Source organism: Ylistrum balloti, unplaced genomic scaffold (assembly GCF_031769215.1).
Source record: "Ylistrum balloti isolate Yb309-2 unplaced genomic scaffold, AGI_CSIRO_Ybal_v1 Utg369626, whole genome shotgun sequence".
Classification (NCBI taxonomy): Eukaryota; Metazoa; Mollusca; class Bivalvia; order Pectinida; family Pectinidae; genus Ylistrum; species Ylistrum balloti.
The window spans coordinates 487696-631874 of NW_026781894.1; the positions used below are offsets into that span (position 1 = coordinate 487696).

At 35.6% G+C, this 144179-nt stretch overlaps 2 protein-coding genes across 3 annotated transcripts; one reads left to right on the plus strand and one right to left on the minus strand.

The window, feature by feature from the left end:
- Positions 1-26082: 26082 nt before the first annotated feature.
- On the plus strand, positions 26083-49323 carry LOC132551730 (globin-5-like). Of its 2 annotated transcripts, XM_060215872.1 has the most exons (3): positions 26083-26291; positions 39475-39706; positions 48532-49323. In XM_060215872.1, the coding sequence occupies exons 1-3, from the start codon at positions 26083-26085 to the stop codon at positions 48676-48678; spliced, it is 588 nt and encodes a 195-aa protein (XP_060071855.1). In that variant the 3' UTR covers positions 48679-49323. The 2 variants fall into 2 exon arrangements, 1 of the variants encoding a protein (XP_060071855.1); XR_009554298.1 differs by lacking the exons at positions 26083-26291; positions 39475-39706 and adding an exon at positions 39725-39792.
- Positions 49324-55469: 6146 nt separating this feature from the next.
- LOC132551170 (neuroglobin-like) lies at positions 55470-114879 on the minus strand. The gene is made up of 3 exons (XM_060215282.1): positions 114254-114879; positions 76994-77225; positions 55470-60375 (listed from the first exon to the last, which is right to left on the minus strand). Exons 1-3 carry the CDS (start codon positions 114451-114453, stop codon positions 60118-60120), a joined length of 690 nt encoding a protein of 229 aa, XP_060071265.1. The 5' UTR covers positions 114454-114879; the 3' UTR covers positions 55470-60117.
- Positions 114880-144179: the final 29300 nt, after the last annotated feature.

Genomic DNA, 144179 nt, shown 5'->3' on the forward strand with positions numbered 1-144179 from the left:
GGTTTCCAAATGGTACTACCATTTTGTACTCTGTTTTTTGTAAATTATCATTCACTCATTTCGACATCGAAATTCCCACTGAAAATTTGCATGGAGTATTTGTTTCAGAACTTTTACAGATTACCCAAAGGAGTGCGTGATAATGATAGAACAACACATCACGTTGCATTTTGTTTGATGAATTAAACTAGATGGTAAAGCAGCTTTGAAGATTACACAAAATTAAATTCGAATCCAACTTTTGATAGAAAACAGTCTCTGCCATCCACGCCGCAGTCGGAATTTATAGTGTTATATATTTTTTCCCTACCGATGAAACATATTTATGATTGTGTAAATGCAGTTATGCATCCCATTGGAGTGGCCCTGTCAACTTTCGTGATCATGAAAATGTTTCTCACAGGAGATCCGGTCTTTGTCATTTCGAAGAAAACAAAACTTGCAACATTTGTTTATACTTTTTCCATCAATGCTGTTATGTTACCTCTGTTAATGTGTGTTACATAAGGGTGTGATTAGTATAAATGCTCTTATCTTTATACTTAAATTTCACCTCATGGCATTATTAAATGCTATTTTTATCAGCTATTGTTTATCTTTGTTTAAATAGGTTCTCACACTGAATCGAGTGGTGAAATGTTATATTGTAAATTAAACCGTACTTTGTGTACAGTGATATGGTTATCCTGTTCACAACTGAAATCGTTCTTCATTCCGGTATGTGATTAAAAAACAAAACGAAAGTGAACTGCTCTCTTATTTTAGGATGGACATATCATCTACTAGTAATAAATATCAGGAAATAGGGACGGTGTACACGATACAGTGTTATTTCATTATTCACAGGTTATATCATTTATTATCTGATTGATGTAGTTTAAATTGTTTTCGCGAGATACGTAGTTGCAAATCATTTTAAAATATTATCAGCCGATATGGACCACGTGCTGTAGAGAAAATATATATATTTGAAGTCCCCGATGGATTTCGAACTATAACGGTTATGGGACATACCTTTAAGTCTGATCTAAGCATGGGGTTCAAAGTATACTGTCATCTTTTACATAGTTTATTTCAGTGACGAACAATTATACAAAAGCTGCTTATAGCAGTCATAATTTTGTATATGTATGTATTAAGCTTTTAAGAATTGTACAAAAGACAACCAAATGAATACTACCTTGCAATGCATTAAAGTCTGATGATGAAATAAACTTCCTCGTCCTTCGTCTGTTTCGTCTTCGTCGTTAGAGGTTTTAAAATAGATTTAAGACATATATAGCAACCTTACATTTTCAATCACTTTTACAAAACAAAAATCTAGACATCACTTTATTTGTATTAAAAGATGATATTTCGCTTGTGTGTCTTTTCTACAATCTTTATTTATTTCCTAACACCAAGACATATGTCATCTTTAGCGCTACTGACGAGTTCTAACAGCTTTACGATGCAGTTTTATTTATCATTTGGCTCTCCGATTTCTAATTCTGTATTAAAAGGCTCGCACTATTACAGTGTAATTTGTACGTCTTTAGTACAATTTTTCATAATTAGATTTCGTCATTTTTGGTTTTGATTTCATTTTTTTAAATCATTAATATTTTGATAGCAAGATTTCATTTAGCGTGTTGCATACATATAATGTTCTTATCTTAGTACCCGATAATTGATTTTTCCTTTCATTTGGATAAGTTATCGAAATCCCACAATTGTATCAGAAAACATGACATTGGTGATTATCTAAACTGCCATGTGATATGGTTATGCAGTGAACCAAGTACATACCTAATTTAAATATTAGGTAGAAACCACAATATACTGCCAACATTTTTTTCAAAAGATTCCAGTGATTTAGTTGGAACAGCATGTAGCAATTTCAGTAGGGAAAAATAGATATATAATGTGTGGTCCTGCTGAGCGCATACCACAAAACATTTATGGCTACAGGGCCTACAGCCTTTTCTTTAAAACTATTGTGCTCTATACACTCCACCTAACCCCAAACAAGATCTTGATCGCTTGATGTGAAACAAATGTGAAGAAATATGACCTCTTGTACCGTGTGTTAGGACAAGGGAGACTATTTGGAAGCACCTGTAACTGAACATATGCTGTTGCACATTGTAGGATTAATAGAAGATTGAACACCAGGTCATGTAGAAAGGGAGACCTGATACACGAATGTACTTAAACAGAGATTGAACGGTAAGTTTTGATAAAGCGATAGTTTTTTTAAAAGGATCATAAAAGATGTTTTTTTTAACATAAAGAAAGAAAACCTTTTTATTATATCTATTCGATATCTTTCGTTAGCATATCATTATCAAATTTACCTGCTTTGTATGCAGATGAACCACGATAATCAAGAACACCGTCGTTTCCAGCGGAAGTGTTTATACTGTCAGACTCTTTTGACTATTTGGGGAAAATTGTATTCTACTAAAATTAGTGAGACTGTTAAATAAACGATTGCCGGGTAGTGTTATATCCGGGTTTTATCGTTTGGTAGTTAGACGTTGATAGCGAAGATTGTAATGTTATTTGTATTGTTTGTTCTGGATTAATGTCACTCAGCTTTAAATGTAAGGTAAGACTTTTTAACTTTTATTTAAAATGTGTTTTAAAACTTTGTCTCTAGCATGTATTCCAATTATGATAAATCCACTATATTTTATGTTGACGAAGGTATCAGAGTTTATATATATAAATAGAACGACAAGATTTGTCCACGCTCTAGTGTAATAGTTATTAAGATATATTCATTCACAAAATCAAGTGTTTTTGAAAAAGTTTTTCTTTATTTATTTTTTTTTTTTTTTTCATTTTTTTTTTTTTTTTTTGTTGCAATAAACCTTACGATAAAAATATTTTACATTTTCAAAGCTTATTTATTTAAAGATAATTAAAATACCAAATACATAAGGGTTAGCGTTAACTCTTCCGTGTCTCTAAGAAATGTAACAGTGCTTTCGTCACAACAAAACTAGTAAAATTAAAACATTTTTAGTAAATGATGCAAACCAATTAACAAAAAGGACTTCTTCGGTACATACAGTATGTTAGACATTTCTGAGACTGCTGCTTTCTCACCTTGATAACACTTTACCATAAGTCAGACACATCACATTTTTGGGCTTAATTTTGTTCTCTGTATTTGAGAAAAATATTCAATGACAACTCAATAGGAAAGTTTTTAAGGCATAAGTTTTTAAGTACTTGCTAAGAAGGCATCCAAAAGTCTAGAAATGTCTCTTTTTAACAGACATGTCATCAAAACACCAAAGTGTGTTACTTTATCAAAAAGATAAGTAATTAATTTTTCTGGTGCAATTTTTGTGTGCGTTGTCTCATAATTGACCTTAAGTTTGTACTGAGGATTTCGAAACCTCTGTCAACTCCAAAATCAATGCACGTACCTCTCCAATTGATTCGCATTTTGGATCCCGTGCATTGATTCTTTGTCTCTGTTCTTTGTCCCGTCATGGAAGCGAAGTTTAGAGAAAGGCATCCCTAAACAGTAATACAGCCAACAAATGCTGTTTTGCCCAGAATGTGATTTGATGGTGAGCCTTATTTCTTGGTCTCAAAACATGTACCCTGCCGTCTGTTTGACAAAGTAAAGGTTATTTTCATCTTAGCGATGAACTCTTCGCAATGACGCGAGAACGTAGCGGTACGTCGGTTCCTCTATGCCAGTTGACAGAGGTAAATGGGGCTCACCTTGCTTGCATAAATAGATTCTTCTCTATTTGTATCATTTAGGGGTCTGCCAGGCCTTGGATGCTCGTGAACATGTCTGGTTTAGTCCAGACGCTGTATTTACCTGAAAATAACAGAACGGTTAGCATTAACTTCTGGTCAGTATGTCATATAAACTTGAACCATTCCAGACCAGAAGCTTGTCATCTTTCAACATTTGTCAAATTTCGACGTACCATTTGTAAAAAGAGTCTAAGCACGTGTATTATTTTGCAATGTTTTGTTAGAGTACGGGGTACACCAGTTCAATCCGGGTTATCATTAAGCTGGTTACATCGCTTGGTAGTATACGGCACCAAACACAAAAGGGGACACTACAATGGGTACGACAAGATTTGTTTTTTGAAAAAGGAAAAGTCGGTTTTGATTACAATTTTCATGCTGAAAGTAACTTATATATACTGGTGATAATATTAATTTATTTATTGTATAATGGTTTGATAAACCTTTGCATACAAAAGTCCGGAGAAAACAACACACAGACCAATCTACAACATCGACAATAAGTTGCATCTGCAAAACATTATCATATAACGATGTCCAAACTTGACATCATCTGCCGAACTTATACCTTTATAAGGAAGTTAATTCGCTTTATTAAAAAATCAAGGGTCAACGTCATTTTCACTTTTGTAATTTTCTCTTTTAAATCGAGGCTGAAACTCTAGTGGTTAAGACGTTCACTGTAGGAACCAAGATAATGCGTCACTGTTCAGAGGTACAGGTCTTCAACTTGGCACAACGCGTCTATGGTAACAAGCATCACCAGAGTATTTGTGGAATTTCAACAATAAAAGACACAACTTGACAATTAAGAAACTTATTCCTCGAGATAACACATTGGTAAAAAAACAAAATTTTGGGATCGCCTGAGGCGAAAAATTATGGAAGAAAATTTCCATCTTGCGTTTATGTGATACCTATGTTGATATAGACATATAATTCATTTATCAGGGCCTTTTGTGATTATGTTTATCTTTGATGCGATTGTTTCTAAGATACAGAAAAATGGGTGGTAACAAATGGAGAAAAATATGGATGCTCGTCAAAAATACATCTATATTGTATATTATAAATAACCTACTGGTAGACCTCAGGACCGATTGTAAATGTGGTAAAAACCGTGGATACACCATCTGACGCTCCATAACTTGAGTAGTAGGTTTTTAACTATGGTCAAATCGGTCACCGTGCGATCATAGTTGATGAATGCCCGTTCAAAGTAACCATTATCTAACACCCTGTTCCGTTATTTAGGTCAGTGTCACCTCCAAATCACATGTGGTATCATGAGCGGCATTGACGGCGTGTTTCCACAAAGAATCATCACACTTAAAGTGAGGGCTTCTCACAGTAAACTAGTGACTTCATCTGACAGCCATTACAATTTGACAAGCGAGTGTGTTTGTAGGGGAAAGCGCCATCAATTATTTTCATATAGAAGTGTCAAAACCATGGTTTCGATTGTAAGTGTCTAAATTTGACGTGTTGAAGATAATCAACCGGTTGAACTTCAAACATTGGACCGTCACTGTAATTGATTTTCTTATTTCGACCATAAATGTTGCTCTTTTTGGTGACAAAAGTATGTTTTGTCCTTATTGTTTCAAACAGACTTGCATCTTTTAGTTATTGAATGAATCGCTGGTGATCAACAGTTCAGTTTCAGGCCGCTGGGGGAAGATAAGGCAGGCCATGCACTGCCAAGACAGCAAAGGGCAGGACAGGACAAGTTAAGGTAAAACAGAATATGGCAGTCCAGCATAAGGCAGGTCTTGCCCGGCCAGATCAAATTCCTGCAGGACAGAACAAGACAGGCTAGGAGAAGGCAGGCCAGGACAGGTTAAGGCGGGCGAAGTAAGGCAGATCAGGAGAAGGCAGGTCATGGCCGGTCAGGTCAAGTTCGGGCATTACAGAACACGACAGGTCAGGCGAAGGCAGACTAGGACAAGTTAAGACAGGATAAAGTAAGGCAGACGAGGATGAGGCAGGTTACGGCCGGTTACGGCCGGTCACGGCCGGTCAGGCTAACTTCAGGCAGGACAAAATATGCAGGCCAGGATAAGGCAAGCCAGGATTAGGCAGGCCAGGACAAGTTAAGGCATGCAAAGAAAGGCAGACGAGTGTAAGGTAGACCATGGCCGGTAAAGGATAAGTTCAGGCAGGCAGAATAGACAGGCCTGGATTAGGCAGGTCAGGACAAGTTAAGGTAGGCAAAGAGAGGCATACTAGGATAAAGAAGGTCATGCCCGGCCAGGTTAACTTCAGGCAGGACAGAATAAGACAGGCTAGGAGAAGACAGACCAGGACAAGTTAAGGCAGGCAAAGAAAGGCAGACCAGGAGAAGGCAGGTCATGGCAGGTCAGGTCAAGTTCAGGCAGGATAAAACAAGACAGACTTGGATTAGGCAGGCCAGGACAGGTAAGGCAGGCAAAGAAAGGCAGACGAGGATAAGGCAGGTCATGCCCGACCAGGTCAAGTTTAGGCAGGATAGAACAAGACAGGCCAGTACAAGTTAATGCACGACAATGACAACGCAAGCCATACCAGGACAGATAAGATGGGACAGGATAAGGCATTTCAATACAGGACTGGCCAAGCTATGACAGGGGAGTAGATAAGATAGACCAGGCCATATCAAAGGAGGACAGGCCATGGAGGTCCAGCCGACGATAATGCACGGCTGGTCATCCATGGATAATACAGGACAGGATAAGGCATGTCAGGATAAGGCAGTCCAGCCCTTGCTAAGTCACGCCAATCCAAACCAGGTTCAGACAGGTCAGGACAGACCACACCAAGTTAAGGCGAGACAAGATAAGGTATATAGTTCACGATTATACACGCAAAGTCAAGCCAGGATTTAGCAGGAGAGGGAACGAGTCAAAAACGTTTCTATGATACATTCGTTCATATTCATTTATCATTTTCCATCATTAAAAATTGATTTATCATTAAGATACGAATCATACAAAATGAACTGTTTGTGTAATATTGAAGCATGTATTTGATTTACTTTATAAATAAACCATTTGTCATTACATGTCAAACGCCCACACTGTTGGCCATTGTAATATCGAACTTCTCTGTTTGCTGATGCTGAACGCTGTTCTCAGCTAAACAAGGAGTTCGGGGACTGGACTGGAATAGAGCAAAAATCAGAAAGTGCATTTCTTTGTCTGTGGCGTTTTCATATTCTAAATATGTGTGTATGTGTGGTGGTGTGCGTGTGTGTGTGTGTGTGTGTGTGTGTGTGTGTGTGTGTGTGTGTGTGTGTGTGTGTGTGTGTGTGTGCGTGTGTGCGTGCGTGTGTGACCGAAATATTAATTTCAGATAAATATCATAAGCAAGATACATCAATGTCATATTGAAAAGATACATTTGATAATTAAGGAAATAGCGGTATCTCAAGTAGATTATATTGTTATTTGCTTTCATAGTTTCACTGATGTTGATAAGATTACAATACAGACAAGCTTTATTAAATAAACAGTAATATTTCTCGGTAGTGTTTAAATGTTCATGAAATGTGATTTCATAACATTTGAAATAAAACTGTAATATTTAAGATGAAATGAAAACTTCAAAAACTGTTTCAACTGATAGTCTGTTGTTGTCTATTGCAAACGTTTTACATTGATGGGTTAGCTGGGTTAGGTCTGTGGAATGTGTATCATTCTTGATACATCAACACGGTCGTATCCAAGCATTTCAATTACACTGACTCACCCATGACAGACCATTAAATAAACGTTACATTTAGTGTTAAATTGTTAAGTTGAAATCGTTTGCGTGTAAAACACGTAAGTGGTGGTTGAGGCTGTCAACTCTGCGTAAAAATGTTGTATTTTCATAAACATTGCTACTTGTTCTTCTCAACAGATTCGCCCACTTAATCTTCAAACCAGGGATTTTGCTGGTGCGCAAGGATTTCACCGGAAATAAATGGAAATAAGTTTATCGGTTCTTTATTGTGCACTGTACTGAATTCGGCAATGACTGTTTACGTTGTATATTTGTCTGTATTGATAAAGCTGTAAATTTCGACACATGACTCAAAAAAGTCCCCTAGATATCATCAACATTTCCCTACCCCTCTTTCTCCGTGGCGTTGTGATAAGAGAAAGGAAAATTCAGGGCTTCAATGCGCTTGATTTCAAACATATTTTACGGTAAAACCTTTTTGCACATTAGGAAAATGACAATCTCCTGATAGTTAGAATGGTCCATCTGAAACTGTATGCCTCTGTGCCGATGTTAAACGAATACCAGCCTCGATATGGGGGGTCTATCTTCGGGACTCGTACAGATAATTTCTTTTGGAGGGGCAACATACAAACTGTAAAGATGAGTTATCTTGAAAACGTTTCTGATTTTAGCGATTCCATTACTTGGTAGGTTTTAAAAGACCATACGGTTGATCTACTGGTCGTTCCAAGATTTACCAGATGTACTTTATCTTAAAGTTGTTCCTTAGATTAGGTTGTTTAGCTTTACGTGTTTTGGTTATTTAGAAATACATCTAGTTATCGAAATCACAGATCACATTTTTCGTCACTACTGGTTACAAACTTTCTAGTGACGATGATTGAAGATGAGGACTTTTTTAAAGTGGCATGTAAGTCCTAAAATATCGCTGGCAAAAGTGTATGGATACAAAACGGGATTATGTTGAAAAACAATGCAATATATCAGGCAAAAGTTAAACTCTTAAACATGAGGCTTACAACTTCTCAATCTGCCCTCGTATCTTCAAGGCTTTTAAAAATAAAAAAATATACAATGTCGCAAAAAATGTTGCATCACTACACATTCTGAATATTTGTTGTCGAAAACAGAATGTTGAAAAAGACTGTAAGCGAAGGAGTGTAATGACATTCCTTGGTAGTGGATTGTTCGTGAAAAGGAACCTTACTGAACATATAGAATGAACATAAAACTACTTCCGGAGAAGGGATAGAGATTTTTAAACAATTTCTGGTTACCTATCTCGTTTCTGTAATGCAATAGATAATAAAAAATGCATAACAAGTGTACATCAAAAGATATTATGTTCTTTTCCAGAATTGTTGGCTCGCGAAACATAAAACGGGCTGTCTGGGGTGGTTAAAAAATACGGACAATTTAAAAATTTTCAAAAATTTCTGGAATTCTTTCTTATGGTACATTATTTCTGCAGATGATGTTTTAGAATGCCTAGGATCAGTTTAGTTTCGAATAGTAATAACGAAAGTGTTTTCAATAGCAAATCTTCTTATTCAACTGATACTTACAGTCGGTAATTTGACGATCTTAGTGATAAATTTTCTGGTACATACATAAATTATTTAGGAATATGCTAACATCTCCCATTAACGAAAATATTTCAACACTTAAACACTTGCATCTGTATTCGAGTGAATTTTAGAAATAAACCCCACTGTTACAGATTGCGGTTGGAAACGTGAACATCTCATATCTTATAGATATTTTCCTTAATTTAACCGAAATCAGTATTTGATATTTGGATTCACCGATTCATCATTTTTCCTTTATTACAAACCTGAAAGGTTACTCTGGTGTATCTTTAAAATTCCATTCGTCTTCGTGTATTCGTTATTCAAAAAATGTTAAGGATTAAACTTGGTTGTATAGAATGTAATTCTCTATAAATCTCAGGAGACTTGGAAAACTGCCATTGATACAAACAAAGTCTACCGACTGCGGATAGGTGTTTAGAAAAAGGCGTTGTGTATAGTACAAACTGCTGTTTGGCATTCTACAAAAATATTTTGAAAGCCCACGTCCTGTATCGGTCAGGGTTCGATTGACGTGAGGAGGTGGAGTTAATTATCTCCTGTTTTTTGTTTTGTTTTTGTTCTTTGTTTTGTGTTTTTGTTTTTGTTTTTTGTTTTTTGTTTTTTTTTTTTTGTTGTTGTTGTTTTTTCCTTGTCTTGTTTTTGTTTGTTTGTTTTGTTTTTGTAGTTGTTTTTTTTTTTTTTTCTTTTTCTTTTTTGCAGGGGTGGGGGCGTATTCCTGTGTTACACTTCTTTCCATTGTCTCTATGTCTTTTCCTTGCGCCCAAGTGATAAACTTTTCCCAATCATTTTTATGTACAGTGTATATATCACTTCCCGATACACACTTCTCTCGTATCCCTGTGATATACCCCTCTCCCGTGCCACTGGGATATACCCCTCTCCCGTATCACTGTGATATACCCCTCTCCCGTGTCACTGTGATATACCCCTCTCCCGTGTCACTGGGATATACCCCTCTCCCGTATCACTGTGATATACCCCTCTCCCGTGTCACTGGGATATACCCCTCTCCCGTATCACTGTGATATACCCCTCTCCCGTATCACTGTGATATACCCCTCTCTGTGAAATACTCCTCTCCCGTATCACTGGGATATGTCACTGTGATATACCCCTCTCCCGTATCACTGTGATATACCCCTCTCCCGTGTCACTGGGATATACCCGTCTCCCGTGTCACTGGGATATACCCCTCTCCCGTATCCCTGTGATATACCCCTCTCCCGTGTCACTGGGATATACCCCTCTCCCGTATCCCTGTGAAATACTCCTCTCCCGTATCACTGGGATATACCCCTCTCCCGTGTGATATACCCCTCTCTGGGATATCGTATCCCTGTGAATATCTCTGTATCCTGTGATATACCCCTCTCCCGTGTCACTGTGATATACCCCTCTCTCCTGTCCCTGTGATATACCCCTCTCACCTATCCCTTTGATATACCCCTCTCACCTATCCCTGTGATATACCCCTCTCCCGTGTCACTGGGATATACCCCTCTCCCGTATCCCTGTGAAATACTCCTCTCCCGTATCACTGGGATATACCCCTCTCCCGTGTCACTGTGATATACCCCTCTCTCCTGTTCCTGTGATATACCCCTCTCACCTATCCCTTTGATATACCCCTCTCACCTATCCCTTTGATATACCCCTCTTCCGTATCACTGTGATATACCCCTCTCCCGTGTCACTGTGATATACCCCTCTCCCGTGTCACTGTGATATACCCCTCTCCCGTATTCCTGTGATATACCCCTCTCCCGTATCCCTGTGACATACCCCTCTCCCGTGTCACTGTGATATACCCCTCTCCCGTAATACTGTGATATACCCCTCTCCCGTGTCACTGTGATATACCCCTCTTCCGTATCCCTGTGATATACCCCTCTTCCGAGTCCCTTTTATGTACCACTCCCCCCTATTCTTGTGATATATCTCTCCCCCGTATCCTACCCCGTCCCTGTTATATACCCTCTTCCGTGTCTCAGTGATATCAGCCTATCCCGTGTCCTTGCGGTATACTCCTCTCACGTGTTACATACCCACCCCACGTGTCTCTGTGATAACCCCGCCTTTCGTGCCTCAGTGATATACCCCTCTCACGTGTCCCTGTGATACCCCTCATTCGTGCTCAAGTGATTTACCCCTTTCTGGTGTCCTTTTGATAAACCCCTCTCTCGTGCCTCAGTAATATACCTCTCCCCCATGACCCTGTGTCCCACGTGTCCTTGTTATATACCTCTCCCCCATGATCCTGTGTCCCCAGCGTCCTTGTCATATACCCCTTCCCATGGCCTTGTGATAAACTGTGTTCATTTAATTTACTCGTCTCTTTTCTCCTTAAAATTCCAGTGTCCGAGAGACTGATCTGAGGGAGATAACTCTTACATAGTAGCTACGAAGCAGTATAATGTATAGCAGAATGCTTCCTCAGATTGTGCGATTGGATTTCAAATATATAATGAGAAAATGCTTTGTCTTGTTACCGTTTGCTTTAGAATTACAGTAAATTTATTCAAATTGAAATATTTAAAACACCCATCTAAATGCAGGAAAATCACCAAATTTTGATTTCACTTTTTTAAGTAACATTTGATAAATTATTGCTAAAATGCATGAAACCGTTCTTTTGTGTACCAAATGTTCCAACTGTAAGCATAATTTTTCTATCATTTTTACGAGTATTTTTTACGAGTGTGTAGAGTTACGTTATTTTAGACACTTATGTCAACGATTTATCGTCAGTAACCAGTAAAACAACTCCCAAAGTTCAGCATCAGAATTTTCTACCGTTAAATCACTACCATTGTGGTGATAGTGCTGTATTTTATTATAAGATGTGTATCGGTATCCGGACGTACAACAAAACTCTCAATAACCGGACATACAACAACCCTATCGGTATCCGGACTTACAATAACCCTCTCAATAACCGGACATACAACAACCCTATCGGTATCCGGACTTACAATAACCCTCTCAATAACCGGACATACAACAACCCTATCGGTATCCGGACTTACAATAACCCTCTCAATAACCGGACATACATCAACCCTATCGGTATCCGGACGTACAATAACCCTCTCAATAACTGGACATACAACAACCCTATCGGTATCCGGACGTAAAATAACCCTCTGAATAACCGGACATACAACAACCCTGTCAATATCCGGACGTAGGTCCGTCCTTTTAGTATCAGGACGTACAACCATCCAATCACTGTCCGGACATACTACTTCTAATCGACTTAAATATGATGTTTGTCGAACATAATTGTTATCATTTTCATGTTAGTGCCCTGATGTGTCAGATGTATTATCACTGATGTGTCATTGACTTCTCATATACGTTCACCGTGGTACTGATGCTGACCTTTTACGTGATACGAGGGTTACATTATACCTAGTTGTTGTTAAGCATATAACATTCATTTGCCGCCATTAAAGACATCACATTTTCCGTTTTGTATCCATTTGTGTAATTAACCCGAGATGTAATAGTTTACGTTATAACCACACTTTTCCTATGACAACCCACGCTTAACTGATGGACCTACAGTAAGTGTACACACCATTCATAGCGTGATGCGTTCTACTCACATCCTTGACATTTTAAGCCCGCGAAAGTCTGCGATAGGTACGATATTGATTTTAATATTAAAAGCTAGCTTTCAAAGGATGACAGACACCGTAGAAGATGTCGGTAGTCCCCGCTACAAAATATATCTTCATTCATTTCATTGAAGTCAACAAGATTTAATTTCGTTTCAATTCTCCCCAATTCTCAGGGAAGCTGCACTCATCGATCTCTATATAGAAGTCGGAAAACGTCTGAAAGACCGCAATTGTCAGGAATGCATGAAATAAATATCATATAATTTGTTTTAATGAATGCTTGTTAGTAATCACAAATTTATTTACACTGCTCAACTATATCTGTCCAGAATGATATATGTATGTATTGTCCGAAAATATGATTTTTCCCCGTCAAAGTTAAAATTAAAGCGTTTCATCCTACAAAGTCATAATCAATAATAGCCAGAAAGAACACTTTTACGGTACTTGCAAATACCAGAAACGGATTGAGTTACTCGCACTGACTTGCAAAGTACACACTACGATGCCAATTCCATTAGCAATTAAACCCTGTAATATTGGACATTACATGCGGGCGCATGAGGTATTTTCCAGCCAACCGTGTACATGTACTCCAAAAACTTGGCGCCTTGGTTGTCTGATCTTGATCAAATAAGGTACATAAACGTACAGGTGTACAGCACCTCTGTGTATTTACCTACGTACCTGTCTATTTGAAATAAGTACATTCTGACAGCGAGTCGATTCTTCCGTGTGAATTACCCGTCAATAAGATGCTATATTAAACAACGCTATTCTGATTGTTCTAAAGATCGTTGATAACGCCCGAGAGTCGGTTATCCAATGTTCCTTGTTTCGAGACCATACGATAACTCCCGAGAGTCGGTTATCCAATGTTCCTTGTTTCGAGACCATACGATAACGCCCGAGAGTCGGTTATCCAATGTTCCTTGTTTCGAATCTGCACGATAACGCCGACAATCGGTTCTTCGGTACACACAGTTTCGAAAACACACTAGTGCTCATAATCTCGAAACAACACGAAAACACCCGAAAGTCGATTCTTCAGTGTCCGTAGTCTCGAGATCATAAGATAACACCAGATATTTGATTCTCCAGTGTGCGTGAGAACGTAATGCTACTTGGATCGACCAAGATTTAATTACCGGATGTCATCGATGAAGTAGGAGAGCTTACTCTTCCGGAACGCTTGGACGTATTATCTTTATATTTTTTGTCATGAGTTCGCGTAGAGATTTCTTCGTATTTTGCCCTAATCTCATCGATTTTTACTTTGAATCACATGTTGACATTTTCTTCTTGTTTTCGAGATGTTTGTGACACGATAACGCACAAATGTCGGTTCTTTTATGGTTATCGTACAAAATCATATATCAAAGACTATATCATTCCATCTCCGTTCGTTTTCATTGGCCTTTTTTCATCTTACAGATGTAGTCAGAGAATATAAATTTATATAAAAATCTTCTATGCCCAGCAAACTGGTCTGGAGGTACGACTCTGTCCTAGAAATCGGTCTCCGCTGCCATGTGAAAACCCTTACGATACCGCTCAAGAATGCTGAGTTTCTCGAAATGTAATCGGTAATGTTCGAGCCGTTAATTAAACTATGTATGAAACATAAAGATTTAATTTATCGTTGGTTCTTTGCTGTTTACTTCCCATGTCAAACGATAAAGCCCAGTCAGTGCGGATTCAATTATGTATGGCCGTATGAAAATGTTCGGGAAACATCTCTGCAATGTAGTGAAATCGACAGATTTGAGCTATTAATTTTCTGAAACTCGACGACATTGCTTGGAATCTCTCATTCGAACAAGATAAAAATAATTTTTAATTGGTCCTTGTTAATGAATTATCGTAGGACAGCTGCTGTTGGTGATTGGGGTCATATAACACTGTGACTGATGATTTCTGTTTATCACAGCTGTGAACATGGCAACTGGTATCAAGCTGATGTCTAGATCGGGAATGCTTGAGCAATTTATCAAGACTAACGACAACAGTAAAACCAACACGTTCTAATTGTAATGGAGACCGTTACATAAGTCCCCCAAACTACCCCTGCTATCGCAAAGTAATACTAGTTGAAGTAGAAAATAATTCTACGCAACAGATATACCTTTCTACACTCGATCAAGATACCTGAACTCTCGTGCACATACTCTAGGCCAGAGAGGTAGTCTTACAAGACTCGGTTAAATATAGATAGCTGATACAAATATATAAAGTTGTTATCAACATACAGAACCTTGACATACGTCATTAACAATATTAAAGTTTCTAAGTTTAAACATTTTTGACTGTCAGGTTTGTTGTTGAGTCAAAAAAGAAAAACAATTATTGCACAGACTGTATTCCTTTTAATAGAACACACGTATGTGTTAATTTTCATCAAAACTGGACAACATTTAAATTTCATTTCCTGTGGTGGCATTTTGAAAAAATTAAATCTTGATGTGGTCATGAATATGCAGACCAAGTTTCATTTGTATTAAAAACTATCATTAAACAACTCATTATAAAACTATACTAATTTTCAAGTAAATGGCCATAGTGACTTAGAAACAAGTGATCCGATTATATATTGACTAGATTAGATGATCTGACCGCACGAGCTCATTGAACAAGGTTTACGTGCCGAATTCTTTCTGTTGAATTCCAAAGTCCAATGTTCAACAAGGTTGCCATTTTGTTTAAAATGTTACATCATCCACTAGATCATACAAGCGTTTCAAAGAGTAAGTATTGTAAAGCTTCAATTTATCGACTACTTTTTCCTTAAGTAGCAAGTTTATTCCGGATTATTGATACGTAAGCTGGTTATGCTTACTGTCGATAAATTATTGGCACCGCCGATATATAGCTTTATACAAGGAATTCGATAATGATTTAGGCTTCTGAGCTCACCATGGGCACTTTTCATTTATTTACGTTTTATTTTCCTGATCTATACCTGATTTTTTTTACTATGAAACTGGTGAATACCAAATCATTAACGGTACCCAAATCGTGTCCCGGCACACAGGTTTTATTTTGTTTCACCAATACCGTTGTATCCTGTAGCACCGGACCCCTTGATCACTGCTGAACACAGTTGCATTTCAAATACACTAATATGTTAATACTTAAAACTTTAAAACGGTTGGTTTGTAAACATGATGATAGTAAGAAGAAATGGCGAAAGAGCAATAAGTCCCTCACTTCGTTGCGGGGAATTACATGCAAGAGTGTGAATAGTGGGGGAGGGTAACTATATATCGATTTAACACGTTACGATTCGCGTGAAGAACTGCTAGAACATACTAATTACATTCTTGACATGGAAATGGACAAGCACATCGAATCCCGTTAAATATCACAATAGTAAAGCTCTATGGATGTGTTCTGCATTGTTGTTGGTTATAGTTGACCCCTGCTTTATGTTTGAAGAGATTGAACAGGCCATAATGCGCTGCTACGTTACAATACCATGTCCCTTGGGTAGTTGTACTGACCGAGGCATAAATGTGTCATACGGATAAATACATACGATTTTTCCCTCATAAAACTACAGCTATGCTACGTCAGCATTAAGACGTAAACACATCAACGGTGGAAGATGAAAATCTAAGTATGACAACAGATAACACATATGATTTTTTGTGACTGAAATGGGTACAATTTTAACCTGCCGTATCACACATTAAATATACACTTAGTTTATGCATGTATAAAACATGTGTTTCACACGTGTGGTCAACGAAAAAGCGTTTTAACGTGACTGACGTTTTGCTTCCTGACTTTGAATTTATTTATTTACTCAATTATTTATTAATATTAAAAATATGCGAAGCACACGTACGCAGCACGTATATATTATTAACATAGAAATACAATGACAAGAGAAACTTAACTGATCATTATCAGTCGCATACTAGCCTGAACATTCGAGCAACCATGACAGCCTTTGGCGGTCTGTGATATCAGGTTTCCGAGAAACACAAAAAAAAAAACCAAGGTAGGGATCGAAACACGCGCCTCGGTCCTTCAGATGAGGTTACGTCAGTGCAAAGTCTCTACCGACAGACGTCTTAACCATAATTTTTTTCATTTGGAGTATATCTTAAAACAGGGACAAACACGTCTTCACTAAAGTGTCTATAACAACAGAATTTCGGATTATTAGCTTACAATTGTGTCAGGTATTGCTATCATCATAAAGAAGTATATGCTCAAAATATGAAATACAAGGCAAACACTGCTTTTTTGCTTGCTAAACTTAAGATAATTAAAGAAGTTCAAAATCACTAAAAACAATTCACAGCCTACAATGCTGTCGTTTATCTAGAGGAAATTTTACAAATTTAGATGGGAATTAACATCGCAAGGCTTGTAAGCCGTACCAAATAAGTGATGGAACTCTCTAGCTTTATTTGGAAGAAAACAGCATTATGACAATACTAATGGACGCTGCGTCTAATGACATGAGCCATCTGAAGTCAATTATATTATAATGATAAAGATGCCACCCATTTCCTTTATACCCATGCGAAAATGATCTTCTTTTAATCTCTTTAAGCAGATAAGAGGCAAAAAACTATCATAACATCAAGAAGCAGCGTTATGATTTGAGCCGCAATTGTCCTGTATTTTGAGAAGTAGCCACGTGCGTATCAGTACTTCGTCATGCCTTACTTGTAATCGATAGAACATTCGGCGGATTTGTGTGATAACGACCCCAAATTAGCTGGAAATTTTTCGTGGCTGCGAAATCAATCATTTGACGTACAAATTAAGACTCATCCAGTTTTCAATCCTCAGGTCTTCCTAATTAAATATCTCATTCAAAATGAACGGCAAACATTCCTGATTGTCAATTGATCATCTCGAGCGGGTTTTAAGACTTGTATCTAATCATACGTTTTTTGTAATTGCGTCATAATAACTCTTCTTTGTTTTTGTATTATAATTTGGTATTTGTTTTAAAATTTGGGTGTATGTATGGGTGTATGCTGTTGACAGAGGGCTTGTTCCTCGCTTACGGGCGTTTTCTCGATTTTCCTCTCTAAACAATCGGCTTTTATTTCCGATGATCAATCAAAACATTTTATGAATTCTTTTTCCGGGAATTTATTTATCACTGTGGTATACATCCTTACGTATTCTGTATCTATGTCAGAGTCATATGACTGTAATAAGACACAGTGTATTTTTCCACGCTACAAATATGTTCTTCTATTCCCCAGCAATGTTTTGGCAAAATGCCAGAGTTAAGGTACATTGCTCAGTGTAGCAAATATCCACAACCCTCTAAATCATTGTGGCGCTTTAAGTGTCCACGTGTCCTCTGGTGTCTAAAAGTGCTGTTAAATGTTCATCCGAATATTTTTGCTCAATTGCATTGTCTTGTCAACAACAAGACAAAGTCGTCGTTATGATCTTAACAATACATGCTCTTCGGCTTTGCGTTAATTGAAGTGGTGTTTTGCACAAATATAGTCCGCCCGGACATCTTAACCCACTTTTTTTCCTACCAGCTCTACTATTCTGACATCATTGATTAGCGATAGATCACATTGTTGAGCTAGACCGAGTGTGTGCTACATCGACCATCAGCATCGTCGATAATTAAAACCACTATTTTTCGTTGTATGCTTTTGTAATAAAAAGAGCTTTCCTTAATAACCTCACTTGAGTTTTAACTTGTATCTAGTACAAAAATAGGCCAATCAATATCGCCGTTTTGTATTGGATCAATCAGAGGTAAAAGATGAATAGCGAAGATTAGAGACTTATTTCTCTTGTTAGCTCATTTAAAAACCCGAGGCGCTAGCTCGACATTTTTATCACACTTTCGGGGTATTTGTTAAAATCCTAATATAGAATTCATACAAACTTGGTCTTACGTAATTACCGGAAGTATTTTTTTCGGTAGGAAACAGTAATATTGCAAATGGCAAGGCGCCGCAGCCGGATTTGTCAATTGATAGACAAATATGTTCGACGTTTGAAGAATTTGTTGCAAAAATCAATTACTAAAATGGCAGTCAATTTTAAAGATTTCATCTATTTATCTCCTGTTGGTTGCATGTTTACTGTTAATCTTTCGAATCAAGTTTTACCAAAAATAAATCGACAAATGGACAAAGGTGATAATGTGTTTCCAAAGGATAACGATGCATTACCAGTAGAAAATGATAGGATCCGTTTCAATCAATTAATTTTTTTAATTCATATGCGATACAATGTACATATGTCAGTCGTACAAACCAATGATTGAATTTGGAATTTAGTTTTTGCTATATAGATTTGCTTCGAACAATCGACTATTGCATGTCAACCGTTGAGTGGTATATACAATTTAGTAAGTACTGAATCTACATAACTCAAAATCTGCATATGCTGGGTTAGAAGTAAGGCCATTACAGGAAATAAACGCCATCTGTCGTCACTTCAGAGAATTAATTAAAACTGCTGGTGGCTAAGCTCACACGGTGATAGATATGCATCACTGTGCTAATGGTGCAGAGCAGTATGTAATTTCTGTTCTATAAACCTGAATGTGTCCAATAAACGTTGAAGGAAAGGAAAAATACGCTATAACCAATGGCGATCGGATCCATCTGCGATCTCCCAGGGTAGAACCTGGGCTTTCTATGTACCAAAGTACCCAGTCCTAGCAAAACATTTCCTCTAGACCTGGTCAGATGCTGCCAAAACTTTATTGTTGTGATACTTCCTTTTTTAGGGATTGGGTCCAGCGTCACATATAGTTATTTCTATCTTATCCTGCTAATCGCAATTTTGATACCAAATTGTAAGCACTAATATTCAAGGTATGTTTTCTTGTATTGAAAGGAAACATTTGAACGTCGGATGTAAAATTTATACAGGGCAATGGATATGAAATGATAAATGAAAGGTGACTTGGTATAGATTCCTATGAATCACCTGTTACAATGTGTTGGTATTTTGATGTGTTACTCTTATTTTTGATCAATTACTGTTTCAGGTTAATATACATTCATAGCCCAAATGGAACAAGTCCTACGTCGACATTCTCAATCATTTTGACGTGTAATAGAACTTCAAGCTGATTAAGAAAATAGTTTCGAGCAATTCATCATTGCCTGCAAATTCTCTGTGTTCATCTGACTATTTTGTTAAACCTGTTTGACAAGTTAGAGTAATGTTCTCTATAAAACGCTGTGAGACATGTATGGAAGAAATCATGTTCACATGAATATTTATTCAGTGCATATGTCTCAGTCGAAGACATTCATTGGAAAAGAACAGTGTTTTTGATCTTTTGGTAGTAAATTTTCCAACGGAATTTAAATGGATATTTCGACTTAAAGTCGGTCTTCAATCATATCTATTATAATTATTATTCTTTCCACTTTCATTCCTTAACATTTGTAAACAATATGTTAATGCTATACATTCTGATTTCATGATTTTGTGTCAAAGAACACTTCCTTATTTGAATGAAATGTAAATAACATGACATGAAATCATTATTAGAATTTTCATTCATATGTCCTTCATTCTTCATAGACAATCTGTCACGTTTTCTGCTGTTGATAATTGTGCGTTTGTTTGCGACCTTGTACCGACGTGCTGGACATTTTCGAAACATAGTAGTGACATGTATATGCCGGGGGTACTGAAGTGTGTATTTAAGAAACTTGAAGAACGCATGTTTCCATGATTGTAGAGTCGTCTGATTGACAAATATGTATATTTACAATAGCGTTCATCATATATGATTTATTTACATGTGATATAAGATAGTTTTTACCTGACAAATACATTAAAATAGATATAGACAAACTGATAGATTTCATAACGAAATAACCAATCCCGTTGTCATGAAAGCAAATTCTATGTTTGTAAGTTACCATAGTAACGCATAGAGTCACGACTGTCTCAAATGTATGTGCTAATCAAAATCCATATACTATATTGATGGATATGTGTAACAAAGGGTCACGCTTTAGACTTATAGTGAAATTAGTCACATTTGAAATGTTACTTCACACAAAATATGACAGATATCAAACTAGTAGCATGTATATGTTGACGTCACCTTTGTAATCATCGATGTAACATAACAACGCCATCTTAAATGGAGATCGCGAATTAAACAAAACAAAATCAAAACAACAACAACAACAAAATCGCAACAAAATTAAATATTGACATGAAGACCAAGACAAAAACGAATTGTGAGACCAAGTTTTCAGGAACAGCTTATTCTACTCAATCATCCTGAAATGTCACGTTGTCGAAAAAAGAACCGTATTGTTAACAAATAAGTCACTATGTAAACCTATTGCATGCAGATAGAGAATAGAATAGGATGAAATAACGAGGATAGAACCTTCTAATAGACTTCATAAACGTTCATCTCTAGAAATCAAGTTTCGTTTTTTCATTAGCTGCTAACACTTACCAAGGGAATCGCCATATTCAACCCAAACTTTAGAATATCGAGTCATCTGTGGCATGTACACAGTTTGGGCGTGGGAGGCAGGCATACTAGATATGTAAAGACAATCCTTTTTCATTATTTTGTGATATCAAGATAAATGGTTCTAGGTGGTATTACCAGAGGACAATGTGAAATTTAAAGACTAAGCAAATGTTTTATATCAACTACGTTACGCCTTATAACAAAACGTAGCAACATCAGTTCAGAGATATACAAAGTTAGTTCTCACAGGTGTGCCAAAAGTCTAAATGTAGATATTGTCACCAAACTCAACAGATATCCTATATACCAGATATTTGATATTTTTTGCGATTTCATCCTGAAGTTACTTTGTCTTGATTTGATACTTCTTTCGTGTTATCACTCCAATTTCTCGTAAATCGCTTCAATTTCATGTACATCACTCCAATGTGCAATATAGAGAATATAGAAAGCCCTCTTAAAATGTGATGGCCCTAAAGATCAGTATCAGTTTGATGTTGTGATGCAAATTGTTGCCAATTATATAGCATATTATTTAAATACATATAAACGAACAGTTTTACGTATTAATGTTGTTTTAGATAGGATTTTCTTTGGATTGGGGCGTGGCGACGTGCAGCAACAGACACGGTTTTCATGGATGTATGTTCTAGATTGATAAAAAATACATTGCGTTTTCTTCAAATCCAAATCTAATAATTTCATGTCTGAAATATCCAATGTACAATAAGCCTATAATCTTGATATGATTGTACTTAAAATGAAAGTAAAAACGTTTGGATAAAAGATTAATTGAGCATATAGCCAAACCAGCGATTAAATCGTTGTTTAATTAGATTGTATTGATGTTTTAGGATCCAGTATAAACAAGAAAGATCTGCATCTTCATCATCAACTGGTAATGTGAAAGATATGCAATATCGAAGCATAATTTGCTAGTTCCAGTGGCTTTCAAACAACCTGGTACTTTTGCACGCATGTAATAATTATGCACAGACAGAGACACGTATATATTTGTACTGTCAATGTTAATCATCAGGAGAGTCGTTTACCTCAAAATCAAGTAATGCAGACTTGTTTATCTCTGATTTCAGATGTTGAAAATCATGTACCGAATGGAGTTGATAAACACACCTTGAAAATGAAATCAATGCAGCATGGTTTGTTTTATCCATTCGTTAGATGATTCAGACAAGCGATTATCATTTGTTTACACTCCTTGTAGAAAGCATATTTGGAATCGGCAAGATTCAGAAATCGATAACAATAGTGATTACCTCTTCAAACGTTATTAGTTTACATAGTATGCAAATGCATTAAATTTGGTTAGCAGGCACTCAAAAGATCAATAGATATGAATCTTCTTTTTCTTTAAGGAGAATTTTTAGATGTAAATTTTGGGGAAATTTCGTTTTGAGTGAAATAAAACAGCAAAGTTTCACATATTCTATTCGAAAATACTTCAAAAGAAATTGGACAAATGTTAAATAACTTACATTGTTTCTGTGAACATTGATGCAGTGGTATCATACAGATGACAGCACGTGTGAAATAATGATACGTAACACTGTTCGTTTAGATGTATTTACACCATACGCCATATAACTAGCCACAATTCGCATCAAAACATCAAAAGAGTTTTGAGGACAGTTACTGATACTGACCTTGTGTGAAAGAAGTCTTAAAGCCCTAAAGACTTCTTTCACACACGGTGGTGATGGCCCATCATATTTTGATTAAACATTTGTGTATGGAGAAGTCAAAATAGAGAGTAAATTGAGTATATAGCACAAATATTCAAACTTTTTTTATATGGAAACACTCTGTACTTTGTGATGGGTTTTATATGGGGACCAACAACATTGATAAGCAGAAATTATCTAATAAAATAACAGGAAACTCATCATACTCTACATTATCATTGCCATAATAATACAAGTACTCTACTAAATAACTAAATAAAAGCATATACCCACACATACGAAGTGATAGTAGGGTTAACTGTTCAAGTGTGTGTTGCACGTGTGTGGGTAGGCGTGTTTTGGTAGTATGGAGGATGGGGTTATTCGGGGCTCATAATAGAGTATACGTCTCCAACTTTTTTCTTTTCCTTTTTTTAATGATCAGAATATACACAAGTCAGACAGGTTGATGTAAACTGATTAAGAAATTTGCCTCCGCGAAATGTTAGATACGACTATTACGACTTTCGATTTTGTGTGTGGGTGGCCTGATCCTGAAAATAACTTTATTGGGTGAACGTCCAGTCCAGTGACAAGAGTGTGGTGGGTGAAACATCATAAGGATCGGTAAATGATGATATAAATAAAAGTAAACCAGTGAACAACAGGAATGTCGATAAGTTTATTCAGGATAAACATAAAAAATGATTTAGTACTACTAATGATATAGATGTCTGAGACAAACACAGTGCCCAGACATAGTATTACCGTGGTAGAGATGTCGATCGATGAAACCGACGGTTTTGTCAGTTGGGAATTAACAAAGAGTTCATCTCTTTCACAAATGGTATATAAAGGGCAACATTTATTTGCATTTACAATAAAAATTTAGTTTTCGTCCGAATCGTAAGATGACAAAGACATTCGAGATTTGGTAATGAGGATTTCTCATTATCCCAACGAATAACCACATTTTACATTTCGTGTAGCATCACAGACGGTCGTTTATTAAGACCGCCGACAACTTATGAATAATTCATATTTGCACTATGCATTATGCATTAATAAAATTATGTGTTTGTTTTCATCTAGTTGATATGGCTGAAACGTCACATAGTTTAATATTTGGATTAGTTTATAGACTGATTGGTGTGGCACTCAATTATTTCACGATCAACAGTAATAAATTTTGTTTAGAAAAATAAAAAAACTGAAGACACTTAATATTTGAATAAATATAAATTTCAATATTGGCTTAATCAATTTTTATATGGAATAGTCTGCTGTTTATTATCAATAACCTGTGAAATATGATTAACGGTCGATTATTTTCTTGTTCGGGACAGAAATAAAGTATTCCTGCGTTTCGCTAGTATAACAGGAATAATTTGTCTTGTTCGTGCCGTTTAGATAGAGTAGCGCGTGAGCACGTGATTTGTGCTATTACGTGTCGCTGCATAGCGAGCTCGTGGTCATTTCTAGCCGTCATTCCGTACCAAATTATTTTTTTCTTTATTGTTTTTTTTTTTTTTCATGGAAAATTTACGTGGGTCCATACTTTAACAGGAATACTTAACATATATTCCAATGATATCCCTGGGGATAGTTTGTAGTGGGAAAGTAGTTAATCTGAACTTTCCCTTGCCTGAGAAAACAGGTTTCCGGAAAATCCGATTCTTTCCTGAGCAGGAAGGGGATTTTACTTCCTAGTTGTTAAAGTGTTTTATCGATCACAAGGCAATCATTACATTTGTCTGCACATTATGTTTATCTTTTGTATATTCATTTTCGTGTCTTAAAAAAATTAAACGCCGACTGATATTTATACTACGGTCTAGACGGCAAATATATTTTTTCGTTTTATAATTTTGTATGTTGGGTTCAATTTAAGTGAAAGGAAGGCGAGCTCTGTTGTTTATCTTTATCAAAGGTAGCTGACATGAAGCCTACAAAATACATGGTTTCTGTTCTTTGCCTTCTGTTCATGGGAAATTGTCGAAACTGAAACTTTTCCTCTGCATTCATGTGGCAAATTTTGGGATTTTTTTCCATTTTTGTCCCAACATCTGGCGTATATCTTCGTGTGGGGGACATAGCTCAATAAGTAGTACATTGGCCATTGTGGCATCAGGTAAAGATGTAAGATGTTTGGTCCGACACTACTTGCTCATGGTGGTTTGTGTTTCTCAGAGAGATAACGGTTGTGTGTTCTTTAGAAAAATACTTTACCTGTATGGTCTGTATGGGATGCACCTTTCCTTTGTTATACAGTGAGGTACGTGAATCTGCAAATTACTGTGAAAAGATCCTACCAAAAACGTGCAACAAACAAGAAACAAATCAATTGTCCTCCAGATTACCTGGCTTAAGTTCAGCACCTACAAAACAAAAGATAAAGCATGCTGGATCATAGTCATTTCATTTATCATAGACACGTGTACATGTATAATCAAACACATTTTGATTTTCTGTTGTACTGAAAGACCACGATATCGTATGTACAAACAACAAAAACGGTGTCACGTGAATTTTATTTCAACACGATCACGAATACAACGAGTTATGTGTTATGTAATGATTACACAAGATTTGTTGATAGAGACTTAATTTATCATTTAATTGAGAGACATGGTAATTATATAAACATAATCACAGAATCAATATTACAGATTGTGCTAATGATCCTTCGTTGTCTATTTAGAATTCTCTATTAGAATTCTATATTTTCAAAAGTAGTTTCGATACCCTTGCATCTAAAACTTCACGCACAATACTTTTCTCCGATGGCTTTCACTTTCAACACTGAACGTGATATGACATTTTGTTTTATAACACATTTTTGTATATCAAACATAGTGCATTGATATTCAATATTTGAATAGAGCAAACAGACTCTAAAGCTACCCTATTAATTCAATGGCTTATCCAATAAAGTATATAATCCTTGCATATTGATTGTAATGAAACAGAGCTTCTCTTTAAATAAGCTTGTTTGTTTTGCTTTCCAGAATGTCGCGGTAGTGAAAAGTAACGACCTGCGGTCTACCTGCCTCATTACCTAGTGGAAAAATTCATCGTTTTACACCTTCAACCATCTTCACCGCAGACATGTTACCTCTACCTCTACCTCGTCATGATCATCTTAAGTATGAAAAATTAAGTAAAGATATGTAATCCACACGTTATCGATTTTACCGCGATAATCGTTAACGACTACGTCACGCTGCACGTGGAGTCATAGAAATATTACAATTATGGGATGTAAGCAGTCTGCGCCTGAAACCAATACGAGGTCACTAACAGAGGCAGAGGAGGCCATGGCGGATAAGTTACCGGAGCCTGCTCCGCCAGCTCCCACGGATCCACGATTGCCACTGGACCCTAGACAAGTATTCAAGCTTAAAAAGTCTTGGAAGGGCATCAAACGGTGTATGGAATCGACGGGAGTGGAAATGTTTATAAGGTAATCTTTCATATTCTAATTTTCATTCATCTGTTTGTGTATGTGATGTTTAGCGAACGCTAGCCGTCTGCTACAGTGTGTATAGATGTTCTCGCTGTTGAGAGGTTTGTGGTACTTCCGACCGGATCTCCATAACTTCTCAGCGAACTTCCTTAAGATTTATCACTACTGCTTACTTTGCTCTAAGATAATGAAAAAAATATACAAATGTATTTTTCCTAGCCTATATATTAACGTGTTAAGCTGACACTAGGGTTGCACAAATGAAAACTCTAGTTATATGACAACGTATGGAAAATATTATTAAGTAATAGTACGGCTGTCCGTCAGATTTTCAACAACGACTGGACGACAGTAGATCAGGGATTTTTCCTATGTTCATGATTCTGGAGCAGGAGGGGATACAGGAGGGATAGCTGACAATACAGTCCCTACGTGCTGTGATTGCAAACTCGCGTTTCATCGATTTCTGTTTAACACAGAGAGGCAAGCCAAACACTCGCCTATGTTGTCTAAGCACTAATTCTAGATCCCAGAATCATGTCAGTCATTGTGTGGGTATAGCATTGTGGTTTATTGGTGTTGGAAAGGATATGGTACTGACAACTGATCTTTCTTACAATTTTAACACAAACTGATTTAATTATTGCCTATTTTTACAATTCTGGGGTTTATATTGGAAATATCGACACTTAATCAACGCCCAATTAAATGCACTGTTTATATACAAGTTTATTCGAATTTCACAAAAAGACATACTCAAATTATTTTTAGTCACTAAAACAAATATTGTGTATGGAGGAAAATACAAAATTAAAACTACAATTTTCTTCTAATTTACCATGGTAAAATATACTTTCAAAAATGATTATCAAGATAAACGCTACTTTTATCATAAGAAAATGATCAAAGTTAACGGTGTATGTCTATAATATTAAGATTCTGTAGGTAAGATGAGTATCCTGATGAACAATATAACACCAGTAACGTATCCGATGATGAGCTAGCATATTACGGTTAAAGTAAAGCACATCTTTCCAAACGTGTCGTCTGTGGGAAAATGACATTAAGGCCACCAAATCCATTTGAGAATACTACTGACAGCTCAATATGCGTAGTTCACATCTGTATAATTTTCTCAGAAAACTTGTCGTCAAGATTAAGTTGTTTGGGTCCTCATCCTGACTTTTTGTTATTGCTCGCAATCCCGACTTTTCCTTTTGCCCGGAATTTCTGCCTTTCATTTTATAATCCGTTGAAAATGATTCCCATTTGTTCTACTTTTCCTCAGATTAGTTGTCCTCTATTTAATATTCATTCTTTGAAATATATCATTCTTGTTTGATTTCCCTAGATAGTTTCAATGGTTTTTACTTCCCACCAGCGTAATACGACCAAGAATGTCCATAACGCCGCCTTACTCCCGAGTTTTCACATTAACATATCCTTAGAAACTGCCCTCCATTCGGAGTCATGACCTATTGGAGCTTCATTATTGAAATACAAGGACGTCCGAAAAGATCGCTTTTTTCTGATGTTTCTCGGTACTTGAAATGTAATATTCTTACTACACTGCATGTATCGTTCATTTAGACCTTAAATTGGCAGTCAATTATCTCCGCACTGCTAGCGTATTATCTTCCCATTGTTCAGACCAATGGTTACCCCATTGACGAACTGACAACCGATTGTTCAGCCCACTGACAACCTTTTGTCTACCCCATTGATAATCCGTTGTTCAGCCTAACGACAAACCATTGTCCAACCCATTGACAACCCGTCATTCAGCCTAACGACAAACCAATGTCCACCCCATTGACAACCCGTTGTTCAGCCTAAAGACATACCAATGTCCACTTAATTAACAACCCGTCATTCAGCCTAACGACAAACTATTGTCCACCCCATAGACAACCCGTCATTCAGCCTAACAACAAACCATTGCCCACCCCATTGACAACCCGTTGTTCAGCCTAAAGACATACCAATGTCCACTTAATTAACAACCCGTCATTCAGCCTAACGACAAAATATTGTCCATACATTTACTATCTAATTAACGATAACTATGTTGAGATTTCTTTAGAGATGGGAGATTGTTTTCTGAGTATTTAACATTGACTCCAGTATCTCTTATTAACCGGGTTTTCATTATCTGCATTTTATTGTCCTATTTTCCAGTAATTTTTATTGCCTGTGAGATTGAGTGTATCTGATAGCTCCAACACATCTAATACTCTCATAGGATAAGGAATTTACTAGCTAACGTTCAATATTATAAGAAAATTACAAAGCAAACATATTTATTCATTCAATGATATATTCATGTCTTTTACTTATCAAAATTTCATTTTTTTTTCTTTCAAAACGTCAAATTGATTTTGATGATATTTTGAAAAGTAACAAAACAGGGTCCTGTAACCTGCAAGTGAGATTTTCACATGGGGGATCCCTTATCATGCAAAGGTTTCAAAATATCTAGTGTACTTTGAGGAAAACCATTAACAAGTGGTGATCACTACATGGTGTGCCCTCTACGCGGCCATTCCCAATTAGATACTGGTGCGGTTATGTACATGTATATTTAGATGAAAGTGCTGTATATCGATTTTCGACGTGATTGTGGATCCTGAACACGTTTGGCTGTAAATGTGTGGGTATATATAAATGGTGTGATGTGACGGCAAAGATGAGGGGGAGTGGGCGGGAGGAGGGGGAGAGAGATGGGGGAGGATCTTGTCTCTGGTTAGACTCTATTAGGTCCATGTATCCATTTATTGATTTCAAGACTTTTAGTTAGCAGTGTAAAAATGCAAAGATGTATTGAGTGAACTCTATTTGCCCTACAAGCATGCGGTTTTCCCGATCAGTATTGTCAGCTTCCTATGATGAGGGTAATTTTTCAGGTCTTGTTTCGTGTATGAACTGGTCCCGAACTGGTCTGATAAACCGGTGCCCGTTTCATCTGTTTCCTCGATGATCTGGTACACCTATGCATTTGTGCCATGCCAGAGTTAGGTTCTCGTAACCTGATCACGACGTTCTTAACGTTATTGTTTAAATCAGGCTTCACTGATAATTAGTAATCTGATCACAGTTCAAATATAGGTGATTAAATGACAAATCTTCAAAACTTTTAAAGCAAAATTTTCTATCAAATTTAATTTTTATCTATTAATCATAATTACATTTTACATCCTGGATTTTTTGACAATTTATTGCTATTATTTTATTTAATATTCCTCGTTAGTTTGGACATATACATGTATGTCACGTGACCAGTATAACACCAGTGCTATCAAGGCCAAACAGCTGTTGTTTCTAATCTGTATGTATACACAGCCAATGATTGGGATAGGTGTGAATATATAACAGATAATGACTGGTGTATATGTGTACATATTGTATTCTGAATCTTCGCGCACGGTTCAGTTGTTCTGTCGATTCGTAGTCAAGCATCTGACGCTATTAAACGTGATAAATGTTTTTTTTTTTTTTTTCGTTTAAAAAATTTATTTTGAATCGATATTTGACATGTTATGTGTGTCTTGATACATCTGTTACCACAGGCTTTAACGGTGATTTGCGATATCTTAAGAGAAATAGCTCCAAATAGCGCAATCCACAATTACTCTGAATTATATACAATGTTCCTGTTTAAGGACAGTGGCTTTCGAGGAGACCTGTAATCTTCATTCCGCTTGACATCATGTAGTTCCTGTATAATATACACATATTTTTGCTTATATACCAGTGTAATGTGTTGGCGTATACCACATCCAGTTCGCAATGCGAGTATATCTGATGTCTTCTTCGTCAAGTTCCTAAAATCCATGTCATATGTCGCTGCAAGTATATATAGCAGAAGGGTCGTGTTTTACAAGTATATAATGTGGTATTATATGTTACATCCGGTTCACGAAAGTTGCTGTTCATTACAACCAGTTTACGATGCGAATATCACATATCATATACGATATTTACTTTATGGAGTTTGTTATAGTCGTATGTCATATGCTGTTTTATATTACAACAGGTTAAACCGTTCGAGTTGCGGGTATCCCATGTGCTGATGTCCACTATATCCGGTTCGCTTAGAGTTTGTTACATTTGTGATGCCTGTATGATACGAGTTCTGTCTATTATGTCCGGTTCACGAGCTTTACCATAACAGATGATTTATCGCACTACATCCGTTTCGCGAAGATTTTTGACACGTTTAACCTTCAGTAACATCCGGTGCGCGATGTGATTGCCCGTATGTTTCAGGTTACTCTATCCGTTGATTGGTACGTCTATGTACTGCCGGTGTGCTTGTTCCGGTTTGATCTACGTCTTTTGGTGTCCGCTTCACAATACTTGTATACGTAGTCATATTCTCTTATCTAATTCATTTTGTTAGTATGGTCCCAATCTAACGCCGTATGAAAGTGCGGTACTCTGCAACATGCGATTTTAAAGCACTTGAGGGCATAATTCACCCCACCAAATATGGCATGACAGGTGCTGCTGTATACAAAATCCGGTCCATGCATATCTTACACATTTTTCGCACTACATTCAGGTAATTTTCGTGGGGTTTTTTTTCAGAGTTACTATTTCGTGGACATTTGACGTCGCGGATACATACTTATTTTCACAACCGAGAATACATAAATTATTATATTAACAATATTAACGAAAACATTGAAAAGAAATCCCGCTTGGAACTTGATGACTTTACAGTACAGGTATATTCTAACGCAGAAAAGATATAGATGTTTGTTATTAGACGCTGTGCTACAAGTCCACAGCCTGGTACATTATTGATTAAAAATACAACACAGGTTTACATGTAAATTTCATGTTACATGATCCTGAATTTGTTATTATATACATACTTGTTCCTGAAAAGGCCTTGTAATATTAAACTCTACTGTCATAGCAGAAAAATCAGGTATATGACCGTGACCTTGACGATGTGAGTATGGTTATGAAAGGAAATCGGGAAATACGGTACACCTTTTATTAAAAAACAGCAAAATAACTTTTACTGACGACGACGAAGACGACGACGACGATAATGATGATAATGATGATAATGATGATAATGATGATGATGATGATGATGATGATGATGATAATGATTGATGATGATGATGATGATGATGATGATGATGATGATGATGATGACGGTGACGATGATGAAGGTGACGATGATGATGATGATGATGATGATGATGATGATGATGATGACGGTGACGATGATGATGGTGATGATGACGATGATGATGATGATTGGTAATATGTGTACTTCTATGTATTTATGACATGACTTTCCACTGGGTATACATGCACATCAACTGCACATGCACATCAACGCCAATGTGACATAGTCTATGTCCTAACAGATGCAAGGCTAATTAGCTCTCTCTTCAGCTCCTATTGAACTACAAACATGCCATTATGCTGCGTTCAGATAATATCGGTTAAATATCAGACCGACATAGGATAGAATATTCAAGTTTGATACGAACTGATATAAGGCAATGATAATAGAAACAAGATACTCTTCAAAACGATCAAACGAAGCACCAAAACCCATCACACGAGCCATTGTAAACAAAGAACATTTTTAATTCGTCGTTACTCGCCTCGGAGTGGGTCATGTGACATTCGTTATCATATCGCCATATTGTATAGGCTAAAACGATTTTCATTTCCATGACATTCTTTATACATATATATGTATATACAATGAACATCAATATGAATCATATGGACTGTCAGTTTTGTGATAGTCGACACTGTTATGAACTTTTCTATAGTCACATGTGTGGAAACTGGTACCAAAATGTTTCGGAACTTTTTCTTCCTCCTGGTAATGTCAATAGAATACACAATCTTATAACACAACCAGAAGAAGATTAGAGATTGACGTTTAGATGACTGCACAGTCACCTTCATCAGACAAATGACCAGCGTGGATCGTGCTAGCACTGATGTACGTAGTGTACGAGATGGTAAAGAATCGACCAACGTTTTTCGCTCTACTATAATTCTATGTACAATATGGTCGAAGATAGTGGGACGAGTTGGTAAACAGTTGTTAGACCAAAGAACACAGTATGGTAACAATGTACGGTAGTCAACTCGACTACCGTTATATCATAAGGATAAATCACTCCAACAGCACGTGCTTATTGGTCATTTGTCTGATGCAGGCCACCGTGAAGTCATGAAATGTCACACTCAAAACTTCTACTGGTTGCGTTACAAGACCTTCTATTCTATGGAACCAATACGGATCCTGATTGGTTGAGAACAAAGAAGATCCCCGATACGATAGTGACAGCCACAAAAAGATCCCTATAAGACCTAGATTGGAGACTGGTCAAGCTAAAAAGAAACCCGGAGTTTCCACAAGATGCCAAGGAAAGCATCCGTTAATGGATTCCGTACAAATTCCAGCCCGTTATTGATATATCCACGTCTCCACTCAGCATGCTCTACTGAAAGCTTCATTCAGATCGTCACACAAATCTAATCACATATATAGATTTCCCCAGCTTTGGTCAGCGATGCACATAATAAACAATCGTGGATTTAGTATATAGTGGACATTGGGCACTCGCACGGCAGTAATGTAATTCTGGCCAGTCGTTGTGGTCAATCATATGAACTTAGGTAAACAGTGTTAGTTTATAATGATATGGTGTGTAGGCTTGTAGGGATGGGCTAGGTCGGAGACTAGGAAAATTTCGGTGTTCGCTGTGCGTTGACATCACTAAAGTGAGCACTCCACTCCCGTCGACTCGACACACAGATTACGGTGTTCCGTATGTAATTACCAAGAAAATGTTTTAGCACTAGCCAATGCTACTTACTAACCCTGCGGACAGCCTTCAGGAAACAGTACACCGTACAGTTAACCAATACCTATTAGGAAAATAGTTGAAATATATCTTTGTTTCGGACAACCGTTTCCCGGGTCTTCTTTGCTACTAAGGGACGATTCTTTACTTTCCCCCTAAATAGACTGTTTTATTTACCAACGCGTATTCGTTCCTCAATATTACTTCATCCTGCCAAACTGCTCGTTACTCAAGCATTGACGGCGAGCAAATATTGACCTCATACAATTGCCATTCAGTGTCCAAGAAACAGATCGCCCTATTCGACCAAATTCTAATTCTGTTTTACATTCTGTAATAATTATTTTGTATCAATAAATGCGCGCTTAGAACAAATAATGGGACCATGAAAACTACGATAATATAACGGTTATTTCAAAACAATCCCTATGAACGATTTGTAGTGAGATTTAAATACAGAGGTCTCAAAGTCTTTAAATGATATTCTGCTGTTCAAGCATTGTTTCCCCAAAGTCCCTTTCAGAGACAAACAAGAAACTCGATGAATCTGCGGATTTGTTTCTCATACAATTATGCAAGAATGGATTTTTTTCTGGTCTACCTGGGTCGCAACTTTCCAACATATTTCAATATTGAATCAATTATTTCTTCCAAGAAGACACCATGTAGATTGCAGTAAAAACGGACACGCACCTTGACAAACGTCATGTTTCTATGACGCACAAGCTTTCCTTTGTTAAAATATCTGTATATTTTTATCCAATACAAATAAGTATTGTTGATATTGATTTCCTTGATGATATGTTAAGACACGATCAGCAATGAGTCATTGATTGAGTTCACAAGTACCTGCGAAGAATTATGTAATAACGTCAGTGTTTCACAGCTAAAATCCAATCAAGCAAGGACAGCCGACTACCTGAGTCTAACGGAGGCCATTCTGGAGTGTTTGGATCATGAAGTATGCGCCAAATTGCTTATAATGTACATGATGGTTTAGTTTTCGTTTGTTTTGTAACATCTGTAAAATAAAATCCCAATGCAGCTCAAAACCCTTTTACAATGTCTGGTAGGGTATCAAATAATTTGGTCTATTGAAAACATGTAGTGATTTCTAATGGCAAAAAGTTAGATCGGGTTAATGGGAAGTGTACTTTTCATCAAGTTAAATGTGTAGTGTACTTATTATCAAGTTAAATGTGTAGTTTACTTATAACCGGTTAAGTGTTTACTTGTAATCAAGCTAAATGTGTAGTTTACTTATAACCGGTTTATTGTGCAGTGCACAGAAACTATTTGTATCCACGAGACACGCTGTCGTCTCCAATAAGCCAGTGTAATTTTAATTCTTATCAATTTATCGGTAAACCAATTTTGGTAAATTCTTATACAAAATGTTTTTTGTGATTGTAAACCAGAACGTGTTAACGGAAAATCTTTAATGACCTTTAACATTAGATGCATATCTCGAATGCTTCTTACTGTTGAAATATGATAGTGGATGTTATAAAATGTGCTTATACCCTATATTCTAGACTCTTATCAATGCAAGATGCTCGATAGGGATGAGGTATGTATATATATATGAGGTCAAGGTTCATAAAATAATGTGTTCGTTAACATATACGATCAAGGTGTTAGGAAGAGAGGTGATGTTTAGTCGTAGGAAAGTAAGGACTACAGTGTGATATAATGAAGTCTAGTCCTAGATGTTTGACAGCGAGGGATTTAAAAAGAAATAGAAAATTAGGAATAAAAAAATTATATAGATGTCAGTTGAAGAAATTTGGCTGCGAAGTTATGAAATGACCCCCATCGAACCCTTGGCGTTCAAAAAGCTCCGTGCGCATGAAAATACGGGTTTGGATGAGAATAGACGAAGACCTGTTAATATCGTTCTCTATTTGTTAGAGCGAAGAGGAAGAGGGAGATAGGTAAAATGACTATGTTTATCTTATCCTTATCGTATCGAATGACTGGTCAAGAAAAGGATAATTAGGTTTAGATGATAATTCTGTACAATTGTATTTATTATCATTAAATTAGTGTTTCAAAGAAAAAAAAATATCAAGAATTATTATAGATAAAGGGCAAGATGATAGAGATAAATCAATAACGTTCCAGTTGTTCATGGTATACTGGTACTCCCTTACATTTGTCTCAAAGGACTGTTTAAATGTCACTTCCTTTCTCGAAACGCCAGTCAAATTAAACAAAGTGCAGTCAACTTAAATGCCAACTAGAATTATGCAAATAATTGCTGACTCCAAGGACGACGTGCGGTGATTTTACAGTGATTTTTTAGTATAAAAAATCTCTTTATTGGAACATATTTTCCTGAATCAAAGATACTTTTGTCCCACACCTGATTTATATGGAAATCCGTTGACAAATTACAGGTGTGGTTTTTTATCAGGGAAGTGTAAAAGAGGTTTAGACGCGACGGTTCTCATACTTAGAGCCGTAACTGCCAAGATGACCCCTTTATGCCCCACAGTACAATCACACATCCTGAGGGAAACAAGCTCTGTATTATCGGATTGCCTTAAGCAAACTGAGTGATACTGTCACATCAACGTCACCGCTCTATTGATCCTCTACTATTCAATGCGGCCCGTTCGCCCCAATTACACAACAAACCAACGTTATTGGACCCGACAGTTATACTGTAATACTCATTTCGGCGAAAGGGAGGTGTTATTGTAACAAATCATTTCGAGATTAAGTAATTTCTGGTTTCAGAATAAGAAGTATAGATGGAAATGTGGGTCAAGTGATAATTTATCTGAGCGCGTCTCAAAGTACGTCAACGAGTATAAATGTAACCTGAAAGCTCCTAGAAAGCCTCCTTCAGCCTAGTACTTTGGAGCAAAATGGGTACAAGACGCCTATTTCATTGACTCCTTTAGAAACAGCAATGAATACACTTTGTTAACGGAATCTTAATTCAAGAACAAATTCGATTAAATAATGATAATATAACCAGGTAAACTAGAATATTCGATCGAGGAAAGAATGGTTTCATCTCAACGCAAAGCATTGGATTCTTCTGTGGAGTCAGAGAATCTGTTTTCAGTCATTAAAAGTTGCATTTTTCTCCTGTCTGGTTTCAAGATGGCGATATAACATTCAAAGATCAAACCAGATCACAGCTACATATTTCTTTGATAAGAAAAACCTTTTCAATATTACCGTCTTGTACACAATATCGAGCAATCCATTGACCTTTGTGAACGAATGAGCTGGCATACCTTATAAGATACCGTTGTGCAATTCAATGTTTCGAGAGATATACCGCTACAGATTTATGGTATTTTACACAAGACTACATTGGGTTTCAATTTGGTATCGTTTCATTTAGAAATCCGACTAACACGGATAATTCAAGTTCGAGAGAGCACCCCAATTAACAAAGACGAACATAGGCGTGATGGGGAGGAAGGAGACGGAAGTGACGTGTTCATTACAATGTTTCTATGTTACTTACACGAAAGTATCTGCATGTCGTAACCTTTTCGTGTCAGTAGAAGTTAATATCACTGTGAGTTACTGATAACACACAAGCTGTAATTATATATAGCTTTGCTACCACTCCTATGAAATATCATATCACGACTTCTCGAACATTGACCTTGTTCACATCAGTAGACATTTTCTTTGTCAAGGTTTTAATAAACACCGCTGAAAACTGTAGAATTGATTATTCTCAGATAACGCCGTTTTTAATTCTGTTTTGTTTACCAATATGTTCAGAATCTGACAGTATGGTGATACGTTGTTGATGTAGATATCTTCTATAACACGTAAATAACTTGTAAGGCTCTTGTCTGTGTAACTGATAGATTCACGTCATGATAAACAGTATTATTTCTACGGTAAGTAAATATAAACTTGATATCAATTATTGTGGCACTCGTGGATTATCAGTAGTTGTAAGCATCTTTAACACGTGCTTTGTATTGTAGTGTGTAAGTATTCTGTATGGATATTAGTTAACACAAAGACGCGAACACGATAATCGTATTGCAATTTCAAATACATCAAATCTGTTTCTCCACCGACTTAATCCGCCTGCTTACATAGATCATTGCCACATGGTTTCTTAGGATCGGACATGGCTATTGTTATTATGCTGTGGAGAAGTTTGTGATGGTTTGATGAATATAATGGGTATTTATGGAAAATTCATTTTTGATCTAAAATGTCTTATCATGTGTAACTAGTTTAGTCAGGCATACCAAGTCCTGGATGTAACGTTTTTGCCAAGATTTTACATGATTTCTGAATAATCCGATCTATGTTGCCGTAGTAAATGATATTGTGGGCGATTTTCATTGTGTTCGGTTGATTTTGTTAACCTAAATAACATGGAGATAGTCATCTAACTGTACAATATGTGTGAGAGAAGACAGGGCTCTGTTAGAACGCGAACAATATTGACATCACAACTATGTGTTAAGTTTTCAATAATAACATTACCACAGTCCGTGATGTTCGTTAATCATATCGTGAGGTCATTAATCGTCAGAATCAATCAAATGGAATCTTTTATTAGTTTATGGACTGTCGTTAATACATTACTACACACTATGACATGGTCTCCAGGTAACAATTTCCTCTTGCTATAAAACCAGAAACACGATACAAATTTGTTATTTCCAAACATTCCACAGACGCTAGCAAGTTTGTATCACAATTATTTCAACATGAAAAATATTGGAAACTATTCCTAAGAGTGATTTTGAGAATTGGATAAAAAAATATATAGTTTAATCATTACAAAATATAACACATCATAGGTCAAACTACCTGTTGCTATATATAGATTGATAAACAGAGATAGATCTGAGATAACAATTTAACGCGAACTTGCCGTGATGGGTCGAATAGGCTGATGTCCACGGTGGCGTGGTTGGTTACTTTTTTTATACGTTTAGTTTTATCGTTTCTACTGGATACAAAATCCAATCACAACAAATAGCGTTGCCTTACGTTAATTGATTCGGCTCTTGAGCACTAGAACACTTTACTACAAATTGCCGCGGAAAAATTTACCCTCAGTGGTTCCAGAATTCCTACTGCGGTTACTCCTTGGTGAATCTCATATACGGCATCTCGAGACAGCGAGGGCTATTATATATCTTTCTTGGTGTGTATTACCCGCAGCACAACACGCGTACAATTGTGAATATCATAAATCAAACCTTCAAATAGACGAAATATCAATTTTCCGCTCGAGAGAAAATATATTGCTAAATGTTTCTGACACATTACTGTGTATAATATTCCGAAGTCAAAGGATTGGAAGTCGTTAATTCTATGAAAAATCCTTACCATTTTTGACGTCTATTCCTTCTAATGAATTTAGGCTTCGATGTCTTTTCACTGATGCCGTTGTGGATTTGGTTTTGGATTTGTGCATTAATGACAGATATCTTGAAAATGCTATGGTTTTCAAAGTAGTACTCAGCTGAAGCACATAATTTGACGAAAAATATTGCAACTGCATCTCAAGCCGAAATTGGCTTTTTGATGTCTTCATTTCCAATCACGCAGGATTTCTAACATAACAACCATTTAGTATCAAAGTGAAACTGATTTTTAAATATTTTTTTATTTTCAAAATGTTCAGGAAAGAGCATGTCAGGGCTAGAAATGAAGTTGTCTCCACATCCCTAAACCATGACCTCAATCAGATGATGTATTTGTGAAAACGAGGTTGATATTAATCAGTGGTAGGTTCTTCCAGCAATTATTTTTAATCCACAGAAAGTATAGCTATCCTTCACAGTGTATACAGGTGGATCTTGCATCTTCTCGATTCCTCGTCAGCAATTTCTGCGAATGAGGTCTGTCCATAGGGACGTATAAAAAATAGGATCATAGGTTAATGTAACGAGAGCGACACATGAACAAGAAAGAGATTGACTCGGAGACCAACGTCCGTCTCCAGGGAAATACAACAATATAATTTCATCAGCAAACATATAAAATTATTCCAAGAACCATTCATTTTTTATCATATCCTTAGTCTAAAGTGTTTTAGTAATACCCACCGCAGAGCTTAACAAGACATTTTCGTTTCAGTTATTTGATCCGTACACTCAACTTTGTAACGTAAAATAAAGGATTTCAAATAACCTAGCCCGCCTGTCTCAATATTGACGAACTAAATTTACTGATACTTCTTAGTGCGTACGCCATTTTGTATTTTCAATATCAAAGATTATTGGTGTAAACAGCAACAGACGATGTCGTATAGGTTTATATTTTTGCCAAGTCACTGTATATACTTTTGTTTTAGATTAATAATGTGTATTTTATTTCAGAATGTTCCGGTCGAATACTGACATCAAAAGGCTCTTCGCGAAGTTCGGTCATCTGAAGACAGAAGAAGAAATGAGAATGGACGATATTCTCGAGAAACATGCAACTACTGTCATGGCGACCGTGGACGAAGCAATGAACAATATTGACAATGTAGATTTCGTATTAACACTACTGAAACACCGTGGTAATTACCACAAGAAAATCCCGGGATTTACGTCAGAATTGTTCTGGGTAAGTACATCAGCTCAATAACACTACTGAAACACCGTGGTAATTACCACAAGAAAATCCCGGGATTTACGTCAGAATTGTTCTGGGTAAGTACATCAGCTCAATAACACTACTGAAACACCGTGGTAATTACCACAAGAAAATCCCGGAATTTCTCTGGTTAAGTAAATCGACTCATGATGAAGTCCTTAAATTTGCAAGCTGGACTGGAAAAGCTGGCCCAGCACTTCGCAACGATTATGATTTGATGAAATGAATATTAAACGAAACAGTTTCCAATACAGACTTTCATTACCTGTTTCATTTTTGTTTCTATTTCGACTAAAACAAAAAAGATAAAGAGCATCATTTAATTAATGACATGTGGATTGTATCACCTGAATATTTTTTTCGTATCTGGCGTCTAACAGTCTGTCATTTAGAACGGTTTTTTATGGGAAATGATTATTCCATTACCCGAAATTTGGTTAAACTAACTGCTTCACTATGAACACTGTAATGATAATAACTAATATCTGTGTCATACCCCCTGTAAAGCACCACTCCCCCCCTTAACTCCATACATTGCTGCCATCCTTACAACACTCGAAATCAATGCTCTATTGCTGTTTTTTTTCGGCGCTGAGCTAAATACCCTGCCTTCATTTTATTTATTCCATTATGAGAAATGTAACCCCTAAAACAAACACACTTTCTGCTTTCATCATTTGTCGGATCTGCGTTATCCAGTATCACTATAAGTCGGTTCCACAATACAAACTGTCGGACCCACGTTGTCCAAAATTAACATCCGCCAGGTCAACACTATTTGGTATCACCATCTGTCGGATTAACGTTATCAAGTATCACCATCTGCCGGTGTCATCATCTGTTGGATCCACACTACCGGTATCATAAACTGATAGACCCACGTTCCTCATTATCCGGAATCACCGTGTGTCAGACCCACGGTATCCAGTGTTACCACGGTATCCAGTGTTACCACGGTATACAGTGTTACCACGGTATCAAGTGTTACAACGTTATCCGGTATTGCAATCTTTCGGACCCATGCTATCCGGTATCATACGGTAACACCACATTTTATGTAGTACCACATTATCCGGTATCACCACATTATCCGGTATCACCACATTTTCTGGTATCACCTCATTATCCGGTATCACCACATTTTCTGGTATCACCACATTATCCGGTATCACCACATTTTCCGGTATCACCATATTATCCTTTATCATCACATTATCCGTTTTCACCACATTATCCGGTATCACCACATTATCCGGTACCACCACATTATCCGGTATAACCACATTATCCGGTATCACCACATTTTCTGGTATCACCACATTATCCGGTATCACCACATTATCCGGTATCACCACATTTTCTGGTATCACCACATTTTCCGTTATCACCACAATATCCGGTATCACCACGTTATCCGGTATCACCACATTTTCTGGTATCACCACATTTTCCGGTATCACCACATTTTCCGGTATCACCACATTATCCGGTATCACCACATTATCCGGTATCACCACATTATCCGGTATCACGTTCTTCGTTATTCAGTTGGGTTGCTTTTAATTCTATGAAATACAATATATCGGATTCCACTCATTGTTTTTTCTAAAGAAACTTTCAGATTGAATTAGGCGGAAATAACATATGAAGTTTATTTTTCGAAAATGGTGGTATACTGTAGACAGAGATTCAGAGTCCTTTGTCGACGTATTTCATAGAGATATATAGTACATGTGTACTGAATTGATAAATGACAAGAGCAGTTATATATAGAAATGTAATTGCTTTGGTTTTGAAACTTATTCCCCTTTTTTAGCTGTACTATGTCATTTGCTCTGAAGAAACTACACCTTCTTAGATAATTATTTTGACTTCGTCCAATCAAGTAATAAAATATTGTTCTTCCCATGGTGACCAAAGCGATGATGCTATTAACTTGGAGACTAGTTGTCTCACAGACCGGGCACTTGTCGAGTATTGATTCAGAATAATGTGTTCGATAATGAACTGTTTGATAATCCCGACGGAAACTTACGCTTAACGAAGGTCGCCTCCATGTACCCTGTGTTAATGATCAAAATGTCCGTGTAGCATTTTATTGATGTCATAAGATTGATGAAAAGAACGAGGTTTATGTAATTATCCTTTAGTAACAAAACAACATGGACTTTAAAGTAGATGAGGAAGCTAAACATTTGCTTTGAAGAAAATTTGCATTGAACAGAATCCGATATATACATGTATATATATATACGGCTTGGCTAATATCCAGAAACATTATAGTACAGTTTCAATTTTTTCATAAATATCATATCATTTTGAATATCATCTATTTTGTAATTTCGATTGCTGAAGGCGGTATTGTTTGGTTTTTAAATGTCAAAATCCAATAGCCAACCATTCCGAACTCTACGGCAAAATATTTTGTAGTTTTTAAGGTTTTTATTTTAGATTCTAGTGTCCGGATCCAATATCCCGCAGTTGATTTGTTGATGCTGTTCTGTGCTGCAACATACTGCTTCCATATCTACAATATATGTACATTTCTGATCTACATATGTTGCTCTTGCCTGTTAACGTATTAGCAAGAATCAAATATAAGCATGGTAAAACGTATTAGCAAGAATCAAATATAAGCATGATAACACGTAGCATTATTTAGGCTTTTTGATTGTATCTTTTATTCATCATACATAATTCCTTTGTGACATCATCATGGGCCCACATGTGATCACATGATTATGATCACGTGGTTTTTGCTACATTTTGTTTTCTTCTTCTTTTGGTATACATTGGAACAAGAGTTCCAAACGGAGCAACCCTATAGATTATACTTCGATACAAAATTGACTGTGCTCTTACATTTCACAACTTCAGGATATTGCACGTAATTCACACAATTGTCGTATATCGAGATAGCATGGCCATCGATCAGACAATAGATGATGAAGACTACCGACCGCTGTGATAAATCCAATTGTCGTACGTACTGTGTACGTCATTGTAAGAACTGGATCACGTGAGAGTTAATCAGTACAAATATCGAACTCATGCACATGACCTTTACCTCCAACCCCAGATCATACGATGTGATTTCTTCCGTCGTCTTAAAATTTTCAAATTGGTATATTTTTTTCTGCCGATGATGTATTTCAAAAGCATACATAATTTGATCGTGATTATATAGTTACAACATATTTGCATTATAGAATTATTCCTGTAAATTATCACAGCTACATGTGATATGCATAATAGTTTTCATCAAATCCATTTTGTGTGAAATATTTCAAAGTATCTCTATCATTAGAATATTTTTGAAATACTTCGGCATTTTAACTGTTGACTTGTTAATGCATCTACAAAGCCGTACATATATTTCGCCATTGTTACATAACACCTCACTATGGATACCAGAAACATCACACCTGGTGAAAGGTACCAGAAAAACAATGATGTTACACCTGGCTTAGTATAACAGAAACACAATACCACACCCGACAAAGGACACTAGCAACACAATTGCAATGTATCTGGCAGTGACACCAATCTATCCTCCGAGTATATCGAGCTTGGTATAACAATGTGTCCTAGCCTTATTGTTTATTTTAGTAACAAATATTATTTTGAAATTACCGACCTTTGGGACGCCAGCATCAGGGAAATCACGTGTATTCGTGTGTAGCAACACTATCCTATATACATACGACCATGAAATCAGCATGGCAACGTAATTATTTTCAAAAACACGTAATGTGAAATTGCAAGCATGGTCTTAGTGAAGGTTTGAGAAGTAATCTACTTTATAAAAGAAAAGATCAAACAAATGTTATATTTCAATATTTACGCTGTCAGTATTCTGAAGGTTGCCCAGGGATACAGAATATTTCCATTTCTACATACTGTTTGCTTAACATGAAGTCTGAACGTCGTTCCTTTCTGTGTCCCTTGAATGGTTGTTCTGTGACCTGCATGCCTATCTGATGGCTTTCCTGTTTCTGATTTAGGCTTCCAATCTTTTAATTGTTCTGTAGGTATGCTCCCCCTCTACTACTCCCTCCAATTCACCTTTCTTCTTTAGTTTTTGAAGTTCCAGAAAAAGTGATGTTTGCGATAGTTAAAGGGTTATTTGAAAATATCTGTTGAAGTGTAGGTGATTTTTTGGATGAATTGATAGTAAAGGGTCATTTTGGCATTAAGATAGAGTTGGTTGAAGGTTGATGGGAAAGTATGATTAGTGAAAGTAGTGAGGTGGGGCGAGCCAGGAAAGGTAAGAAAGGGTTATGTTTCCTGGGAAGGAGGGACCTTTTAAATGAAAATATGTGTGGATGTGGTAACTGTTTTCAAGCATCGATAACAGTTATTCTCAAAGAAGGCCCAAAGTGTTATTATTGTAACATGTCACCACACTTATCGTTTAAATACAAAATACTTTCAAAATATTGTAAAGTCGTGTCCTTTCATAAGACTGGGATAAAGTTATTGTTTTTTCTCACGCAGAGATGAAAAGTCACAAGTCACGAGCAACACCTTTTAAGAAATGAGGTCTGAAAAATAAAACCTTTCAAACGTTATTGCTCTCAGACAATATTCTGTTGTATATGGTTGTCTCAATTCCCTTAGTTCAACCATTTGTCATTTTGAAGAGAGATGTGAATAGTTGGTGTCCCTACCAGCGCAATCAATGAATGAGAGGAAGCATCCCTGGTGGCTCTTCATGAATACATCGATATGGCACAATACGATCGTATAGCAGAAGGTCATAGTGTTAGCATTGTAGAAAATCGAGGTTAAAGGTTAAAGTATTAGCATTGGTTGCTGTAGCAGATAATATAGCTCAATTACTGGTGGCAACGTATCTGACATTTGTTATGTTCTATACGAGGTCTCGCGGGAAGAGACGTGGGTTTTAGTAATAGCGCTTCGCATACTTTTCCGCAGAACTGTTGTAATATACATGTATATGTAAACGGATATTACGGATACAACAAAATGTAGATTAGTTTCATGAGGAAAGCCATTGTTGCGATATTTCACAGTACTGAAAACCTATCGAAAACCATTGACATCTGACAAAGAATCCCCCGATGCCGCCATCTTGTTTTTGATATATGACAAGGTGTACTCCAAACAAAGCTTGACCTAAAATAAATATGATTTAATATGTTATATTTCACTGCGCAGGCACTTTTGCTTTGATTTATTCTTCTCTCGTTTCTTTAATATTTAATTTTTTCCTTCTGATGTTAGAAATACATTATAGTGCCAGTTTAATGCCGTTTATGTGTTGAAGTTTAGTGGTAAATATAGCTGTACCACCACGGAGAGTACATTGATCTCTCCTGGCACGTACTTGATCACGGAGATGTCGTTCCTAATAACCCCGCCATGCGCCGAAATAAGTAGATTCCCATCACGTATAGCATTCTCTCCCCTTTGTTGTTCTACGTCATGACAATTTCTATCTTTCATCTTAAAACGATGTTATAGATGCAAAGCACGCACATATTTCGTTTTTTAGAAGTTTAATTAAGGTTTCTGAAAATGGAATTCTGTGACCGTATTAAATACAAAAATACCGTCAAAAACCTGTACAATTTAATTCTGTGGAAGACTTCTGCAATGGCCGACGGTTACGTGGTACTGCGCGTGTCTAACTCTCGTACTTTGCATTGTTGTATTTAGAAATTGTTGTATGATACTGGATAATTAATGTTGGTTACTTAACAATAAAACAATCGATGGTAGAAATCGCCTTTCTTGTGATCTAGCAGGTTTTAATCACGGTCGAGCAAAGGAAAACGTATACGTAAAATCCGCAAAAACGTTTTGAGAATAATCCTTCAAAAAGGAAATAAGTTCCATACTACCAACTAATTGTTCCGATTTCAGTAGAATAACGGAATACGTATTTTATTAAGCCTTAAAATAAAGCCCGGCCATTTTGCTCTTTTGTCCATAAATCGAAAATTAAAGAACAGCTAAAGGTTTATGTAACAGTTGGAAAATATATATTTTAGATCATCCGCTTTGAAACTTATTTTAGATGATTCCGGATAAGAGCGAGATACCACCACGCGACCTGAACTTTAGAAATCACTAAAAAGTCACTCAATCGGTCCAGTCAGATATTCTATATATTGGTGGTATCAAACTTCAGGATTGTTCATACCAAGCAGAGACAGCGACGTCAACATTAACTTAGGAACGAGACACTAAGATGTCGGTACGCAGGTGCCCGTATGATTTACTTTCTTGTCTCGCTCCTTGGTACGCAAGTGCAATGGTAACTCATTACACTTTAAAAAGAAACCATCCACAACAACAGACATGGACAGTTGTATTCTCATAAAAAGTGAGATTTATTTTTGTCGATATATTGCATGCAAGCAATACCACAGAATCCCCGCTATTCGGACACGGATTGCGTACGATATCGTCTAATAATACAGTCCAGACAGGGAAAGACGCCAAAGTTATGCGGTCACGATATCTCTGGATTGTGGTCAACAACTAGCCAAGATTCCTTGTCTAAGGAAATACACTAGATCCCTGTCGAAAACAGGCTGCTCAGCTTTATCTCTGTACAATGTTTACAAGTATGGACATAAGTTGCTGTTGTAGTGTGTTTTATAATCCTTCACTTTAAATAAATAACTCCCTAACACACAAAACCGTTATTGATATAGTTTGACTATTGGCAACCCTAAACAAAACATTAAGGAAGTCGGTGTGGACTATCCTGAGATTCGTTCATCGTGTTTAAATTTTCCTGACCATTTCTTGTTAGATCTTACTGCAGTTATGCCGGTAGTAATATTGATTGAAGAGAACACATTTACGACAAATAAAGAATTGCATGTATTTCTTATATATTAGTATGTACATGTATGTGTGATGGTCAGAGAGTACAATTAAGTTACCATACATCACTTACCAGAAAGTCACTCCATTATCAATTAACAGAACGTTCTTAACCTGATTCATATAAAGATAGACAAAGATAAGATGAAGGCATTTGAACTTTATATTCACAATTGATACAAATTCACATTTTTTTGTGAAAATAATTCATATAGATTCTGAAAACACTGACGTCATCAATTATCAGCAACGTATTTCAGTGGGATACTTTAACAGGCAGTTTGTTAACCCTGAAAATGTCTCGACGTCTGATGTTTGTTTGCCATCAACGTCTGACCGAAATTTTAGCTCGAACGCGTTAATAATTCTGTTTGTTCATCAACACTTATTGTCATTTTCTCGACAAAGATTGTCTTGAACACGGTAAAATCCCTATGACGTACTATATGGCTTATTGCATGACCCGAGTGATGATAACTAGTTTTTTCAGTTGAATGATGTCCTACTATTTATTTCATTCTTTTTTTTCTTTTCTTTTTTTTTTTTTTTTTTAGATTTTATGAAGGCTTTAAATGGAAAAACTTTTGATTGCTTATTAAAAACATACTGAAATATAAATGTATATCCAAAGACCCCTACCTCAAACCTAGTACTATCCTGTCTGGTACCATATTAGATATAAGTATTCGATAAACACATATGTATATAAATAGAAGTCAACGTCTTTAGGGAGATGGGAATCCATCCTAGCACTAAAGCTTGTTGTACATGCAAGTATTTCACTGTACGCTATAACACTGGCTTTTGTTGTTGTTTTTTTTTTTCAAAAAGATGAGAAACGGAATAGGTTGTGCTGATGTGAATGTGTCCTTGGGCAATACACTATATTCTAATTGCTCTGGATGGCATTGGTGTGTCTCCCGTATTGTGCTCAGTGAGGTAGTTATCAGTTACTTCAAGGAGGCCCCGCTTCAAAATGATCCTTGCTGTTCACGGGGCAGTAAAGCATGCTACAACAAATATACATGTTTCTCTTTTTGACACCTGTCTGTGTGTTAAAATGCCTAATTATCTTATTAGTTGTTGTGTGTAAGGACCATCATCTTATTGGCAAGTCAATTGAGTGTCGTGGTACGTGCCATCATCTTACTGATAAGTTTATTAAGTGTCGTGGTACGTGCCATTATCTTACTGATAAGTTTATTAGGTGTCGTGGTACGTGCCATCATCTTACTGATAAGTTTATTAGGTGTCGTGGTACGTGCCATCATCTTACTGATAAGTTTATTAGGTGTCGTGGTACGTGCCATCATCTTACTGATAAGTTTATTATGTGTCGTGGTACGTGCCATCATCTTACTGATAAGTTTATTAGGTGTCGTGGTACGTGCCATTATCTTACTGATAAGTTTATTAGGTGTCGTGGTACGTGCCATTATCTTACTGATAAGTTTATTAGGTGTCGTGGTACGTGCCATCATCTTACTGGTTAGTTTATTAGGTGTCGTGGCACGTGCCATCATATTACTGATTATGGTATTGGTAGTCAAATATGGTGTTGCGGTTGACCTCCAATAATATGGGGAACGAAAGATGGAAACCGCTAATCATATCTTCATCTTTCCTATCCTCGCTTAAAAAAATAATTTATTGTACGATATTAACCATGAAGTTTCTATAAAGGTTTCTTCATAACATAAAGAGAATTGAGAATATCAAATATCATTTCGCTGCGAACAATATTCTACATTGTTGTAGTCTAAAGACGCGTTTCTGCAGTTGATACGAAAATAAACTGTTTACATTATCTGTATAAGCAATAACTTACAGATAAACGTATCTTAAATCACCTTCTACTCCGATTACGTTTTACGCAGCTTCCTGTGTTATATGTTATGTTAAATATGATAACGTCTCAATGTTTATTGTTACAGGCGATCGAGATACCCTTCCTGGAGGCTGTAAAAATAACTCTCGGAGACCGCTACAGTGAAAACATGGACACTATCTACAAAATTACAATCAAGTTTGTACTGCAAACGATGGTAGATGGATACGATACGTCCAACGCCGTGTCCTGAGGTCACGTGATTATGACCATGTCGCTGTGGACGTACAAACGTGCCAACACGGTAATAGACAAGCATGAGATAGTGGATCTACCACGATTTCTCCGGAAATTTCCCGGAAATTTGGCCTGCTGGCACGTGTAGCATGTAGCTTTCAGGCTGGTGATGGCTGTTGTAGATCGGGATATACGACGCTTACCTAAGTGATATGGTTACAAGCAGTCGGCTAGGTTGTAGCACGATTGTTCTGGGGCTGACATAACCTTCTCGTATTGTATAGATAAAGGGGTACGTGTCAGTTATAAAATGACCATCTAGAGAAGATCCCGCAATGTGTTATACATTTGTACAGTCATCCGCAGAACGGAAAACGTCCATGGATGAACGAGAACATTGCGAAAATGACTGCATGAATGAATATGTGAAAAGGTGTGGATATAAGCAGATATTGAAAGGAATTTAAGGAGGCTTGAGTGCTCCATGTTGTCGTAGCTATAGACATCTTCTGTACCGTAATATCATGTTTTAAATAAGTATTAAGAGTTATCTGACCTGGATCTTAAATACTTACAAATGTACATAACGGCTATGATCAGTTTGTGGGCATAATATAAAATGTAGCCCATTTCCTCACACATAAACACCATAGAGAGATATTCACCCAGGCAATGTCGATAAATTCCCCTGGTAGTGTTGCTTAATACACAAGAATCTCGGTAGCTAGGGTTTTAGCGAATCTGAATATTTCAGATTATCAATTTTCATTATTTTTTTTTTTTTTTTTAAATTTTTTTTTTGGGGGGGGGGGTCTATCGATTCAGATGAAAGTTAAGCAGAGTTAAGTTCATGTCTACTGGACTGATTTTATCATTTATACACATACATACAAACACAGTTGAAATTATGAAAGCATTATTGAAGTTTCATTTTTTATCGTCCCAATTGCTTTCCTTGGGCGTTCCTCCAACCAGATTGCTTTTTAACTGCTCCTTAGGCGGAAACAGAAACGCTAAATAATGAATCAAAATAAATAGAAATATCGACGACCATGGAAAACACAAATTAAATTAATTTACAAACAGAAGATTCCAAAAATCTCGTTAACATGCAAACGTTGTCTGCAACACATATCACAATAACAAAGATATACCTTGTCTCATGTAGTCAGATTATCGTTTACATGTGTGAACAAATGAAAGGATTCTGGCTGCATTGTCGTCAACTTGCACATTTGGGATTTGCCAATAAACTTTGCAGTCACACATTTAAAATGAAAGCACTATTGATTTTTCCGTGTTGCGTGAAATGGGATTTCCACTGTTATTTTAAGAGGACCAGCATATCCCCATGGTGTTATGTTTCAGCGCTGATTTTTATTTATTGGAGAAATCCTGAATGATAAATAGACTATGGTATAAGTCAAAACTGGTATAACTTTCCTTTATAAGTCATTAAAAAGTACCTTGTAAAGGAGAAAATAATTTTCAAAATAGCGTACAAATTATGCCAAGCTGAACCAACCATCGCCATTTTTAGTTGATTTGTTTTATTCGTTTGCCTCCAATGCATATTGTATGACAGGTATTCGTCACAAGGCATTACAATATAGGATGAAAGCCATGGAATTGTATATTTTTTTATTTCTTTAATTGCCGCTATAAAATCTAATGGAGTTATATTTTATGTAACCTAATGTTCTAACCTAAGTTTTTAAAGTACTCGGTTTGTTTTGTGAGCTATTTCACTAAAACCATTTCTCATTTTATATTAGTAACTTGTTGTCCTGCAGCTAAATGTGTTATTTGTGTGTGTTATCTATTGCCTTATAAACTTGAAACCCTCCTGTTTGATGAGAATGCATATTGTTCTTGCATAATGAATCTCCTTTTTATACGGGTGACCTAGCTCCTTTAACCTTATCTTCTTGTTGTATGGGTAAAAGTCTGTCTGTTCACTATTAATTATCTTTGAATGAGTAACATCTTGTCCAACAAGTGTAGCGTAATCCCACTGTCACACAACTGTTGATCTCTCCTGTTTTGTAGTGATAATCCAACAACATTTTTTCATATCCGGTGGTTCCGACCTTTCCTTATGATCATTTAATGTGTGTGATCACACCCGACAATAATTCTTTTTACTTTTTACCATCCTCTGATTTTAGTAAAGAGTTACAATATTGGTCATCATCGCCCCTTTGCAACAAAATCGTTCCCCATAATATATAACTCTCTCCGGAACAAAGGAGTTGTACATGTATGTCTGTTATGGTTCTGAATGGACTTGACTGTGTAAAGTAAAAGAGTGTAAAAACAACACGTTTGAAAGCGTATTGATATTGAATTTTGCATATTTAAGTTAACGAACATTATTATGACAATATGTTATTATTTATTGTTTATTTACACATGAAATATATTGTATTGATTTATGATGTATGACAGAATGTGTTACTGCTGGATTGCAAATTTTGTAAACATCTCGTATTTGCCATGGCATATTGACTCTCGAGACATGCATATTTACGGATGTATGTGAGTTCCAGCTGGTCATCTTTTAAACTAACATGATGATGTAGCGATCGTCATATCCACAAGGGCTATTACAACGTATTTGGTCCGTGCATATGACAATGTTATGCCATACACTACACTAAAACATGTGTCTCCGTTATCGAACGCACCTATTGCTAGTTATAAGTAGGAATTTTCTTGTTCTCTTTTAACATTGTATTACTCATCTGAAGTCTCTGTACCATTGCAGGGATAGTAAGGCCAATAGAATGCCTGTCTTTGTAGCATTGCATGCATAGAACAGTGAATAGGATGCTTGTCTCTGTGGCATTGCAGGGAAAGGACGGTAAATAGGATGCTTGTCCCTGTGTCATTGCAGGGAGAGAACGGTGAATAGAATGCTTGTCTCTGTGGCATTGCAGAGATAGAAAGGCCAATTGAATGCCTGTCTCTGTGGCATTACAGGGAAAGGACGGTGAATAGGATACTTGTCCCAATGGCATTGCAGGGAGAGAACGGTGAATAGAATGCTTGTCTCTGTAGCATTGCAGGGATACGATCGTGAATAGAATGCCGTATTGTTATCTTTTCATTCCTCTTAGCTGTGCTCGGTAATTTATTTTCGAATAGCTGATTAAAATATTGATTCAGAATGCAGTCAGAATGGAAATTAAGCTTTTAATATTGATATTGATGCAGCCAAGTAATTAGGCGGCATTTTCAAACCTTAGTGAAAATTGTGTTATCACTTTTTTACCCTCTAGCTATTCGGTCATCTATACTGTTTTTTTTTTTTCATAAAAAAATAATTGCATTCATTAGCCAGTTAATTGGCACGTAGGTTATCGCATCTCTGCTTTATAGTTTCGCGCTACACTGATGCGATACCATCAACAGGAGATCTGGAGATAAAGAAATATTTCCCTCAGTAATCGGTGCCGTGCCTGCTGCTTGTTTGTACGTGAGGGAGAGATATATGTAGATGCTGCTGGATACCGCCATATTGGAAATACAAAATGCTGAAAAGACAACTCTGAAATGAACGAAATTCCGACCAACTTTATCATCAAAATTTCTGCAATCTTCTCTCACTGAAGAGAAAATAATTCACCTTCAAGGACGATGCATCTGAAGTGCTATGCTAGATAGCTTATAGATGTGTTTTGGGTTAGTGACTGTTTTTCATCCCTTAACGATCATTAAAGCTCATTATAATAGGGTTTAAATTGTATATGTAAGAAAATGCAGGTCGTCATGACGACCACAAAAAGTAGCTATTGGTCCCAGGTATCATTAACCATCAAAGATACGCATATCAAAGTCATGGGTGATATACAGCGGATATAAAAGTGTAATTTACGTGTGTCTCCATGAAAACCATCCTTATTCCTAACATTTTCGTTTTTCATACAGTGGCCACTAGGTTTCACTTTAAAATCTAGCGAAGAAAAAAAAATCATTGAGAATATTGTTACTGTGTATTATTGACATCGATATACAGTCTTATTTTTAGAGTTTATGGCTGTATATTACATATTTTAACGTCAAATTGTTCAAGTTTAATTGATCCGTATGTATGTGACATTGTGTAATGGATCTACTATATGTAATGTACGCGAGACTGCCATGCTTACTCACGGTATACCACTGTATGTCATTGGGTGTTGATAATTCAGTTACTTGGAGAAGAGTTACCATGTAAGTATGCTGTGTGAAATGCGTGTCAATATAGAACCTTATAGTTGTCATAATCTGACAACAATATAATAAACATATGACATATTAATCTGGTGTTCTTGTTTGTGTGTCTGTAAATATAAGCTCTTTGAGCATATGGCGACGACAATCTGGTGATATCCGGATTCACGTCAGCGCAAGAATACCGAGTCATCATTATGTTTCTAGATTTTGTTTGAAAGCAAATTTTATTTCAAATATATTTTTTTAATAGTTTACTTTTATCTCAGACAATATCATGACAAATTAAGCTTTGTAGTTTAGATATGCAACTTTTGTTTAAAATTTTGTCATGGTGTACCACAGATCAACATTATATATAGGTAATGTCACGCAGATGTAGATGGACATAAAATATCATTTTTCTTTACAAAGATGAGATTATCAATAGCAAAAAAAATCATCTGAGGAAAAAAATTAATTAATTCCGTGTGTCTACGATATTGATCAAACAAATCGTTGTCTTTGCAACAATTTCAACGATCAAATGTCGTTGAATTACGCAGCAGTCTGGTCGACTCTTTTTCTATTATCAAAATTCTAGCATCGTCATCTTGCAGTTATGGAACTATACTACCATACAATGTAATGGCATGTTAAGGGTGTTCTTAGTATAGACTTTAAATCACAAGTCCACATCCCTCCACCTCCGCTAACCTGCTTCTTAATGGCAAATGTGATATGTGCATGACTAGAATAAAAATCAATTTAAACGTATTATTCATGAATTTGGAGCTGAAGAGTGCAACAACAGCAGACGAACCTATCGAACTGGTCTACAAAATGACACTTCGGTCTTGAAATCAAGTACAAGCAATCACGTGATAAAGTTAAATGAGATTAATCTTGATTGGAGACTAATACAGTAATACTGGTGACTACCAACGAGCCTCGGCGTCTATATGCAGCCTTTAATATACCATTGGTTTCCATTTGCTAGCTTCGTGTTGAAACGTTATTTTTTTAATTTCTAAATTGTAAAAATCTGGAAAAAAATCATGTGCAGTCTACATTTATGGGAAGAAAATGTCATTCTCAAGCAAACTCCGGTAAAATTCCAGAAAGAGCGTGGGGAAGGGGATGGAGTTGTTGAGTCATGCACTTTGTAATGATAACCAACACACAACATGGCCGAAGATCACGCCACTTTGGTGGCAGTCACCGTTGTGCCCTACGTAAAGGTAAATCATAAGAAAAGGGGAAAGACACATACCCTATACATTTCGGGAAGGAAAAACTGTGCGTCGCATAATATTCAGATTGTCTACAAATCTATTGATGTGTTTTTGTTTTGTTTTTGGTTTTTGTTTGTTGTTTTTTATTGTTTTTTATTATTATTATTATTTCTTTTTATTTGTATTTTATCCCACACCTTAACATTGTTGTACGACAAATGTCAAGGTTTATCAAATTCACGTTTTTTACGTAAATATTGAAAAGCATGTGAGTATATAAAAAAATATAAATATAAATATTTATATATATATATATATATATGCCTCTTGCAATAAATAAAATAAAGCATTGTCTCATAAACGCAGTCAATGAACACAAATATATGACCAGTCTACTTTCGATTTACACTTATAAATTATCAAAATAGCGATTAGGAAAGGGGAAACTAATGTAATAAACAGCATTAGTAATGCGTTTATGGAAGTAAGGACTGAATGGAATAAAGACATATATTGCTATTTATTTCATGTGACTATCGACATTTGATCTTTAAGAATTTTACTTGGACAAAGATTACATACGATTGGCAAGGTGTATGTACTATAAAAAGGAGGGAGATGATTACATAAGCGTACGTTAATAGATGATTCCGATGGTGCTTTTCGCCATATCACAGATGTCTGAGCCAGAAGCATTTAACAATCTAATACAAATGATGGAACACCGGAAACCATTGTGTTGCTGTGGTGGGTACAATTAGATCAAAACCTCAGCATACAATAGTTGCCATCCTCTCCATTTCTATATCCCTGTGATCGAATTCCTTGTGTAAATAAATATTGATCTCTTATGGTTTCACATGTTCCGGATAGTTTGGTCAGGATGACGAGGACGAAATATTGACGTCCTCGCTGCTCATTAACACTTCTGCCTACATTACTCGACGATTCGTGTGTCCGCATGTCTATGACACGAGGATGTTATATTGAACATAGAATGTATAATCAAGAACATCCTGATCTAGGCCGAAAACTTGGAATACTAGCATTAGCAAATCAAGAACTGGTATATAATTATAAATCAGAAATTCTGTAGTTCCTGGATCTGACGTCTCAAATGACAATAATTATAAACATTATCATTGTATCACTGAGACCGGTATAGAGGATCGTAACGATCCTGCACTGGTAATAAACTAAACTAAACTAAACTAAACGAAACTATACTGGGTATCATAATCATATTCACCATCAAATCTGGTTTATTTTGGATAAATGCTGTTTAAATTATTACTCCGCTGTGATCTTAGGAGTTCAATGCAAAAATAGCACGTAAAATTCAAACATAACACAATTGAATTACGAATAAAAACATTGATCATTGTACATACATATATTTAATGGACTCAAGTATAATACAAGTATAGAAGTATACATACTTACAATATACATTAATAAAAGTCAAACATATACAATAGTCGTCACCTTTAAATGACTTTTCTGTATGAGGTCGACATTATATTTACATATTTTTTGCATATATTTACATTTCTGTTGCAAAACTCGTTTGAACTCGTGTACATCTACTCTGTCAGAAAAAAAAACTATGTTCAGATGGCTACATAGCAATTTGGTCAATATCACTTTTACGCTTCACTGTCGGCCTTGCATAACACGAAGTCATCGCAAAAAGCAAACATTTAGGTGATTGACTAACTCATGAAATATGTTTTTTAGATTCTTAAATGTACATATGTGATACGTGTAGTTTCGAATGATATAGGAAACGAGCTAAAACCCTATTTCAGTAAGCATACCACATATGCAATTCTAAATTTTCTAGCAAAGCAAATAATTTCAGTGTAGGTTAAAGAAGGGTGTGTTGTATTGTGATAAAGCAACCCTCCTTTATTACTGCTGGCCTTGTATATCGAAGATCTTCACTTATTATCTCAGTATTAAGCTGTACCACAGGAACATTTACTGATACTGTGTTGAGTTCATCCTGTATCCTGTTAGAGGATCTGACAATATTTGGAAGTTGACTTATAGTACATGTGAAATCGGCGACATCCGTCAATCAGTCTCATAAATATATCTATCTAGTTTTTATTCTTTATCACGACTTCCGTATTGCCCAGATTTTTTTTATCTCGAATGAGTATGTTTCTAATACAGAATAATGGAGGAAACATATCAAGTTAACTTCTACATTTTAATCTTAATTCTTTTTTGTTTAAGAGCCTGTTGGACATATTTGCCAAGATATTCAACTTATTTTGGTTTTAAATATGGCAGGCAACAAATAATAAATCTATATGACATATACATAAATATTTATGTAATGAAAACAAAGAAGTTGTCTAATAGTGTAATTCTTGGTATATCAGAAATTACATTTTTTCCCGTTTATGGAGTCAGAATTCAAACCAATCAGTACACTCTGTTCGTCAATAGACAGATTAAACTACTGCATTATCGCATAAAGCGCGCACTGCCCTATTGCTTAAGAAAGTCCCAGTTGCGGAAAAAGTGTTGTGCAATACGACGCAGTGTTCGCACGTGATTTAAATGTAGGAGTTTACGATCGATGTTAGATGTAGAACTCTGATTGTACATCTGGTACACCCACGTTTGATATGTGCCTATTCTCGTAAACACCACAGACGAACGCCCACGAGACCGTCACATAACGGAAACTGAAATCCGCCCTTGCTTTCATACAAATTGTCGCTTGGTTGAGTACCTGTGTACTGCCTTGGTTGGCCTTCGTACCACATTTTCGCTTATTTGAAATCTCAGTTTCTGCAAATTTGTAGCATCAAAACATGTATGGTATTGCTTTTATTAAATGTTCTCAATACCTGTTCTTAATGTGCATAAAATTGAGCGAGGGACATTTTAGTTAAAGAATATCTGAAGACATAAGGATGTCTAGGCCGAAATTATGACGGCATGCCACTACATGTTTGTCAAAAAGGCTCAAACATGTTTAAAACCATTTCATGTTCCAATTGGTCGAATAAAGAATAGCGATGGGTAGGTTCTAGCAAGGCAGGAAGAAATCGCTACCAGGGATACAACCAGAGTTGTCTGGCAAGCACTAGGGCTAGAAACTTACTTTATGTATTTAATCAATTAAAGTGTTGTAAGTGTTAATTATAACGAGAATGTTGATACTTTCAGCAACCCTGATCATCACTTTGATAAAACTAGACTAGATGTAATGAGAAAAAAAATGAAAATTCTATTAATGAACGGTTTTGTGATAATATCATGAAGTTCCATATGCTATAATAAGCCTTTGTCGAGTTTACAAATTCTAAAATTCACCGGACTTGTTCGATCCTTTCTCAGGCCGGTTTGTGTTTGTATGGAAGCAGTTAGAGATCACGGATTTTTATGGCAAACACTTTACTCTAATTGTTTTGGATGGCAGTCGATGGGTGTCCTGTTTGTTGATCAACGAGTTTACGTCTTCTACTCCGAAACTCCGCCTCAAAATTATCCTGTCTGTTCTAGTGGCGATAAATATGATGTTAGGCAGTTTGAACTCACAAGCATGTTCCTCATATCATTCATGTTTAAGTACATGAAATATCGCCTATTGTCGTTAAATGTGACAAATACAATAAAATACATAACCGGATTTTATCATTTTACCATCTTAAACCAAGATGGCGGTTATTCAGTCACATTTACGAACACGTTTATTTTCTCTCTCTCTCTTACTCTAAAGGTGTTTATTTGAACTTATTTTCTAAGATTCTTTTTCTTTCAATGGTCATTTAGATAATCAATTATTATTATAATTCTAAGATTTATACATATGATATACATATGATATTGAAATATGCTAGATGTCCATTAAAATGTTTGTTTCAAGATGTCTCTAAGTGTCCAGAATGCCAGCACTGAGTCGTAATATAGACGTTTTGTTGTGTGACTATAGACCGTTGTATATAGCTAACGACCCTGATCTAATGACACCTCAGTAGCAGTCATTCTTTTTAGTTGTGTTTAATAAGAAACATTTAAAAATTTAAATTTAAAAAAAAGCTTGTCGAAACAGGTACTTGTTACTGACGTTCGTCCCATGATAATTCTATCATAAACTGAAAAAAAAACCTTTTTTATTTATTTTTTAATTTCTTTTACGTGCTTTCTGGCTGTGTAAAATCCTCGTTAAAGAAATAAAGAATTTAATTGAATTAGAAGTCCCACAGTAATGAAATTAACACATTTCTTGTAGTCTTGTTGCCTTTTAAGGAATTTCTTTTTGTTTGGGTCATCAGTGATAACTACAATTTAAATCCTATTAATTAAATAGTTAATTATTCAATTTACTTCGGTTCATTTGTAGTCATGTCCAAATAGTCTGCACAAACCATTCATTCCTACGTTTTCACTTAACCGGCCACGTTCTTTTCCATTCCATGTCATTAATTACCTACAGACTGTTAAAACATTCGTATTATCTGTTCATATTCCAGATACAAAAATATGACACTAAACTTCATTACATCATTCTTAATTTGATAAAAACAGTAATCACAAACCTAAAGTTGGCTTGTAATGTTGATTATCCTAAATCGGAAGTAAGGAAAGGGTCACCAAGCAGACATCGGAAAAGGCTAATAAATAAAATATTCTGAATATTATTTCAAATCTTAAGAAAATATTGAAAATGCCAAAGATGCTTTCGAGGTAGCCATTTTTAATTCATGACGTAGAGTTCGTTGTCCTGAGTAGGACGTCATACTTTATCAACTGGTATATGAACGATTTTTTAAAAAAAAATGCTAAGTGTGACGTCATCTATTCATACATGTACATATTTATATATCCCCTCTTCAGAAAAATGTACCAATAAAAATGTTACAGTCTTTGAATAAAAACTGTTACATGTAAACGTTACCAATATGAATTTGTTAAGAGCCTTCAGTCATACTGTCAGTTGTAATTGGGAACCAACCACAACCAGTGTTAAATTCAATTTCTGACTGAATTCCTAAAAGTCAGCACTGTTATATGTACTTCAGGACTTCTGGATATTTTACTTGTAAAGAATAGCTCTTCAAATGTTTATATAATGTGTTTTAGTTAACAATATTAAGTCATGAAAGATGTAGTGGGTTGTATTTGTTGTTTCCCATTGTTGAACAGTATAAAGCCATTTTTCACGTCCTATAGCAGACAGACTACAATGGTTTGAATACCATCAGTTATTAATGTAACTCAATGGCCTTGTTGATAATGTGACTATGTGATAAACAGATGTTTTCATGAATTATTTATCAATCAGAAATCGTATGTAAGTATGGCATTATCTATGGAAACTCAAAAGTAATTGACAGTTGATCCCGATAACATAAACAAAACCACAGCTAGATAACCGGAAGTATCACTTAATAGACAAAAATATCAAAACACGACAAAAGCATATTCATATACTACTCCATAGTAAAGCATTTCATTATCACACATCTAGGTGAAGCGTATGGAGTAAAATGTGAACAAAACAGACACGCATACAGCGTGTGAAATTGTTCTACATTTCCATATATAGAGAATATAATCCCATTCCACGCGCCGAAGATCTGATGAACGCCCTCACACCACATGCTGCCTGTGGTCCAGAACAAACACGACACGATATATGCAAATGCTTGGAAGTCTTGCTATCGTTGGTAGTAATATAAGGCATTTTCACCAACACAACATTAAATGAGAATATGACAATTGAAACTGGTACATGTGTTGTGAGTATATATATAGATATATATGATAATGTTGAGACCTACAACAATGTAGCATGCATGAGCTGTTGTCTCCTCTCATGTCAGAACGGCCATAAAGCAATACCATAGTATTTAATGGTTGAAGGCATTCCGTGAGGTTTTCACTCTATGTGTTCTCACTCCACGTGCAAGGATGAATTTTCAACCATGTAATCGATTTCTCTTAATGCACTTGGTCTCAATTTCACAATATTTGTCCATTCGTCATTGCTATCCACATAATCTTCATGTTTTTGCTTGCTCCTTATTTGTGACATCTCTTTCGCGCACACAACAATGCTCTATTTTTGTCACTTCCGGTTGTTCTTTTGAATGATCTGTTACTATGATTTTTTGCTCGACAGGGTTGTTGTTATCGAGAAAACCATCCTCAAGCGTTTTCAAGATAAAATCGATCGTGATCTCATAAACGTTTGACATGTATTCTGTGTATCGGTCCCCAAGCGTTATTTTCACAGCTTCAATGAAAGGCTCTCGAATTTTCTGTGAAAATAAAGATAGAAAATTAATTAATAAATTGCAATATCAAAACCGAAATTGTAAAAGTATCCTCAAGTATGCAAAACAACATTCAGGGACTTTCGATTTTGATGATGTTGCAAATAGTATTTGCGTGTAATATTACATAATGTTACATAGCAGGTCTTTATAAAGTGTTACTACAAGGAAATTCGATCGACGTAAAATGAGATGGTTCTCGCCTAATGATGTGATAATCCGACAAATCGTAGGTATTTTAACCCCAGTCAGTAAAATATGTCATACACCCTAAAAAATTTAATACTTGACCCGAGTCAATGACATAGAGACCTGTTTTTATGACTAAGTTACTTGTTTTTACGACTATGTAACCTGAGTTAATGACACAGAGAACTGTTTTTACGACTATGTGACCTGAGTTAGTGACAAAGAGACCTATGTTGCAACAAAGTGACCTGAGTATATGACATAGAGACCTGTGTTTGTGACCTGGTTACTTGAGTCAATGACATATAGACCTGTGTTTACGACTAAGTGACCTGTTTTTACGACTAGGTGACCTGAGTTAGTGACATATTAACCTGAGTTAATGACACAGAGACCTGTTTTTTCGACTTAATGACCTGAGTTAGTGACATAGAGACCTATGTTGCAACGAAGTGACCTGAGTATATGACATAGAGACCTGTGTTTGTGACCTGGTTACTTGAGTCAATGACATAGAGACCTGTGTTTACGACTAAGTGACCTGTTTTTACGACTAGGTGACCTGAGTTAGTGACATATTAACCTGTGTTAATGACACAGAGACCTGTTTTTTCGACTTAATGACCTGAGTTAGTGACATAGAGAACTATGTTGCAACAAAGTGACCTGAGTATATGACGTAGACTTGTGTTTGTGACCTGAATTAATAATTTAATGTAATGACTTAATATGTGTGAGGAACATTAAGTAGCATAAAGATATGTTTAAAACATGTGGTGCTAAAATCACTATGATATAAAAATCACTGTTTTGGTAGAATGTCGTATCATTAAATACCAGAATAACAGAAGTACATCATGGCGTATGATGCGTTCGGTCAGAAGTATCCGTAATTTCCAGGGTATCGTGTGATATTACTTGATTTCTAGGATTAAAACAGTCGTATTTCATACATTTATATTACAACAACCGAAAAAAGGTCAGAAAAGCGGCAGGGGCAGAGATAGAAGATATTAAATCGGTGTTGATGATGATGTGATGACGGTGTTGGACCAACTTATTAAAAAATATGGCGATTTAATGGTATCGTGTAAAGGATAGAATCAGTGTAATCAAACAAAATATTGGCATCCCGAGACCCATATGTTGGAATCACAAAGTGCTGGAAGTAATCAATTTATATTTAAAATACGGCCTTATTGTCTGTATTGTCATGTCGAATCATTGGCGGAAACATGCACGGTGAAATTTGCAGGAAGCATATATGCAAAAAAAAATAACTCGCTAATTTACGCAATACACATAGACTGTCTATATATAGATCTCTTTCAAGCTGAATCCAAGACCAGCTTAAACTGTTCTGTAACATTTAATTGGAACAGGTGCGTGCCAATTACGATCCTTGCGCCTCGTACGTTAACCTACGTCCTTACAATAGACTAAATAATTACAGCGAAGCGAAGTAGTCCTCGGGAGAGAAGGCCGACATCCAAACAGTTGCGGCCACTCCTCGATTGCTTAGTGACAAAACCTTCCTGTCCCTGTCTCGTCTACACCATTCGAAGAAATCAGTTGAAATCGTATTACATTTTCTCTTCCGGAAAAAAATTATGGAATCCTATTTTTTTTTTTTTTTTTCTTCTTGAATAAGGAGATTGTAATGAAGGTATGTGGTGTATAGGAAACCTACAATACTGTTATACACAACAGTGCAATATGGGAGAGTTGAAGTCTTTTCTTACTTAATCATCTCTCAGAATTGCCATTGTAATCTAATTTAACTTTTGTGTATAACATTCGTATCACGGAAGATCATACGAGGGCATAACACATTGTGAAACCCTCTTTAGATCATATATGAAAACTGTCTACAGTCACAATCAACATGACTACACCTACAGTCACAATCAACATGACTACACCTACAGTCACCATCAACATCATTATCCCCACAGTTACAATCACCATGGCTACACCTACAGTCACCATCAACATCATTTCCCCCAGTTACAATCACCATGACTACACCTACAATCACCATCAACATCATTTCCCCATCAGTCACAATCTCCATGTCTACACATACAATCACCATCAACATCATTTCCCCCAGTTACAATCACCATGACTAGAGTCATAATCACCATGACTACACCTACAGTCACAATATCAACATCCTGTCACTCACTCTCACAATTACCATGTCTCGACTTTACGTATTAATCATCATAACCAAATCACCATGTCTATACCTACAGTCATAATCACCATGTCTACACCTACAGCCAATATCACCATGACTACGCCTACAGCCAATATCACCATGTCTACACCTACAGTCATAATCACCATGTCTACACCTACAGTCATAATCACCATGTCTACACCTACAGCCAATATCACCATGACTACGCCTACAGCCAAAATCACCATGTCTATACCTACAGCCAATATCACCATGACTACGCCTACAGCCAAAATCACCATGTCTACACCTACAGCCAAAATCACCATGTCTATACCTACAGTCAATATCACCATGACTACGCCTACAGCCAAAATCACCATGTCTTTACCTACAGCCAATATCACCATGTCTTCACCTACAGCCAATATCACCATGTTTACACCTACAGCCAAAACCACCATGTTTACACCTACAGCCAATATCACCATGTCTTCACCTACAGCCAAAATCACCATGACTACACCAACAGCCAAAATCACCATGTCTACACCTTCATTCATAATCACCATGGTTACACCTATAGCCATTATCACGACCAGCTCTACATTCATTATCTCTGGGTAACCTGTTGCTAAATCTACCAGAAATACACTATATAAACCATACAACACGGGAATTCTGACCATTTTAGCTCAGATCCGCCTCTGATTGAATATCTAAAGAGAGGAAATGTTTTACGTTCCGAAGAATTACAATTACAGATATTACCGCTACTTTTAATCAATTACTATTTGTTTTACTGACTTGTATTTCAATACATACGCCATTGAACAACTCTATACTGTTGTCGTGTGTATCTCTGTGTCTGTGGTATCGATCCTGGAACATCCTTGGAAATCCAATGAAAATGTTTTTCTTTTTTCAGCTGATGCCTTGATCCCATAAATCCGGAGGAATTCTTTTGGAACCGATACCTTTGACTCTAGCTTAGAGCTACACCTAATTCAACTATCGATATGCAGTGTAATTATTAGTATATTTGATTCTGTATAAGATATATCTTCCCGTATCATTCTCCCTACAAGTGATATACACTCGTTCACTCTCTCCAACGGTTGTCTCCAACACGTTAAACTCGACAAAAAATCGTCAGCTCTCAAACGTACAAACAACTGCGTCAAAACCATGTCATTTATAACAAAATTTATTTGATGTTATTCAAAAATATTCTAATTAAGTATTTGCCATCGATTGCTCAACGAATTTTGTTAAAACCACAGCATCCATTTTAAGAAACAAAGAAGGTCGATTACTAGCTAAAGCTCCATTATTTCAGTCCGGAATTCCTTGCTCGAAATCCACAAGAAATAAACCAGGTTTGATTTTGACATTTATTCTGTTTGCTTCGTTTCCGGTGAGTAAACACTGACGTCATCGGGATCTCGATAAGACTAGTGATTGGCTACATGTAGGTAAATATTTTATCAGTATTTTTTTTTACTGTCCGTCGTAGTTATATTTTCAGTTTTATTGAGGGATGTTATAGCTCGGAAACAACAAGACCGGAATGGCGAATTGTGTATTAATCAAATCCGATATTTTATTGCACTTTATAAATCTGCCGTTAATGTGTTCATGATTTGTGTTCTGGTTTGAGTTCCTGGGGGAAAGTGCACGTGTGGAAATAATTCATAGTACCCAATAGATTAAAAGAAAAGCTATAAAAGAAAGCTTAGTTTCCGGATTAACGAGAGAAAACTCACAACTGAATATCACTGTCTACGATCGTTTCGTATTAAATTATTCACATATCTCAAATGAAACCACTTCTCGCCCGCTCGGTCAATGAGAGGAGTTCGTATCTCTAATTAATCCCCTTCATATACCCACGGGGCTAGCAAAACACACACACACCACAGTAATTTTCGTGTGCGCAAGAAATATGACACTGCGGGTTTAAGTTTGTGAGTGAAGTGTTTGATGATTGGTAACCCCGACAATCAATGACATGTACGTCTATTGATCCTTTGCCGTTAGGTGGCGCATCTAAAGGATGATCACGGGATTTCGCACAATCTCGCGTGTCAACACTTTTTGTAACGTTCCGTATTATAGTAGATCGTGCTATAATTACGGTTAATAGTGTAATATCCATAATGCAAATAAAATCTTGGATATTAATTACGTCAGTAAATTGTGTACGGTATCAGCTACGTCAGTAAAGTGGGCGGTACTCATTACGTCAGTAAATTGTGTACGGTATCAGCTACGTCAGTAAATTGTGTACGGTATCAGCTACGTCAGTAAAGTGGGCGGTACTCATTACGTCAGTAAATTGTGTACGGTATCAGCTACGTCAGTAAATTGTGTACGGTATCCGCTACGCCAGTAAAGTGGGCGGTACTCGTTTTGTCAGTAAAGTGTTTGATTTTCATTACGTCAGTAAAGTGTACGGTACTCATTACGTCAGTAAAGTGCACGGTACTCATTACGTCTATTAAGTGTACGGTACTCATTACATCAGTAAAGTGCACGGTACTCATTACGTCTATTAAGTGTACGGTACTCATTACGTCAGTAAAGGTACGCTATAAATTACGTCAGTAAAGTGTACGGTACTCGTTACGTCAGTAAAGTGTACGGTACTTATTACGTCTGTAAAGTGTGCGGGACACATTACGTCTGTAAAGTGTACGGTACTCATTACGTCAGTAAAGTGCACGGTACTCATTACGTCAGTAAAGTGTACAGTACTCATTATGTCAGTAAAGTGTACGGTACTCATTTCGTCAGTAAAGTGTATGATATTCAATACATCATTAAAACATAGGGTGTGCATTAAAAAAATCAAAAGAGAAAGTGCCGTGATCGTAGTGTCAATTAGCGAGTTCCCATGTCTCTGTATGACCATGTGGCCCCGGCATCCTTCGGACCACGGTCTCCTTTTGGACTTGTTCTGATGATTTTTACCAACATACTTTTATCCTCAGTCCAAGGTAACATAGTGATGGCTTCATGCTAAGTTATGATTGTGTATTAGTTACGAATCTTTTTCGAACTTACAAAAAGAATAACATGATACAAAAGCAATGTAACATTTGATTTAACTGCCCACTAAAGTTCACAGGATTACTGAAACTGATCTAGTTCAAGGAAATATTTATTTATTTATTTATTTATTTATTTATTTATTTATTTATTTATTTATTTATTTATTTATATATTTATTCCTGTTGTTGTGTTATTTTATTTATTTCCCAAGCTGTGTTTCCGACGTTGTTAGACTGTAAGAGTAATCTCCCTTCTTCCAATGTTTTAGTAATATTTTGCTGATGACGTGACATTAATAAGTGCTGGAAGATTAACATGTCCTGGGTCCTATCATCAACTATCCTTTGCTCGAACTCCACCACTAAGGGCAGATCATCAGAAAACTCGCATCTCTTAGTTAAGCTTATAGCTCAGGTACATCGCACAGGAATTTTATCCCAGTTAATTAAGTTATAACAAATGAAATAACAAAACATACGGAAAAATGACAACAAAACGAAAGTCTGGAATATGACTTACTTGTATATGCCTATGGTACATCGTCAATTAAACCATGTCATGTATATATATATAAGCCATGTTTTTTAAAAGAAATATCGAGACAATGTTTCATGTTAAACAACAACTGTATGTATTTTCATGAGTACGATGAAATGAAAATATCCACCCCACAGAAAATTAATGTTAAGTTTCAACAACATTAAATTAAATCATATTCAGTCGATGTTATACTAAGACGAAGACAAAAATAATCATCAGAAAAACAAAGAAGCTTGAAAATAACATGCTTTACTTGGAGTTGTCTTTCTTGGATCGTTGTTGCAGCTGCTGGTTTGGCTTCAGCCGTTGTCATGGAAATTAATTGAGAACTTTTCAACTCCAAGAACTCAATTGTTTGTCACATTTTATCGCAAATAAAATCTCATTATGACGTAGATGCCGTGTCATGAACAGAAAATAAACAGTTCGTCTCCACTACACGAGAATAGAAAGAAACCAATAGGGAGCGATGCATGTTTTCGTTTTCACCAGACGGGAACTGGGAGAGATATGTGTTTTTGTCAGGAACAGTTGTTTTTGTCTGAAGTAAATAGTTAGTGACACAAGGTAATAGCCAGGGACACAAGGTAATAGTCAGGGACACAAGGTAATTGCTAGGGACACAAGGAGATAGTCAGTAGTGACACAAGGAAAAAGTCAGGGACACGAGGAAATAGTCAGGGACACACGGAAATAGTCAGGGACACAAGGAAATAGTCAGGGACATAAGGAAATAGTCAGTAGTGACACAAGGAAATAGTCAGGGAAACAAAGTAATAGTCAGGGACACAAGGAAATAGTCAGTGACACAAGGAAATAGTCAGTGACACAAGGAAATAGTCAGGGACACCAGGAAATAGTCAGGGACACAAGGGAATAGTCAGTGACATAAGGAAATAGTCAGTGACATAAGGAAATAGTCAGTGACACAAGGAAATAGTCAGGGACACAAGGAAATAGTCAGTGACATAAGGAAATAGTCAGTAGTGACACAAGGAAATAGTCAGGGAAACAAAGTAATAGTCAGGGACACAAGGGGATAGTCAGTATTGACACAAGGAAATAGTCAGTGACACAAGGAAATAGTCAGGGACACAAGGAAATAGTCAGGGACACCAGGAAATAGTCAGTGACACAAGGAAATAGTCAGGGACACCAGGAAATAATCAGGGACACAAGGGAATAGTCAGGGACACAAGGAAATAGTCAGGGACACAAGGAAATAGTCAGGGACACCAGGCAATAGTCAGGGACACAAGGAAATAGTCAGGGACACCAGGAAATAGTCAGGGACACCAGGAAATAGTCAGTGACACAAGGAAATAGTCAGGGACACAAGATCTCTTCCACAGGAGACAGATATAGTCAGGGACATACATGACGTTCTTATTCCTTTTTTTTAAATTCCGCCAGATGTAAAGCCGCCAACAGAACAAAGTTTAAAGCGTTAAAGTTTTCGTAGTTATCGACGATATAGATCAATGTCTTCGCCTCCAGGCTGGGAAATAATTGTCGAGGATATGATGTTTTCACGGAATATTTATTAGTTGATAACAGAGTCATTAGCGCTGTGTGTTAAACTTCACAGTATATATATATAACAGTTTTAAGGATAGGTTTAGCGGGAAATTGTCCATGTACTTACCGTAGCATGTACTTGTTTCCATACTATTCGCACTTGTCACATATGATTGTTATAACACAATTCGAAGTTTCCATAGAGAAGGTGTGTGTAATTTGATTTGTTTAAAATAAACATCAGCGTTTTAGTTGAACGTGTAAAAAATATCTGAGTTCCTGCCTTTACAACAAGCATTTTGTTACCAAATTGAACGCACGTGTAGGGAACGCACGTGAAACACTAGATAAATACAAATAAGCAATACGCTCGTGCAGCACTACATGTAGACATCACCCACGATTTCTCTAAAACACACCTGTAGACATACACATAGAAGTATTCATAGTGAGAACAAACAAGTGACATTAGAAAACCTGACCAACGTTTCCATGGTATCACTCTTGTTACCTTCATGTTATATATACATAGTTACCAAGTAGAATCAATGAAATGATGGAAACATTAAAATGTCTAATCTTTTGGGAAATATTATATGGTTTCTTGGGATAGATTCAGAGAAACGTGTGCGTTTTATGATCCATTATTCTCTGTTAACATGGCCGCGCTTACCGGAAAAATTCCGGTAATGAAAACGATTTTAGATATTGTATGCTTGGCATTTCTGTTGTACGTAAATATATCAACATTACCGATCTTTGAAATTTCCCTCGGTTGCAAATTAATTAGTTCGCTATTGCGATTTAATGGTAGGTGTGAACAAAACACAGTTAAAAGCATTACAGAGAGAAGGCCCTAGATGTGATCGTTTTGATATGTGCGGTAAGAAAAACAAATGACGTCATAACAAGGAGAATGCAGTAACATCATTTTTTTCAGTGGTAAAAATTGACGTGTGAAAACACTTAATACTGGAATAAAACCGCTTCCAATTAAAAAAGAATTCCATATTTTTTTCTTGGTGAGTTATCTTGCGTATATTCAAAGAAATTTTCGCGAAAACTATTGATTTGATTCAGCCCTAATTGCAATGTAACCGGAAGTGCTTTGATGCATAGTTTCGAACGATAATGCATAGTTTCGTATTGTTTTTTTTTTTTTTTTTTCAAATTAGCGATAAAACCGATCGATTATTTGTAATTAGTTTCCTCCGATGTGCTGAAATTTCATAAAGAATACTTTTGAGTAAACTGTGTTCTACGTAGGAACATCCCGATGTGATTTTCTGGATATTCAACTCCTACTCTGTACCCAATGCTTTCGTTTAAGTTGTAACAGATTAATCAATTAAATGAAGGCGACCTTGACAAATCATACGGCTGAGAAAGCCTGAATGTGAGGTTTGTTTATACTCATTGTTCCGTTAAAAGATCATAAAGTATAATCGTGTTGATTGCTTATAAACAGCCGAATTAAGTTGTTTATTTGTGTCTCCTTTTTACCGACACGAGCTACATCAAGATGTTTACACTGATAACTACGCTTGGGCTAACCCCAGTGTGTGCGTTCGTGTGAAACTCGTAAAGGGCGTTGAGACATGTTTTTCAATGAGAATACGAAACCCAGAAAATGCTTGATTAGCGTCATACTTCCTGCATTAAACCATCTATTTCGTCTTATCTCCTCATTAAGTTTATTTTCCTTTGGTTGGGTGTGAAGATTTCATCCATCATTGTCATTACTGTATTCATCTCCTGTTTCTATATCTGTTCAAGTTTCGTCACGATGCATGTGTTCTTCCTATTGATTTGGATATGTCGTAAGCATCAGAAAAAAACCCATCTCAGCTGAGCACGGAATATGTATTTGTTATGAAACATAGATTAAATCACTTCGATATTCGATGAAATGTGTCAAATTTTTAAAATTCATTGGTTGAGGCTGAACAAGGATGTTGATTCCACAACCCCTTGCTTTTAATTTCTATATCCTTGTCGTAGCCTCATACACAGAGTAAAGATTAGCCAATTGAAAGTAATGACACCGTTTACAAGTTTTGCCTAAATCACAATTTTATTATCATATATCAATCCAAGTTCGGAGAAAGTTAAGAAATATACTAAAGCATCACCACCCCATAACCCCATCACATCCCTTCACCTCTTCAATTGGAGAGAATTCCAAAGAAAAGGGAGAACATCCTGCATCAACACACAATGGGAACAAACAATGTTCTACAGAATTCAACTTTCTAATCCAAATCTAAAAGCAACGCTTGGCAATTTCAAGAAAACGCAAGGCAAGTGTTCTTTTATACATTAGTACCGGGGTCAAACGTATAGTGTGCCACACAAGTTAGGCTCAGGGTTTCAATTTCCTAGGAACCTGGTCCCAAAGGACCGTATTTGACACTTGATCCGCTCTCAGTCGAAGTGAATTAGGTCAAAAATCCAATGTTCCATAGCTTTCTATGCTTTATTGGATGATAGCGTTATAGATTTTTATTTTTTAAAATATATCAAATTTATTGTTTTATTGTTTAAATTTATAATATCTTATATCGATCAGTTGAAAATCTTATTAGAAACATGTGACGATTGAGGATTTTGAATCTGGCGTTTTGTGTAAGCTAACTGAACATTATCATGTCACCAGGGTCTCGGAATTTCATTGATTTAGCCATGTAATCGAATCTAGTACGATAGAGAAAAGTCCCACTGGGGATAAGTAAAGAACACAATCCTACCATCTCTTCAAAATTCAGCAACTTGATACCGTTTTACAAAAAACCAACAACAAAATATGTGTGTTTAAGCTATCTAACCGTGGTTGTATATTTGTGTTAATGCCGATATCATTCACAGCTCTATTTCCATGTGTTAGCTGAAAAAAAGAAAAAAAAAATAGTGCCATCCTACTTAACAAATGACGTCATGGACATCCCTATCACAGAAGCACAAAACATGTTTTATGAATGGCAATTAGTTAAAACGTGGTTTAAACTTCTGAATAATTTATCGATAAAGTTAATTTTCACTAATGGGTTGATCGGGCTATAATTGACAAAAGACTGACTTGATCATCAGCTGAATGACATGTTTTTCAACGTGAATATCTAGGTCGAAAGTTTACAAAGTGCCTTTAAATTCGACCTGAACTCTTGATATGAACGAATTACATTTGACCCAATTACATGTAAAACAGGTACATGCATCTCTGTGTTTTTCTCATGGTTCGGGAGCTGAATGTTCGTTATTGGCCCTGGAGAATTTTCACCTGGCGCTAAGTACTTGCTATTTCAGCACATTTTCAACAATCACACTTGATAAACATTATACCTACCTATTGGTACAAATCTGCGTTATCCGCCTACACAAAGAAAGCCACTTGATAGGTGTACCGACATGATGAAGAAATATCCGTAAAGAAATATCACATAACATATTTCATTTTTTGTAGTCATTTTCCGTTAAGGTACCGTGCAACCAATATCGCGTAAAAAACATGTTTTGGGGGGTTTTTTGTTATAGAAGGGTGGGAGGGGCGGGTGGGAGGGGCAGGGGGTAACACTACAGAGACGAACCGAGAAGAAAGAAAAGTTCAGTTGACCTCCTGCTAGAGTGCATTTTGACATCAAACCCCTTAGAAAGATGGGCGGTTTCTTATACCATCGTAAATCTATCTGACGGGTCATCACTATCTCATTTCTCTTGTGATGCTTTAGAAGAGAGCATTGCTATTCATTCTTTGATAAATGATATGCTTTTTGCAAGAATAAAAATACTGCACGGCAAATAATATTAAAACAAAAAAGTACAACATTCTCGTAAAATAGATATCTCCCTGTGTGTTTTATGAGTAATTTTAGGCGTTGAACCTTTGTTAACACAAAAAACGCCAATCTGAAACCGGAAATCGTCGAACGAATTGTTGAGGTAAACCGCAACAAAACGCATTAGAAAATGTTTTACTTGAAACGTTCAAGAATTTCAAAACTTGTTTTTTTCTCGACGGTGATGGTACTACATCCTATTGAGTCTACATTTTTGGACTTGGAATAAGAAAGAGATCAGCTGTGACGTTCACTTCTACATTGATCTTTATCTCCAGCTTCAGTGCCAATTTTGTTGTGAGGCGACGAAATGTACCTGACCATATTTGGAAACTATTGACGTATAAATAGCCGATTCTGTCTAGAACAATAAAAACGATCTACCATCAAACACTAAACTGTAATATATAGCATCCATTGATCAGCAGCATGGTCCTCTTCCCTCTGACCATGTCAGATATTCCTAACAATAGCTGTGTCACATGGGATTTCACACCACGTCGACCGTGTACATGGACGTGTTGGATCTCAGAGCATATCCACTAATTAATGAGTTATTACCTAGATCTGATTCTCTGAGCACTGTCCGGAAACCCTTCAAATCTCGCAAGGTTTCGTATTATTTATAAAGTGTCCACATTCTGGCCTGTCGAGTGAACGGTAAAGTTGTGATGATTTATCCAAATTAAACACTTTCTTTATCCAATGTCATACTACATAAATAGGAAACGAGTCAGCTAATTCATTGTTGTAATGATTTTGCAGTGATGATTGCTTCCGTGAAGTATGGCATGGAGTTTCCGGTTCACGAACTTCCACGAGAGGGAAGGCGTCAGAGAAATTACCCTAAATAAGGTGAAGTTTTTTAATCCCGATCAAAACATAAGGACTGGCAAACAAAACGCTAACTCCCGATCTAAGTTGTTCGCTTTTGCAGTTGCTGTTCCATACTATCACAGTTTCAAATGCATACTTGGAAACTACCTCAACATAACACCTTAGCAATAAAAGACAGCATCGACACGGAAAGGTAGATAATAGAAAAGAAACATCGCTTTCATTTACAACTCGATTTTGTGTACACAAAGTAGAAGTCTATCTGAAAGTAATCTACATCTTATTACGAAAGAAAATTGAAACCATTTTCAAATTTAAAAACAACCAGCGTTCACATTAAAGTTCCATTCGTTAACAAAGTTTTCAATTTAAGTTCATTTTGTAGAGAAAGACCTTCGGTGTAAGATATAAACAGTAGCTAAAGACCTTTGTTGTGAGGTTCAAGTCTTCCACAATTGCCTAAAGCTCATCTTTGAAACACATATTAAAATTTTACGTGTTTTCGTTGTAGGGTTTATGAAACACTTCGGATGAATTAACATTAACGTTTCATTTATATTCAAAAACTCTGTTTGAAAAGTTCCATTGTGATCGAAAACAAATATTTACCAGTTTGCGGCTATAATCATAAGCTTAAGTTACAGAGAATGTCATGAAAGAAATTGCCCTTCAGCTTTTCTGTTTTGACCTCTTTTCGTCGACTCTATCGACAACGACCTCTACCAGCCGAAAGAGATACAGGTAATCTGATGTTTCCGATCTCGTTAATACGAGATTGATTACGTTATTAATACCCGATACAGATCTCGTCATTACGAGATAACGTTTTCATTTAAATGATATGCAAATCTCGTAAGTACGAGATAACAATTTTGTTAAGTGACATCTGAATCTCGTTGATGCGAGATAACGATTTCGTGAATGCGATATTCGATTCTCGTTACTACGAGAGAACGGCCTCATGAATAGCAGATATATCAGCTCCATCAGACGACTTATACTCGGAATACCGCACGACCATCACCTTGTTTTAGCATCACGTGAAAGCATCGGTATATAATTATGTACATTTCAATACATTAAGGGACGATAGGTAGAAAATTAAACCCCGATGTTATGTAACTTATGCTACAAAGGTTCGGCATATAGGTATAAGTTTATAATAAAAAGATAATTTCACATTAAAGATCATCACAAGTCTCAGTAGAAGTCTACTAGACAACCTGTTATTGTGTTTTATGACGTAAATTATTTATTTTCCTCTTGTGGTGCCATCCCTGTGAGACGAAAATTACCATAGAAAATGGAAAATCGATATGTCCATTTGTCGCCACGAGAAAGTCATACAAGATTCGTGTCGAAATTAATGAGATTCAAATTACATTGACAAAAATGGTCCCCGTGCTTGGAACATTTAAGAATCACTTTTAAAACATTCTGCTTGTTACTCATGGATGAAATAGCATGAGCTTGGTTTTCGTTTTATTCACTTTCCAAGATGCTGGGATATTTTGTTTAGGATTAAAGGATATATATATAATATATACATATATATACAGCAGTTCGAGCAAAACATATTTGTTGGACTAAGTTAATCGTCACAGAAAATCCTTCTTGAAATGTTTTATCCGAAAGAACGAAACCAATTTATGAATGTATTATGCCGTAATTCCACACTACATTAGTAACGGATGAAAAACCTAATTAGGTGTTAGTTCTGGTACATGTCATCCGAATAATGTGACGTAATACAGTCGTGTGTGTTGTCACTCGAATAATGTGACGTAATACAGTCGTGTTTGTTGTCACTCGAATAGTGTGACGTAATACAGTCGTGTGTGTTGTCACTCGAATAATGTGACGTAATACAGTCGTGTGTGTTGTCACCCGAATAAAGTGACGTAATACAGTCGTGTGTGTTGTCACTCGAATAGTGTGACGTAATACAGTAGTGTGTGTTGTCACTCGAATAGTGTGTCGCATAGTTGGTAAATACTAGACGCAATATACCGCTCCGAGTCTTAGCGGAGGCATTGAAATACATAATGATCTATGTTACCTTGGCGCCATTGCAGGGAGTCGTTAATAATACTCAGCTGACATCGCTGTTACTCATGGAAACTGGAGGACGAGTTATTTCCCGGAGAGGGAGTATGTAACCCTGATAAATACTAGCCGCAATTTACCGCTCGACTAGGGAAATATCTTTAGCTCGATCGGTAAAGTGTCACGCTAGTAAGCAAGGGGTTCCGGGTTCGAGTCCTAGTCTATTGTCACTCGAATAGTGTGACGTTTTCGGTATCAGAACTGTACTCGATGTTGGGTGCTGATATAGTACCTCAGGTTTTCAGCTTGGCCTGTACGCGTCATAGAACCTGAAGGCAACAAATCAGTTTAGAGTTTGGACATGCGCATAACAGTTCACACCTTTATGTGTTTAATCGCCTGATGGAGTTTCAATCATTTCCTAAAAAGTGATAACAACCGGCCGCTTACATCATTCTAAATTATCGAAATTGATTCCCAAATACCAAATGACAACTTCGGTTTGTGAAACAGACATCAACATCATGGTGTTCTGTTTGTTTTTTGTTCATCTGGATTTGGATTACTCATGGCACGTGCTTTATCGCTTCGTTTTTATCAATGTTCCGTATGTTTTGCTCCGGTTCCTTTTTATTCTTTAGTCAGTCAACCAACAAGAGTCTCGGTTTGAGTGAACGGTATGTTCTGTTTTGCCACCAGTTTCGTTGGTAGCTTCATTTATAAGGTTTATATTAGGCAGTCAAGAGCTTTTATCGGCCCAAGTCCTTTTGTTCCAAACATATCTGTGTTTTGCCTTTACAAAGCAATTGCACTCGAACCTATGGGTTCTGACAGGAAGATGAAGAATTCACAAAGCCGTATTCTGCTATAAGTATGACGGGTAAAATATGATAGACGCGTGGGCACGATATGTCACGAGCCTAAATATTGATCAATATTAATCGGGAGAATTTTCCTTTGTAACAAACCTTTGTTGCGAAAAATCTTCAAATAGAACAAAAAAGTATTAGTTTGTATTTAAACCCATCACAAAGAAACGTTATCAAATGAGACAGAAAATCTACTTAGGTCTTGGTTTCTGATCAATCAACGGTTATCGATCTGACAAAAAGCATAAGGCTCTCGCCGACACTTACATAAACAGGGTTATTGTATACGGTCACATAACTTTTCTCCATTACACTGGAATTACTCTCTACTAAAACCTGTTTACTATCGACACAGGAGGAGCGGGTGACGTTCGATCTGCGGATGCCAAATTACTTCTAACGCCGTACTAGGTCGATCCGTGTCCCACTATTCATTCACTATTTTCACTCTTGATCCTTCAACTGAACGATAGTTTAATGGGTCCCCCTCCTGTGATGTATTACTTAAACCTATTACTGAAAGCCTTGTTTCGAACCAATGAGGTTGGAAATCGCAAAGGTACAGAATCTGGTATAGACAAATGCACGTTTCCGGTTGACATCGATTCCAAAGCGTGCTGCAGGCTTTTCGGGGCTAATATAGCTCAGGAAAGATGCCGGTATAGTGATGATAGGTTCTAGTCACTAGTTTTATGTCAAGTTCAATTACATGTGATGAGTGATAAAGAGATACGGAAGACGACAGGAAAACCAATTTGGCTATGTAGATTATCGAGTTTCTAAACAAAGATATCAGGTCGACAGATACTTAACAAACATTACACGAGTTATCAGTAATATATATATATGGTTCTCTTAATATTCTCCCATCCAGTGTAAGCAAAACGTTGATGTTCCTATATAGATGATCGATTATCATTATACAGATCACGTGATATTATGTTGTATGTTGATTGGCTAACGTTATTTACAAGCAAGAAGTACTGGATCCGGATTGTCATTTTTTCCTTCCGAATACCAGATTTTTATTTTGTGAGCGTACGTGTCCATAAATAATTATTTTCATTGGAATTTAAAAATTATATAAGCTACGAAATGTTACCACATCGCATTTATTAAGAAACCGTAAAGAGAATTGCGATGGTGAGATAATGCCCGTTATAGCAACTGGCTAATGTACTTAATTTGCGTGTTCTGCCGCATAACAGATAACGACAGGTTTTGATTGGTGTGTTCTGTACACTGAAGGTCTGCATTGACATTTCATGATTAATTAATGTATCATGTGCTGATTAATGCATGTCAAAGATGTAAATTTGTGTCAGTCCAATAGATATCATCTGAAGTGTCACCGAGGCTTCACTTATTAGGTAAATGACATGTGACACGAAGGTTTGATAGTTAAAAAGTTCAAACCTAAGGACAGATATCCTACCTGCAGTAGTTTACATATGATTTTGTAAAGGAATTGATATATACAATTTAGAACTGGCTATAAAATACACTACATAAAAATCATTTTTTTTCCTTACCCAGAAGTTTTCCGGACGGAAGACGTCGAATCGTTGATGCGTAGCGCCCGTCCTACTGAGATGTTCTTTAACATAGTCATAGTTGTCTATCTTAGAGATAGCATCATCTAGTGTGGTCATTACGAGAGTCGCATGCTGTTCCAGATACTCGTTCTGACGTAATTCATCCTCGGACTGTATGTTGGTAAACTTCTCAAATATCGCCATTAGGTCGGCATTCGACTTAAACAACCTGGAAAATAAAGAAATATTGTAATGTTAAAGAGTGTTTAAACCAATTAGCAATTGTATAGGAATACGATAAAATTTACATGTAGTAATGGACAGGTGTGAAAACATCATGATGTGAAGGGTGCTCGATAAGATAGATATAATAGCAATAGTATCAGTGTTTATTTCAATGTGAAACTGAAAAACATATCAAGCTTCGTGAAGACGATATCGTAATATCTGACGTTTGTTGTCGGAGTAATTCTTTTATCACATTCCCATAGATGCACAATATGGAACAGTTCGATAAACATGACACATATATACAGACGCATAAGTTTCCAGTTTTTCACCAAAATAATTGATACAAGTTTAAATTGAAACACGACACATTCACTGAGTTTATCATCCATGTCACCAATACATTAGTGTTGTCATAAGTAAACCAGTGTTCCTACTGTATCAAGTAACCATGTTACTGACTCTGAGTCAGTGTTTCTGCTGTATCAAGTTACAATGATACTGACTCTGAACCAGTGTTCCTACTGTATCAAGTAACAATGCTACTGACTCTGAGCCAGTATTCCTACTATATCAAGTAACAAGGATACTGACTCTGAGCCAGTGTTTCTACTGTATCAAGTAACAATGTTACTGACTCTGAACCAGTGTTTCTGCTGTATCAAGTAACAATGATAGGGACTCTCTGAGTCAGTGTTTCTACTGTATCAAGTAACAATGATACTGACTCTGAGCTAGTGTTTCTACTGTATCAAGTAACAATGGTACGGACTCTGAGCCAGTGTTTCTGCTGTATCAAGTAACAATGATAGGGACTCTCTGAGTCAGTGTTTCTACTGTATCAAGTAACAATGATACTGACTCTGAGCTAGTGTTTCTACTGTATCAAGTGACAATGATACGGACTCTGAGCTAGTGTTTCTACTGTATCAAGTAACAATGGTACGGACTCTGAGCCAGTGTTTCTACTGTATTAAATAACAATGGTACGGACTCCGAGTCAGTGTTTTTACTGTATTAAGTAACAATGACACTGACTCTGAGTCAGTGTTTCTACTGTATCAAGTAACAATGTTACTGACTCTGAGCAAGTGTTTCTACTGTATCATCAAGTAACAAGGATACTGACTCTGAGCCAGTGTTCTTACTGTATCAAGTAACAATGACACTGACTCTGAGTCAGTGTTTCTACTGTATCAAGTAACAATGTTACTGACTCTGAGCCAGTGTTTCTACTGTATCATCAAGTAACAAGGATACTGACTCTGAGCCAGTGTGTCTACTGTTTCATCAAGTGACAATGATACTGACTCTGAGCCAGTGTTTCTACTGTATCAAGTAACAATGATACTGACTCTGAGCCAGTGTTTCTACTGTATCAAGTAACAATGATACTGACTCTGAGCTAGTGTTTCTACTGTATCATCAAGTAACAAGGATACTGACTCTGAGCCAGTGTTCTTACTGTATCAAGTAACAATGACACTGACTCTGAGTCAGTGTTTCTACTGTATCAAGTAACAATGTTACTGACTCTGAGCCAGTGTTTCTACTGTATCATCAAGTAACAAGGATACTGACTCTGAGCCAGTGTTTCTACTGTTTCATCAAGTGACAATGATACTGACTCTGAGCCAGTGTTTCTACTGTATCAAGTAACAATGATACTGACTCTGAGCCAGCGTTTCTACTGTATCAAGTAACAATGCTACTGACTCTGAGCCAGTGTTTCTACTGTATCAAGTAACAAGGATACTGGCTCTGAGCCAGCGTTTCTACTGTATCATCAAGTAACAATGTTACTGACTCTGAGCCAGTGTTTCTACTGTATCAAGTAACAATGATACTGACTCTGAGCTAGTGTTTCTACTATATCATCAAGTAACAATGATACTTACTCTGAGCCAGTGTTTCTACTCTATCAAGTAACAATGATACTGACTCTGAGCCAGTGTTTCTACTGTATCAAGTAACAATGACACTGACTCTGAGTCAGTGTTTCTACTGTATCAAGTAACAATGATACTGACTCTGAGCCAGTGTTTCTACTGTATCATCAAGTAACAATGATACTGACTCTGAGCCAGTGTTTCTACTGTATCAAGTAACAATGATACTGACTCTGAGCCAGTGTTTCTACTGTATCATCAAGTAACAATGATACTGACTCTGAGCCAGTGTTTCTACTGTATTAAGTAACAAGGATACTGACTCTGAGCCAGTGTTTCTACTGTATCAAGTAACAATGATACTGACTCTGAGCCAGTGTTCCTACTGTATCAAGTAACAATGATACTGACTCTGAGCCAGTGTTTCTACTGTATCATCAAGTAGCAATGATACTGACTCTGAGCCAGTGTTTCTACTGTATCAAGTAACAATGATACTGACTCTGAGCCAGTGTTTCTACTGTATCAAGTAACAATGATACTGACTCTGAGCCAGTGTTCCTACTGTATCAAGTAACAATGATACGGACTCTGAGCAAGTGTTTCTACTGTATCATCAAGTAACAATGATACTGACTCTGAGCCATCATTTTGATAGCGTATTAAAACAGATCTGATGACAATAGCGTACAACCAATAAATAAACATCTATTAAGGGAGATAAGTGTTTCATATTGTTATAAATTGTAGTATTTCCATATAGACAGTTTCTATTCTAGCGACCACACTGGAGCTACATCAAGTGGCACCACAGTACGCACGCCTACGTCACCTTGGGAGCTGATGATAGTTACATTTATATTCCTCTCTTGTGAAGTCAGCAAATTAAAACATTTAATCAATATACGTCAATAGACGGATTACTTACGCTCAGAAGTATTTTATCAATAAGTACACATCCCTGTAAACACCAAAGATTTACAGGGTAATACGTCTAGACAGATGTCAAAACCATGTGTGGACGTCTGCGAACCAAGGAAATACAGCCAGTCTCGGCACTATTGTTCTTCAATAAAGAGATTCTATCGTGAGATCTGGCTTCAATATAACGTCCATACCAGATAACTACAAGCACGCCGGAGGGAGTTTGTACTTATTGTTTGGGTTTTAATGGAAAAAGAAAGAGAAAAAAATAAGATTGACATGAGGAAATCCCCGGACATTGTTATATGTGTGACCCTTGTGTTAGATGTAGTATTAGACGAGAAAATGCGGAGTTGGTCACCCGTCTAATACTACTTCCTACAAGATAATGTTGGTTATATTACTAGTAAGATTGATTCGCGTTCAAAGACGTAGTCACAACAAGCGCTGTGAATTAATGCCAAACACTTCTGAGCATCGAATAGGTTTCTTTTTCAACAAAAGAAGAAAAATGGATTTAGAAGAAAGTTGAGTACATGGCGTGGAGGAATAGACAGAATAGATACCAATCCTTCACAAAAGGTCGCACAATAAACGCGTAGAACCACCATCTTGGTAAGGAAAGTTGTGACAGACAAACAGTTGTAAAGTTCAATATAATAATGAAGAAAAAAAAAGAATTGAAGAAATGACTCAACGAACATTTTTAATTAACTTGAATATTGAATTTTTTTATCAACATTTGAGCTTCCTGCTGAGTGTACAGGGAATATTCTTATACCTGAATTATTCAATTCTTCCATACGCCAAAATTAACAAATGCACTCCGTAGATATATGGAAGGTGCCCATCTGTTTAAGTCCAATTTACGCCAACATTAAGGCTATTAACAAATTGGATGTTCTCGATAGAAACGAACATCACGTTTGTATTAGCAGGTCTAAATTTAGGAAATATTTTTGTTCAGCTGAAGGCTAAACCACTGGTATGTCTGATCTGATTGGAAACAATCACGATTTATAAGCAAATTGAAATAGTTAGTAATTGTGATAAATATCAAATAATTATAACCGATAAAACTGGTTCCCCATCAAAGCTCTTAAAAAAATACAGAACATGTGTTTTTTGTGCTTAAAGGGTTGAACTTACATTAAGCTACTATACAGATGAAAAACATCTATACTTAAATGTATATAAAACTAACTACGTGTGTATGTATTGAAATCGTTAACCCAGCATCTGTAAAATAACTGGCACAGTTAGCAGTTCTACAGAAAATTTACATTAAACCTGACTATGGCTAAATGTACGTATATATCACCAGAAAGGTTTCTTTACAATTCAGAATAAGACTGCACGACCATGGCTTTCGAATTCCCGTAGTAAAATTAATTATTTACTAGATCAGCCGGACCTGTGGTTATCAAAATGATATATTTTTATTTTACCAAACACCAGGTGACAGTCATGTCGCTATTTTTAGATACTTTGGAATAACGGATCAGTCTTACGGTGAACAAAACCATATAGTAAAAAGTGACCAGGTATTGAAAATATGGTTAACAAAGCGCCAAATAATAGGTAATATCTCTTGTTATGTATCCTCATAACAAAAAAATAACGTTTATACACCGGTATTTGTATTAGCTTGAACAATCTACATTGTACCCCCTCATGAAAAGGCAAGCTAGACGGAGTTTAATTGTCGATTCTTTTTTCTGTGTATTTTAACGACTTCGAATCTTTTTTAGTATATATATGATATATTTACCATCTCCTGGCGCCATTCTCGACTAGGATTATAGTTCAACCAGAAATATTGGTCCCTTCCTTAAAATGACAGTGTAGTTATCGAAACGTCGCACTCAAATTTCCCACCGGCTATGCTACACGAACTTTTAATAATACCAACCAAATGTTCCTAAATAACCAACAATAAGATTTTGAAGGATTAGGCCAATCTTTTATGCCATATGCTGACGATCCAGTGTTATTTTTGGCAACTTTAGAAAACTTACATGAATCAATATATCTTTATACGTAGGTCTATTACATACGTTCTCTAAATGTTTCTCATGTAAACATATTGTACGTAATTTATCTATACAGCTTTATCTAACCAAATTTATGCTTAAGACATATTTATTTGTTTAACCAATTTCGTATGTCCACACAATCTGTTATACTAATATCGAACGGAATTGGAGATATTGTATAAGTCGACTTATGAAGTCGGAGATTAGCATCATTCTGTGTTAATATGTAATTAATATAATGACTTCGGAAGTTAGGAACTTCGGCGTTTGAATTCACAAAACTATTTCGTGTCAGGTAAAACTAAGAAAATAAACCATCCATCTATTTCTGAATGAAAGAAGATAATATTTGTATTTATTAAATTCGTTTTTCACTTTTGATTTTCTGTCTCATGTCCATATTATGCATTGTACGTGTATGCAATATGTACTATGAACCGTAAGGCCTACAGACAATAAAGAAATCGAACTGAAATTAAAGCGATCTGTATTGCATTGGACACAACTATACAATGTAAAAACTAGGGCTACAGAGTTTTATTATCAAGGTATTGTGTTGATATCTTACGGTGTATATTCTCTTCAGGTATTAACATGAAATTAATCACATCAAATTTAGCTGTAATTGATGAAATCACAGCTGAATTTGATTTGACTCATACAATCGATTAGACAGTTTCCTTAAAAAATTGAAATCAATAAACATTAGAATTCAAGTTGAAAAATTACGATATTAAAATGGAAGTACTGACCAAAATAGTATCGATTTGATTTGTAAATTATACGGATTACCGATTGTGTAACATGATTACAATATCCGTTCTCATATGTCGGGACCGTCACTTCTCACTCAGTGCTAATTGTATAGAAGGCGTGGTGGTTGGAAATTCCATAAATTTGGTTCAATATGTTGGCTAACTACTTTTTTTGTGTTCTTTCAAGCTACGTGAATTGGAACGGTCTCCTAGTTACCAAACTTGTTGAGCGTCAGCTTAAACCAAATGTTATCGATAGCACAGTCACCGATGTCGGGTTGTTTCCTAGGCTGGCGAAGAAACATTAACTTGAATTGAACATGATGCGTCAATGCTCACATACTTTACATTGAAATAACAAGTCAAATCAGATTACAAGGATTAGTAGAACGACAGAAGTTAATTAAAGAATGTCGAAACCTTACAATAAATGCACTAAACATTCCGCTGTCATGAAATATCCAACATCGATTTGTCAAATAAACATGAAAACGTCAAAACTCGTACTAAAGTGCAGAATTAAATTAAGAATAATATCGCGTGCAGCGTTCTCTTTTCCTGATCTATTGCAGTCATTAGCTTTTAACAAATGATCTGCTTTTTGTTTGCTCCCAAATAGTTACAGATTATTAGTAATAATTTACAAACCGGTTATGGCTTCAACACGAACACGCGTAATTACTGATTCCAGTTTTTGATGCAACATCAAAACGCAGAGAGCTATTACGGAGAAAATGAGGTTGCCCTAACTGCCCCTTCCGTCATTTTTACGGCACCCATCAATGGACATACATTTGAAACGTAAACACCCATATTCATTTAAAACTTTTTGATTACTTCCTAATTCCATTTACGTCACATTGACAACCTTTCCACACGACACCAATACTTCATGCTTGGTTGATATTCCTCACGTTTGCCTGCGAGCATATTGATTATTATACCATCTGAATTTTGATTATATGACTTGCCTGTCGTTAAATATATCAGTTTTATAAATAATTATGGCTTACTGATAACAACACTATCATTACGTCATCAATAGGTAACGTAATTGACTCTATATCGAAAACGTCCTGACTTGTAGTTAAAAGGAGATTGAAACTGTTTGTTTTCTTGTGAGTTGTGTTGTAATAGAATTTTCAAATAAAAACTAGTGACACTGTTTTTTTAATCTAACTTTAGATAAATTCAATATAATTCCGACAAATATGTGAGATTCGTTAAACGTACTGTTGTATACCCAGTCAATGTCTACTGGTATAGTGCTGGGTAGACCAACCTTGTATATATATATATTGTGTACATATCTCTAGATACTCTGTGATGGAGTGCTGCAGCTCCCCCTAATTGTTATATACCTTTTGGTTTAAAGATTATCGAGGGATTAATTATTACCAAGGTCGCTGAAATAAAAATCCAATCTGATTTGAAGAAGAACCTTTTTTAATGTTAAAGTAAACTCATTCTATTTGTGTCTCTAGGGAGCTTCAAATTAATTTACTGTTGTTACATACATAGATGTAGGTCACACACGACGGTAAAAAAATACGACTGTCGAATTGGACGGAAATCACTCAAATCTCTGTAAAAACAATTAAGGATTACAACAGATAAGTAACATATCTTCTCTAATTTCTCTGATTTTTCGCAGAAAGTGACTACAAAGAAATACTTAAATGCCTGATTTCGAAACTTTTTTGAAAATATATTTCGAATCTGTCTCAAACACTTATTACACCAAAAAAACATCTTGAGAGGCTGGGGATGGTTAAGTCACTTCATTACCATAAGAGTGATAAATTGACAACTAGTCAACACTTTCCAGGATACTGACATCCCTTCCAATGAGAGCAACCTTTGGTGTCAGTGTGGACATGACAGCAGTTGGCGTTTACAGTGCGTTTGTATAAAATATTTCTTTGGACGTGCGCGATGGAGACTTGTAGATGTATACAAGCTTCCATCATGCCCTAACACCCAATTAACATGGAAAAGTGGAAACCATACCATGAATAAGAATTATATGCTCCAGGTTCGGCATCAAACAACAAGCTTGACATAAGCAATGCCTGAAGACTTTCTGTGGACATATAATTTCCGAGCTGATATGGATGAACAGGCACGGGAAGGAAATGCTGAGATTAATCACCAATGTTGTTAATATGGAGACTTTCGTGAAAGTCATGGACGGGATAAAATCGTTATATAGACAGTTAATGGGGGCACGTACCGAGACAATCGTAATACGTGCTACAGTTTATGAGAATATATAGGCACCATACATAAAGTTTTATTGAGTGAGTTGTAAGTGAAAAATTATATTGTTTGGCGTCAAATTGACACGAGAGCAGTCAACCGTATTACTAGACACAAACATTTCCGGATCAAAGGAGGGCTTTTAAAACGTAAAGTCAATAGTGTTCTGTCTTGTTTTTAAAAAGTTTATACAGTCTTTTAATACCTATATATATACATCTGAAGAAGAATTGGGAGCGCTTATGTTTTCCAGTGTTTTAACTTTTTATACATATATTGATCTAAAGTTTCTTGCTTTAGAAGCTGTAATCAATTAAAGTTTGAATAAAGAGATGATGTATTTCTCACATCACACATAAACATATTATTGATTTTACATCTATTAAACCAAACAATGTCCCCGTTTATTGTTCATCAATCTAATTCCTAATGTGACGTCATAATATCAATTAATAACACAACGGATAGCTGATATGCACATAGAACCGCTGTAAATCTATAAATCTTCTTAAACAAACAATTGTCTCTAGGCATATAACTCTTAATGGAAGCATTCTCATGTTAACTATGGTAGTTACATGGCTTGTGTCCTATCGGATGCAATAAAGAAAAGCATTAAGCATAGACTATACTGTAAAACCATGACAGAATACAGCTGTGTATTACACTAAACTGCCTGTCAATAGGTAATTAGTGGACATCCATCGACTGAAAGATCCACGTCCTCCTTTAACAATTTGTGTTTTACATGACAAACGGTATTTTACGTAATACGTTTCAAATCGATTTTTGTCTAGTGGTGCGTTATCCTTTGTAAATGGAAATCGTGTTAATTAATTCCGTATCCAAATCGACTAACCATGATGTAAATCAAGATTAAAACCATTTCTTTTCGTTCATGATATATTTTGTATTATATATATATAATGTTAGCAATTTTAAATATGTTTCACTAACTACAACTGTCCTAATATCGTAATTATCTATCATAGCATATTTATGGTTTAAACGGTTAATTTGTGGCCATCTATAACTAAGTAAAATTGCACGTGACTGACTAGCAAATCCACTGAAACTCGCTAGGGTTCCATGGACGATTGGTCTAGCACTATAAAATTGGTCTCCGGTTGAGTGAAAACTTCATCTCCGTCGAGTTTGGTGGAAAGATCTTCCAACGGACTATTGGCTAGCCTATGGGAAGCAACTGCACCTTCTGTGCCCTATCACTTTCAGATTTATTGATGACGTCTTGTCTTTAAATAACAAGAGATTTCTTGACCAAGTCCATCGTCTATACCTACCAGTATTGAAAAACAAGGACACGCTTATCTCGATGTTTTTCTACAACGAGATCGACATCAACAAGGACAGCTTTCCATCAAGTTGTATGATAAGCGTGAGGATTTCAGTTTCCCCATTGTGAATTTTTTTTCTATTTCTGGATTGCATTAAGCATCCCCATGTTGTCGATGATGCAAAATGCACTTACTCTTCCGGAACACCTGGTCTTGTCCTTGTACTTTTTCAGGAATAATTTTTTCCTTTGTTCACATTTTGCTCTAGTTTCATTGAATTTGAGTTTGGGTTATGATTATATTGAAATGTTGGCATTTTCTTGCTGTTCTTATTGTAAATCCAGTAATCGGATCAACCGGATATCAAAATTCATTACACATGTAACTCGCATGTATAAAAATGAAACCAAAAACACAAGCAAACACATATAAAATTATCAATTTTTTCCGTTATAGTGGTGTAAAATAAAATGGAAACGTGACGATGACCATGACTCACAAATTTAGTCAAATAATGACTAAAGCGGTTCCTTTTTATAGTGCTTTTTATTGATTGTAATGAAACCTTTGGGACAAAAAGGATCGAAATTGATCGATACAAATGTCAAAAACATGCGGGTGTGCAATATTCCTTCAATTCAGTAAAGTTGCAATATTGTTTCATTCCAAAACGAACAATTTTATAATTACAATGTGGGTACAATTAAGACAAATACTAAAAAAACTTTATTGTGCTTCTAGAACTCTAGAATGATGATTAGGTCATAACTCGTAGAACGGTACAAAAATGTGAATTCTTAGATATGAAATAGTGCATCGTTCGTCTGTGGAAGGAGTATAAAACGTAATGTATGACGAAACCCAACTCATCACTGGAAGGGACTTGACTAATTCATAACGATCAGATAAACTATCGGCCATTCGACACTAAACCGGAAGTAGCAGGTTGTCTTCGTGACAAAACCATGCAAACAATTTGTTCAGAGTGCAAATACCAGATGTCTAAAAACTAGATTAACATAGAAAATACACAAAATACCATTCGCTGACTTCCTGATTGAGAACAACGAACTCTTTAATCTCTAGCATAGGAAGTAGAACTTAACAAAACGTTAGCCACAACCGGAAGTTGTTGAGTGGTGTCACGACATGATCAAAGAGCACCACGAAGTTTTGATATTTTTCCATTAAAAAAGATATTTAGATTGGTCTTATCTCAACTTGGCTCGGACGACAGACACAGATTCTAACAACTGGGTAGGAGTCTTTGCCTGTCCTCTGAGCTATTAAGGTTGTTATTACGTTTATTAAAATTAAAATCGAATTGCTCCACTATTTATATTGCATATATGTTTATGCAACATTGTAGACAATTTTATGCCATATTATTCTAATTTTTGGCTATATTATGAATGTTTTTAGAATAATGTATTACATGTATATGTTTGTATTATTAATATTGTTTATGTTGTAAATATGCTTTTGCAAAATGGTTGACATTGTTTTTACCTATATAGTCATTTGATAAAATGAAGTTATTTTCGTTTCTTTACTTGTATACATACCCAAGACATAGCTCAAGTCGTGAACCTGTTATAGGGGGACACAATAAATATCACTAAGGAATATATTACTATTTTTGTATACTTTTCAAGTCCTTAATACGTTTGTCTTTCTGTGCATGAAATCCTGAAATAAAATAGACTTGTCAGTGAAAAACTTTCGTTTATATACATTGTTATACATAATTTGTTTCCATTTGAAATTCTGCAGCAAAATCCTGTACTAAGGATCTAAGATAAGTATATGAAAACATTATCTACATCCTTAGATATTACAAATGTATGTGTTTTATACGTATAATGTACTTTTATAAGCCACGTCTCCATGACTTGAAGAGTGTTCCAACTTTTAATATCTCTATCGTTTTCCACTGATAGAGAATCACCAGTGTTTAGATATACACTACTTGGAGTGATAGAGTCATAGATGAAAGGCACGTGTGTGTATCTACATCCTGTGTACTAGCATGTAAAGCGTCTGTGATCAGGTCCTAAATGTAGGTATAATGTACTGTACTAGCAGTTTCATGTTCATTTCAAAGCACGAATTTTTATGATTGATATTAACTGTTGTCAAGAATAGAAACCTTCAGATGCTGCAGTTGGCTCAAAGAGTCAAACAATTAAATAGTATCCACTGTTCACATTTGGTATTTAATTCTTTTCTCCAGGCAGTACACGTAACCAGAACCTCAATCATAGTGATATTTCATCAACCTTTGTCACGTTTCAGAAGTTTTAATGTTTATTTTACCGTATTTACAGTAACATAACCAGACTTGTTCACTTTGCTGATGCAATGACGTCATAGCACATTCTTCATATTATACACACATGTACGTTAAGTTTTTGTTTTTTTTAAGCAAAGGGCGACGAGCGTTTATAACATTTTTTTTTTAATTCTAGAGCATATATCTATAAATGACATGACATTTAAAAAAAAAAAACAAAGATGATCAAAGAGATCGTTAATGATGAGACAAATCTTCTTACGGGTTATCAATATGAAAATTTTTCTCTCACGAAAAAAGGCTAGATACAATCTTTGAATTTTGTTAACAAAGGAAAAAATTCAACGAATCTTTCTTTCAAATTAGATATTTTCTTTAATGTTTACATAAATAGAAATATTTCTTTGTATGTCAATATTTTCCATTCGTAATTAATCATTTTCAATCTCTAATAATACCAATTCTGCGCTGAATATCAATTTACTGTTCTAAATGGAAACATTGCATCAATAATAGATAAGCATGCGGTTCATGATTGACATGGCCCAGATACCTCTACGTGGGTTGTGCATGACCATACATAAACATTGCCACATAAATGCATTCATTACAAAAACACGAAAGTCCTTAACTGAAGATATTAGAAAGCAATTTACTTCTAAATTTTCCTCATAAGAAAATAGATAGATAAAATCATAAAGGGAAATTAAAAATACGTGGCATTTATTACCCAAAGAAAGAAAAGTATTAAACTTGTTTCCTTTCCAAAATACTGTTAATTTTACCATAAATACTTCCTTGAGAACATCGTGTTAGTTTTTACCCGTGCCCACATTGTCGTGTTAAATCCTATCTGGAACTGTAACCACTATGTCTAAATCTAATTTTGTATCGAAAGTATTCACCTGTGTATCTTTCGTACCATCGACGAGATTACATTTGTTAGACACTGATGGTGGAATTTTTGTCCGGGGATTTGCCTTACATGCATGCCACGTTTTGAGTCATTTTAATAGTGGTATTGTTCAGAATAAACACATCTGCTTAACGGTGTTTTTTTAATAATCACATATATCAGACATTTGAAATGCATTAAATGATAGGGCTAATGCACCTCTCCATCTAGATTTTGACATTGCATTCGATCAATTTTGGCATTCCTTAGTCGCCTTTAACATCAATGTCGAGTCCTAGAAGGACGAAACAACTGTGTTATGTAGCCTCACTGACGAGTCTTAGAAAGACGAAACAACTGTATTATATAGCCTCACTGACGAGTCCTAGAAAGCCGAAACAACTGTATTATGTAGCATCACTGACGAGTCCAAGAAGGACGAAACAACTGTATTATGTAGCCTCACTGACGAGTCTTAGAAGGACGAAACAGCTGTATTATGTAGCATCACTGACGGGTCCTAGAAGGACGAAACAGTTACAGGATGCTATTTTTCCATACACTGACTCTATTGTATCTAATTCCAAATTTGTATCGGAAAATGCTATTTATTTGTTTGTCTTTTACACCATGTTCGTATCGCGTATTAGTGCTTTGAAGCTGACTTGGTGAATATGAAGATTACTATAATATAGATGCAGCCCCTTTCATGACACACCGACTCACATAGTCATTGTCATGGACAAAGAGAATGATACAGTTTACGAAGTATAACATTGCTAATGATGGTTTTAAGGATACCAATTATTAATATAACCGCATTAACAATGCATTGCTTCGTGTCAGGAGGACGGGAATTATCTCATTAGGAAACTCTGATATTCATTAATGTTATTTTATAGCTTGATATTCGTATCAAAGCGTCAACAAGGGATTCTAAAATTGTGTTTTTCTTTGTTTTTTTTCCAAACATAAAAACATGGATAAGAGAGGGAGACACCAGTGCCTATTATAGTAACATATCAAGTTTCATTCCATAGGAATGTCTGCATAGTCATACATTAATTCGATCCTGTGATTATATGGAATATTTCTATTCTCAGACATACAATATATTCTTAAATAGTTTAGACAACAGATGTACTAATGATGCTGGATATAATAAAATAAAGAAAAGTCAAAATTCAAATTATGGAATGATATGCGTAATTGCATTTTACTTCATTTTGATGACGAAAAGTCAATCTGGAAACAATAGAGGATAGGTTGAGTTGAAAGTGCTGTTAATATAGATTAGAATCTGATACCATATAAAAAATGAGACAAGATAGGAAATCGATAAATTCAGCAATAAAAAGCGAACGGAAATACAATCAAGTCCAGCAATCTCAGGATTAACGATGGAAAATCCGATTAACTGAGGAGCAATCAAGAATGCATGAAAAACAATAGGACAAATTATACCTTTAACGTTCATGCTTTGATAATAATCTTAAATGAAATGAAGCATATGTTTTTTCATTAATTTTCTCTAGAAAGTGACCCCATAGGCTGTCAATACTTGGATTTTTCTCAGTTTCTGTAACCAGTTTTCACATGTAGCATAAAATTGTTGATTTTTCAGTTGAGAATTTCTCTTCTGTATCATTAAAGATGACATTTCATAACAGTTAACAGAGAAATAACAAACAAAAATTATAAACACCATTTATTGAGTTGGCATTTAATGCAGATGTGACTCCAACAACGTATTTTAGAAACAGCAGTCGTTGGATAACGGTGTCTATATATAACAGATAATGCAGAAATAAACATACTAGAAAATCGACAGAATCACATCGTAAATATAAAAAAGACAAATAAAGAAAGATTATCAAGAAATCAATAAACTACTTAACATCTGTAAGCATGATAAATAGAGAGCAGGTGTAGACGATGGTGGTGGATTTGTCCCCTAGGTTTTGCCATAAGCTGTATACAAGGTTTCAGTTAACTCGTGTGGTGGCTTGTTTTAGAATATCGTCATGTCCTTGACGTTCTTTTGAAATTATCAGATATATGATAAGAACGAAATTTGTTGAATCATGGGCTAGTACACCTTCCGATCTAGAAAGTTGATATTTCTTTTTATCAAATTAGGTTTTCCCCAGCCGCCTCCTGGGTTTCAAATTTAGGCTCTTAGCATCACTGATAGATCTTAGTAGGACAAATTATTTGTATGATACAGGTTAATTAATTATATGGATTTACAGTGTCTAAACTTGTAAGAAAATGTGCTATACTCTTGTGAGTCTTTCGTACTATCTCTATCTTCTTGACTTACTTACTTAAACATATATATTGACAAAATAACAACACATTTTATATGCGAAATAATTCCATTCTTTTGTATCAAGCATACATCTTGCTTTACGAGCACTTAGCCAAGACGCGCTATATGTTCATTTGGGTTTAACTATTCCTGGGTGGAAGGGTTCGATAACAAATCTTTCAACCTTGACCTGATAGCGATCCGAAGATGTCTCACATGCACGTTCCCGACATGAGGCTTTCCCTTCTCGGTTGCTACTTCTTATATTCATGAGGGAAATGAACATTAATCTAATTTCGTCTGTGAGCTTGGATAATAACCTCTCGGTAAATGGAGCGAGAATTGGAAATGTAACTATCATTATAAGTCTAGTGCCGTGTAATGTCCATAGCTGTGCCCAGGTTACGATCGAAAGTCTTATTACTCGTGCCTTAGTAACAAGGGGTAGAGATGCTTGGTGCCACTCGGATACTACTATACAGACCGTTGAATTTCATATTGAACCTGCAGTAGCCAACAGATTATCGATCTGGTTAACTTATAAATTCAGAAATTGTACGTAATAAGACCATCTTCTACAGCAGTATTGACAAATATAATAATTAATTATCCAGTTATGTTCATAAATAAATTTTATCTGTCGCTTCATTTTTGGTAAATTTACTAGAGTCGTAAGTAAAAAAGTGCACCTTTAATGAAATATAAAGTTTTTGAAGGAGATTGTATTCAAAATGTCATTCCTTTTATACAATTTGCTGTCCTAAAATTTGGGGGCTTTCACCGGCTGTTAACAGTTGCTCTAAAACATGCATCATGTTGTCCTTTTTTTCTCGCTCTCGTTATCACGTTCGCAATTACATCTATTGTGCTTCTCTCGTTACTTACTGTAAATCAAATCGATTTCACCGAATAATCAACGCAATTTACAATAATGCTATGTTCAATTAAGAGAACGTACACTAAGTCTAGTATCATTTGTAAGTGTCTGAATGCATTTCTGGTCTAATGCCCCTTGTAAGTGTGTGAATGCATTTCTAGTCTACTGTCGCTTGTAAGTGTGTGAATGCTTTTCTAGTTTAGCATCTTCGTAAGTGTAAGAATGCATTTCTAGTCTAATGCCCCTTGCAAGTGTGTGAATGCATTTCTAGTTTATTATTTTTCCGTATAGTGGTGACTCAGTCTTATGTGAATACTATTTATGTGGTATATTATAAATTTCTGTTAATGTTCGTTGTCTGTTGACTACGGCATTATTGTCTAAATTCAATAAAACATAAATGTAGATATTCTGTACTGTTTAAAACACCATCCTCCCGTGGAGCATATAATACGAAGACGTATAGTCTATGAGATGCATGTTACTTGTTATATCACACTTGTTCAATGTTAGTGTTATATTGCGTGTGTGGAAGATGCAGTCGTTTCTATATTAAAACCACGTGTAACACAACCATCATCGTGCGGAAACACGGGAAGATGTCATTGACTCTACTATTCCATACTGCATCTACATTCGTGACGGTGTACATCATCTTCACTTAGTTTTGTATTGGATAAATGTCTTCTTGGGAATGCTGTGTTTACTCCAGAAAAGAAAATGCCTATAGATATAGCTACAATTATCACATTAAAATGACAATGTTAAAATCCTGCCCAAATGTAAAGCTGACATTATCAATAACCTCTTTATTTTGCTGTCTCATTAGGAGACGTTATATATGTTTGGGTGATAGGAAAATCGCTATGTTCCACAAAAATAAGTTTGCTTGATGGTTTGAGTGAGTTTGTCTGATGACCTAAGACTCCTATGTCTCATTACAAAGTGAGTTTGTCTGTTAGTTTAAGTTCGCGATGTTCTATAAAAGTGAGTTTGTCTGTTAGTTTAATTAAGGTCGCGATGTTCTATAAAAGTGAGTTTGTCTGATGGTTTAAGGTCGCGATGTTCTATAAAAGTGAGTTTGTCTGATGGTTTAAGGCCATAATGTTCCATAAAAGAAAGTTTGTCGGGAGGTTTAATATCACGATCTCCCATACAAATGAATTTTCCGGGCGGTCTAAGATCACGATCTTCCATACAAATAGATTTGCCTGGCTGCTTTTCTTGTCAGTAACATGTATCATTTTGCTATAATGGTAATGTCTTAATCAAGAAATACATGAGTGTTGTCAGTTACGCAACATCCGGTCTCGCTGTGTTTCTATTAAATATTCAATGTTGATATTTTTTCATTAACAGTTTGAATGTGATTGAGTTAGAATCACAACTTCGCTTACTTAACAGTAACATTTCGTTGGTTATTAATACTACTTCATGTATTTCTATTTAGATAGCATATAAAATTATAAGCAAAGATATTAACGTTCAATTTAAATCTTCAGATGATTTTCATCTCTGTCAGTGACTAAAGTCGGAAATTCTGGCAGACCTTGTTGGATTTACCAAGTCATTTATTACAGACGATCATGACCTCTTCTATAAAATCTCCTTTTTGGGTGGGGGAAGGGTTTTTTGTTGTTTTGTTAGGCGGGTTCTACTTTCCTCCCCTATTTTTATAAAAATAAATGAAACTCAAGAATAGGTTTATTAGATAAATTATTATATAATCTATGACATAAGAAGCCTCAACGAAATGTATGAACGATTAAGTCTAATTAATATGCGTTTCTCTCCAATGAGTTCCACTAATATCAAGGCCACTTAGGGAGCGGTTTTGCTCTAATCTTAAATAAATGCCAGGAACCTGGTCAAATTAATCTGATAAGCAAGATCCATCTTGGGAGACATCACCAAGAGGATTGTCAATAACAGTGATTGCAAGTGTTGAGAATGGGACAGCATGGCCCAAATATTCCAATCATAATTAGCGGAACGGTTCACTAAGGTGTTGTTCCAATGATGTATCCGTCCGTTTGTTTGTTTATGAGTGGAAACCGTATGTTAAGACAATGCCAACAGCCACAACACAAAGTTAGATCTACTGTAATAACATATATCGGCAGCAACATACGCGTACTTGTGCACGTGTTATATTACAATTATCGTAAGTCAATATGGGTCAGGGTCGAATGTTTTAATGCTAATCAAGGGCATGGTTTGAGGCAGTATACAACCTAATTAATCTTGGACGATATATATCTCCTGATGTTATCCTATAAGTCAAAGTGACTGATGGTCAATCGATACACACAAATGCGTAATATCGTATCCGGTGTAGCGGTCAGTTAAATTTACCAACGAATATGATGACACGTGGTCAGCTAATTACAAACTGAATATATCGGTGAGAGGTGACGACGGTTGGGCATTTCGTGGATGAGAAGTTAGCTTGTTGATACGCTAAAATGAAATTTTCTTTTCGAATTTTCTGATTCAGTTTTTTAACGAGTGGCTCAGCAATACAGCATACATTCCATTTTCCTGACAGTATGGTATGACTGCATCACTATGTTGAAAATAATCTGTCTACATCAAACTATGTCAAATAAAGTAAGTTACCATCTAAGCTAAAAGCTATTAATCATCTTCGTGTCGATGGGTTGGAATCTGCTTCTAGCCTGAACAATTAATTTGAAACTTAAACTCAAGTTGAAAATCATAGATTTTCAAATGCTTAGTCATACTTTTCATTTCGAACTGAGTGCCACTCTGTACGGTGATCTAAACGACCAAAATTACTGGCTATCCTGGTGAGCTTGAATCTCTTTGTACCTATCGGTTACACGTGCGTACTGATTTTTTTCGGGTATCGAAGGTGCGGATTTAAGAAGAAATTGCCATACATACACAGTCACCCTTTCATCGCTGGAAGGGAATGTGAAAGGTTCTGTTCCGTCTGTTGGATATTTGTCAACAGTCCAACAACATGGATTTAAAAGCAAATTTTATATACCCAGGACGCTCTTCATATCTGATTTAGCAAAATCAATGTTTTGATCTAAATTGAAACAGTACCAATTTGCGTTGGAATTAGATAAGAAGAGCGAATATAATGCATCTTAATTAATAAATGTATGTATTCCCTTTTAGAAAAGATTTAAAGCTTGAATCGGCCTATTACATTTACGTCATATAAAACGTTTAGATTTGTATCAATACAGTGTATAATTTTATCTCCTTCCAGAAGAGTTACAATGGAATGATTTAATTACAAATCCCCCAAATTATGCAATGGTTGCAAGGCATAATAAATCATTATTAGTTTATCAAATTATGCAAAAATATATCTTAATGATACTTGGAAACAAAATGTTCACCTATTCTTTTCAATCACGAGACTCCCGTGTGATGCAGTGAGGCACATCAATATAGCATTGTCTTTTGCTGTTTGAAAATTAAAATTACCGTACAGCAAGACTTTCTATCTCGTCGTGATTGTTCAATAAATCGCATTTCAAAAGAATTGCAGCTCGATGTTTACTGAATACAGTCACAATAAGGACATCAAGGAGGACACTAACAAAAGTAAACAGAAAAAGTCTCAAGAGTAGAAATGGATCCAGTAGTCAACCTTATCTTCTCCCGCAGCGTGGATGTAGAAAACGAGGCCACACAACAGGAATTACAGAGTAAAACACACGATAACTTGTTAGACTGACATTAGCTGTTCCTAGTGTGTATAACACGAGACAGATTTATAATGTAGTCACTGTTGGCCATGACTTATTCTTTCTAAAGGGGCAAATGCAAGATATACATTTCAATATTGTTAAAAACGATACACAAAGACGTCATGGAAGCTCATCTTTAAAACATCCCACACAAATTTTAAGAGTAAAAGTCTTTAGATAGCACAAGAAGAGAAAGATACGTAAAAAGAATAAAAAAGCAGAATTACATATATTTCACAAGCTGTATAAGGTCATACCCAATTGATTGCTTTTGGAAACAATCTTGGAAACAATTGTTTAATGGAAACGGTCCACTTTAATGTGAATGTTATTTAAAAGTATGTATACCTGCAAGACATCAATTACTATGATTGTTTGGTGGGTTTGTTTTTCAATATTTCAGAAATATTGCGTCAACAATAGTAATATAACTTGCAGTAAAATAGAATTACAACTATTCAAAATATAGTCAATAAACTGTTAGTTATTGCCTACCACAGTTACATATAAACGCTTTGGTGATAAGGGATATGGAAATTGATCCAAGGCTCTGTAATATGATAGAATATGTTCGCATGTGGCATATATGGTATTGCACAGATAATCATACGGAAAAACAGCAACTTCTGTCATAAAATTGAAAACAAGACGTATTTGAAGCTAATCATAGTTACAGAAATGTTTATATTGGATACAAGGCATTTTTCAGTAATTCTCTTTCAGAGCCGAGCCAGAACAGTATTGTTTGTCGTGTGGATCCTATCCTATACCCAAGATGGCACAGTTTGGTATCGATGTCGCATTTTAACTAGCACAAACTCTCTTTTTTAACCCGTCTGGGAATATATCCGTATCTATTTCTCTGGAACCTTATTACCATGATCCTTTTATTGTACGATCTAAGCCACACATCCTACCATCCTTAGGGAATTCCTTCATGATGGAAAACAAACAAGAACATATGGCTTTCCTACATATAACGATACGTGCGATAAATTTCTTTCTTATTTTTCTTGGAACGTCGCCATTCCATTTTTGGACACTTCGTATTTCTGAAATTCGCTTCTCTGTAGAAAGATATTACGGGTACGTTTAATGATACGACAAGACTAGATGAGGCATGTTCTTTTAACGCTTGGGTTAAATGTCTACGTCATTCAAATGTTTGATATCAGTATCGACGTGTTGTTTTCTGTTTGTGCATTGAGATAGGATGGTGTCCGGGGAGCGCAATCCAGAATGCTAGCATGTCTATGTCGGAACACAATACAATTATCATTGATAACCATGTGCACATTTCCACTCCATATATCATTTATGAAAGATTCAATTATACGTGTATTTCGCAACCGTTATCATACAGTGCGCTTTGTCTTATAATCTAATAGCGACACATAAGGTCATTGACGCATGTATCTCGATTCTGTTTTGAATATTTTGTATAGAAAAAAGTGACAATTTCATAAGACTTGAAGAAAAGTTGAACATCAATAAATACCGATCCAGATAGTTGACGCCTCTTCTATATATTAAAGCACACTCTTTTTGCAAAACACAAAGGAAGTTTCCGATTTCACATTGTTTGAGCTTTTACAACAAGTCTGAAATTGGTCATACTATTTGCTAATTTAGTTCGATTTTATTATTTTAGTCCGAGTTTCGATGTATGTTCTTGTACTAAAAATACATAAGCTGTTTTCTACGCTTTCTTTTTTCTAATTCAATTTTAGATATTCCTTGAAATCAGTCATATGCTTACATTTTAAGCGTGTTTAAGATAGCTATGTATTAAACGTTTACGTTTGGGTGGTCGGGTGGCGCAGTGGTAACGCACTCGCCTTCCACCTAGCCCGGGGTTCGATTCCCGGAACGGACGTGAAAAGGTAAAAGGTCACCTGCCCGACCACGTGGGTTTTCCCCGGGTACTCCAGAGTGATTAGTAAAAGTTGACTTGTTTCGCAACTGTTGTAAAATTTTTAAAAAAAGTTTATATTTATATATAAACGTTTACTTGTTTCAGATCCACTGTTGGTTTCACTACTCTTACTACCCAGTATTAGTTTTTACACGTGGTTCCTTACAGCATAAACGAACATCTTTTATTATGTAACCTCCCTCTAAGTATATTTTATCTTGGATGCTTGATTTTGACATTGAAAACCGTCTTTTGAAAAAAAATTAACTCCTTGATTTGAGAAACAATACAGGTGACTTTTTTCCTAGTACAAAAGCAACAATAGCCGATTTTCTATCAGTGGTGCGAATGGATTCTATGCATTGAAATGAGTTGTGATTGTATATCATTCATATCCCGGTTCTTTAAAGAAAAAAAGAACGATTTGCGATAGTAGTAATTGTGGTGAGGAACTTTTAAATGTGAATAAGAATTGGAACATGTCTCTGGGGGAACTATGGAATACAAACACTGCAGCATTAAAGAACTCTACATTATCAAAGTATATAATGTACAACAAGTGATGAATATTCGATGAAATGTCTCTTAGGGTGTCGTTTTAATTCCACCGTTTTATTGCCTCGGGGTACTTTCTCTTTATGGGAATATTTGTAAAAATTGGAAAATTTGATTTTCTCAGACACACAATCCATTGACAAACAAATATAATATATAATAATAAATATGTGAGGTATATTAACGACAGGAACGCCGCAAGAGGGTACGTTTGTGAATTGTGGAAAGTCATGGAATGTGCAGACGGAATGAAATGCTAACTTTTGAGCAAATGCATACCTCATTTATTCATTTATGTATGGTAGCTGTAGCAACCGCCGAAATTATATGAAATTGGGAAATTTCCAATTTCATGAAAAATGAGCTTTAGTCGTTATTCTACCTCACATGGTGATAGGCACAGGCGACGTTGTCAGGTAAAAGAAATAGTTGCCTCTCATATTATGCTATGTATATGTTGTCAAGGCAAACAAAAGTTGCTGAAATGATCTTCGCCGAGAAATGTTGTAACAGACTTTGGTTGTCTATGTATTTTATCATCCCAAGCAGGAGAAACACATATCTATAATATTATAATCGTTGATCTTTTAAATGTTGCTTTTATAAAGTACAATAAACAATTTTATAAATCAGTCGATATAACGTAAACAATAATTTTCCCTTTTTGATTGAGGTTTACACAGATGAACATTTCATCCTGTAAATGTATGTGAGTATGTGAGTATGCATTCCGCATACAATATATAAAAAATAATAACCCACCAGAAAAAAATCCTGGCTCTCTAACGTCGTTCTGTACAAATGGGTTGATTCGAATTTGTGAAAAAATAGGAATCGGAAGTCTCCATGTGCACCTCATTTGCATCGCAAACAGATGAAAGAAACAGTGGTATGCAGGTGTGGTACATCTTCGAGTTATAAGCGAAATAATTTCGCACATCACACGACCTCATGTGCCCCTGCCTTGCCCATTCTGTCTGTTGGGGATATTAAGAACACACGTGAAGTATTGGCTGAACGATCAGGCTGACAAAACAGTTTCATCCTCAAGCGTATGAAACACACGGGCGACCATGCAACTGAATGTAACATCATCCCAATCGTTCGCCGCTTCAATCGTTAGGTTTGTACATGCTCCGAGACGAGACCGTTCTATGTGTAATGCCTACTTCAAAGGGATTTATGGTTTTAAATCAAGTACTTGGAAATTAGCTTTTTTAAATACGTTTTGTTGCAAGACTCAACTTGAAATGTATGTGAATATTTGTATTGAAACATGGCAGACAGCTGAGAGCTGACGCCATCTGGTATTCGATTTATTTTGGTAAATACATATCTACTTATACACTGAAAACACAATTACATTAAGTTACTATTTATATAATGTTACAGTAAACAGATGCTGATGGAAACATTAAACAATGATATCATTACCTAGAGAACAGTTGTAGCTATATTGTATCATTGACTATATACTATCAACGTCATACACACCATGATAATTTAAGCATGCAGAAATCAGTCATAAAGCGAAGTTTACCTCCAATCTATGGAAAGTGTTGGCAATGTATAGTGAGGAAAAAAGGAACCTTTAAAATGTTTGATAGCCAATCCAGTATTATCATAACAAGAAATAGCAAAACTACATCGGGTCTGAAAGCAGATATATATATAATGTTACAATTTTATCCTTCAAATTGATTTGAAAGAAAGGAAACCTGTTTATTATAAATTCTGCCTTAGTTCACTCAATGAACTTCTGATATGACTGGGAGTAAAGAGATTACAAAATGGAATTTGCGTCTGTCGTTTTAGAAATTTCATAGGCAGAAGTTAAGTTTCCTTCGTTCTCGTTATATTGGTTTTGAGTTTGAATTACCATTTCGTTAAAATGTCAGTTATTATTTAAAAGTTGAATTATCATTATCCTGTTTTGGAAAGAAGGAATGAAATCTGCATTTCCATGGCATTGAAGAAACACGATTTTGATTAATTAAAATAACGGAAGTATGGAAGGGTTATTCTCTTAACGAAGAAAAGAGTATTGGAGAATACATAAATGTCTTGGAACTCATTACAATCATGTATACATCGCTTGTATCCTTTTATTCCATCTCTTAATAATATATTACACAACATATTGATTTTGATTTCATTCCTTTCGCAGGGTTCCTGTCTTCGTTGGAATTTGAACAAAACTTATATATATATATATATAACACGACCATGTTTCCATTACTACTAACAAGGTGATCAGCTCGCGAAATTAATTGTTCCCCATACATTAGTAACCTGCAACCCACTATATGCATTTCTAAAACAGACATTCCATGTATTAATGTTTCCATTACCACTCATAAGATGATCAGGTCGCGAAATTAATTGTTCTCCAAAAATTCAGTGTTTGGTTCTAAGGCAGTTCTCTTGAGTGGTTCCCTTTGCCATCGTTTTACAGAAGAAATTAATGTAATGTAGAGTGAAACGATATCACAATAATGAAAAATTCATTAGCAGATAATGGCATTGTCCCTCAATGTAATATTACACGGCTGTTGATGGTGAAATGTTTTGCTCCATCTTACGATTCTAATGTCTGTCGATTTATTTAAGACAAGCGTTACTATTGTTTGTCTTCGGGCATAGATTGAATGTTTATCTGAATATCTTATCAATGCCAGGATCAAGTTGATTATTAATTAATGAATGAATCATTTAATTTAGAAAGAAAACATTGTAGTGTCAGTTTGCTCCAAGATGGAATTAAATCTTTCCTAATTTCTTTTCCGGTATGATGAAATGTTGACATCATCCAGTGTATAACTAGAGGAACCGCGGATGACAATATCGATCAATTTTGGGTTCAAAACACACAACTTTAGCGGGAGGTTCACCCTGTCGTTAGATATAGGCTACAACATGCTCAATTACCCGTCTATTTTGAAATAATCAATTGAAAACTTTTTGTGAAATATAGTGGTGTTTGTTAAAAGTAAGGGCGTTCCGAGCACGTTATTTTCTCGATCGATGAACACATATTGTAAAGTTGAGAACCAACCGCCAAGAGTATGAGTAAAAAGACGGACGGTGGTTGTTATGCAAAACACGACTAGACATCTAAAATGACATTATGATATGACAAAGCTTCGATTATGATCTGACATACAAAGCAGAGAATCTTTGTACTCAGTCATAAGAGACTCGAAGAGAAATGAAGTGTTTATCTATGAAATCAATTAATTGTCAATATTATCACAATGCAATTAAAATATGATATTGTAAAGCATATCACTCATAAGGCTACTTGAATACCAGCAGCGTGGCTTATTATTTATGTTAATTATGGTACAAATAAATTGCCTACATATCAATATAGATTAGAAAAAGAAAAGAAACTCTTATGTCTTTATTACTAATTTAACAAGTAAACGAAAAATAATTTTGTAGATATTAGGAGTTAAATGTTAACTTTGATAAGAAATGTAATTTGTTGAAATAAAATCCTCGACGCGTTTTTTTGCCATTTTTTGCCATTTTTTGTCAATAGATATGTTTTTTTCAAGAAATAACTGCATACTATTCCATTTACGAAAATTCTCCAACATGTTAAATCATACTAACACATGTCGGCGTATCTAAGAGCTTTTAAACGTAAGCAGTTTTTTTCTTGTTGATTAAAGTAACTAGAATACCTGGAAGCCTAATCAGATAAATGGGTGTAATGTATATCTCTGATTTAGGTTGTGTTGTGTGACCTTTTAAATGCTGATTATGTAATTACGAAATAACAAGTTTAAATGCAAAAGCATTCAACTTCCTAATGACGATAAACTAAATAAGAGAGCCTCAATTTGAAGTTGTCTGTACAGAACGTTCCTTTATCAGTAACAGCAGGCAGAAAATACTCAACTCATCCTTCGTGATGGAATATGGATTTTTCAAGAAATCCCAAAAATTTTTATCTAACATGCCCTCACTACACTTTCATACCCTCACTACACTATCATACCCTAACGTACACTACCATACCCTAACGTACACTATCATACCCTAACTTACACTATCATACCCTCATTACACTATCATACCCTCACGTACACTATCATACCCTAACGTACACTATCATACCCTCACTACACTATCATACCCTCACTACACTATCATACCCTAACTACACTTTCATACCCTCACTACACTATCATACCCTAACGTACACTATCATAAACTCACTACACTATCATACCCTAACGTACACTATAATACCCTCACTACACTATCATACCCTCACTTACACTATCATACCCTCACTACACTATCATACCCTCACTACACTATCATACCTTCACTTACACTATCATACCCTAACGTACACTATCATAAACTCACTACACTATCATACCTTCACTTACACTATCATACCCTAACGTACACTATCATAAACTCACTACACTATCATACCCTAACGTACACTATAATACCCTCACTACACTATCATACCCTAACTTACACTATCATACCCTCACTACACTATCATACCCTAACTTACACTATCATACCCTCACTACACTATCATACCCTAACGTACACTATCATACCCTCACTACACTATCATACCCTAACGTACACTATCATACCCTAACGTACACTACCATACCCTCACTACACTATCATACCCTAACGTACACTATATTATACCCACACTTACATTATCATACCCCACTACACTACACCCTCATACACTATCATACCTCACTTACACTATCATACCCTAACGTACACTATCATAAACTCACTACACTATCATACCTTCACTTACACTATCATACCCTAACGTACACTATCATAAACTCACTACACTATCATACCCTAACGTACACTATCATACCCCACTATCATACCCTCACTACACTATCATACCCTCACTACAATTTCATACCCTCACTACACTATCATACCCTAACGTACACTATCATACCCTCACTACACTATCATACCCTAACGTACACTATCATACCCTCACTACACTATCATACCCTAACGTACACTATCATACCCTCACTTACACTATCATACCCTTACTTACACTATCATACCCTAACGTACACTATCATACCCTCACTACACTATCATACCCTAACGTACACTATCATACCCTAACGTACACTATCATACCCTAACTACACTATCATACCCTCACTACACTATCATACCCTCACTACACTATCATACCCTCACTACACTATCATACCCTCACTACACTATCATACCCTAACTACACTATCATACCCTCACTACACTATCATACCCTAACGTACACTATCATACCCTAACTACACTATCATATCCTAACGTACACTGTCTAACCCTAACTTACACTATCATACCCTACTCAAAGCCTCAGTGATTAAAGCTTTAATTATAAAAAAGGTAAACGGTGGAGAAAGAATATAGTTCTGACCTCCACTGGAGGAAAATTCGCGAAGTCGACACCTTAAGCAAACATGAAATATGTCTTATGATTGACAATATCTTCGTCTTCGTATTCGATTTGTCAAGCCGCTTTATAAAGCTGGTAACAAGGACTTCGAATGAAATTTCTTTCAAGCAATCCGCGTTAGTTATGACCATTTTTACAGTTTCAACATATTCGCTAAGTGTTCTCGAAACAATCTGTTATTTTAATAAACATAAAAGCTACAAGTTATATATTACTATAAAGTGATATAATTCTGCATGAAAATTAGGGACGAAATAGGCATTAGCACAATGTCTAAATCTAGTAATGGATATAAAAATCAAAATCCCCCTCGTCATAATACTAAGTTAACTGTCCACTCAGGCCAGCAATCAACCAATCTTCGAGAAATAGCTTATACGGCTTATTTTGTGTTCAATGAGAATAGCAAAATTCAAAGATGTTGTTCGTCATTGATATAGTATATTGTAAATCAGCGTATCTTAACAACGTGCTCTTTAAAGATACTGAGGAAAATGTCTACGCTTTTGATCTGTTATTGTGTGGTAAAGCAGAATTTTGGACTGCTCACTGTTGCTTTCAGTTAACCCGTGTAGTAGCTTTCTGGATTGTGCATCATTAGACTCCTTTCAAAGGAATAAAATGACTAAGCAGAATTTTGTATTCAACAGCTGACAATCAAGAAGCATCATCGGTCTATAATCGCCACACGCCGGACGACCTACGGGACAACACGGGTTGATACATGGGTCAAAGGCTGCATAGATTTTCGTCTCGATATGAAGGCTAAGAATTCTTAAAATTGATGTTCCACATAGATCTGAAACGATTTGAACTCACCGGGGACCTTTGATGCTGGCAGATTATTCGCCTGAATCCCACGTACTTTGATGTGGTTATATAGTTTGCCCAGCAGGTACCTGTACGTGAACATGCTCGTGCTTACAATTGCAAAATAAACACAAATCTGTGATCGTGTAAGGCTTTTCAATTGCAGAATAAATATAATGATTAATTCATCACATGAATATAACACTTTTAGTGTGTATTGGTATCTGATACCATCTTAAGCGTGGACTACTTACTGTAAACAAAATGTCCCTAGCAGATATTCTGATGTGCGTTCTTCCTGTATTGCTTTTATCAAGCAAAAGGGAAGCTGAGAGATACTGTCAGAACAAGTCAGAAGAAAGGAAGACTGTGGAAGTAAGGTAGCCTTGGGGTAATCGTTCACACTAAACTCCCATGTCGTTGTAACTAGGTCAAATCTTCAAAGCAAACTATTGAGGTTTAATATTAGACAATGTCTTTGCTGTCATCCTTTGAGACCACAACAAAAAATTGGTTATTAGGAAAAGGGCGAGAAATATCATCATGACTGTGGATAAACATACCAGGTCATCTGAGTTGATTTAGAACGTTTATCGCTATCGGATAAGATTTAAGAAAAACCGCTAAACGGCAATTTATCTTTCATCTGTATCTGTTTAACTCGTGCAAGCTTACCAAGAGAGTATTAGTTACCTCGGTAAGGCCGTTAACAGTAAGAATTGTACGACTCTATCGAAGAGCACTGACCTTGCGTGAATTGATATGCAGGGGTGACGTGATAGCGGACAAGTCTTGGGTGCCGATATACCAGTCAGCCAAAACATCTTAACTCTGTAATCAGCCTGAAGGAATCGCTAAGTCAGACCATCAACGAAAGTATGGCAATTTATTTCTCCCAGTAAAGAGGCGTCAGAATTAGCACTCCGCCAGGCAATAGGTCTGCCACTCTTCGCAGACATTAGGTAAACATTTATGCCTGATTTATTTTCTTGTTGGAGGTAATTTTGTTATTTGTATATAAAATATTCCTGAATTAACATGTTTATTTTCAGATTCCATGGTGACAGTTGACGTACTTACTTGTTGTATAATGAATAAAGGTTGTTTATGACGTAGATCGACTTGCTCTATCGAAAACCAGGTCTAACCAAGCTAATATACCTTGCTGTTGGATTTTGCTTCTTCAATTCACATCATATATTAAGTAAATCTCATATTAAACCAAGAGGCTTTTGAATTGCTTTATATAATGTTAACCTAAAGAAATAACAAATTTTCTCGAAAATAAGAGTATAAAATATACAAATATAAAAATGGAAAGATGAGAAATAATTTATTGGGACTAAAATATCATTGGTCTACTCAACACACTAATCTATTGCCGAAATGGAGATCATAGCATTTCTGTAAAGGAATTTACAGCTTGACTTTCTAATGGAAAAACAAGTATATTGTGATACTTGGTCTTAGGTATACCTTCGACTGAAGATGACCTAACACGATCAACACATCTTGTTTATCACATTTCCACTTAGAACTGGTTTCCCTCTCATGCAAAGTATTTAACACCGGGCTTCTTTATATAATAGCATAAACGCGAACCCCTACAGCGCTGGAAATGTAGATATGAAGTAAACAATAACAGGATGTTTTTTTTCTAAGTAGATCGTGACACGAAGCATCATCCAAGCAATTTTTGTTCTTGGTACAAATAAACAACATTTAACTATAGGGAAAGCACATTACTGACTAGGTTTCACCTTTCTCTGTTACCCTGTTGAAATGAAAAAGATTATCACAGGTTTAAGTGTCATGGAAGGAATGTCGACCAAAGAGTTAACGTCTAAAAAACAGTGGGAAGTATCCATTTGACTAGCTAACAATGTATCAGAGTGTGTGTGTTCTCACCAGAGTATTGATGACGAGGAAGTATTGGCTATCAGCGGTTACCAGGATAATGGAATTGTTTCAAGAAGAGTCCGTACAGCGCTATAAGTGGTTATATAATCCACGCGTCGTCGCCCGAGTTGCCACCTAGTCCTACATATGAGAGAGTGAAACACACCCTTTGTTTTAGATTGGTGTTAAGATTTTACACGTATTCAGCAAATTCAGTAGTTAACGCGCAGAAATCTAATGCCATCGTTATTGCCATGGTCTTCAGAAACCATTTACTTACTGGTTTAGATTCAGATAAAAATTGGTTTGGCCTTGCAATCTCTCTAGAATCACGTGAAGATGACGTAACATTTGAAAGCCTGATCAAATTATAAACAAATTAAAATGTCGCTATATAGTACCACTTAATTTACAACTTTTCTTACATTTCTCTGTTAAATTGTCAATTTGAGGTAGAAAGAGAGCATACTCTAAGTAAAGCATTAAGTTATTAGTTTATTTATGAAGGATATTGCTATTGGAGAGAAAGACAGACCTTTGTCGTTACCTCCTTTGTCCCATTAAATGGAAACAATAAAGTAATATTCCACAAGAAGCAATGCTTTAAAATTCGCCTTTGACAATTACTTGTAGCGATAATTAAGGTTTATTATGCTCCAAACTTTTAGCAAAAAAAATCATATAATATGTCAATTTATATTCAAAAATACAGAAGACAACATCAAGAACGTTTTGCATTACATCTGAGGAATATGTTTTACTTAGACGAGTAAGCGACATAATGATGATGAAGAAATGGTAACTGATAACAAAAAAAATCTCAAAACTTTGAGAGCTGTCATATTCACCTTACCAATAGTCAATACTGTATGCCACACATGTTGGTTAATACGCACGTGTATATCTTCTGACAGACGATGGTAATCTATAATTATTTAGAGACCCTAGCGACCTTGCAGACAATTAATGATTTATAAATCTATGATCAGTAATCCTATATATAGCATTGGATTCACATTAAATATAAATTTTCAGTTACTGTTAAAAGTAGATAAAAACAGTATCTCGTTGTTGAAGAATGACCCATGCGGAAAGAACAAATACGGCTTCATATGAAAAGGATGTAACAATTTAAGAAATTGGATGTTTTCAACAGTTTCACGAACTGTAAGCATCTAAACTTGCCAACATAGCGTTGTACGTTTCCAAAGTAACACTACATTATTAATGTGTAAGCATCGGTTGAAATTCTGCAAACTTCAACCATCCGTGTTGTCGTAAACGCATGATGTACGTGTCGACACCTGATGGTAGTATTCATACAGCAAATCAACCACTCCCTACACAATACAACTTTACCCATTTTGTAATGCTTCATTTAGATTCAAGACGCAAGGGAGTTTAAATCTCGTTTTTGTTTTACTGACTTATTGTTCTCAAACTTGACTCGTTAAAAATGCATTTTTATTTTTTATAGAAATTAAAAATGCAAAACAGAAGTCAAGGTGCACTGAACAAAACAGTCTCTCAGTGAATGAATAAACGTAAGGAAAAACCGAAACGCAATGCCATGTATGCACTAGAAATGTAATTGCCAGTGATTGGTTGGAGGCAGTTATATACACCAATTAGCTTTGTGATATAGATCGTGTAAGTAGTTTCTATGAAATTGTGTTCCCAATCAGTTGACTGTAAAGTTGATTTTGCTGAAAACAAATTGTCACAACGAGCATGAGCATTTAGGATGAACAAGAACATAACTATATGGTTCCGGAATTGACCCAGGCCGTGTCCTTTTGTTCCGAAGGTCGATTATGACAACATTTCTCTAGCTGCTTGACCAGGCCGTGAATGGGTGTGCTTGATTGATTTCGTGACAGAAGCCTGTACCTCACCAGTACACCGATCGAAAGTACCATATATACACAACTTTGTGTCAGTAGGTATCGGTAATGGGTTTCACTAACCGATCACGTACGGAAATTGGATTGTTATGAAGGACCAATTGCCACTCCAGCTGCAAAGTCCCTTCTGTTATCCATTTCCCCTACATAGTTAATTAGCAACCTATGGTAAAATATTTCTGTGTGTGACAACCCTGGTGTCCTGATAAATAGTATAAATCATACAAAAACAAAATAAGAAAATCTGCCAAAGATGTTTAGCAGTACAAAGTAGTCGATAAAGTTATTTGTATAAATCCACAAGAGGCACGTGTCATTAATAGCCTATGGTTTAATATTTCTCTGTATGTGACAACCCTGGTGTCCTCATAAAACGTATAACTCATACAAAACGAAAATGAGAATATCTGCCGAAGATATTTTGCAGTACAAAGTAGTCGATAAAATTATTTGTATAAACCCACGAGTGGCATGTGTCATCAGCAACCTTGCAACCTATGGTAAAACATTTTTCTTTGTGACAACCCTGGTGTCCTGATAATAGTATAAAGCATATAAAAAGAAATTTAGGAAATGTACAAAAGATGTTGAACAGTTCATTAGTCGATAAACTTATTTGAATAAACCCACGAGAAGCGCGTGTCGTGCTGTCTTTAAACACCAAAGGCGGGAACAGCTGTATCTGAAAGGAATATCAATATTATGTCCATATTCCTTCTAACCTGTAAATTAATGTGTTAATTAGCTATAATCAATATATCGTTTAATCACTTCAAACTACACGTAAAATCTGTTCACTAGTATCCTGTTACCAAGAAATGGTAAATCCTCGCTTTTTTCCCGATATGAGATTTACGTGTCTCACACTAGAGTTGAGACAAGCTACATGTGCTCTTTGCGCGTTCTGAAAACAATTCAAGTGACCCGGAAATGAAATTATTTGTATTAGGTCACACACATACACTAGTTTGAATGCTACTGAAATCTTATGTTATCATCAAAACTGAAACATACTGACCTACAACTTATTATATATATTTATATACGTTATATAACGAGTAAAATACTATTTGACGTTTTATTGACATGTACGCTATATATTTGTAATATTATATCACAATCCGTGACGCGTCAAGGGCGCGGGCCTCGTCACTATTCATACGCCATCCACGTGTTTTTGTTTAAGAATAATGCACTTTGTCTTGCACTCGGACAAGGAAAGCATGTTAAGAGAAAAATAATCATTCTACCAGCTTCGTGTTTGACAATTGAATAATTGAGATCACCCTATCTCAACCCATCAAAACAATGAAGGCCATTGGATTTCTTCTACAAATTTATGTGTCCGTGTCATATCGAACTAATTGATTACCTATTGCCATTTATCTACGTACACCATATAATGATTGTTGTTTTTATGCTTGTCTGATAGTGACAAGACGATTATGGTTTGGCAAAAGTAGTTAACTAGTGTCTAGTAACAACTGTATAATCTATAATTTTCACATGAATAAGGTTGGTTCCGAATTCCATCAATAAAGCATTCTTTATCCTTCCTCTTTTTTTAGATCTTGAGAAACACTGACAAATTTAAAAGTTGTTCATTCATTGCTTTTCAGTTTCGATAACACCGAACCAGCCGAAGTGTTACATCAACAGAATTACACGTACAAGTGAAATTTTCAAAGATTGATGAGCTGACGGGTTGATGGATAAAAGATTACGACTTGGTGCGAATTGGAGAAAGAATAAAGCTGTGTTTATTATAGTTAGATCCAGCGTGCCGAGTCACGTCTCGCCGCCGTTGGGGATTGGAAGCGTTACCCGTCAAGATAAATATCGTCACAAACAGACTTTATTTTTTATAAATGAGTACACATAAAACATGGCTTCTGTCAGAAAACCGACACGTTGCCGTCCCGGCCTCATTAAGGATCAAAGTCATATATTCAAACCGTCGTTCATCATAATTTGGATGGTTTATGTTTCAGGATAGACTTCCCAGCAGCATCCAAATGTGCGAGATCGGACATTGCAGTACCATAGGCAATCGCCCATTAGGGGGCACTTGATGTGGGCACGTGTAAAATGTGTGGCCAATTCAGTGGAATATCGCAGGTGAAAGAAAACAGACATGGGTCGTTGTCTTTTTTCCGTTCAAATAACCGAGAGAAAGTCGAACGTTATCAATCCATAGTTACGAGGAACATTTTGCAACTCCAGCTTCACATCTGGTTATACAAAATTCCATGTACATTTCACGATATTGCTTTCTTCACCATCAATGGATTTGAGAATCATGGCACTTTCAATGTGTTTTACCATTTAAATAATATTATGTCCATTTCTACCCTAAAGAAATGTAATTTGAAGTACATTCTAGTACTTGGAATACATTTTTGCCGGATATATTGTAGTATCGGAACACAGCAGTAGCGGGTACATTGTAGTACTTGGAACACAGTATTGATGGATACATTGTAATAAATGAAATAAAGTATTCCCGGGTACATTGCAATACTAGGAACACAATACTGCCGGGTACCTTGCAATACTTGGAACAAAGTATTGCCGGTTACATTGTAGTATATTGAACAAAGTATTGCCGGGTACATTATAGTACTTGGATCACAGTATTGCTGGTTATGTTATTATCCTTGGAATACAACATTGCCCGCGATATTGAGTATCCCAGGTTGACAGGGAACAAATATTTGCCAGTTACGGAGTATTTCAGGAACACAGAATTTCACTGGACACAGTATGGTCAGGTACCAGGATAATACACATTTGTTTGACAAGTATTGTCGGGTGCAATTCTTCGGAATTCTTCTTCAATTGTCATGTGTACTTGGTACCTAGATTGAGTTCATGTATCCAGCTTATCTTCAGATCTACATATATTGCTTTCTTACAACGGAAACATCGTTTGATAATAAGTGTCTCAGATGTCAGAATTACATGTTTGAATACCCTTTCTAAAGGACTTTTTGATCTGGTGTTTTTCATGACAATCCACTGTATCCCACTTTCAACTCCCCATCCCTCTAAAAACAAAAACCAAAAAGAAGTTTCTTATGGAGAAGGTTCGCCAATTCATGGTAGAAGATCTTGTAAGCTTAATTCGACGGCTCACAAAACTATCTTGGTATCCACCTAACTCACTTCGATGGTTCACAAAAGCTTTCTAATCTCACTTAGAGAGCTAGTCAAGTTTTTTGGGGTGCGACACGAACTTTTCATTCAGTAGCTAAAATTGATTTCGAATACAGTTTTCGACTCGATCAAGAGCTGTATGTGACTGTAAACATTTCATCTATTGCCTGATACGGTACACTGCACATAGTGACTTTTCCGTGACTGCTGTTGCGGACAAGAATTGTATTTCGGATATATTGGCATCACGTGCACTCTTTTCAAGTACCAGCTGTCGTTAGGATTTAGATGGCGTTAAATAACGGTTAATATACAGTGTGAAATTTAAACAAGTAGAGTTAGGAACCGATCTTCAGATCATCAGATCTATATCCAAATTGAAATCAAACACCCCGAAAAAACTAGCAATTAAATTGTCGCTTCAACAACCAATTGAATACGTCTAACACTTTATTGGGAACTGTCAATGTGCCCTAATGAATCATGTAAAGCAATGCTTATGTATGTAGTTATTCATTTTCGATTACAAAAGCCACAAGTGCTCTTATTAATTATTTGTTATAAGTATTACAACTGAAACTCAAGATACGGAGTGTAAGTGTACACGCTTGATGGAACAAAAAAAGCATAATATGGACATTTGAATTATATCATGATCCCATTCCTATCTGTTATATTGAAAAAGAAATGTTTCTTGCCATTGATTCTGTATGAGTTATTTTTTCTTATTTGTGAAATATTGATATTTCCCAAAGTACCTAGTGGTACCCATAAGGGACGATAACTCTGGTGGAGATCATGAAAACACAGCTCCATAAAATTTGTATAAACTTTACTATGTTGTATTAATCCTAGCCTATCTGAATTTGATTACATATGTTCGGTACATTGTACTTACGTATTGCATATTGAATTACTTGAAGACTTGTCTCTTATATGTGAAACTTAAGTAACTACATTTAATCTAGTAGTAACAGAGCATGCAAAACAACAAATTCAAACATCTCGAGGACTGGAAACTTTGACATGCGCGCTTGTGAAAATAAAGATTTTACGCCACTGGATGAAATACAATTATTGCTAGTGAAGAAACGAAGAAAATCCTTGAATGTGTATCATTTTCAACGGTGACATATAAATAACCTTATTCAAAGCACTTGATCCCAAGCTCCTTTTGATAATTGGACACTAAGCGTTTGTATTTTACTGCTCGTGTAAATATCGAATGCTGCAAATCGTAATTCCTTACTCAGAATTCGCTCTGTAATTAAACAACAGTGTTTTGTATCATTAAAGGACGCAAGTACATTAAATCCGAGAATAAGACCTGACTACCAATATCGCTATGCGGACAAATATGTCCTGCAATTTGTTATACTCTCTTGTAAATTCCAATCCGCGATAACCTTGCGGTATATTTGAACATGTTTGTTTTTCTGGTTAAACATGTTTACTAGGTCAACATAAATGTATTGACTGACTTGTGATTTGTAAACGGAAATCCAATTCATAAGTCATTGTGCTTGAAAACCTTCCGTTGGCCATTTCAATAGTATTTCAGTATTCAATACAACAGTTGTCCATTTCCCAATCAATGGTTCGAGGCAAAAACAATGGTTCTTTGTGTGAAATATTGGTACGATCATGTTTTTGTGTTAAAGCAACAGTGCTTCATTTTAAAGAAATACTGATTTTGCGTGGGTGAATATCGTTTGCTTCAATGGTGAGTAGGTAATGTTTAATGGGTTTCACGATCTTTAATGGTCAATATATGTGCTTCTCAATTTTTTATACAAATATTTCATTGTTTAAAATGATATTTCACCGGTCATCATAAAAGTGGCTCATTGGTCAATGATGCATTATTGTTTAAAAGAATGACATTCTATTGGTTTATACAATAAACAAAATTGTATGAATGCTAATTAGGAGCCATAGAAGTAAGGAATAGCTACGGATATGCTGACAAATATCTTCAAAATCAAAACCAATCTATAATTTTTTTTTTCTCTTAATTAATCTTTAACTTACCTGACAAACATTTCTACTCCTGTCTCGGCTATCTTTCTCTTAATACCTTTCCAAGACTGTTTAAGTTTAAACACCTGTCTTGCATTGAGAGGCAGACGCGGGTCAACACTCGGAATCGTTGTTACACCGTTATCCGTGAGGGGGTCGAACTCCTTGTTTTCCGTAACACACGGTGTCTCCTTCGTCTGTCTACATCCCATCCTGGCTGTTAATACCGGGTATTCACAACTCCATACATATGCATCTATTCATATATATATATACATATATCACAAATAGAATTATATTCCGTCACAACAATATCAAAACTAAACACAAATAGATTCCCAACACTGCATCACGGAAATTAAATTTTGTTTAAAATGATTAAATTCTTTAATTTTGAAAACCACTTTAAAATCTAGTCAGAATATAATTAGTTGTTGGTGGATTATTCCGTGAGACAGACACTTAATGCTAGTATATTACAATTTGCCGCTACGAGTTTGAGTGATCTGTTCGACGTCCTCGATACCAACTGAATGATCCGTCAGAGCCCTTGTTCCACTACCAGCCTATGAAGCAGCGAACTGTAGAATACACACAGAACAGCGTGATCTATAGCGTGAAGTACAGATCGATCCCACACCCGACTCCTCTTTTTGTGTTTTACAAACGCCTTGATCCACCAGCTGAGTGTTATCTTTAAAGCGGAGTCGGTCGTTGATTTAGGCCTATATATTGCTTCGACGTCACAGAGAGGTTTGAATAAATGTCTTTATAGTAAGTTAATTGAGGAAGCAAGATTCGGAGGCTTGGAACACGGGTCAGCAGCACTATTAGTCAATAGTATATTGATCGAGTTGAGGAACTTAATGACTTAATTACGATTCATTTACCCCTACGTAAGTACATATATTGTGTATAATGTGCATTTTCAAGTCTGTGTATAAATATTTCCCATTTTCATATTTTCTTTCATTTTATCATGATTTTTTTGATTTTTTTTTTAATTTGAGTTGACATTCAATCAAAATGTTGATATTCTCTTGCAAAAAGTGTTGCGCCTTTGTCTCGGCTATAGTATAGACTGTTGCCATTGTGACATATTTGTAATATCCCTTCGAGGAAATATCAATATTTATCCTATATCATAAAAAAAATGCGAACAGTTAGACAAGCATTGATGCTTTACACGTAGAATATTGACATTGTACAAGTGACTGCCCAAAAGGCTGTTACTGTCACTAATTACCTAGGGACTACAAAAACCACATCAATATTTTAAACAGTAGGCGATCGTTTGTGGCATTTTTTTCATTTAATTTGTAGTATTGAATACCAGCTGCTAGCGAAACTTGATATCTTAGTTTAACCTTAACTACTCGGCATTTAAATAACAGGTAGGTCGGGTCCTCGGTCTTTTTATTCTTTAAATCTATATATTTGATGATCAATGAAATAACAGGTAGGTCGGGTCTCCGGTTTTTTATTCTTGAAATCTATATACTTGGTGATCTATGCCGTTTAGGAGAACAGATGCATCGGGTATTTTTGTGTGGATGAATCTCTGGTGAAGGTAAGTTATATATTTGCACTGCACTGGCAACAATGTAACCTAATCCAAACGAAACCGTATCCTGCTGGATATAATAACACTGATATCCCCATATCCAGGCAGTGGTCCGACATAGATTGAGTACATTATTGACAAAAAGTATATTCATATCATGAATTTTTTTTTGTCGTACTGTGAAACATATATTAGTGTTACGTGTAAATCACACAAATAGCAAAAACTTCATATTTAAATTGTCATTAAACGGACGTAGTTTGAGACCTGTTGCACCGTGGGTAAAACAGATATAATGAATTCAAAGTATTTGTTAAGCTAACTGCCCATATAGAAATCAAGATTTTGAGGTATCTACAGCTAGTTGTATCGTATAAAATGTCAAGATCACATATAAATATATACAATTATAAAAAAAAACACAAGTACAACTTCCGCTAAATTATAGGATCGTACCCCTATGACAGATCTGCCCGGACTGGTAAGCAGGTTTCCACTCCAAATCCTGTTGATGACCTGTTATCCGTTTGAGCAGATATCAGACTGCCTCGTCCATTGTTCCTGACTTGGATTTACAATTTTACTAACAAATAATCCAATTGTTGAATTAAATCTCTTCATTCTAGATAAATGATGAAAAAAAATCTTGATACCACGAACAAGGCGTCGGATCGATAAGAAATTTAGTTTGAAAACCGTCGGAAATGAATATTAAATTAACGTCCCTGTCTCTCGTTCTTATCAGATTGTCACAGTGGAAATTAACTGGACTGTATAAGACTGATACAGCTTTACTTCTCAGCAGCAAATTTCATCAGGTAGAGAAAAACAAGATTTAATCACATCTGATATGATTATTTAAATCGTTTAAACGTGGTTTAAAACCTTTCATCAACTATTTGAGAACGCAATAATGGGAGATGACAAAACCACGTATGGCGTAACTATTCATTTTTGTGATGGAACCATTTACCTTTTTTAATATTGTCGTTAGACTAGCTGTCTTTGGTTTAACGAAAATTCTTATGGAAAATTCTTCATTGGAATGCATTTTAAGAGTTAACAGAAAATTCAGGTAAAATAGTGTTTAGTCGGTTTCAGGGGCTTTCTTTGTTTACAACACAGGAAGTGGTGACGTAGCAAACATTCGGTATCACAGTTCATGTCTACACTTTGTGTCTTTCTTTTAACTGGTTTGAACGGTTAAAGGCTATTGGCCGTGGTAAAACAGTATACATCATCGACCAAGGTTTCTGGTTTTTATCGCTACCAATTAATGTTTAAACAGGTGCTAACTTCATCTCAGACTCGAGGCTAGATAAGGCAACAGATGTTTGTCCGCCGGCAGACCTCACTGTGAACTTTTTGACTTATGATTTACTAATCTTATACACGTGTCGTTTGTAATAGACCTCCAGCAGCGCACCTGGTACGTTACATAATATCAAACCGCATCATTTAAATCGAAACATCGACATGAACTTTGACCCCGATAATATCCCAGTAACAACCATGATCTTTGACCTCAATTTAAAGCACCCTGGTAAGTCCAATTATGAACATATCTTTCATTCATGTTGATAATGTTTTGTGTTATATATATATATATGTGTGAATCTTAACCCCAACATCTGTTTTTTATGAGTAATTACAAACACCATAACCCTGCGAGCCTCATATATGCATTTTTATATTTCACTAAAGTTTGTACGTTAACAGAGACAGGCCAGTTCATCCCACCTCTAACCTGCGTGAATTCTTTTGTTATGAAAGTTATAAAAAGCCTTGACCAAACCGAAGTTTATGTGCAGCTTTATAATGTTCAACGTAAATTGAATATACCAGTATTAATCAGTAAGGTTAGGGTGATGCGTGACGCATGTCCTTTACTAGATTCATATCTACGGTGTTTTTCATTTTGATGTGTTTTAAATAATAATACATGGTACTTAAACACTGAAACAAACATCTTTGTTATATTGTATGTTTGTGTTTTATACATTGTAAGTTTGTGTTTGGTACTGGATAAGGGTTTGTTTGATACATTGTAAGATTGTACTTGATACATTGTACGTTTGTGTTTTATACATTGTACGTTTGTGTTTTATACATTGTACGTTTGTGTTTTATACATTGTAAGTTTGTGTTTTATACATTGTAAGTTTGTGTTTTATACATTGTAAGCTTGTGTTTTATACATTGTAAGTTTGTGTTTTATACATTGTACGTTTGTGTTTTATACATTGTACGTTTGTGTTTTATACATTGTACGTTTGTGTTTTATACATTGTAAGCTTGTGTTTTATACATTGTAAGCTGGTGTTTTATACATTGTACGTTTGTGTTTTATACATTGTACGTTTGTGTTTTATACATTGTAAGTTTGTGTTTTATACATTGTAAGTTTGTGTTTTATACATTGTAAGCTTGTGTTTTATACATTGTAAGTTTGTGTTTTATACATTGTACGTTTGTGTTTTATACATTGTACGTTTGTGTTTTATACATTGTAAGTTTGTGTTTTATACATTGTAAGTTTGTGTTTTATACATTGTACGTTTGTGTTTTATACATTGTAAAGTTGTGTTTTATACATTGTAAGTTTGTGTTTTATACATTGTAAGTTTGTGTTTTATACATTGTAAGTTGGTGTTTTATACATTGTAAGCTTGTGTTTTATACATTGTAAGCTGGTGTTTTATACATTGTACGTTTGTGTTTTATACATTGTAAGTTTGTGTTTTATACATTGTAAGTTTGTGTTTTATACATTGTAAGTTGGTGTTTTATACATTGTAAGCTTGTGTTTTATACATTGTAAGTTTGTGTTTTATACATACAATGTAAGTTTGTGTTTTATACATTGTAAGTTGGTGTTTTATACATTGTACGTTTGTGTTTTATACAATGTAAGTTTGTGTTTTATACATTGTAAGTTTGTGTTTTATACATTGTAAGTTGGTGTTTTATACATTGTAAGTTGGTGTTTTATACATTGTACGTTTGTGTTTTATACAATGTACGTTTGTGTTTTATACAATGTAAGTTTGTGTTTTATACATTGTAAGTTTGTGTTTTATACATTGTAAGTTGGTGTTTTATACATTGTACGTTTGTGTTTTATACAATGTACGTTTGTGTTTTATACATTGTAAGCTTGTGTTTTATACATTGTAAGTTTGTGTTTTATACATTGTAAGTTGGTGTTTTATACAATGTAAGTTTGTGTTTTATACATTGTGTTTTATACAATGTAAGTTTGTGTTTTATACATTGTAAGTTTGTGTTTTATACATTGTAAGTTGGTGTTTTATACATTGTAAGTTGGTGTTTTATACATTGTACGTGTGTGTTTTATACAATGTACGTTTGTGTTTTATACAATGTAAGTTTGTGTTTTATACATTGTAAGCTGGTGTTTTATACATTGTACGTTTGTGTTTTATACATTGTAAGTTTGTGTTTTATACATTGTAAGTTTGTGTTTTATACATTGTAAGTTGGTGTTTTATACATTGTAAGCTTGTGTTTTATACATTGTAAGTTTGTGTTTTATACATTGTAAGTTGGTGTTTTATACAATGTAAGTTTGTGTTTTATACATTGTAAGTTGGTGTTTTATACATTGTACGTTTGTGTTTTATACAATGTAAGTTTGTGTTTTATACATTGTAAGTTTGTGTTTTATACATTGTAAGTTTGTGTTTTATACATTGTAAGTTTGTGTTTTATACATTGTAAGTTTGTGTTTTATACATTGTAAGTTTGTGTTTTATACATTGTAAGTTTGTGTTTTATACATTGTAAGTTTGTGTTTTATACATTGTGAGTTTGTGATTTAAACATTGTGTTATACATTGTAAAGTTGTGTTTTATACATTGTAAAGTTGTGTTTGGTAGATCGTACGTTTTTGTTTGATACATTGTTAGATTGTACTTGATACAGTGTAAACTTGTGTTTGATAATTGTATGTTTGTGTTTACTACATTGTAAGATTATGTTTGTTACATCTGATACTACGTTTGTTTAATATTTCATACATTTTACGTGTAAGTTTGTTTAGGATACATTGTAAAATTGTCTTTGTTACATTGTAAACTTCTGTTTGATACAATAGAAATTTGTATCTGATCCATTGTAGGCTTGTGTTGGAAACATTGTAGGTTTGTGGTTTACATGCATTATATCTACATATAACAAAACCAATACCTTTCTATAGTGACATTTTCAACATACGGGGCGATACCACTACTATAGCTGGTAAGCATCACACGAATTCCGTGTATAATATAAAACTGTTGTATGGGCTCTACATAGCGATCTTGGCAGGTCGAGTTTGAACACATTTCTATCTCTGTATTGTGGTATTTAATCTATAGCACAGAGATAAGATGTCAAAATATGTATGTATATAATTATTTTTACAGTGTCTGGATCTGACAGCTACCTTAACATTCCGTAGGCATGCAAAATATTCCCTCTCGACACGTGCTCTTTGTATCAAGATATCGGCTATTGTTTTCTCTGGATTATCATTTCTATGCACAGTTCTTAGACATAAAAACGAAGTCAGCTACGAAGACCAAATTAATTATTAAACGAAAACGCCGTTGGTCTTATTTCTTAATGGAGATATTTTATAAATTGGTCGAAATTCGATACTAAACTTGATGAAAGAGGGATTTTAGATACACTGAAAACGATAAAATACAACCCGATCACGATTTCTAACAAACATTAAATACTAAAAATGTACAAAGTGCTTCCTCTCGGTGAACACAAACCGTCAAGCTTTTTTACTTTAAAATGTATTTGTATAGATATTTATTATACATACAACTTTATTTTTGTTGTTTTCCTATTAACTTATAATGAAAATTGTTAATAAATTCATGATAATTTTGAACAATATGATTTTAATTTCAGTCATAAAAGCATATAAAAAATAAACATTTTTCTCTCAAAATATGGTTAATTCACGGATATAACGTAGGTAAAAAATTCCTGAAACCAGTAATTCTAAAAGACGACTAGAATCACAATTTTAATGTAAATGTTTTCATTTGGCGTGCAAACACTGGACGGTTTGTACGCCCATCTCCACTCTCTCGAATGCAGGGAGTAACATGCTGCACGAGAGACCAACATGCCACCTATCACGTACACCAAGCGTGGAAGACCGTTACATATTCTTATATCGACTTCACTAACTGTAATTGGAAATCAAGATATGTTCGCTATTCACAAAAGCAAGAATTTGAATACAGAAAAACAACATTCAGACTGCTGACATAACGCTCAGAATAATAAAAGTTCAATTCGCGTGACCGTCGATACACAAATATTTGAATTGTTTTAGTGTCTTATAAAAAACAAAAGTAGCATGTCCAGGAGTCCCATGGAGACCGTTCGGGTTCTCCCAACAGGAAACTGTATCACACGTAACATGATAAGCAGAGGTGTTGGATAAGAGAGATGCCAGATAACGTTTCCTCTCCGTGTAAATGCATGCTCGTCTCGTCGAAATCTACAGTTCCGATAAACAAAATTTGTGTTAAAAATTGAGATTAGTTCCGTCCTGTTAGATTTACGAGTGACAGTAAATGCATGTTAGCGGACACGTGCTCCCGTTAAGTGACTTCTGCCCAGGAATCATACAGTCTAGAAACGGCCTCGTCCTGTATCTGTGTCAGCAGGTACACTGGGAGGGGAATATAATAAAGATAGTAGTATAGTACCGGATCGTAATGGCCGCTTGGCCTGTGAAGATAAAAAAACAACCAGTCACGTTCTAATGTATATCTTCGGAACGTGAAATCCGTACAGACAAATCTTTGGGTTGTGTAAAAGTCTTCCGAAATTAAAATTGGTTTATCTAAGATCAATTTGTTTCGAACTTGATAACATTGCCGCTCGACTGAAAAAAAAACAACTGTCGAGACTTAGTCCAATGGCGGACATATCCAACTCGCACATGCATGGATAAACATACAAGTACATATGTGACGAAATGTTGGAAAGGAAGACAAGAAGGCGTCACGCATAATTATTGTTAACATAACTGTTTGCCCTTTACTCACTGCCAGGCCTAAAATGTTGAAACCAAGGAGAGTATTCCATCTTGCCAGTAAGGTACATTTTGCGATAAAAAATCAATGGCTATTGTGGGGAATACCCACATAGTCCGATAGGTGAAACCATACCCTTTCCCATCCGTGTCAGAATCAAACTCCGAACGCCGAGGTGAGAGGCCATGATTTACCATCAGCTATTGCCGATTATTTGCCCTAACAACATTGTTGTCGTTGGACCAGTGGTCTTCAATAAAAAATAATAAGTGTTCCTGTTCCCGATCCACTTATATTTGTCATTTAATCAAACTTTGTTTAAACCCAGCTGTATTCGTCTCTAGTAATTGTTTTTTCGCTTACCCTAAATACATTAAAAGAAATAAATCAACATAAATACATTGAATATGCGTTTATATATAAAAGAAAAATATCTAAAAGTTGAATAGAAGGTCACTGTCTACGCCCTCTGAAAATCAATATGGATTCCTGCTGAGAGGTCAATTAACGAGGATCTGTAGTTTCTTCCCTATACTGTGACAATCAAGCGAAACCCGTCGAGTCATCCAGCTATATTCGCCTAACGTCATAGCTGGTGGTATCGACATAATTATGAATGACATATTATATATATAAATATATCATGATAGATGTCGGGGACGTGATGTAGAAACATTATGTCAATGACATGAGGTGTAATTGATTCATAACTCTAGATATTATGAACAACCAGATGCAACGTGAAAACTATCTGAAAATTACACAATGGCTTAATCTAAATGTCATTAAACTCTCTATTGTCTGATAATCTCACAACATGACATAAATCATCAAGTTGTGAAGGTCCTTCTATACTTAATTATTCACAAACATCGCCGGTTTTGTGGATAGAATCAACCGCACGATGCAGACAATGATTTCGTTTTAGGCCTCTTGTGTTTACCTTCTTCAGAAACATAAGTGTGTCCTATTTTTATCGCTGACGGAATATCAGCTCCTGTGGGTTGAAGAAACTTTGCATCTGGTTTACATGAAATACGAGATCAAAATATATAAACCTGCTGTATCTGTTTGAGTTGTTAATTTGTAATGTTTGCTACATATGCTTCGAAACTCTTCAGGGGTTTTGTAGTCTACAGATCTTTAATAACCACTACAGCTTTCCGATTGTACGATACGGCTATGTGGATGCATTGCTTGGTTTTCTCTATCGACAATAGTTTAAATGTATATGTTTGCGGTTTTTATTGACTCACTTTCTAAGTAAAAAACAATTCATCCCCAATTTTGTATGTTTTTACCCCTATTTTTGTTGGCATGAAATTATTTCAATGGAAAATATGAAAATCACAACAGAATTCGTTTAGAGGAACGCAACATTGATTGCAATTTTTGTTTTATTAACAGACAAGATTAAGAGAGGATGACACACCGCCTTATGAATATTGTGGACATAAGGTTTTCACAATTGGAATATCAAAGTCAAAGTTTGTCACGATACTCGAACACATTCATTTAAAGAGCCAGACCCACTCCTCGACCGATATTATTTTATATATAAAAAAATCATGATTTTCTATTTTTCTCGGGTAGCAAAAGTTCTGACTAATCCTGTAATACCGCAATTTTTTAAAGTAAATCGCTACCAATCTAACGTAATAAATAGTTTTAAAAAAGAATTCGAAACGACTCGGTGCTAATTCGTAATTCTGACGCATGCACAAAGAACTGTAAATAAATCTGCCGTCTTCCAACATGGCAGAAAGCGTGCGAGGGAATCAGGGAAGAAAACGTGTTTTGACGGACTGAGGCGAAAAGAAGGAAGATAGCTGGTTGATACTCTGTTTGGCTCTCTCGTGTAGTATCACTCTAAAAACATATTCATAGATATCATCGAACATTCGCTTTAGATAGATCCATTTCGCGATGTTCTATATGATCGTTTCCGTATCGTAGCCCAAATTTGAGGGCCTCTTTGCAATTAATCGTAGTTTTTCTCGTAATCTGCACGTTTTTGTGTCATATCTAAGCATTGAAAGATGTAATTAATACATACGTTAGATTATTTCCATAAGGATATATAGAGTATTGATTGCATTTATCGGTAAAATCTCTTTACAAGCGATGTCACGTGGACGTACTACTCACCTCCTCCTCCATTTTTGTTTTTGTTTTGACCGCGTCTGTACGTATCACGTGACTTTTCCTCATCAATATTCGTGTTCTGGTGTTGATTAATGAGACTAATTCCGGCACCGATATTTCCGGTACCCTTTCAATTTCAAGTTCGAAACTTCATACAAGTCTTAATTATATACTATCTATTAGTATACAACAACATTTCCAGTCAATAAAATATGAAAAAATATCTATAACGAATTGGGTCTGGCTCTTTAACGAAAAGCCAAAATATATCAAAGTGTCAGCGGAAATCAATTCAAATGTAGAAAAACGACACCATACTGATGTTTTAACAAGCAGAGGTGTCTGAGGTCATCGTGTCTAAGACTTCTTCATTAGAGTCTGCCTCGCGATCAACTCAAGGCCTGGTCACCCACAGAGGACAGCTGCACTGACGGTTGAAATAGCAACCTGTTGATAAGGATCTTCCGGACCTGTACGTGGGAAATCATTTGTAACTTCCGGGAAATGACGACAAACTTCGGGGAAATGGCACATGTGGTTTCTTTGGACTACATTTGTAAATGATTTGAAAAGCAAAACGGAACAAAATTATGTGGAATCAATAAGCAAATATAAGTCAAAACACGATCCCTTTTTTAAATGTTATTTGAGTTCTAAGAAATGCGAAACACAGACATATATTTTACAGTTTGATAACCACTGCCAAATATCATAACGTAGAATTCGTCAGTTTCAAGACACCCAATTGCTGTACCTCCATTTTTCCTTCTTTAATTTGTATTCATATTTATTTATCTATTCATCTTTTTTTATAATCTTAACCCATTTTTATTTTCCTTTGTCGCCTCTTCGGTTTCAAAACTTCGGTTTCAAGCGTTGAAGGGTTAAGCTTGTGTTCAATACCATTCGTATTGAAGGGATCTTTTAACTCGTAATGTCTGTGTACAGTTTATATTACGTGACCTGAGTATAGCACATACCGAATGACATTTACCATTCATTTCTCTTTTTATTGATTGAGACCCAAAACAATTTTCAAAGTATCATACCACTGCCTCGAAATTCCCCAATGTTTCAAATTTGCAAGAAAAACAATGAGAAAAACCAAATATTTTTTTATAAAAAATATCTATTAGATTGATCGATTCCATTTATCACAGACAACCTTTTGAATACATGTATTTTTTCACGCTACTGTTTCTGTAAAGATGCAAATTTACAAAGATCAAAAGCAATATTAAAAATGTGGGCATTTATTTTCATGAAAAATTAAAATCTGTTTGGAATATTGGAGTCAATGCCAGGTATTGATCTATTCAAGTGTCGTGAATTGTTCCTTTCTCAACTATAAATCCTCGCACACCAGTGAAAATCTGTTATCGTCAATACTCGAACAGTTTGCAAACATCACAATGAGGAACGAAGTAAATAGCGACAACGGTGTAGTTAATTATACCTATCTCCCCAGCTGTTTGCATCAGTTTCAATACGGTCTACATTCAATAATTAATTACTGAAACTGTTGAAGTTAAAGGCAATTTATTGATTTATCCATAGTACTACGTACCTTGAACATCGTAAAAAACACACCTGAATGTATGAACAGTGCCTGGCGTGTAGGCCAGATGCATACATAAAGAAAATGGGGTCACAGGTGACTGAGTGCGCTTGCAAATAATAGTATAAATATTTTAAAACTGTTTCAGTGTTGTATGTTTTGAACCAAGTGGTGTTTTGTAATCGTTGAGTATTATGCCGGTAGAATATAAGAGTTGAGTTATCATCTGATGTAGTCTCAGCATAATGTAATAAGGTGACCTTGAAATTAAGTTACACATATGTCAATTTCAATAAGAGAATAACACTCAGTCCTTCTCTATCTACCATACCAGCACTGGAGTTCAGGAGCACACTAATTAAATCCTGACAGTGTGGGAAGATCCGGGATTAAGAGTAGACTAAGCTCCCAAAGACAAACACATATTTACCGTTCACGTCTAATGTCGAGAAAAATCAGCATAGCATGTATGTTGATTAGACTGGGTTAAATCAGATCGAATTTATTCAACAGGTTGAAAAAAAAATTAGAAAATACTCCGGTTCCTCTGTTGGTATTCAAAGCAATCCCAATTGTCGAAATATTTGAGTTATAATACGAATGACTTTATTTGGAACGTGATAATTAAACGTCCTCAGTAAGTACACTTTGAAAGCTTTCAGCTGTCTCTGTATTAGCAGGCTAATACATAATCATAGACATAATGTGTGAGAATAGGTCAACATGATGTGCTTCAGTGTAAGATCTCATTAACTTTGATCGATAATCATATATTTGTAATGATTTACCATTTTGATTTACAATGCAAATATTCAAGTGTTACCTACTGCTTTGTGGAGAAACAGTTTCGATTATAAACCAAAGCTTAGTATGCCGTTTCCAAGACTATTGAATACTGGAGTGCAAAGTGAACAAGTACATTTGTGTTACTATTTGATAAGTTGACATTTATAATTAACAAATAAAAATAAAAGGTATCAATATTTGTTTCGGCGACAACTATGTCAAAGAAATATAGTAAATGATGGGTCAAAGCATTCAGTAGGATGTATGCTTAAGGACGACCAAACGCCGTTATGGTTCGGTTATTTTGTGTCATGTACAAGACATGTAGTGGTCATGTCTCGAAGAACAGTGTTTGTAACTTGTATGACCACCATTGACTCGGACACAGCAGTACAATACCGGCACATAAAGTCTGTTAACTGTAGAATGGTAAGAGCTAGACAGGCGTTCCACCCCTTAATCAATACCTGTTCGAGTTCCGGTAAGTTGGGGGCGGTTTGGTCGAAGCACCGTAATTATCATCCAAGAATATCTCAGGTGTGTTCTATTGGGTCCAGGTCGTGGAATTTGCGGATTTTGGGCATCGTTCTGCTGTAAGACGTCCTAGTAACGTAACTGATGTGGGATGTTGCATCATTATGCTTTAAAAGGGCTCACCTCTCCTGGATGTTTAAAAACAGAACGGCGACTGTTGTTTTGATTTTCGTTCCGCAACCAAATTGCATTAAAATTGCAATTGTCAAAGACTAATCTAGTTTGATTTCCACCGGATATGCCGCCCAGATCATCACACTACCCTCTTCCCGCCACCACCACCACTGTCACGCAGGGCTACACAGCAGTCTGAGAAAGCGTTCTTTCCGGCGTCAACATACTCGATGCATTCCATAATTATACACCAAACAAAATCTCAGCTCATCAGTGAACAAAACCCTATTCCTCCGCCGTAAGAGCTATCGTCATTATCACCGAGTCCTGTATAATGCCTCCTCGCACACATTTGGTGACATTTCAAGTATGATCTAGCTGCTTACCCGTCGACCAAGCAAAGTCTTTGCTGTTACTGTTGCAGGAAGAACCCACTTCCGAAGATGCTGCAACCGTATTAGACGGTCTTCTCGAGGGGAGTTAACCTGTTGTCGATCGCTTCTGCGACGGTTAAGTGATGAAGCGGTTGCATTAAAAAGTTGCCTTAAAAGACCTTTCATCTTTTGGCAAGCACGCTTTGCAATTTGCCGACTTGGAGCATTCCAATAGCCCTTCCCCTCTCTTCCTCCAACAGACGCGGCATTGCGTTAATCTATACAATGAAGACCAGATGATACTTTATATAAATGGTACAGGTTTTCAGGTAATGCATATAACGTTTCACGAAATTCAGGTGTAAATAATACAGTACAGCAGTGGAATATGTGTCTAAAAGGGAAAAAATCAAAATATTGCAACATCCACCAATACCAGAAAAACAAAACAAAAAACAAGCAAACAAATAAAACAAAAAACAAAGAAAATACCGACATGTTACAGGCATCATATTTCAAAAAGAAATTCAATGAAACTAGGGCTAACTAGGGAAACTAAGAAATATTTATACGAAGGCTCATGAATAGGTTTGAGGATAATAAGACATTGTGTTCTGAAAGATTAAGCCTACCCTGCTTCATCGACAACATTCGACATGGAGATAGTGATCAACCAAAATAAGTAGTGTCAATTGAGAGCAAGGTAGAAAAAACAACGGAACCACCAGGTTAACCAACTGCCATCAAACACGTCCAGCTTTATGTCGCACAAAGAAATATAATATTTCTCAACGAGATCACCATGACAACCATAACACTTCTCCATAATTTTCATCAACCGTCTCCTGCAAAAAATCGAATGAAAACGAAGAAATGATGATATTAAGATCGTTGAACAGCAACAATCAACTTTATTCCAAGAGTTCTTAATCGCGATTATTACTATTTATCAAGCTTTTTGGGATTGGCATGTTAGATACTATTTAATTTGACTCTTATGTAAATTCTTGGTTTTGTGATTAAAATCGTAATAAAAAGTAAAGATTTTAGTCTCAAGTGTATGATGTCGAAAAAAACACGTCAATCATAATGAATAAGTCAACTAGTACAAAAAATAAACTAAAAAAAACATTAAACATTCCGAATTAGATCTTTATAGAAAAAAAATCCGGGATGTTGGAAAAAGCGATGTTATATCCAAATTGTTCTGTAAGAAAGGATTATCGGTAAAAATATGGATTTATCGTTTGTTAAGTTGAAGATGCGTATTTGAAAAAAAAGAAACAATAGTTGTCTAGAACCGAGATTTTTCAGGAAAAACGTTCTTAAAATCTGAAACTTTAAAACTGAGATGGTCATTCAGAATTATCAACATCTAGATTTAAATTCTGCGGGGTGAATGCATGTGTTCAGTGCCTGTGTTTATGGGAGACTGTGATGTGTTCGTACAAGTTTCCCATTGATAGTGCAGAACTGAGGCCGACTCCGAGCTAACAGTACAAACTTTGCTGGAGGATTCCAAAACACAAAAAACATGTTCAAAGATAAGTTTTGATCGTTAATTAATATTACAAATCAATATTACATGTTGAACAGCATAAAGATATCGTTTTTACTTCCTGGAGGACTCATTATATTCAAAATTAATATAGGGGGAATTGCAGTTGACAGATAATTTACTGAACCGGATTCAATTAAAGTTCTTTTTAACTGGATTGTAATTTTAATTAAAAGCTAAGGAATGATATCAAAGACAGACTTGAAGTGTAATATGGTGTGTTTGTTAATAGAAATTACAGATACAGTAGATCTCAATTAATTCCAAATTTCATTCGAAAATCAAGAAAGGAATTTTTTCTAATAAGGAGCTTTGTGACGAGTGTGACAAATCCACTTGGAAGAGAAACGAATGGAAGCTTTTGTGTAGTAGTAAAAACTGAATCTTATCAGACATAGAATAATAATTGTCAATATTCTCAATCCATTTCTTTAGATTAATGCCACAATGCATATGACGCCATGAAGTTAAGACGTCACATTGAAACAAAATGGGAACGTTCAGCTAATTACGAGTCCGCTAGACCTTATCAAATATTTGGTCAACACACACTTTTTGTAATGGACTTCACTAATAACGGCAATTAAGATAAAGTGTTATGTAAGAATTGGCCCATTTTATTATACAAACTATACATATACTTTGTTATATTTGCCTAAATATTTTTAGGGTAGTGGTAAAGAATTCGTTAGGAGAGTGGTTAACAAGGTGTATATATTTGTTATTTGGCAAAGGCCAGGATCTTAATATATCTATAGATTAGATTTGTCGGAAGTCCAGTAGAATAGTAGTTTTTGACGTCAGTTGCTTGTGCTGCCATATTAACCTTGGGGTCAGATATATAGATATATAATTATGTCCAGTTAAACCTGGTTGATATCTTTAGTCTCAGAATGGATCAAAGCAGTATTTCTCGAAAGATAAGAAAGAATGGATAAGCGATTAGGTTCAAAAGTTGGTGTTGGCAGTAGGATGGGAAGATAACACAAAGGAGAGCTATTGCAATGTACCAAGAGATCGAGTATAGAGAATTGATGTGGATACCGTATAGTTGTAAATGATATGTTTAGAGGGGAAAGACTAAATGTGTGTCAATAGACTTATAATACGCTGAAAAAAAGTGTTTTACTCTAGTGAACTCACAATTAAGCTGTAAATAAAAAATATAAGATATCATACCTCCATATCGTTGTTCAAGTGATGTTTATGTAAAAGTATCATTGAAACATGATGATATTGTTCAGCTTTGAGTGACCAGAAAAATCTGGATAGGATAGAGTATCGAGGTGGACGGACAAGACACTGCATATCATATTATGAATAACGACCGTCAAACAAGAATATCAACTGAATCAACACTTACTGATGAAATTAGGTAAATTTCGGTCACTTCAATGATGTGCATCGTCCGCATCATGAATCCATTTCCATGTCTTCATGTACATAATACAAGTAATGTCCATTTATTATTGAATATATAAGTTTTAACTGTCACGTTGCTAGAAAACCGATAATTTCATTCCATTTCAAATGTTGGTAGGCATTCTAAAACGAGAAAGAGGTGATCACATCTTATCTTATTGTTACCATTTTAACGCCGTTGTCGTTAACGTGGTCATCACAAGAAGATAGGATGATCATAACGGACCGCTGATTCTGGTTTCAAGCATTATTTTAATATCTAGTAGGTATCATATCAAAAAGACAAAAATGTGTCCCAAAAACACAAGAATTACAAAATTTGGTAAACAGGAGAGGGTGTGTCCCAAGAAACATCGACATGATAACTTGACGCGAACGGTAACAGGGAAAGGGAAAAGTTGAAATTAAGACAGGTAGTTTATTTCATGTTTTAAATATAGATTTATAGAAGTTACGTCCTATTGGATATTAATTGCGGTATATGTTGAGTGAATTATAAAGCTTTTCCTCGGATGTGTGATTCTGTATATATGTTACTCTTTGATAGAACGTGATTGTGACAGAGAAAACTCAAACAACTAAAATAAGATATATGACCTCAGTAACAAACATCAAATCCACTCTGAATCATATCTCTGCATGCACTTACAAAGTGTCTCACAGAATTCTTAAAGTAAAGTCAAAGTTTGCGAATCCAAATTAAATGTTAAATTCTATGTTTTTTTCTAATCCTTTGAATTCCCATATAGTCTTCATTCTCATTGGATAACATCAACGCTTCCCTGTTCCTCTTTCGCTTTTCACTTCAACACGGACTATACAACACTGCACATGTACGTTACTCGAACCTCTATCAGGGACAAATTAACAGTACAGTTGTGTAATTAGTTAATACTTAAAGTTGTACTACACATTTTCCTATGTGTGTCCTTAAGGTTCAGCACTTTACAAAGACAATCCCTTCAGCAGCTTAGCTCTAATTTGAGGTTTGTTAGTTTGAGCAGCTTTTCATTTTTCGCTTTTAAAGAGATCGAGTAAATAAGCAAAAAATCTAAATCTCGAACATCAATTAGTTGAAGGAAAGAAAACTGAATGTTTTCGGTAAACAATAAAAAAAACCTCGACGACTGCCATAAACGTTACCTTGTATTCGTATTTAGAATCATGACATTTTCACATGCCGAAATTATTGATTGGGTGGTGATACCTGGGAGACTATATTACTTTTATTTCCATCAATGGTGTTTATTGAATGCGATCACAGCAACGCTTAATTTGGCATTTCTATATTTGATTGTGTTTATGAGAATCCTCTTTACCTAGTCAGCGCACTTTTATCTAATTTTGATTATGTTTTCTTGGTCTCACATGATTAACACTTCTTCCTTGATTTAGATCGTCAATGACGTCATTACGTCTAGATGATGGCGGTTCCGTGGTTTATATGGATTCACGAGTTTCATGAATCTTTTAGATTCATCTTTTTGTCTCTTCTTTGCACCTAACTATGTGTTTTTATGTCTTGATCTTATTATGTTTTCCACATCAACACTAACTAAATGTATGATTCAGATTCTATGCTGATACGGTAATTAATGGTCATTGAGGCATGATTTAGAAAAGACATATTTTGAATTGCGGAATTATGACTAATTCAATGTATGTGATAGAATAAAAAAAAGAAAATGTAAAACAAGTCAATATTTACATATTCGTTTAATATACATCTAGTTCATGCATAACATTTCATGTATTTTAATAGTAATCATTGTTTTTAATACTGGATTAATTTAATAACTTTGAAAGCAATGTCTGTCAAAACACTCAAGTAGCTAGGCTAAATTGTTTCCCAGCACAGACAGTTGTATGGATTTTAGTCCATTTAAAACCAAACACGTGGAACGCGAGAACAAAAACAAACTTAAGAATAAAGACTAAAGCAGTGAAAACAAAACTTAAACGAAACACCGAAATACAACATGCGTGTGCTGTAAGTGTTACACAAACATTCTATTAAGATGGGTATAATTGGAATGACCATGTGTCGTCCATACATCAGCCCTGGACCGTAGCACGGCAAATAGAATTGTCGAACTAAGCTGCTTCTACATGATACAGTTGCACACGATAAACAATTAATGTTTGTGATGTTTCGTGATCATCATCGCGATCTCATTGGAAATACTTCATTTAGATTGTATTTCCTTGTTCGAAATGAAGTTTGTCGTGGTTGATGCTCGTTAGTTTTCCTGGTGGTTCCGTTGTAGTTAACCTTGTTCTCATTTTGGAATGTGACATTATTCACTTGAATTGATCAAAATTTACATGGCGGGTTTTCTCGATGAAACGGAAGACGCTTATCGTTCCTAAACACCTGGCCTTATCATTTTCAGAGGTCGCCGTCTTTGTTTATATTTTGCTGTAATGTTATCAAATTTGAGATTGAATCATGATTCTGTTGACATTTACATGTCGGTATTTTCGTTGCTGTTATTTATATTTCCTTAATATTAAAGTCCCTTATTTATATAAAAAAAAAGTCTATGCTATTTTATTCCTTTTTTCTGGTATGTCTTTTCTTTATGCAATGACTATGTGATATCAAAATGCAATGACTCTTTTTTTTCATTCAAATGTGTTGAATTTCTGAGCGTTATAATTTCATATACTTGGTATTCATTATTTGGTAACGGTAATGTTAACAATAAACTACATAAGTACATAATATTCGCTTTTACCCAGACACACAAAAAAACATTAAGATTTTGGTAATATGATGGAAATTTTCTCTTCGATTAAGGACCTCAGATTGAGTTTCTCTCTTGTCGATATGAACATAATATTCAGTCTCTGAGCATAGCCCTAATCTGACTTACGTTTGGATTTGACAGAAATCAATCTCAGACCAATATCGTTGCAACTCAACTTACGGTGTTGTCGTACTCATAAAAACCCTATGTATTTTCTGATATTTTAATATCATAAATAGAATGAAGGAACAACCGATCTGAAATCTTGATTTAGATTATTATCAACTGGTAAATAAACGTATTAATAGGTTTGGCCATATTGCCAAGAGAAATACAATCAGTTCTAACCAGTATATAGTTTCATGCAGTCCTGGGCATTGTGGCATCGCCCGTGCCCCTAAACGTCTCATTGACAATGATGTCAAATAGCAGATGTCAAAAATGCTTATTGCAAAAAGCCTTTACGACGGAGGCTACTTACTCATTAAGGTAATAAATTCAATCTGGTTAGAAACCAAAAGTCAACTTTTTGTGGGGAACAGTTGCGCAATCCGATACACTAGAACATTCACCTGATCGCATGAATTCACTCACTCGCACTTGCTACAAGTACTTTTGCAATCTTTTGCACTTCCTTTGAAAGAATCAACTTAACTATGTGCTACATCCACGAATTACAAAGCATATGTTGCATAGGATAGTGAAAGAATGATAAGCATGAAGAAAATTGCTTCTGAACGTCGTTGAAATGCATCATGTAAAAAATTCCCAAGACTACCTAATTATGTGATAATATTGATCCTTTGTTACCGGATACGTTTAAATACTCAAACTTAACGCAAATAGTACGATTTTAAATATGTAATTTATCTTCATCACTTACGCTTTTTATATTAAGTTTATGTGACGACAATCTTATTCTTGATATGGTTTTCTTACACAGCTGGTCTAAAGATTTACAACCTAAAATTATCAATTAAATGTTGTTATCTAAAGCCTTTTGGAGACTTACGAATGGTTCCTAAATCCACAGATTTAAAGAAATTTCTTATCAACTAGCTTGTACATTATTTTCTATCAAAATTGCAATTCCATAGGAACCCTAATCCTAACTTATTTCATTCTAACTTTATATTTACGATCCTATTATTGTTATCTTACGATTTAATATTCCTCGATCTGGAAAAATTAACACTGATATGTTGTAATAAAAAGGGCAATATAAACACATGTTTATTATTACAATATTGTAAAAGGGCGTCGAAGACAGGCAATGGGCGTATACAACATTTTTTGGGTTTTTTTAACAAACAGTCAACTGTTATTACTACTAAGACAACACTAGTCAATTTATTCGGTTCAAATTGTTTTCCTTTCGAAGATCAGTTGTCTACAATTATTATTACCTTGGATACCTTTAAATCATAACATATACTTCGCTCTTGTAAGTAATTTTAAAATAAAAACAATACAAACTAGTATCGAGAGTAATATCAAATGAAAAATAGATAATGAGTAAAATACGAGTACTGCAGAATGAGACCAGAGTAGTCCCGAAACAACAAGGCTATTGCTGATAAAACGAAAGAACTACATAATAAAACTAGAGGAGTATCGAAAAAAAGAGACCATTGCAGAATAAAACGAGAGAACTGCAGATTAAAACAAGAGGATTGCCAAAGACAAAGAGACAAATTACAGAATAAAATAAGACAACTGCAGAATAAATCTAAAGGAGTGCCAAAAACAAAGCGACAAGTACGGAATAAGCGAGAGAAATGCCGACTAAAAATAGATTAATGCAAAAACCAACTAGACCGTTGCAGAATAAACCAGAGAAAGGCAAAATAAAATTAGAGTAGTGCCGAAAGAAAGGCTCTATTCGTTGAGTGCTCGGCTCAAATATCATTTTTACAGGCATAAACTGTCTACAATGATTTAAATGCTTTTTAGAAAGCGCACGTTTTTAAAGCTCTATCTTAGTTATGACCTGTGAGGTCTTTTTGCGAGTAATTTCATCAAAACGGCAAAAATGTTCCGTGAACATGAACGAGTAAATCTAAAGTGGTTCCGGAAGTATGAAGTGGTGTTGAAAATACAGTGATGTTTTATTAAAACGATCGCAACATTGATTTAAGTGTTAACAGAGCAGAAAAAACGAGACAAGTGATGGATAAACCAGTATTGCAGAATAAGTCGTCTGTCCGAACATCACAGATGCTATGTCAAATAAATAGTACAAAATCACAAATAAGACGCAAATAGTGCCGACGTAATGGACATCGTCAAGGAATCTTAAAATACTCCTTTTACTTTGTGAGTTGTAGGCAAATGTAAAAGAAAAAAGGTACAAAATATCCTTCTAAGATTAAAATACTTTACCTTACATCAAATTAAGTTCCAAAGTTATGAGAAATCGAATAATATTTGAAAACATCACTCTCAATGATTAATGATGTGTTTACTACAACTAACCTGAAGTTTTATATGCCTTAAGAACTGGCTTCTAACCTAGACAATTATCATATCAGTTTGGAATCAGTTGAGAGGTACCTGGTTGGTACACAGTTATCTTCAACGTTAGAATAATTTCCTAGACGTGAACACAATCACAAACCATCATAGCAAGTCGATTCTGCTGCAGATAATTTCTACAAGACTTTTTACTGTTTTACACAATGTTTTTATTACTCGGTAATCAATTCGAATTCAACGTCAACCCGAGTATCAAAATCATACAGGGATAGTTCTATTGATGCGTGGTAACTCATTGTTATCGATATGTTATCGAAATGAAGTGTCACTGTTGAATGGTATGTCTTTCTGTAATATCATTTGACAGCAGGGTAATTTATGGAACTTAAAAGAGGGGAACTCCAGAAGAACAAAAGAAAATAAAAAATCTAGATACTGTGATGAGGAAGGGAAGAAAGTCACCATCGTTCAGCTCTGCATTTTATTCTTATAAATGTTGTTTAAAAAATAACATGAATCTCTCGAAAACTCTAAAAGAAGTCACACACAAAAATTTGGGTGGTAAAAAAACAAAACCTTGATATTATCAGAGAATATATTGAAACTATAATTTGATGAGTGTTGGGTGAAATATGAACAAAAGTAAACTTTACACGGAGACTTTTAAAAAATCATTAAGATGATAAGACCAGGTGTTCTGGTAGGAAAAGCATCTTCTGCTTAATCAACGATACCCTGATGGTGGAAATGAGAACATGCTAAACAACACTGGAACAATCAGACAAACTAACAAACACCATACATGTCCAACTTCATACAACATTTCCCAATGAAATTATACGGACGACCGTTAAACTTCATCTTCAAATTAATCTTCGTCATCCTACATCTCCCGAAGTCCTGTGTTGTGCTTTTATCGGTCAGTTGTCGATATCTTGCACGAAAATCATGATATTGGGAATATTAAATGAAGCTTATCATTTTTCCAGGCATGTTACGTTTATGTTAAAAACAAGCAAAATGACTGTGCGCATACGTGCTTTTTTCATCCTGACATATTTCATTTAGTTTTGAAATAATTTTGATATATGGTAAAATGATTACTTATAAATCATCGTCTTTTTAATCTGATACCAAGGCTACCAATTTAGATAGGATGAGTTTTTTATCGTTTGTGTACCGGAACGTAGCCAAATAACACAGAAGCAATAACAACATGTACACAGGTTATATTGGAATCAATGAGAGATTTTATTTAGACTGAATCAGAGATAAAGGACAGCGTGTTTGTCTCGATGTGGGCACTTTCACTCTCTTGGCACGACAGTTAATAGCTCAATTTTTCAACGTAAATGAAATTGCAAGTACTCCGTGCATCGATCCAGACGGTTTTATGGAGCCCCAATTCGTAAATTAGATGTGACATTTTGTCAATTTGTGAAAATGAAGCCTACTCAAAACAAACGATACCGGTCCAGTTAAATCGAACACGGGTAATGCGACTACCTCCTGCACGCTCGGTTAATAGAGAAGAACGGTTGAAAATCATATCAATAGAACGAAAATCACGTGATCTAACGTGAAATAACGATCGCTATAAAATTACGTATTCCGTAATTACGCATGCTTTATTGACAACTGATTTTAATCTGGCTAATTAATGCAGAATATATATATTTGATGCACGTGTGTACTAATATTTGAGTAGTGAAGACAGTTACTTGTATCCATATGAATATATAACGAGATTGACTAGATGTAGGAATCAAATTGATAAAATATGAATTATCTATGGGAATATTACACTTTTATTGCACACAAAAGCGTTGTTACATCATAGCTTGAATTAGGTGTACAAATAATATAGAGTACATAGCATATAAATAATACATTAACTACAAATTGTAGACTACTTGTCCAACTTCAAAACTTAATATGCCTTACTGCACTATCGTTTCTCTTCAAAATCTATTTCTCTGAACATGAATCTTTCATAATCGTGAAATTCCTGGCTTGCTTACCATTCACCGATATTCTCACTTTGATGATTGGTCCATAAGATTTTAAAACTAAATTAAAAGAAATTGTGTGGTTAAATGTAATGGGTTTTCATTTATATGACTTCTTCAGCGGTTATGTGTCTGACAAAGACGATAAAAACCGAGATGAATATCAGACATACTATTGCGTTCATACAACCATAAACACAATAAAACGCAATTCATTCCCAATATATATGCAACATAGAAGCATTCAAAGGGATTCATCCTGCAGTGTCTGATTTCATCAAATATTATTTCAACATTACATCAAGAAATTTGATTGATAAACAAGCATAGCCTATATACATTATCTCCAAAACACGTAATGAGTAATAACAATTAGTGTATACATATACATGTCAATGCATAATAGGTAGACATCTTTTGAAGTGAGTACAATTTAAATAGCATGATAATTGTAAAATCTTTTATCATCGTAATACAATTCATATGGTAGACATTTCGGGAGAAAACATAAATCCTGCAACCATGATAGATCACCTTGCCTGATATGATACAGACCAGAAAAATTCTCAGCAGTCAACTAGCCGCTTGTCATCCACACAAAAGTGATACAGTTTACAGCATTTGATCGTATACAACAGCGAATCAAGAAATGCGATAACTGTAAGTTATTTAGCATCAATATAAGCTCTAACCTGTTCCAGTTTATCTCTACCATGTTTTCATCACTCTCTAAGGATGTTAAATTTCCTAATTATGCTCTTTGTGTAACCTTAAAGGATATTTATCTTAAGGCAAATGACACTACTCGAAAACTTTGAAGAATAATCAAGAACATTGCATTATAATCATAATTCAAAATCAAATTCAATTAAACTAGGGCAAAATATGAACAGAAGAAAGATTTACACGGATAAAAAGTACGAAGAGGATAAGTCCAGTAGGAAATGTCACGTTCTCAAATGAGAACAATGTATACAATAGCGGAACCAACACGAAAACTAACGAGCATCAGAAACGTTCAGCTTGATGTCGCACAAAAAAATAGAACATTCTTAAATGAGATCACTATTGCGACCATAAAACTTTCACATAAATTTCATCTACCTGCATCTTTTTATTCCTTGTGTTACGAGTTTGTCAGTAAGTTGTGGACTCCTTGCAAGGAAATCGTGATAATGGAAACAGCCCTTGAATTTCGAATCAACTGTGACATGTAAATACAATAGGTCGGAGATGCAGCTATATTTTCATCCAGAAATGGAAAATTCATAATAGGGAAATTGAATTAATCACGTTTATCATACAATTAGATGGACAACTGTCCATGTTGATTCCGTTGTATGATGGATTTCCAGTTCTGGTGGATATATACGATGCACGCAGTCAATACATTTCTTCGTATTTCACAACCAACAGATAGGCGCTGTTGGTTCCTATAGGTATGACAATAGTCTGTTGGAAGATCTTAACACCAAACTCGACGAAGATGTTGTCAACCAAAAACTCATTTTTATGATTTCGTCCTACGTATATTTTTTCTTTGATTTGGAAGTAAATTTTGCTAAACATCCCACTGTGAATTAGTGTGAAATTGACAATAGCCTCATATGTCGTCTACCTCGAACAATGTCACAAAGTAGAAGACCATAATTATGTGTTTGCAATTTCCGAAGTTGCAAGCCATTAGGCTCGGATGACGATAATTTCAAGAATGTGCCTTTTTATGACCATCATATCAGTGTAAACCATTATTCTCAAGTTACTGGACATTTGTGTCTGACCTTATTCACACTGATCTGTCTTATGACATGGTATGGCATAGAATATCACATTACTACAAACATCGAGAATCATTGTGTGCGTTTTTGTCATGGCTGTTGAAGACTTCTTTCCAAGACAAGGTATTTAGAATATTTTCAAGCTGCCTGTGCAGAGAAACCAAAAAACAGAAATTCCAGAATTGATTTCAAAAGAAAATCAGCATCAGACAACGACTTCCGTGTGGACGAACACTTCGGTATCTCGACAGATTTATACAACTTCCAGTTCCTGTTCGGACAAATTGAATAAACACTTCGTTCAGTGATAAAACACTGATAACATATGGGAACCTTTGCAAGTAATCAAATCAACATGATTCACTTACTCAAAGTTACAACTTTATTACAGTACAGAAAATATAATTTAACAAAATATATTCATTCTTGAGTGTTTCGCTGGTTTATAGAAAAAAATCCTTAAATATCAAATAAGACTGTTTTACATTTTAAAATGGAATTTTGAGAAATTATAACCGTCATTTCCATTTCTCTTCTGAATACGTGATTTTTCCGTGTGCCATTTATCATTAGACCATGCAGCATACCATTGATTCCAGTCGTACGCTAGGTGACATGAACACTGGAATTCTGTATACAAACTGCCATGCTGCAGCTGTTGAACAGTGCTTTATCTCACACCCGGGTTACGCAACATGCCAGCCAATCTTCTGTGTTCTGTAAACCACACTGTCTGTACTAGACGTCTAGTCTATTACAGAGAGCGTTTGCTTTGCATTGGAAACCGTACATCGTCCGTTGTTGAAGCATTCGGTTCTTTATCAAATGTGACAGGAATCGCATCAGGTTGTGCAGCCTCGGTTGCCACTAATGTGTCTAATGAGCATGTTCCTTTCGTTGTTGTGATAGTGGCGGGTTCGATTCCATAGCAATTAGTGCCTGATCATACATCATGCCTCTGTTGTATATTATCTCTGTAGTGCATGGTTTTCCTAACAAGTTTCTTCACCAGAAACAAATGATAGAAAGGATAAACAAATGCACGCTATATCGTTTTCGAATTTTTACGGTCGACACTCTTCTAAAACGATAAGCATTGAAATCAGTGTTTATTTAACAACATTTTGAAAATACTAGCTATCCTGTATATAATGGCATTATTGATATAGAAATTTGAGATTTAGTGTTTAGACAATTTCCGTGCCAACATCTTTCCTCACATGAAAAATGATGATAACCACGAATACACAAGTTAGTGTTCGTGATTAGGGTCAATGTTCTAATTTATGGTTCATAGAAAATTATCTGACAGTTCTAAACATCAGTATTTATTGAACTTTTCAGATCTGCCAGAATTTATTTTCATAAGAGGATTTTAACTTTCTGATAATATTGTATTTAGATCAAAACCTGTAATGTCTTTTCAATATTACTGTGAAGGAGCTGAATATCACTAACAACTGGATGAGGACTAGAAAGACATTCAAATATATAAATGTGCAGTATTTCACTCATACAGACATTTCGATTGACGGTTTTCAATAAGTCCTGTTTTTTGTTGTTGTTTTGTTTTTAATTTAATTCTTTTTTTAGTGTACATTTGTTTTGTTAACCACCGCTAACAACGCCAAAGAATATACAATTTTAGTCTTTACAAACTAACCATCTGCGGTTCAATCACAAAAACTGTTATTAACTGTATTGCTGATAAGATACAAAATCCACTCCAAGATGCTTTTAAGCTCTGTCAAATGTGATAGAATATCTTATAAAAACGAGCATGGAGAAAAAATGACACTCGTTGACAGACGTGCAAGATAAAACGATATCACATTTTTTTTCAAGAAATTGCAAAAATGTATTAAGGGAGAACATCCTTTATATCGAACGTTATACCACAGGCAGGTAGAAAACATATTTTAATTTGCATGAAACAGAATTAACGCTAAAACTAGAAAGAGCTTGATTTAATTACTTTTCAATTGACTTTCGTAATCAGCATTAAAAACAGTTTTTTCGCAATTAGACGAATTTTGACATAAAAAGACAACATCCGGTAGAACATATTCCGAACAAGAATAAATACAAATAATTTCTCTTTACATGACTGTGTAACAAATAGCTCTGAGCATCAGATTAATTCCATTTGACGGTCAACCCAGCTGACGAAGAACGTTTACTTAAATTATATCACTGTCTTACTCAATTGGTAGTACTAAAATTGAAAATCAAAGGATGAAATAACGTTCAATGCCACTTGCATCACGCCTTCTGAAGTTAAAGATTTTATGAGACACAGCAGATACAGGTTGATCTATTCCAAAACTTCAGGCAATTTACTTATGATTGTGAAAAGACCCCAAAGTCAATAGCACATTTTAAATCCAAATATAGAATTTGATACAGTAGAGTAATATCAAGCTACAACACCCAGCTGCTCCGTTCCTCTGGGATGCTGAGAACCTACATCTCAAAACGCAAAAAGCGACTAATGAATATCCGAAGTGATCGAAATGTCACAATCTAGATGCGGAGGCGTAAAGGCCCCATAATTTAAGAAATTTCGTTATTTTCATATAACTGATCAATCTACAGGAGCGTCATGCACATGTGTATACTCTGGACTGTGCCAATCACAGAATTTACACATTTCAACTATTAGGAGATGACACAGCCATTTACTGTATCACAGACAAACGCTATATGCCTCCAGAATGATAACGACAAACTTCAAACATAAAGCAAAGAAATGTATTCAACCACGACCAAAAGAACAAATTTGAATCGAAAGAAGACACACAAGTGAAAAAAAAACAAAATAATCCAACACACAACGCATTAGTATCGTCTCTTTCAGATTTCGTCAGCGATGGAAATAGCCGAAAAGTGGAAATCTACAAGGAGAGTAAGAGAATCAAACTCGGCCAATACATATACCAAAAACGTACAAGCAAGGTACACTAACCTCAAAGATTCTATTAAGTTCGTATTTTTGGATAATTGCAAAAAGAAGTCTAGTAGAGGGAAGGTAAAAAAGGAAGATTCTATTAAAACTGAGGTCAACTCTGCGTTTGTTTCCTTGTTTCCATATGTATCCACTGATTGCTTTACGATTGATCTTGCACAGTAAATCAAGTCCATTTCCATAATGTGTTATGACTTCCGAGGAGTTAAGTCATGACAATGACGCTAGTAACGGTACCTAATTATTTTAGATAAGGACCTACAACCATTTTTTACTCTTAGCAATAACGTAATTAGTTTGGTATTGTCCCTCTCCGTTGTGTGAATTTTTTACCCAGACGAAAAACGCAATTATTTGCATCACTGCATTATGTTTAACAAGACAAAGAAGAAAGTTACACGTCGGAAACAGCAACAACTGAAATGAAAGATTACTGACTGACAAATATAAACAACACATCATTAAAAGCCATCCAGCTAAGCAGAATGGTTTCAATGTGAGAAATTATTACTTTCAAGCAAACTTTTATCATAAATGCGGCTGAAAGCTTTAGATTAAAACAAATGTGATATTTTGTTCACTACTGTACTACACTTTTAATTGGTGACGGTGCCTGGAATCAACATGTCTATACTCTGTCTTTTGCTAAATGAAATATACACTAGATATCTGTTGACAACATGTTAAGAAAACTTAATTAATATATAGATTTCCAGGGTAGGAAACGCAGTACAAGACAAAGGATACAATACTGAAAGACTATGCGGTTGTTTACGCGTGTTCGTGATTCCCTCAATGTTTCTAGCGCTCTGACCCCACAAAAGAGGACTACACACGATCAAGGGACACCAACAAACAGTATTCACTTCAGCATGTCATTTCAAGGATGACATTATTTACTATAAAACCAGTTAAGACCACGGTGTAATTCATCTCCACCTTGTCTACTGCCTGTCGTGTGTGTGTGTGGCTCCTGATAATCTTTCTACTGAAAGCAAGACAAAACACCGGTTGTTGCCGTGATACATAAATATTTTCTTAACAGATTGTACAATCTGCTGATCGCACTCGTAGATTTCTGTCTCATCACACAATGCGTTTCTTGTGGCGGATTTGCTAATTAAAATATATATATATATTAGCAATGTTTGTGGGGAAAATATTTCATCTTCACAATATTGTTACTATGTTGGTATTTTTTGTCATTTTAAATTTTGTTTATCTTTTTCACCTGGACAAAATACCATTGAAAAAAACTTCTGTGTTAATGAATTCAGTTTTTGCATGACCCAGTCATCAGTTTAAACTGTTATCATGTGAACAAAATATTATATTTGATCCAATCATCAGTGGATATCTTCACCACGTGACCAAAGCTTTTATACCTTGTATGTAAATGAAGTAACGGAGAATAAAAGAGGACATAATACTTATTTTTTGGGGCAAAAACACCTTTCGAATATCTTTGACTTGATTATAAAGTTGCTTTTCTATCATTCTATATAAACTCACTTCTGATTGAAGAATGAATTCCTGGCAGGTACATGGCTTTCTCTAGAGGATTGTGATCTATGATGAATCAGGCACGTTTCCATACATAAACAATATATAATAGATGTCGGTTTACGTCAGACAGCAGATGTGTGTTAAGGTCATGGTCGCCGAGACGGGAAATAGTCATTAGCTGTGTACTTTTATACTGTTCGATAATTTGTAAAAAGTGTGACTTGTATCACAGGCTGTTTCAAATTGATGCTGAGCAAAACATGTTGAAAGAGGAAAGTGCCACAGGTGCGGTTATGAAGCAGACTAACAGTTGGGATTTACTTAGTTTTTT

Bases quoted from the DNA above. Each gene is read 5' to 3' on its own strand.
- LOC132551730 (XM_060215872.1), top strand. From the start codon at position 26,083: ATGGGATGTAAGCAGTCTGCGCCTGAAACCAATACGAGGTCACTAACA. The intron at 26,292-39,474 runs GTAATCTTTCAT...ATTTTATTTCAG, and splicing joins GGAGTGGAAATGTTTATAAG to AATGTTCCGGTCGAATACTG. The intron at 39,707-48,531 runs GTAAGTACATCA...TTATTGTTACAG, and splicing joins TTACGTCAGAATTGTTCTGG to GCGATCGAGATACCCTTCCT.
- LOC132551170 (XM_060215282.1), bottom strand. From the start codon at position 114,453: ATGGGATGTAGACAGACGAAGGAGACACCGTGTGTTACGGAAAACAAG. The intron at 77,226-114,253 runs GTAAGTTAAAGA...TTTATTTTCCAG, and splicing joins GGAGTAGAAATGTTTGTCAG to GTTGTTTAAGTCGAATGCCG. The intron at 60,376-76,993 runs GTAAGGAAAAAA...TTATTTTCACAG, and splicing joins TCCGTCCGGAAAACTTCTGG to AAAATTCGAGAGCCTTTCAT.